At 38.0% G+C, this 144,179-nt stretch overlaps 3 protein-coding genes and 1 non-coding gene across 4 annotated transcripts; 2 read left to right on the forward strand and 2 right to left on the reverse strand.

Moving 5' to 3' along the window:
- Positions 1 to 73,592: 73,592 nt before the first annotated feature.
- Positions 73,593 to 87,159, forward strand: LOC107777099 (uncharacterized). The gene is made up of 18 exons (XM_016597080.2): positions 73,593 to 74,397; positions 75,053 to 75,163; positions 75,268 to 75,324; positions 75,426 to 75,502; positions 75,597 to 75,696; positions 78,073 to 78,146; positions 78,750 to 78,850; positions 78,939 to 79,042; positions 80,041 to 80,094; positions 80,194 to 80,249; positions 80,340 to 80,378; positions 81,338 to 81,476; positions 81,679 to 81,863; positions 82,262 to 82,329; positions 82,420 to 82,492; positions 83,606 to 83,667; positions 84,527 to 85,724; positions 86,669 to 87,159. Exons 1-18 carry the CDS (start codon positions 74,317 to 74,319, stop codon positions 86,916 to 86,918), a joined length of 2,829 nt encoding a protein of 942 aa, XP_016452566.2. The 5' UTR covers positions 73,593 to 74,316; the 3' UTR covers positions 86,919 to 87,159.
- Positions 87,160 to 91,481: 4,322 nt separating this feature from the next.
- Positions 91,482 to 102,658, forward strand: LOC107777100 (glutathione reductase, chloroplastic). The gene is given in 17 exon segments (XM_075256945.1): positions 91,482 to 91,666; positions 92,659 to 92,809; positions 93,590 to 93,654; positions 94,355 to 94,424; positions 94,564 to 94,635; positions 94,999 to 95,202; positions 95,584 to 95,657; positions 95,757 to 95,853; positions 96,108 to 96,182; positions 96,653 to 96,734; positions 97,260 to 97,333; positions 98,767 to 98,874; positions 99,011 to 99,075; positions 100,200 to 100,313; positions 100,740 to 100,839; positions 101,864 to 101,917; positions 102,263 to 102,658. Coding segments are annotated over 17 exon segments (1,668 nt in total). The 5' UTR covers positions 91,482 to 91,496; the 3' UTR covers positions 102,356 to 102,658.
- A 159-nt stretch (positions 102,659 to 102,817) lies between these two features.
- On the reverse strand, positions 102,818 to 108,513 carry LOC107777101 (protein disulfide isomerase pTAC5, chloroplastic). Its single transcript, XR_012711488.1, has 7 exons — positions 108,038 to 108,513; positions 106,804 to 107,040; positions 105,549 to 105,644; positions 105,318 to 105,440; positions 103,981 to 104,222; positions 103,278 to 103,315; positions 102,818 to 103,181 (listed from the first exon to the last, which is right to left on the reverse strand). It is a non-coding gene; the product is annotated as a protein disulfide isomerase pTAC5, chloroplastic (transcript).
- Positions 108,514 to 109,137: 624 nt separating this feature from the next.
- LOC107777102 (uncharacterized) lies at positions 109,138 to 114,339 on the reverse strand. Its single transcript, XM_016597089.2, has 11 exons — positions 114,180 to 114,339; positions 114,011 to 114,097; positions 112,727 to 112,822; positions 112,570 to 112,645; positions 112,295 to 112,360; positions 112,096 to 112,175; positions 111,918 to 112,004; positions 111,653 to 111,790; positions 110,886 to 110,988; positions 110,390 to 110,598; positions 109,138 to 109,602 (listed from the first exon to the last, which is right to left on the reverse strand). Exons 1-11 carry the CDS (start codon positions 114,246 to 114,248, stop codon positions 109,534 to 109,536), a joined length of 1,080 nt encoding a protein of 359 aa, XP_016452575.1. The 5' UTR covers positions 114,249 to 114,339; the 3' UTR covers positions 109,138 to 109,533.
- Positions 114,340 to 144,179: the final 29,840 nt, after the last annotated feature.

Genomic DNA, 144,179 nt, shown 5'->3' on the forward strand with positions numbered 1-144,179 from the left:
ATAGATACTCGTCACCATGCCTATATGTCGTACTCCACAATTAACACATAACAAATAAGACACGACTCTTGATCCCTCAAGCTAAGGTTAGACCAAACACTTACCTAGATTCCACGAACATAATTCACGTTTCAATTTTAGATTTACCCCTTGATTCCACTACCAATTCGCTCGAATCTAGCCACAAGTTACTTAATTACATCAATAAACACTAAATGAATCAACCGCAATGCATGAAAATGAGTTTTCCAAAGTTTTACCCAAAAAGTCAAAAATCGCCCCGGGCCCACTTGGTCAAAACCTGAGGTTCGAACCAAAACCCGATTACTCATTCCCCCATGAACCCAAATATATAATTTGTTTTGAAATCGGACCTCAAATCGAAGTCCAAATCCCCAATTTTTGAAAAACCTAGGGTCTACCCAAAACACCCAATTTCCCCCATGAAAATCATTGATTTTAAGTTGAAATCATGTTAAAAGATGTTAATGGTTGAAGAAAACTAGTTAAAAAATGACTTACAATTGATTTGGATAAAAAGAAGCCTTTGAAAAATCGCCCTAGTGTGTTTATGTCTTGAGAGGATATGAAAAATGGGTTAAAATTCGTCTAAGTATAAAAGTTGCAGGTCTCAGATGTGGGAATTGCGAACCCTGACCTCTGCCGGCTTGGGAATTTCGAAACAGGGCTCGCATTTGCGAACCCTTCAAGAAATTTGGGCTTTCGCATTTGCGATCAGAAATGTCGCATTTGCAACTTCAAGCATTTCCAGCATACGTCGCATTTGCGAAGGCACCCTCGCATTTACGAGGTCGGAATTGCGAGGAACATCTCACATTTGCGAGGAAGGGCAGGCCTGGTCTGGTTCACATTTGCGACCAAGCCCTCACATTTGCGATACCGTATTTGCAAGCCAGGCTTCGCAAATGCGAAGCTTGGAAGCCTGATGATACCAGCAAAAAATCCTGCAATTTTTTAAGTTCAAAATGCACCCCATGGCCTATCCAAAACTCACCCGAGCCCTAGGGTCTCCAATCCAAATATACACCCAACCTCAAAAATATCGTACAGACTTATTTGTGTAATCAATCACCAAAATAACATCATGAACATCGACTTAAACCTCAAGATCAATAAAATTTCTCAAAACTTCTTTAAACATCTATAACGACCCGACCGGTCGTTTTGAGATCTTACTCTTTGCTTGTCAGTTCTCGAGTGTTACCTACCCCGTGTGATGTATTATGAATTATGTAAATTGTTGGTTTTGGTTTTCAGGGTAATCGGATTGAATTTGGAAGAAAACAGTTTTCAGTTGAAGCTTGAAATTTGAAAGGTTTGACCAAGATTTGACTTATTTGTATATGATCTTGGATCGGAATTTTTATGTTTTGGTTAGCTCCGTTAGGTGATTTGGGACTTAGGAGCATGATCGGAATGCATTTTGGAAGTCCGTGGAAGGCTTAGGCTTGAATTGACGAAATTGAGATATCGGTGTTTTCCGGTTGGTAGGTAAGATTTTGATATAGGTGTCGGAATGGAATTCCGGAAGTTGTAGTAGTTCAGTGGTGTCATTTGGGATGTGTGTGCAAAATTTCAGGTCATTCGGACGTGGTTTGGTTGGATTTTTTTATCAAAGGTGTAATTTAGAAGATTTTGGGATTCTTAGGTTTGAATCCGATGCAAATTTGGTATTTTGATGTTGTTTTTAGTATTCCGAAGGTGGGAACAAGTTTGAATGATGTTATGGGATATGTTGGCATGTTTGGTTGAGATCCCGAGGGCCTAGGGTGAGTTTCGGGTGGTTAAACAGATCAATTTCATGTTTTAAGAGTTGCAGATTTTGAGGCTTCAGTTGTAGGTATTTTGTTCATTGCGATCGCGTACAAGGGTTCGCGATCGCGTAGAGCTTTCTGAGGGGTAGTCCATTTTTTTCAATACATTCGCGAAGGATGAGTTGCGATCGGATAGAGGTAAGGAAATTTGTTGATCGCGAATGCGTTGGGGAGGTCGCGTTCGCGTAGAGTTATTGGACCAGGGGTCTTGGCTTGATTTTTGTTCATTGTGAACGCGGTAGTGGGTCCGCGATCGCGTAATGTAAAAGGGGTGAGCATCGCGTTCGCAGGGTATTTTATGTATTCGCGTAGAGTAAATTTTGGGAGGTGAGTATTTGTGCTTCGCGATCGCGAAGGATTTTCCGCAATCGCGATGAAGGAAAAATAAGAGCTGGGCAGAATGTTTTAAAAGCTCATTTCCGTGAATTTGAGGCTAAGTTCCTCCATTGTTGGTCAATTTTGAAGATTTTTGAAGAGTATTAAAGAGGGATTCAAGAGGAATCACTTGGAGGTAAGATTTTTTAACTCAATACTCGATTCTTGTGTGAATTCTACCTAATTAATCATGGAATTAAGCCTAGTATTGAAGAATTAGGGCTTGGAATTGGAGAGTATAAATTGGGGATTTGAGGGGCCATTTGAGGTCCGATTTTGATGTTATTGGTATGTATAGACTCGTGATTTGATGAGGATTCTATTGATGTAATTTTTATCGGATTCCGAGACGTGGGCCCGGGGGCCGGGTTTGGGCAATTTCAGGATTTTGATGTAAATTGGATATTTTCGAGTGGACTTCATTCCCTTAGCATATTTTAATGATTGTGTACTGATTGTGGCTAGATTGGAGCATTCAAAGGTCGATTCGTGTGGGTGAGGCATCACGGGCTAGAGCTTGGACCGGATCGAGGTGAGTAATGATTGTAAATGATGTTCTGAGGGTTTGAAACCCCGGATTTTACATCGTAGTGCTATATTGAGGTGAGACACACGCTTGATGATGAGCATGGGGTCGTGCACTATTGGGGATTGTGACATGGTCCGTCACGATTGATGATTTTACTGCGTATTTGATTGAAAACTATTTGCTATCATCATTATTTGGGCTGAATGCCATATTTGGGCCTAGTGCCAGCTATGTGAACCCTTCAGGATTTTTGTTGATATTGCCTCACTGTTTTGACTTTATACTTGAACTCAGTCATGTTATTTTCCACTGTTTTTTTCAAAACTCAGTCATGTTCACTCAGTTCTAATACTCAAATAATATTTAAATGATGTTTTGGGCTGAGAAACATTATTTTACTGTTGCCCGAGAGGCTTATGTGATTTTTGACTGAGTAAGACCGAGGGCATGTATTGTGAGGATATCTTTTGCGTCGGGTTGCACGCCGCAGAGGTGATACACTGATATTGATTATGAGGCCGAGGGCTTGAGATTGTATGCCACGAGGTGGCTTGATATTGATATGAGGCCGAGAGCCTATTTATGATGCCACGAGGTGGCTTGATATTGCGCTTGGGCCGTAAGGGGCCCCTCCAGGAGTCTGCACACCCCCAGTGAGCGCGGGTACTCATTGTGATGTGAGATATAGCCCGAGGGGCTGATATTGTTCTATGTGATGTGCCCGAGGGGCTGGTACTGTTCTAAGATATTGCCCGAGGGGCGGATTTGATGACATTGTGCCCGAGGGGCGAACCTTATGTGCTTATCTTTCTTATTTTCCTGCCATTTACCTGTTTAATTGTGTATTTGTGCCCGAGGGGCGGATTTCTGTGCTTATCTGCACTAATTGTTTTGCATTCAATTGCGTAACTGTTGAAAAAGTCATTTTCAAAGAAGTTTAAACTGAGCTAAGATGTTTTAAGTGATTTTACAGCTTCATTGCTTTCTTACCTGGTTTTTGAACTGCTTCTATACAACACCTTGATATGCTTTACGTGATTTCTTATCATTCAGACTTTAGTTATGATTATTACTCACTGAGTTGGAGTACTCACTTTACTCCCTGCACCTTGTGTGTAGATTCAGGTATTTCTGCACCCGGTTGCGTGTATTGGCTGAGCTGAGGCAGAGTCATTGGAGTTTTAGCAAGGTAGCTGCCTGACGTCCGCAGCACAGCTTTACTCCCTCTTTATTTCATTAGTCTGTGTTTTGTACATTTCAGACTTTTTTAAACCTCTAGTAGATGCTCGTGACTTATGACACTCCGGTATTTGGCTGTGTTTGGGCTGTATTCCGCACATTATAAAATCTTTTGCTTAGTCTCTGGTTTATTTACTCATGTTTAGACTGTTTTATAGATGTTTAACTATTTTAAAAATTGAATTGGGACTAGTTGGCTGGCTTTGTCTTCACGAGAGGCGCCATCACGACCGGGTCCGGGTTTAGGGTCATGACAACATCAAATTTTGCATTCAAAATCTGAATCACGTCAAATGGATTCCGTTTCTTACCAAACTTTACCGACAACACATATAAATCATATTTAACCTGTCCCGGGCTCCGTAACCAAAATATGGGTCTGATACCACAGGTTTCACATAACATTTCACATTCAAAAACGTTTATATTTTTCAGAAAACAATTTCTTTCAAAATTCATTTCTCAGGCTTGGGACCTCGGAATTCGATTTCGGCATACGCCCAAGTCCCATATTTTTCTACGGACCCTTCAGGACCGTCAAATCACGGGTCCGGGTTCGTTTACCCAAAATATTGACCGAACTCAAATTAAATTCATTTTATAGTCAAAATTTATCATTTTTCACAGATTTTCACATATAGGCTTTTCGGCTACGCGTCCGGACTGAGCACGCAAATCGAGGTGATGCTAAAAGAGGTTTTTAAAGCCTCGAAACGCAGAATTCATTTTAAAAATAAGTGATGACCTCTTGGGTCATCACACTGACATTTGATGAGGTAGATGTCACATGGCTTGCCACCTCAGCGCTCCTAACCCATTTTACCTCTCCCTTATATTTTTCTCCACCACTAAAATTTTCTTCCCTACCACTATTGCCACCATTACTGTTATCATGAAAAATATTGTATTTAACATTTTAGTCTTTTATATATAGACTAGGGGCACTGAGATGGCATGCCATGTGGTATCCACCTCAAACTTAACAGAAGAAGGGTATATTTAAACCAATAGTATGAATGATACATTTGAACCAATAGTATTACGTCCGGGGTATATTTGAACCCAAAGTATAATGAATAGTATATTTAACTTTTTTCTCATAATACAAGGGTATATTTGGCCCTTTGTCGTTTTAGGAATAAAAATTTTGATGGAGATATTTACCCGATATTTATGCTCGTGGAAGATAACAAATACCTTGTAAAATTAGTCAAGACGTACACAAACTAAACTAGAAAAAAACAATATTAACATGATTGCATCAATCATTTATAGACACAGGGTAACTTTGCTCCTAAGGATCTTATACGTTAAAGAACTACTAGAATAGGTTCCTAACCCACATGTTATTTAATTTGGTATTTCTTTGTTCTGTAAAAAGGAAAAGGAAAAAAAGTCATGAGAGAAAAAGAAAAGGGACAAAGCACAAGCAATATGGTCACAAAATACCAAAATTTGGAAAAGTTAGTCTATAAGGGAACAATTAATTGTGTATTTGCTTCTATAATTTTATTTTCTCTTTATGCTAAATGTCCAAATTTGTAATCATAACATCACTATACGAAAGGAGGAGCATATTTACTTCATAATCACATATTTGTGAACTGCTAAAAGAGTAACATGATTCTAATTAATAAAGGTAGTTGATTTGTGATTTAAAAAAATAAGAGATGTTGTAATATTATGCACCTTCAACGGTTTTACATCTAATTCTTTAAAATTTGTTGTATGAATACTTTATTTAAAAGTTTAAGTTATTAAAAAAAAGCACGTACTTATTTATTTATTTAATTATATTTTCAACATACTCTAGTGAGTAGTTTTTTTTCCATAGGCTAAACATATCGAAATTCTTTTTGTTAATAGGCGAGAATGATCAGATTCGAATTTAACCTCTGTCTAATAATATATTAAATGTGTGACCGCATTATCAAAAAAAATATAATCAAATAAGGTCATTACTAGAAAGTGCTGAAACTATACTATTGTCTCTGTGGGGGCATCCGGTAAGATTGGAACGAAACTATACTATTCAAGTGACATACATATATTGTAATAAAACATATTTTAGTTCTCTAATACAACTTAAAATTTGAAACAAATATGAGAAATTATATGTCACTCATTCTAAGAGCTTGAATGCAAAACAAAAAATAGAGAAAAGTGAAAAAAATGTGATAATTAACTCAAAATTACAACATTTAATTTTCTCGTTTTTTATTTATTTTGCTCACTCATGCAAACATATCATCACATGAAATACATTTGTTTATATATATATATATATATATATATATATATATATATATATATATATATATACTACTTTCTTACTTAATAGTTGGTTCATGAAATCATGAAATAGAGATGGAATAAATTCTAGTCGAATAGAGTCTTTAGATTATAATCTTTTCTTAGATGGTATGATTGATGATATGATAATATTAAAATTATCAGATGCAGTTGTTTTCTATATATATCTGAACAAATACTACTATTCTGTTGTAGGTATATAAGATGTTCAGCTAAATCTATTATCGAATAAATTTCGGTTTCCACATCTAGTTTAAACTCTTTTAAACTTGAGGTAAGGTTTCTAACAAATATTTTTGGAATATTATTGTCACGACCCAAAATCCACTAAGGGTCGTGATGGTGTCGGATACCACTGTCAGGCAAGCCAACCAAAATACTTAACTAAACTCTCGTTTTTATTTCTGAAATCACCTTTTTTTACACGTTTAAACAATACATAGTAAATTCCACTGAATAAATAATGAAACATTCAACAACCTTTAAAAATTTCTCAATAAACCCATAGACATCCCAGAACCCGGTGTCACAAGTGTATGAGCAATTTCTAAGAAATAATATAATACAACAACCGTTCGGAATACAATGTTGGACAGAAAATAAACACAGTACTCTGAAAGAGACTTGCTGGTTGCGGGTCGTCTCGGAAAATGCAGCTCACCTAAGTCTCCGATCGACTATGCTGCTACGCCCACTAGGCCACTAGAGATGCATGTCCTGTGCAACAAAAATGCACAGAAGTGTGGTATGAGTATGAAAACAACGTGTAGCCAATGAGTATCCCGTCTAATCTCGAAAAGGTAGAGACGAGAGGTCGACTTCGCCACTTGCTAGTGGCCCAATAGTGTTATATCAATAATATATTAAATCGTGGATTTTTTATAAATATGATTGTAATTCAATAGGTTGAAGCAAGTAGACAATTCTTTCTTTTATAGGAAATTTTCAAATTTCTCTTTATCATTTAAACATATATTCATAAGCCGGGAAGAAGCAATAAAAACTTCAACAAGTTTCAAGACAAGCAATACAAGCATGCGCAAATCATGCCGAGGTCGTAAGGCCTGATCCAACAGAAATGTAAAGTGTGCACTGTCGAGGGTCGAACGACGCGAACCATAGATACATTTATTACCCCGCTCGCGAATCAAACATGCAACGCGGTTAACATAAATAAACAAACACCCTGCTCGCGAATCATACATGCGATGCAGGTACATATAGAAATACATGCTCAAACAGCAAATTAAGAATTTATCGGGGAACGTTTATCCAAATAAAAGTCAATTCTCTTTTCGCGATTTAATAAAAAAGAAGTTTAATCCTTTTAGAAATTCATTTACCAATTCGATAAGATTTAAGAAATTCAACTGCCAACACGATTACAGATATTCCAAGTATAGCATGTTTTTGGGTCCTAGTCTACCCGGACTTACACATAATAGTAGATACGCACGGACTCTCGTCACCTCCACAAATAGGAGCACATAACCAATTATATTACCTATGGGGACAATTCCCTCATACAAGGTTAGAAAGGAGACTCACCTCGCTCCGAAGATCCATAACCGGCATTTCACGCTCTTCCGAAGACTCGAATCGATGCACAATGCTCCAAAACTAGCCATTAATTATGCGAATCCATTAATATATGTTCAATTACTCATTAAAAACCAATTTATAAGAAAATTGCCCCCGGGCCCACATGCCCGGATTCCGAAATTTTTCCAAGATAAAGTTTACGCATAGCCTCACAAACTCGAATATATAATTTACTCTCAATTTCATGCCCAAAATCGTGGTCAAATTTCAAGAATATCAATTTTCTAGGTTTTCCCTCAAACCCCAAGTGTTCTACCAATTTACATGCTAAAATCCATACATAATCGATATATTTAACTCAAGATATGTGAGATTAGCTTACCTTATCATTGATGATGAAAATCCCTTCTTGAAATTCTCCAAGAATCGCCCAAGCCAAGAAAATATAAGAGAAAATGGCCAAATCCCGATTTTTAAAAGAACCATTCTGCCTCCAGCACTTCCGCACCTGCGATTCTGCAGGTGCGGCACTTCTACCGCTTCTGCGGATATCTCACCAGGCCCTCCCTTCCGCTTCTGCGACTCAACCACCGCAGGTGCAGTCTCGCTTTTGCGGCTGCTCGACCGCATCTGCGGTCCCCTTCACTTTTGGCCCAAACCGTATCTGCGGCTCCTTTGGCCGCTTCTGCGCCTCCGCACCTGCGGCCCAATTCTCGCAGGTGCGGTTATACCTGCAACCAGCAACTTCAGCCTTCCAAAAATTTCATTCTCGATCCGTTAACCATCCGGAATTCACCCGAGGCCCCCGGGACCCCAACTAATTATACCTACCAGTCCCAAAACACATTACGGACTTGCTCGAGGACTCAAATCATATCAAACAACGCTAAAACCATGAATCGACCTCCAATCCAAGCTTTATGAACTTTAGAATTTCAAACTTCCATATTCGATGCCGAAACCTATCAAATCATATCTGATTGACCTCAAATTTTGCACACAAGTCATATTTGATATTACGAACCTACTCCAACTTCCGGAATCGGAATCCGACCCCGATATCAAAAAGTCAACTCTCGGTCAAACTTCTCAAAAACCTTAGAATTTCTATGTTTAGCCAAATGGCTCCAAAATGAACTACAAACCTCCGAATTCACTTCCGATCGCGCTCCCAAATCCAGAATCACCATACGGAGCTACGCCCAGAGTCGAAATCCCAAACGGATATCGATAACACTAAAATACACTTCAACCCAAACTTATAAAATTTCTTCCAAAATGCTAACTTCCACAATAGGCGCCAAAACGTTCCCGGGTTTTCCAAAACCCGATCCGGACATACGCCCAAGTCTAAAATCATTATACAAACCTGCTAGAACCTTCAAATCCCGATTTCGAGGTCGTTTACTCTGAAATCCAATCTTAGTCAATTCTTTCAACTTAGAGCTTCCGAAATTATAATTCTCTTTCCAAATCAACTCCGAACTACCCGAAATGAAATTCCGACTATGCGCACAAGTCATAATACCTGAAGTGATGTTGCTCATGGCCTCAAATTGCGGAACAACGCGCTAGAGCTCAAAACGACCGATCGAGTCGTTAGAATTATTGTTACTTAAATTAATAGACATTAAAAATTTGTTTTTTATTTTTATGGTAAGGTAAAATTTGTAAGGTAAAAAGGTAAGGATTTTTTGCGGTAAAAAAATATTTTTTTGTGATTAAAAACTTATGTTGTAAAATCCAACTCAGTACTCTCTCTCTCTTATGCTATAGACCTGTATTGTTACAGTATTATCTAAATTATGAACTGAATTTACCCCTTCTATACTTTTTTTTTAACTTCACTATGTTCATCTCTTCTTCCCAATCTTTTAAATAAATAAATCTATTCTTAACTCTTTTTTCTTTAACCTCACCATGACCACGGTTAAACACATATACCCATTATTGGTTATTTTCGGGTTTAACTTAACCGGTTTCTCCTAGGAATTTATAGGCTAATCCATCAAAATTGTTAAGATATTGGAAAGATAACCATATACTGAGAGTGATGTCTGGTTATTTACAAACTAATTAATTGAAGGATAATAAACATAAAGCTATAATAACATAAAACTGTAAAAACAGGGGTAATATCTAGAAACATAATTTAGATAAAGATAAGTAACTTACATGTTTACAAGAGAGAGATTTCCCTTTCGGGAAACCCCGAAAGAGTTTACTGGACTTGGAAATTAAAAACGAACACACATAAGCCTAAGGATTTATTTATTTTACAAGCTTGAAGGTGGAACTACTAAGGCATACATAAGGAAATATTTTACAAATGTATAATACAAAGTGTTTGGAGAATGGTTGGTGATGGAGGAGGGTGTTTTGATGATTTTCTTCAGAGTGTTCTCTCTTGTACTTGTGTCTTTCTCTTCTTCTTTCTTCCACTTTTTATAGCTAAGTTTTTGAAATGGATTTGAAAAATGGACTTCAAACATTTCTAGAAATCTTTCTTGTCTAGCCTTATAGGGTACATTCATTGGGCCCCATCTTCACATGGCTTGGGCAGAGATTCCCTTAGTGTTTGTAACTTTTTCTTTCACTCAAAAATTCAGTTTGTCTTGTAGCACTACCTTTTGTCACATCTTCTTTTCTTTATATCACTTCTCCTTTTCTTTATGTCACTTCTTCTTTTTCTTTATGTCACTTCTTCTTTTTCAATTGACTCTCGCATTATTACTCTTGGTTTTCTTTGTCTTTGATGCTCTCAATTGCTTCTGACTAAGATATTGCTTCTTTTTACGTGTCTAAGTTATGTAGAGCTATTGAATCAAAACTCATTCTTGAATCATCTTCGTATGGATCTTGAGCATCTTGATAATTTAGGTGATTTTCATCTTTGTAATTATCATCTTCTCCTAAGCTTTGAGACCTTTCTGGACTTGAATTAAGACTGGGATTTTTTATCATATGTTTGTCTTGTTTTTCTTTTTCTTGAAAGAAATTTTCTAATGTCTGTTTAATTATGTTTTCTATTTTTTCATTTTTTTTTCTTTTTAGAAATTATACCCTTCTTTTTTAATGTTTCTCCATGTATTAGTGTTCTAGGTAGTCTTCGTCTTGATGAACCTTCATCTTCACTTTTTGGCAAAGTGACAGCCATAAACGGATTTGATGTGTCTTTACCTGTTACCGTTTGAACCGGACTAGCTGTATCATTATCCGATACAGTAGATTTTGCTGCATTTGTTGGGGAAGGCACACCCTTCTCATCCATTTTTTCTTAAGATGGAGAACTCTGTTTTGGACTACTCATCTCCGTGTCTTGTTGAGAAATAACTTGAGTATGGGATTGTGTCAATTCAAATTTTAATGCATGTGCTCTATGTTCTAGTACCTTCACTTGTTCCATAAGTCTTGTTTTTTCCTGTGACACAATTTCATTCTTCTAGTTTGTTCGTTTGAAGGCTTCTGTCATGGATGAGCAATGATCACTGAATATTATCTTATCGTTGTCTCTTTGAATGTTATATTGGGGGTTATTTTCTGGGTTTTGTCTGAGTGCTGGGGAGATATAGTAATTTGGTCCTAGTATTCCTCTTGCATAGTTTAATACTTCAGTGAAGTCATTAAAACCTTTGAAAAGCGGTTTTTCTAAATCTTTAATAGAGTCTAATACTTCTAACCATGTCTGAAAAATACCATTTATCTTACCATGTATAACTACATAGTATTTAAATCTTTTATCTTGGTTTTTGTATGTAAAATATTGTCCTAAGGCATTAAGAGCCACTAAAAAATATTTAGTGTCCTTTTTATTATATGTTATCCATAAGTTATCAATTAAACATCTTTGAGGTCTATCTATGACACATTCTGGTAAAACACTAAATGATATGTTTAATGGTGGAAAGAATATTAAATTATATTTTCCAAAACTTATCTTATCCATATTAGCTTGTTCTGCAAAAGATTGTGGCTTAAAATGAAGATTACCTAATATTATCTGCAAGTATTTGTTCATGTGAGGCTTGAATGTCCTTTCCCTTATCTTCAGTCTTGGGAACTGTTGGTCTCATGTTGTACATGTAAAATACTTTTATTAATTGACAGTAATTTTAAGCCTACTTAACTGATCTGCTAAATTATTATCTTTTCCTTTAATATGTTCAAAAACCAAATTATATATTGATATAGTATCAATAAAATTTAACCATCTTCTTCTATTACTATTCTTTGTGTTTATCTTTTAGTGAAACTCAACTATACCTTCGCAGTCAGTTCTAATTGTTACTTCTTGTTTATTCAATATATATAATTTAAAACTATTTAATCCGTAGATTACAGCTAAAATTTCTGCATCTATACTACTCATATTTCTTTTTTCTCTATATTTACCACTTTGGTAAGCACATATTTTTTCTATATTCTTATCACTGTATTTATTTGGTTTTGCCTTTAGAACTGCTCCCCATCCTTCAAAGCTCCCGTTTGTTTCTATAATTAATTAGTTTGTTTCTAATGGCATATTTAAATCAGGAATATTTTTTATTTTTTCTTTAAATTTTTGTACTAATTTAATGTCTTCTGTGTTGAAATGTTTTTGTCCTGTAGAGCATGTCTTAGCATATAGTGGTCCTGCTATTTTTCCTAAGTCTTTTATAAAATTTCTTACATAATTTACTATTCCTAAAAACTTTTGTAGTTCTTTAGTATTGTCCAATTTATCTGGCATTTTAGAGCTTTTTTAGCTATATGGGGTTGTAATTTAATTTTTCTATCCCCTAAAATTACTCCTAGAAAATTTATATAATTTTTATATAGTTCCATTATCTTTTACTAATTATTATTCCATTATCTACAAATAATCTAAATACTGTCTGTAGATGTCCTAAATGTTCCTTAATATCCTTACTAAATACTAATATATCATCTACATATACTAAAATAAATCTCTTATATTCTCCAAATATACTATCTGTCACGACCCAATCCCCGACCCCGGTCGTGATGGCGCCTCTCATGAAGACAAGGCCAGCCAGACCAAAACGGAACACCTCTTTAATACAGTTAATCATCATAAACAGTAATAACATATAATATAATACTCATAAATTGCGGAATTTTAACGTTAACAACAGCAGGAACCATCCCGACACAGCCCAAACTGGGGTGTCACAAGTCATGAGCTACTACAGAATCTGTTATAGGTCTACAAAGTACGGAATCCGATACAACAATCTGAAGAAAACATAAATGATAGAGGATAAGAGAGACAAGGGGTTGTGGGCGTCAACAGCTACCTCGTAACTCCAAATCACTGCTTAGCCTGGACGGAATCAGCGCTCAGGTGCGGACTCTGCTATACCTGAATCTGCACACACAGTGTAGGGAGTAATGTGAGTACTCCGACTCAGTGAGTAATAATTATAAATAATGGCTGAAAGTATGAAAACACGTAAAGGCACAAAGCAATTCCATATCAAGCAGTAAAAATCACTTAAAGCAGTAAATCAGTGAAGAAATCGAATGATATTCCTTTTGAAACAAGTAAAACCGGTAAATTAACAGGTAGATAACAAGTAGAAATCCGCACCTTGGGCACAGTATCAATCGCTCAACATAGTATCAGCCCTTCGGGCTCACTCTCAGTACAGTATCAACCCCTCAGGCTCAGTATCAATCACTCAGGACAGTATCAGCCCCTCGGGCTACCTCACAATCACTCATATCAGCCCCTCGGGCATAGTATCAATAACTCAGCATAATGGGTACCCGCGCTCACTGTGGGTGTGCAGACTCCGGAGGGGGCCCTTACGGCCCAAATGCTATATCAAGCCACCTCGTGGCATCATCACTCGGCACTCGGCCTCACATCACTCAAGCCACCTCGTGGCATATAAAGTATCTCAGGCCCTCGGCCTCATATCACTCAGCATATCCTCACATATGTCCCTCGGCCTCACTCAGTCCAAAAATCATCACAAGCCCCTTGGGCATTAGTAAAGCAGTAGTTCTCAACCCAAGATATGATGTAGACATATCATTTAAGTTTCAAATCTGAGTAAAAGTGGTTGAGTTTGTAAAACAGTAGATATCAACAGGACTGAGTTCAAATAATAAGTCAAGCAGTGAGAAAACAGTGATAAAAATCCCCAAAGGGTTCAAATAGTTGGCACAAAGCCCAAATATGGCAATCAGCCCAAATCATGATGATAACAAACGAATTTCAGTCAAATATTCAGTAAAATCATCAATCGGGATGGACCAAGTCACAATCCCCAGTAGTGAAAAACCCCACGCTCATCCTCCAACGCATATCTTGCCTCAATATAGCACTACGATGTGCAAATCCGGGGTTTCAAACCCTCAGGACATCATTTACAACCATTACTCACCTCAAATAGGCCGAAATCCTAGCTCGCTACTCCCTTTCCTCGCAAATCAACCTCCTCAGGTGTCGAATCTGATCAAAACCACAAGTAATACGTTACAATAGGCTAAGGGAATACAACTCAATCGAAAAGACTCGAAAAATATCGAAAATCACGAAGTTGGCAAAACCCGAGCCCCGGGCCCAGTTCTCGAAAAATCAAAAAATTGATATCACCAGATTCCTTATCTCGCCACGAGTCTATACATATCAAATTTACCGAAATCCGAGCTCAAATGCTCCCTCAAACCCCCAAATTTCTATTTCAAAAGTCAAGCCCTAATCCTTCCCCTTTTAATCAAATTTCCATGAATTTAGATGTTGAATCTACAATTAAATGACGTTTCTAGGCCATAGGACTCACCTCCAATCGATTCCCAATGAAAACCCTCTTTAATACTCGTCAAAATATCCCAAGTTTACTCAACAATGGAGGAAATGGGACTTGGTTCGCGGGTGAAATGATTATTAAAACCCTTCTGTCAGCCCAGATTTTACTCTATGCGATCGCATCCAAGCCTCTGCGATCGCATAGCTCAACTTTCCCAGGCCTCCAAAATGTCCTATGCGAATGCGACCCCTTAACTGCGATCGCACTGCTTCACCAATCAAACCTACGCGATCGCATTGAGCAAAGTACCCCTCAGAACCTCAGGTCCATTTAACGTTACGCGATTGCATTACTCCTCATGCGATCGCAATGAACAACCTCCTCAACCTATGCGATCACATACCCTATTTCGCGATCGCATTGAGCAATCAGAACGGCCTTCCCTAAACCTTCTATGCGATTGCAATTTCACTCTTGCGATCGTAGAGAACAAAAATGTTCGGCAACACTTAGCTGAAATCTGCAACTTCAAAAACCAAGATTGGTTCGATTGACCATCCGAAATCACCCCGAGGCCCCCGGGACCTCAACCAAAAGTGCCAACCCATCCTAAAACATCATTCAAACTTGTTCCAATCATCAAAACACCACAAACAACACCAAAACCATCAAATTACATCGGATTCAAGCCTAAATTTCTTAAAAACTTCCGAAATACGCATTTGATCAAAAACCCGACCAAAACACCTACGAATGATCTGAAATTTTGCACACACATCCAAAATCACCTAATGAAGCTACTGCAACTCTCGGAATTCCATTCTGACCCCTGTATCAAAATCTCACCTATCAACCAGAATTCGCCAAAATACCAACTTCGCCAATTTCAAGCCTAATTCTTCTCTACAACTCCAAACCCCATTCTGATCGTGCTCCTAAGTCACAAATAACCTCCCGAAGCTAACCGAACCATCGGAACTCACTTCTGAGCCCTCTAACACATAAGTCAACATCCCGGTTGACTTTTCCAACTTAAGCCTTCTTAAAGAGACTAAGTGTCTCATTTCTAACCAAATCCTCTCCGAACTCGAACTAATCAACTCGATCACATAAAACACGGATAACGAAGCATAAAGAAGCTAAAATGGGGGAAACAGAGCGGTAACTCATGAGACGACTGGTCGGGTCGTCACATCCTCCCCAACTAAAACAAACGTTCGTCCTCGAACGAGTCAAGAAACATACCTGAAGCCTCAAACAGATGAGGATATCTGCTCTGTATCTACCGCTCGGTATCCCAGGTAGACTCCTCCACGGGCCGACCTCTCCACTGCACTTTCACTTAAATTATATCCTTTGACCTTAACTTCCGAACCTGGCGACCCAAAATAGCTACTGGCTCCACATCAAAGGTCAAATCGACATCCAACTAAACTGTGCTGAAGTCTAAAACATGAGACGGATCCCCAATATACTTCTGGAGCATAGAAATATGAAATACCGGATGCACACTCGACAGGCTGGGTGGCAAAGCAAGCTCATAAGCCACCTCCCCAATCCTCTGAAGCACCTCAAAAGGCCCAATGAACCGAGGACTCAACTTGCCTTTCTTCCCAAATCTCATAACACCCTTCATGGGCGAAACTTTCAGCAAGACCTTCTCACTGACCATGTAGGACACATCTCGAACCTTCCGGTATGCATAACTCTTCTGACGCGACTGCGCTGTACGAAGCCTCTCCAGAATCACCTTCACCTTCTCCAAGGCATCCTGAACCAAATCTGTCCCCAATAGTCTAGCCTCGTCGGGCTCGAACCAACCAATCGGAGATCTACACTGCCTCCCATACAAAGCCTCATATGGAGCCATCTGAATACTCGACTGGTAGCTGTTGTTATAAGCAAACTCTGCAAGTGGTAGAAACTTATCCCATGAACCTCCAAAGTCAATAACACAAGCACGCAACATGTCCTCCAATATCTGAATAGTACGCTCGAACTGTCCGTCCGTCTGAGGATGAAACGTTGTGCTCAACTCTACCTGAGTACCCAACTCTCTCTGCACGGCTCTCCAAAACTGCGAAGTAAACTAAGTACCTCTATTTGAGATGATGGAGACCGGAACACCATGCAACCGAACAATCTCTCGGATATAAATCCCTGCCAACCGCTCTGAAGAATAGGTAGTACACACAGGGATGAAGTGCGCAGACTTGGTCAGCCGATCCACAATCACCTAAATAGCACCGAACTTCTTCAAAGTCCGAGGAAGACCGCTCACAAAATCCATGGTGACCCTCTCCCACTTCCACTCGGGAATAACCATCTACTGAAGCAAGCCACCTGGTCTCTGATGCTCATATTTCACCTGCTGACAATTGAGACACCGAGCTACAAATCCCACGATATCTTTCTTCATTCTTCTCCACCAATAGTGCTACCTCAAATCCTGATACATCTTCGCGACACCAGGATGAATGGAATACCGCGAGATATGGGCCTCTTCCAGAATCAACGCTCTAAGCCCATCCACATTGGGCACACAAATCTGGCCATGCATCCTCATCATACCATCATCACCGATGGTCACATCTTTGGCATCACCATGCTAAACTCTGTCCTTAAGGACAAGCAAATGCAGATCATCATACTGGCGCTCTTTGATGCGATCATATAAGGAAGACCGAGAAACCACACAAGCCAACACCCGACTGGGCTCTGAAATATCCAATCTCACAAACCGATTGGCCAAGTCCTGAACATCAACTGCAAGGGGTCTCTCCCCAACTGGAATATATGCCAAACTCCCCATACTCACTGCCTTTCGGCTCAATGCATCGGCCACCATGTTGACCTTTCCTAGATGGTACAGAATAGTGATATCATAATCCTTAAGCAACTCCAACCATCTCTGCTGCCTCAAATTAAGATCCTTTCGCTTGAACAAATGCTGAAGATTGTGATGATCAGTGAACACCTCACAAGATACGCCATACAAGTAATGCCTCCAAATCTTCAATGCATGAACTATGGTAGCCAACTCCAAACCATGAACAGGGTAGTTCTTCTCATGGGGCTTCAACTAACGAGAAGCATAAGCAATAACTCTACCCTCCTACATCAACACACAACCAATCCCAACTCTCGAAGCATCACAATATACAGTATATGAACCTGAAACTGATGGCAAAACCAACACTGGAGCTGTGGTCAAGGCTGTCTTGAGCTTCTGAAAGCTCTCCTCACACTCGTCCGACCATACAAATGGAGCACCCTTCTGAGTCAACTTGGTCAAGGGCGATGCAATGGATGAAAATCCCTGAACAAACCGGTGATAATAGCCTGCCAACCCAAGAAAGCTATGAATATCTTTGGCTAAGGACGGTCTGGGCCAACTCTGAACCGCCTCTATCTTCTTCGGATTAACCTGTATACCCTCGCTGGACACCACATGCCCCAAGAAAGCCACTGAACTAAGCCAAAACTCACACTTAGAGAATTTTACATAAAGCTTCTCCTCCCTCAATCTCTGCAACACAACACTCAAATGCTCTGCGTGCTCCTCCTGACTACGCGAGTATACCAGAATATCATCAATGAATACTATAACGAACGAATCAAGATAAGGCCGGAACACACTGTTCATCAAATGCATGAATGCTACTGGGGCATTGGTTAGCCTGAAGGACATAACAAGAAACTCATAATGACCATATCTGGTCCTAAAAGCAATCTTAAGAATATATGAATCCCTGATCTTCAACTGGTGATAACCCGAACGGAGATCAATCTTGGAGAATACCCTCTCTCCTTGAAGCTGATCAAATAAATCATCAATGCGAGGCAAAGGATACTTGTTCTTAATTGTTACTTTGTTTAATTGCCTATAATCAATGCACATTCTCATCGTGCCATCCTTCTTCTTCACAAATAAAACTGGTGCACCCCAAGGGGACATACTAGGCCGGATGAACCCCTTTTCTAGGAGTTCCTGAAGTTGTTCTTTCAATTCTTTCAACTCTGCTGGTGCCATACAATATGGCGGAATAGAAATGGGCTGAGTACCCGGCACCAGGTCAATACCAAAATCAATGTCCATGTCCGGCGGCATGCCCGGCAGGTCTGCAGGAAACACATCGGGAAAATCCCTCACAACTGGGACAGAATCGATACTAGGAGTCTCAGCTCCTACATCCCTTACAGATGCTAGATATAAAAGGCAACCCTTCCCCACCATACGCTGGGCCTTCCAGAAAGAGATCACTCTACTAGGGATATAATCAATCACACCACGCCACTCGATCCGCGGTATACACGGCATAACCAAAGTGACTGTCTTAGCATGACAGTCTAGAATAGAACAACATGGAGATAGCCAATCCATGCCCAAAATGACATCAAAATCCACCATGCTCAATAGCAATAGATCCACTCGGGTCTCCAGACCCCCAATAGTCATCGCACATGACCGGTACACATGGTCTACAACAACAGTATCGCCCACTAGGGTAGATACACGAATAGGTAAAGCAAGAAACTCACGAGGTGTACCCAAATAATGAGCAAAGTATGATAACACATAAGAAAAGGTGGAACCGGGATCAAATAATACAAAGGCATCCCTATGGTATACTGAAACAATACCTGTAATGATAGCATCCGAAGCAATGGCGTCGGGTCTGCCCGGGAGTGCATAGAAACGGGCCTGACCGCCCCCTAATCGACCTCCCCCTATGGGGCGACCCCTAGCTGCTTGATCTTCACCCCTAGCTGGCTGGGCGGGTGGTGAATTAACTGGAGCAGAAGTCGAGGGTTGACCCCTCTGCTGGGATGAACTAGCAACACGATAAGGATACTGCCTTCACACATGTCCAAACTCTCCACACTCAAAACAACTCCCAGGTGCTGGAGAAGGGGACCGAAGGGAACCCCTCGCACCGGAGTGACCAACTGATGCACTAGGCATAGAAGAACCCGGAGCTGACGGGGCACGAGATGAACTCTAGACTGGAAGGGCACTGAGTGATGACTGGCCCCGCTGAGATCCATGATGACCATGACTCGAAGATGCCCCGCGATACTTTGGGCGGGCTGACTGAGCATGCCTGAAAGAACGGACCCTACAAAGCTGAGACTGGCCCCTCGATGAAGCACCACTATAACTGCTAGATCCTCGAGACCTCTTGGCCTCCCTCTTCTCTCGATCCTGACGGCGAACCGTCTCAATATCACGAGCAATATCGACCACCTCCTCAAACATAGCACCCAACACCCTCTCTCGGGTCATAAGAATACGGAGGTGATAGTTAAGGCCATCAACAAATCTCCTGATCTTCTCACAATCTGCCGGAACCATCCAAATGGCATGACGAGCCAACTCAGAAAACCTCAACTCATACTCTAACATAGTCATATCCCCCTGTCGCAACTACTCGAACTGTCTACGCAGCTCCTCTCTGCGGGACAGCGGCACATACTTTTTCAAGAAGAGAGTGGAGAACTGCTGCCAAGTAAGGGGCGCTGCTCCAACCGGCCTACGCCTCTCATACGCCTCCCACCATGTGAAGGCAGCCCCAGTAAACTAAAAGGTGGTAAATGCCACACCACTCGTCTCAAGAATCCCTATTGTACGAAGCATCCGTTGACACTTATAAAAAAACCCTGGGCATTTTTGCCCTCGGCGCCACTGAATGACGGAGGCTGGAGTCTACCAAACCTCTCAAGACGACGCTGCTCATCATCCGGCATAACTGGCACAACAAACTCCTGAGCTGGTGCAACCGGCTGAGCTGGAGGTTCCCCTGGTGTTTGTAGTCCCTGCACTACCTACTCAGGTGTGCAAGCAGCGGGGGTCTGATTGCCTCCACCGGCCTGTGAAGTAACTGCTGTTGTAGTGGCTGAAACTGCCTGAGCCAGGCCACTGCAAACTGATAAGATCTGTGCCAAGGCCTCTTGAAGACCCAGAACCACGATGGGCACAGCTGGTGCCTAAACTGGTGCTGCTGGAGCATCCATAGTGGGAGCCTGATCCGGACCCAGGGTAGCTGGTGGGTCAATAGGTGTTGCCTTTGCTGCTCTGCCTCTGCCACGTCCACGACCGCGTCCACAGCCTCTGATGGCCTCAGTGGGTGGCACTGGTGGTCGTCCACCTCGTCCGGTAGCTCGCGTCCTCACCATCTGTGAGAGAATGGAATATCATAAGTTTAGTACTCGGACCAACAAGTTCGCACGACAAGAGTTTCAAGAATATGAAGTTTTCCTAAAGGTTCTGCAGCCTCTCAAGGATAAATACAGACGTCTCCGTACCGATCCGCGAGACTCTACAAAACCTGCTCATGACTCGCGAGACCAAGTAACCTAGGCTCTGATACCAACTTGTCACGACCCAATCCCCGAACCCGGTCGTGATGGCGCCTCTCATGAAGACAAGGCCAGCCAGACCAAAACGGAACACCTCTTTAATACAATTAATAATCATAAACAGTAATAACATATAATATAATACTCATAAATTGCGGAATTTTAACGTTAACAATAGCAGGAACCATCCTAACACAGCCCAAACCGGGGTGTCACAAGTCATGAGCTACTATAGAATCTGCTATAGGTCTACAAAGTATGGAATCTGATACAACAGTATGAAGAAAAGATAAATGATAGAGGATAAGAGAGACAAGGGGCTGCGGGCGTCAACAGCTACCTCGTAACTCCAAATCACTACCTAGCTTGGACGGAATCAGCGCTCAGGTGCGGACTCTGCTATACCTGAATCTGCACACACGGTGCAGGGAGTAGTGTGAGTACTCCGACTCAGTGAGTAATAATTATAAATAATGGCTGAAAGTATGAAAACACGTAAAGGCACAAAGCAATTCCATATCAAGCAGTAAAAATCACTTAAAGCAGTAAATCAGTGAAGAAATCGAATGATATTCCTTTTGAAACAAGTAAAACCGGTAAATTAACAGGTAGATAACAAGTAGAAATCCGCACCTTGGGCACAGTATCAATCGCTCAACACAGTATCAGCCCCTCGGGCTCACTCTCAGTACAGTATCAGCCCCTCAGGCTCAGTATCAATCACTCAGGACAGTATCAGCCCCTCGGGCTACCTCACAATCACTCATATCAGCCCCTCGGGCATAGTATCAATAACTCAGCATAATGGGTACCCGCGCTCACTATGGGTGTGCAGACTCCGGAGGGGCTCCTTACGGCCCAAGCGCTATATCAAGCTACCTCGTGGCATCATCACTCGGCACTCGGCCTCACATCACTCAAGCCACCTCGTGGCATATAAAGTATCTCAGGCCCTCGGCCTCATATCACTCAGCATATCCTCACATATGGCCCTCGGCCTCACTCAGTCCAAAACTCATCACAAGCCCCTTGGGCATTAGTAAAGCAGTAGTTCTCAGCCCATGATATGATGTAGAAATATCATTTAAGTTTCAAATCTGAGTAAAAGTGGTTGAGTTTGTAAAACAGTAGATATCAACAGGACTGAATTCAAATAATAAGTCAAGCAGTGAGGAAACAGTGATAAAAATCCCCGAAGGGTTCAAATAGTTGGCACGAAGCCCAAATATGGCAATCAGCCCAAATCATGATGATAACAAATGAATTTCAGTCAAATATTCTGTAAAATCATCAATCGGGATGGACCAAGTCACAATCCCCAGTAGTGAAAGACCCCACGCTCATCCTCCAGCGCGTATCTTGCCTCAATATAGCACTACGATGTGCAATCCGGGGTTTCAAACCCTCAGGACATCATTTACAACCATTACTCACCTCAAGCAGGCCGAAATCCTAGCTCGCTACTCCCTTGCCTCGCAAATCAACCTCCTCGAGCGTCGAATCTGATCAAAACCACAAGTAATACATTACAATAGGCTAAGGGAATACAACCCAATCGAAAAGACTCGAAAAATATCGAAAATCACGAAGTTGGCAAAACCCGAGCCCCGGGTCCACTTCTCGAAAAATCAGAAAATTGACATTACCAGATTCCTTATCTCTCCACGAGTCTATGTCACACCTCCTTTTTCCGCCCCCGCGAGGGGTGAAGGAGTTTTTTTCAATTAAAGGACAATCGAAACGGGATTTATTTATTTATTTCAGAGTCGCCACTTGGGAGATTTAGAGTGTCCCAAGTCACCAATTTTAATCCCAAATCGAGGAAAAGCATGACTCTGTATTACAGTCCGCGAACCAGAAATCCGGATAAGGAATTCTGTTAACCCGGGAGAAGGTGTTAGGCATTCCCGTGTTCCGTGGTTCTAGCACGGTCGCTCAACTGTTATATTCGGCTTGATTATCTGATATAATACGTATTATAAACTTATATGCAAATTTTATCCTTTAGCCGCTTTTATTATTTTTTATTTATTTATTTTACGAAGAATTGCAACATTGTGAAAACGTATTTCAAACCACGTCGCAATCAATGCACCCGTGGTTATCGACACATTTCGACTCCGTTGAGATTTGGATTTGGGTTACATAAATGCACACCCGTATTTAAGAAAAATAACATTATTAAATACGCGCCTAAAGCGACTAGCGTATCATTATTTTGGGTAGGGCCGTGAAATTTGCTAAAACGGCTCCTCCCTAATTCTAAGCAATTAAATGTACATTTATTGAGGGGCCCGCAATCTATACATTTTATTAAGCGAGGCTCATCTCATTTATTTTAAATGGACAAATCTTAAAGCGACTACATTTTTCTATAAAAGTTAGTCTCTAAAATAAAGAAAGAAAATCCTAATTAATTACTAGCTTTTTTATTATTTTAAGAAAACATGACATGCTAATTGCTAGATTAATACAAATATTGATGAAAAAGGAATTTTACTCTTAATTTTCGAAATTATAAATAAAATAAAAGTTCAACAACTAATATCCAAAAGAATCAAATACAACTCAGCATTGTTATATAAAAAAAACTATTGATATTAATTATTCACAACCATTTGAAACTAGATTTAACTATAATTACTAAAGCTTATTAGAAAGTTTATTAGACTTAAACGTTCTTCTAATCTTGCTTGAACTCAAATCATGCATTAATGCCTAATTTACGAAATTTAATTTAAATTCATGCCTTAGCTAAATTTTGCTACTTATTCATGATTAACCTACTGTTGATAATCTTGAAACCTTCATAACTTAATTAATTAACCCATTTTGCCAAACCGATTAAAGACTAACTTATGTTATTTTTTCTTATTCCAATTATTATTCAGTAATACATGAAATAGCTTAAATACAATCAACAAAAGGAAAAAGCGAAATTAAAACTTCAAAATTTCATTCTTCATATGTATTCATGCTTCCACATTATTAGCTTGCAATAGCTAGTATTACAGTCGTGTACCTGGTATTGGAAACAAAAGAAGATGAAGATGAGAATCAGCAGCAGTAATAATAGTACAGCACAGCAATAACAGCCCAGCAACAGTAACAACCCAGTAACAGACCGGTGGAGTAGTAATCCCAAAACAAATGCTTCCAACTTTTATGAAACAACAACAATTAATGCTGATTTCAAACAATGAAAGAAAGCAGAAGATTTTTTTTTTGTTTTTTTTTTATTTGAAAGTTTGAATATTTTTCGGAATTTTTCTCTCTCTTAAATATTCAGCTCTTTTTTCTCTCTGTTTGTGTTTTAATTCTCTCTCTTATTATTCTCTCTATTCTTATTCTCTGTATTCTCTTATCTGTTCTTTTTTTCTCTTATTCCCTCTATTTCTGTATTCCCTTGTCTGTGTTTCTCTTCTTATTCTCCCCTCAAAATCTGATTCAAGACTTCTATATATATCACATCCCCAAACCCTTAAATCAATTAATAAATCAACATTTTCTCCTACCAAACCCATTATCTTCCCACTCATCCCCATTACATTAAATGAGTATATCAACCCCACCCCATTATATTTTGTCCCCCATGCCTACCATAAACAATTACCATATTTTCCTCCACTATATTTTGTCTTGTCCCCCATTTATATTAAACAACTATATCACCTACACCCCATTATTTTTGTCCCCCATGCTTAACATAAACAATTACAAAATGTACAATTCCTAAACTACCCCTCCGACCTTATTGCAATTACTATTTTACCCCCGATCGTACTACAATTTACCAAACTATCCTCATCAGCTATAACCAATCAATTAATCAAACTTAACCAAAATATAGCCAATATGACCAATTTCTACACAAATTCAAACAACAAATAACATGAACATGATTTCTTCAACATTTCAACAACAAATCACATGAACACAAATTGAACAACAAAGAACAACTAAAATTTGATTGAACAATATTTTTAGCAACAAACAAACCTATTTTCAGATTCAACAACAACAACAACAACAAACAAGTATATTCAGATTTCAAAATTCAATAATATTGAACTTAATATCAACTCTAACAACATTACAACCAACAATTCCTATATTAAACTTAAACAAGATTATGAGACAAATTCAAGAAATAATCATAAATGATAAACAAGAAATCAAACTATACAAATTTCGGATTCAAGATCAACCAAACAAAGTATGAACATGAATGAAAATATTCAATAACAATAACAAACAAACTTTGTTCAAACTTCGAATTAAACTTAAACAAAACAAATAAACATATTCAAATCACTAATCTTCAAATAATCAACTAATCTTTCTTAAATTAAATCCAACAAAACTTATAACAAAGATGCATGATCCAAAAATTACAACCAAAACATAACTTCGCATTAAATTACTAAATTTTAAATGAACTTCAAACAAGATGAACACGAACTAAATCTATATTAACAACAAACAACGGATTTGAACGATTTAAACTAATACCTTTCTATATTAAAACTAAATCCTCTTAAAATTAATAAAACAAGCTGAAAAATAATTAAATTGAATCTTCAACTTAAATCTAACAACAATATAATTAAACTAACAATTTTTATCTAAAATAAATAAGAAAACTAAAGCAAACTTATACTAATTCCAAATCTGAAAATATCAAACAAATTATGGACGAAATAAAACTTAGAACAACTAACCGTAAATGACCAACGACGAACATCGAACGAACTCTAAACGAAACCAACGAAACTTGGACATAAACGGACTTGAAGACGACGAAGCAACAAGCATCAGTCGAGGTGAAAGATGAAGAAAAATGAGCAGCAACACAAAACAGTAGCAGCAGCACGGAGATGAAGACGGAGTAGAAGCAGCCACGCAGCAGCCATGGCGGAGTAGCAGCGACGAAGGAGAAGAAACAGCAACAGCACGAGCTGAAGAAAGCAGACGACGCAGCAGCAGCATGGCGGAGAAGCGGGCAGCAGCAGCATGGTGGAGCAGCGGGCAGCAGCAGCAGTGGAGCAGCGGGCAGCAGCAGCAGTGGTGGAGCAACGGGCAGCAGCAGCAGTGGTGGAGCAACGGGCAGCAGCAAACGCAGCAGCACTGCTGCTCGTCAATGGCGGACAGGGAGGGGCGTTGTTCGTTTGACGAAGATGAAGGAGCTTGGGCAGCAGCTATGGCTGCTTGGAGACGACGCGAGGTGTGTATGTGTGTGTGTGGTGATAATGGAGGCTGGGGAGGAAAGGCAGCTGCCATGGGAGGTGTGTTCTCAAGTTTGGAGAAGAAGAAGCAAAGAGAGGATGGGGCGGATGGGTAGTGTCTAGGGTTTTCTTCTTTTTTTGTTTTGTTTTTTTTTTTGTTTTGTTTTGTAAAATGTAAGATAATAGGATGTTGGGTTATGGACTGGGTCGACCCAGTTCGAAATGGACTGGGTCGTTTGGGAAGATTGGGTCTCTTTGGACCTATGACTTAAATTTGAGCCCAATTCCGATTTTCTTTATTTTTTGCTCTCTTTTCTTCTTTTATTTTTCTAAAACTAAATAATAAAAATACTTAAACAATTATTAAGAACTAAATTAAGTTATAAAAGCACAAATTAACTCCCAATAACAATTAACGCACAATTAAGTAATAATTAAGCATAAAATTGTATATTTGGACATTAAATGCTAAAAATGCAAACGATGCCTATTTTTGTAATTTTTATATTTTGTAAAACAAACTTAATTACTAACAATTGTAGAATTAAATCCTACATGAAAAATGCGACATATTTTTGTATTTTTAATAATTTAACAAATAAACATACACATACAAACATACAAATAATTACACAAAAATACCACAAAATTGCACACCAAGGAAAATCATTTTATTTTTGAATTTTTGGGAGTAATTCTCATATAGGGCAAAAATCACGTGCTTAAAGTCTATACATATCAAATTTTACCGAAATCCGAGCTCAAATGCTCCCTCAAACCCCCAGATTTCTATTTCAAAAGTCAAGCCCTAATCCTTCCCTTTTTAATCAAATTTCCATGAATTTAGATGTTGAATCTACAATTAAATGACGTTTCTAGGCCATAGGACTCACCTCCAATCGATTCCCAGTCAAAACCCTCTTTAATACTCGTCAAAAGCTCCCAAGGTTACTCAACAATGGAGGAAATGGGACTTGGTTCGCGGGTGAAATGTTTATTAAACCCCTTCTGTCAGCCCAGATTTTACTCTATGTGATCGCATCCAAGCCTCTGCGATCGCATAGCTCAACTTTCCCAGGCCTCCAAAATGTCCTATGCGAACGCGACCCCTTAACTGCGATCGCACTGCTTCACCAATCAAACCTACTCGATCACATACACTACTCCGCGATCGCATTGAGCAAAGTACCCCTCAGAACCTCAGGTCCATTTAACGTTACGCGATCGCATTACTCCTCATGCGATCGCAATGAACAACCTCCTCAACCTATGCGATCGCATACCCTATTCTGTGATCGCATTGAGCAATCAGAACGGCCTTCCCCAAACCTTCTATGTGATCGCAATTTCACTCCTGCGATCGCAGAGAACAAAAATGTTCCGCAACACTCAGCTGAAATCTGCAACTTAAAAAACCAAGATTGGTCTGATTGACCATCCGAAATTACCCCGAGGCCCCCGGGACCTCAACCAAAAGTTCCAACCCATCCTAAAACATTATTCAAACTTGTTCAAATCATCAAAACACCACAAACAACACCAAAACCATCAAATTACATCGGATTCAAGCCTAAATTTCTTAAAAACTTTCGAAATACGCATTTGATCAAAAACCCGACCAAAACACCTCCGAATGATCTGAAATTTTGAACACACATCCAAAATCACCTAACGAAGCTACTGCAACTCTCGGAATTCCATTCCGACCCTCGTATCAAAATCGCACCTACCAACCGGAATTCGCCAAAATACTAACTTTGCCAATTCAAGCCTAATTCTTCTCTACAACTCCAAAACTCATTCTGATCGTGCTCCTAAGTCACAAATCACCTCCCAAAGCTAACCGAACCATCGGAACTCACTTCCGAGCCCTCTAACACATAAGTCAATACCCGGTTGACTTTTCCAACTTAAGCCTTCTTTAAAGAGACTAAGTGTTTCATTTCTTGCCAAATCCTCTCCGAACTTGAACTAATCAACTCGACCACATAAAATACGGATAACGAAGCGTAAAGAAGATGAAATAGGGGAAACGGAACGGTAACTCATGAAACGACTGGTCGGGTCATCACACTATCCATTTTTCGTTGAAAAATTGGTGGAGTTATTTTTAGTCCAAACGGCATTACTTAACCATTCAAAATGATCTTCTGGACAAGTAAATGTTGTCCATTCAACACTTTCTTCATGCAATTTTACTTGCCAATACCCTGATTTACTGTCAAACTTACTAAATATCCTTTTTCCTTGTATTCTATTTATTAGTTCTGTTTCATCATGTAACTTATATCCGTCTGTTCTAGTGTTATCATTAAGTCTCTTATAGTTTATTACCATTCTTGCTTTTCCTCTTATTATTTCACTATGATTTCTAACCATGAAGGTTGCTGACCTATGTTTAGAAGTAGATCTCCTTATCACTCCTAAATTCATGAGTTCTTTAATTTGAATTCTAAAGTCTTCTAAATCTTGATTTGTAGCTTCTATTGACGTTGTTTTAATTATATATTCTGGATTAATTATATCTAATTTACACATAAATTAATTATTTTCCCAATTTTTAAAGGTTTTTCTCCAATTATTTCTATTTCATCTAATATTTTTATTTATATTATCTAGATCCTTTTCATTTTTTATTATTTCGATTTTTGTATTCCTGTTTTAAAATTATATAATTCTGTTTCGATATCTATTAAAGTATAGTCTTTTTCTAATATATATGTCACAATCCTAAACCCAACCCGGTCGTGATGGCGCCTCTCGTGAAGACAAGGCCAGCCGACTCACTTCCAATTCACTTTAAGCAATTAAAATAATAACTACTAAGTCTTTAATCTGAAATAAAATCCCAAAATAAGCATTTAACAGTATAATTTGCGGAAATAAAAGTTAACATAGCCCGACATCGGGGTGTCACCAGTCATGAGCATCTAAAACAACACTACTAGTCTGAAAGTCTACTCCGCTACTAAATACCTGAATCAGAAAAGAAATAAGATAGAGGGAGGTTGCACTGGGCTGCGAATCGCCAAGCAGCTACCTAGTAAACCTCCGAAGATCTGCTGGAACTGTCAACCCTCAATAGCAGGACTTGTAGTGCCCGAATCTGCACACAGAGGTGTAGGGAGTAAAGTGAGTACTTCCAATTCAGTGAGTAATAAGAAATAAATGAAGACTGAACGATATAAAATTACGTTAAACACAACATTTAGCTATCAGAGGCATAACAAAATCAGTAACACAATTTAACAATGAAATCTCATAAAAACACCTTTTTAAGCAGTTAATAATAGATAGGAAAAACAATTAGGAATGGTAAACACATAAAAACTTGTAATGACCCGGCCTGTCGTTTTGAGAGTTATAGCCCCATTTCCCCCAGCTATGCTTCTTTATGTATTATTCAGTTGTGTTGAGTTGTATCGAGTTGGTAGGTTTGGGTTCGGAGTAGTTTTGAAGTGAAATGAACACTTAGTCTCTTGGTTAGAAAGATAAGTTAGAAAAGTCAATCGGAAGTTGACTTATGAGTAAACGAATTCAGATTTGGATTTTTATGATTCGATTAACTTCGTTGGGTGATTTTAGACTTAAGAGTGTGTCCGGAATATAATTTGGAGGTCCGTGTGTTACAACCCATATCCACACGCGTTAGTTCATGCCATATATTAGTTAACATAAATCCAAGAAGGAATTATCTTTGAGATGATAAGAAGTTAATCATATTGGTCTTAAGTGATACAAGAGTGTATAAGGGTGATTAAAAAGTATTAGAAGTTAAACGAATCAAGGATGTTGTAACTCGTATTTTCAGGTAAATCTAGCAGTGCTTAATACACTCAAGAGGTCATGTATTAAGGTATTTTAATCATATAATATCCGTATCATAAGTCTTGAAGTCAAACGAATTATGAAACAAAAGTCGACAAAAGTTGTCGCAACTTAGGTTCATAATTTTACTTAAACATTAGGTCAAATGTTTCTAATATTTTCTCCTAATTTACAAGGAATTACGGGGTGATCTACACACAAAATTAAAGATCAATGAGTCTAGTTTCTAACGCATTAAACCGTTCATCGATACAATCTCGGAGTAGAGAGATATTCGCGTTTTCGCGAGACCGCGCCAAACACCTATCTATAGGGCCCACTAAGGCGGTTTAAGATATTTGGACCTATATAGGATGCCTCCAACCCATTTTAAGTCATTTATTTTCACTATTTTCAGAACATAGAACCCTAGTAACATCCTCTCAAGGTTCTCTCAAGATTCAAGACCCAAAAAAAGGGCAAACAACACAAATCTAGTGTCGGGAATTCCGTGGCGCTAGTAAGTCTCTTGTTCTTCTTGTTGTTGCTTATTTTTGTGTTGTTCCAGCTCGTGTGGGAGGTTGTTTTAAAGGGTTTATGTTTTGTAAATACTCCCTCATGTTCTTAATATCAATCCTAGGTGATTTCAAGCCTTCTAAAGTGATTCTAGTGCCGAAAAACACTAATTGATCGCTAGTTTTGCTTTCTTGTTGTTGTGGCAGCATTGGAGGGATATTTCATGGAAATTTAAGGTCAAATTGGAGTTGTTATTTCTGTATAAAGGTAAGTAACCTCTTACTCTATATGTATTTAAGATTATCCAAGTTGCGGCTAAGCCATTGAAGCTAGAACTTGTGAAATATATATCGAAAGGCTTGGTAGTAATGTTATTATTTTGTGGACTGTTTTGCGTTGCTATTGGGATGCATATTTTACTACTGTTTTGTGGAGTTTTGGAAGAGGAAGGGTGTGGAGAAACACCATATATATATGTAGTGTTGTGGGCTGATAGTTATTCGTAACATTTCCGAGTCGTTTGACACGACTACGGTGGTCGTCGTATGTATGAAGTGATTAGGCTGTGCGTGGACTATTTTGGGAAGCTCAATATGTTTATTATTGATATTGTTTGGGTTGTTTGATGATTGTTTTGAATGGTATGAAGTCATATATATAGGGGAGGTGCGGTCTGTTTCATCGTAAAATAGGTTGTAGTCGATACATAATAGTTATGACGCTTAAATGATAACGATAGTATCGTTTCTCTTATTGTAGACTAAGGAGTTATGACAATTGCATAACTTGAGATTTGGGCAATATATACAAGGTATGTGAGGCTATCCCTTTTCTTCTTTTGCACGACTCCGATTGTACATAATGTAATGAACGAGCTTCCAAAGATACTCTACTCTTAGAAGCTAGCAGTACTTACATTGCTTTCCCTCTTATGGAACGATTGATGTTAATGTTGCTTCTCTTATTCTTATGTTATCAATGATGTTGGTACTTCCTGACTCTTATAAGGTTCGTAATGAAGAGTTGGTCCTAATAACGTGTACAGAGGATACCGACCTTACGTCACTCCGAAAGGTTTAGAATGTGATTCTATGAGTCGAGCATGAATTATATATATATGCATCTATTTTACTTTACCAAGACGCACTATAGTCGGCCGGGTACGGCACCTATTGTGCAACCATTGATCAGTTGAGTTTTACCGAGCTCCACGTGGCCGGGTACGATACTACCGAGCCTTATGATGGCCGGGTATGTTTTTTTTACCGAGCCTATTACGGCCGGGTACGATATGATGATGATGATGCCCACATAGGCATATGGTTTAAATGTTTATGTAATTATGTATATGTATCATGCATTTCATGTCAGTAGCCCTCAGAGGTAATCAGATGTTACAGGTTGTATATTCTCTATCCCTGCTTACATTACTGTTTGTATTTATGGTTCCCTGCCTTACATACTCAGTATTTTATTTGTACCAATGTCCTTTTGTTTGTGGACGCTGCATGTCGTGCTGCAGGTCCTGATAGACAGGCAGGCGCAGCTCCCCCACCACAATAGGCAGTCCAGTTCACCGGTGATTGGCGAGATCCCTTCTTCGGACTTGTCGTGGTCTTGGTATGCATTTTTGTTATAGACGTTATGGGTATGTCGGGGCCCTGTTCCGGCTATGTTGCAGTACTTATGTTCCTTTAGAGGCTCATAGACAGGTGTCGACTCATGTATAGTTTGGTATGCCTTGTCGGCTGGTTTTTGTTGTATAGTCTTTCATGGTAGCGTGGTAGCTCGTACCATTTATATATAGTTTCTTGATTGTCTGGTCATCCCATGTTATGTATGTTCATACCATCATATTTTATGGTTGGTTGTCCATGATCCATGTCTACCATTTATATTGATCTCATCAGCCTTAAAAGATAACAAAGAAGGTTATATAAAATGTACTTTGGTGCTCGGCAAGTATGGTCGGGTGCTAGTCATGGCCCTCCAGTTTGGGTCGTAACAAACTTGGTATCAGAGCAAGTCTGTCCTAAGGGTTGTCTATGAGCCGTGTCTAGTAGAGTCTTGATTATGGATGTGTAGCGCGCCACATTTATAATCAGGAGGCTACATGACATCTAGGGTTGTTACCTTCTTCATGAATCTAGATCGTGTGTAGAGTTGAGTCGTAAGTGTTCGTCTCTAATATTCACCTTGTTTTCTTTCAGTAATGCCTTCGACTAGGAAGCAAACAATTAGTAGATGGCTTGATATAGCTGCGGGAGAGGGTACCAATCAGGTGCCCCAAGCCAGAGCAGGCCAAAGTGAGGCTCAGAGTGAGATGTCATCTCATACCTCATCTACTTCGTCTCCTCCAGAGGATATTAGGAGGCACCCAGCACCTCCAGTTCCTTCGTCTAGCACTACAGACCAGGATATGCGGAGTGTTTTGCAGTTATTGACTAGCTTGGTAGTTGCTCAGGCTCAGAGGCAGAATACAGGTGTTGCTGAGAAACCAGTTAGTACGAGAGTTTGTGATTTTATTAATTTAGACCCTCCAGTGTTTACCGGATCAGACCCCAAGGCGGACCCGCAGACTTTTATTGACCAGGTTCATCGTACACTTCGAGTTATGCATGTTAGTGATACAAAGGCAGTAGAGTTGGCTTCGTATCGGCTATGGGATTTAGCGGTTCTCTGGTATGATAGTTGGGAGAGATCCAGGGGTTCGGACGCTCTTCCAGCTGTGTGGAAGGAATTTTCTGAGGCCTTTCTTCGTCACTACTTGCCAGTTGAGATACGATGAGCTATAGCTGATAAGTTCTTGAACCTTAGACAAGGTAATATGAGTGTGCGAGAGTACAGTATGCAGTTCGATTCTTTAGCAAGATATACTCCCCATATGGTGGCCGAGATGAGTGATAGGGTGCATTTGTTCGTGAACGGATTGGGACCACATCTGATAAATGAGTGCACGATAGCCTCCTTGGTGGAGGGCATGGATATTTCCCGTATTCAGGCTTATGCCCAGATCCTAGAGGATCGTAAGCGCCAGCAGAGGGCAGATAGGGAGCAGGATAGGGGCCAGCATAAGAGGGCGAGATTTCCAAGGTATTTTAATGACTTCAGAGGCAGCATCAGGCCCCAGTCTTCGAGGAGTTCGGCGCCACCTGTAGCTAGTGCTCCTCCATAGTTTCAGAGGCCTCGATATGATCGATTTACCTATTCTGGTCCAGGTTAGAGTTTGCAGACATCAGGTTCGCAACACCACAGGGATACTAGTCAGACGAGACCCCCAACACCACGATGTGATCAGTGCGGTAAGGCCCACTTTGGACTGTGCCGTCGAGGTTCTGATGCGTGTTATTCTTGGGGATAGCCTGGCCATATGATGCGGGATTGTCCTAATAGAGGAGGTGATGGTATGGCTCAGCTGACTGGATCTGTGTCAGGTTATTCCTCATCAGTTCGACCTCCAGCACGGGATTTTCAGCAGTCGACAGGTCGTGGTAGAGGTAGAGGTGTAGTGCCGAGTTCGAGTGGTGGTCAAAATCGAACCTATGCTCTAGTAGGTTGACAGGATCTCGAGTCATCTCCAGATGTTGTTACAGGTATATTGTCTGTGTTTTCTTATGATGTATACGCGTTGATCGATCCGGGATCTACATTATCATATGTTACACCCTTTGTGACTAATAAGTTTGGCATTGAACCTGAATTGATAAGTAAACCCCTTGCGGTATCAACTCCGATAGCAGATTTAGTGATTGCTAGAAGGGTATATAGAGGTTGCATTGTGATGATTTGTAGTCGTCAAACCTTGGCAAATTTATTTGAGTTAGAAATGGTTGATTTTGATGTGATAATGGGAATGGACTGGTTGGCCTCATGCTATGCAAATGTTGAGTGTCGTACGAAGATGGTTAGGTTTCAATTTCCTTGTGAACCCATCATTGAATGGAAAGGGAATATTGCTACACCAAAAGGTAGGTTTATTTCCTATCTTAAGGCAAGGAAAATGATCTCAAAAGGTTACATTTATCATTTCGTTCGCATTAGGGATGCGGAGGCGAAACCGCCTAATTTACAATCAATCCCCGTGGTCAACAAATTCCCAGATGTTTTCCTAGATGAACTCCCAGGCCTTCCTCCTGAAAGGTAGATTGAGTTTAGTATTGATGTGTTGCCTGACACTCAACCGATCTCTATCCCTCCATACAAAATGCCCCCGGCAGAGTTGCGAGAGTTGAAGGTGCAGTTAAAGGACTTGCTGGATAAGGGCTTCATTAGGCCTAGAATTTCACCTTAGGGTGCACCAGTCCTATTCGTGCGGAAGAAAGATGGGTCGTTACGGATGTGTATCGACTATCGATAGTTGAATAAGTTTACTATAAAGAACAAGTATCCACTTCCAAGAATTGATGACCTGTTTGACCAACTCCAGGGTGCCAAGTATTTCTCCAAGATTGATTTACATTCAGGGTATCATCATGTGAGGGTTAAGCAGAAGGATATTCCAAAGACGGTCTTACGGACAAGATACGGGCACTTTGAGTTCTTGGTGATGTCGTTCGGGCTAACAAATGCCCTAGCAGCTTTTATGGATCTCATGAATACTGTATTTAGGCCCTATCTTGGTGTGTTTATGATTGTATTCATTGATGACATTCTAGTGTATTCTCGTTCGGAGGCGGAACATGCGGGCCACTTGCGGATAGTATTACAGACGCTTCAGGATCGTAAGTTATATGCTAAGCTCTCCAAATGTGAATTTTGGCTGAACTCAGTAGCGTTCCTTGGCCATGTGATATCTGACGAGGGTATTAGTGTCGACACTCAGAAGATCGATGCAGTAAAGAATTGGCCGAGACCTACAACACCATCAGAAGTCCGTAGCTTCCTGGGGCTAGCAGGATATTATAGGTGGTTTGTAGAAGGGTTTTCCTCTATGTCATCACCATTGACTAAGTTAACACAGAAAGATACCAAGTTCCAGTGGTTTGACACTTGTGAACGTAGTTTTCAAGAGCTGAAGAATCGATTGACATCCGCACCAGTGCTCACTCTCCCTGAAGGAACAGAAGGTTATGTGGTATATTGTGATGCCTCAAGTATAGGTTTGTGGTGCGTATTGATGCAGCGTGGGAAGGTGATTGTTTATGCATCAAGACAATTGAAGAAGCATGAAAAGAATTATCCAACCTATGATTTGGAATTGGCTACAGTAATATATGTTTTGAAGATATGGCGGCACTACTTATACGGCGTCCATGTTGACATCTACACATATCACAAGAGTTTACAATACATCTTCAAGCAGAAAGAGTTGAATTTGAGGCAGCGTAGGTGGCTTGAATTATTGAAAGACTACGACGTCGAGATATTGTATCATCCCGGTAAAGCCAATGTTGTGGCAGACGCTCTCAGCCGTAAGTCCATGGGAAGCTTAGTACATATTGAGGCAGGTAGATGGGGATTGACTAAAGAGCTTCATCAGCTAGCCAATATGAGAATCAGATTGTTAGACTCTGATGACGGAGGTGTTACTGTACAGAATACATCAGAATCATCTTTGATAGCCGAGGTAAAAGCACGACAATATGAAGATCCTATCTTAGTACGATTAAGAGAGAGCATTCAGCAATGTAAAAGTATGGATTTTGAGATCAGAAAAGATGGGGCACTAAGATACTAGAGCCGATTATGTGTGCCTAATGTGGTAGGATTGCGAGAGAAGATTATGAATGAGATTCATCAATCCCGATATTCCATCCATCCCGGCTCGACAAAGATGTATCATGATGTCAAGGAGCAGTATTGGTGGGATAACATGAAGAAGTCTATTGCAGAATTTGTAGCCCAGTGTCCTTATTGTCAACAAGTAAAGATAGAACATCAGAAACCTGGTGGATTGCTTCAGAATATAGAGATTCCGACCTGGAAATGGGAGGTGATTAATATGGACTTCATTATTGGATTACCTCGCTCTTATCATAAGTTTGACTCCATCTGGGTGATAGTTGATCGACTTACAAAATGTGCCCATTTTCTGCTAGTTAAGACAACTTACACAGCTGAAGATTATGCAAAGTTGTATATCAAAGAGATTGTTAGGATTCATGGTGTGCCGGTATCTATTATATCAGACCGAGGAGCTCAATTTACAGCTAACTTTTGGAGGGCTTTTCAAAAGGGTTTAAGCACACAAGTGAATCTCAGCACTGTATTTCATCCGCAGACTGACGGACAGGCTGAACGTACCATTCAGACACTGGAAGATATGCTACGAGCATGTGTTCTAGATTTTAAGGGAAATTGGGATGACCCATCTTCCACTCATAGAATTCGCCTATAATAATAGCTACCATTCCAATATTAAAATGGCCCCATACGAGGCGCTATACGGGAGAAGATGTAGATCACCAGTTGGATGGTTCGAAGTCGGTGAAACGGAACTATATGGGCCAGATTTGATTCACCAAGCTATTGAGAAGGTGAAAGTGATACATGAGCGATTGAGGACGGCAAAGCAGGCAAAAATCTTATTCTGATGTCCGACGTCGTGATCTGGAGTTTGAGGTTGGTGATTGGGTTTTCCTGAGGATCTCACCAATGAAGGGTATTATGCGTTTTGGGAAGAAAGGTAAGCTGAGTCCAAGGTATATCGGGCCGTATAAAATTCTTCGACGGATTGGACAGGTTGCTTATGAGTTAGAATTGCCATCCGAATTGGAATTTGTCCACCCGATATTCCATGTATCTATGTTGAGGAAATGTATTGGAGACCCTTCTCGATTTGTCCCTATCAAAGATGTACAGGTTACATAGGACCTATCATATGAAGAAGTGCCAGTGGCTATATTAGATCGACAAGTTCGCAAGTTGAGAACAAAAGATGTAGCTTCCATCAAAGTATTGTGGAGGAACAAGAATATGGAAGAAATAACATGGGAAGCAGAAGAGGAGATGAAGTCTAAATACCCGTACCTATTCCAGAATAAAGATAACAAGGATGTTGGTGGAACACATGGTACATTGGAAGGTGAAATGGCTCTATGAGGTAAGCAATAACTTGAGAATACTCCTCCTTAATACAAAATGGCGATATACAGATAATGTACATGTCCATAATGCTTTGCATACTCTTGTAAGGCCATACGTTGAGTTAACCGCTTGCAAGTTTATCCTCTATTTATGGGAGAAAGTTGACCGGAATCCATGATGATTTAAACTCCCCATGAACCCTTACATTCGAGGACGAATGTTCCTAAGGAGGGAAAGGTGTTATAATCCATATCCACACGCATTAGTTCATGCCATATATTAGTTAACATAAATCCAAGAAGGAATTATCTTTGAGATGATAAGAAGTTAATCATATTGGTCTTAAGTGATACAGGAGTGTATAAGGGTGATTAACAAGTATTAGAAGTTAAACGAATCAAGGATGTTGTAACTCGTATTTTTAGGTAAATCTAGCAGTGCTTAATACACTCAAGAGGTCATGTATTAAGGTATTTTAATCATATAATATACGTATCATAAGTCTTGAAGTCAAACGAGTTATGAAACAAAAGTCGACAAAAGTTGTCGCAACTTAGGTTCATAATTTTACTTAAACATTAGGTCAAATATTTCTAATATTTTCTCCTAATTTACAAGGAATTACGGGGTGATATACCCACCATATTAAAGATCAATGAGTCTAGTTTCTAACATATTAAACCGTTTATCGATACGATCTCGGAGTAGAGAGATATTCGCGTTTTCGTGAGACCGCGCCAAGCACCTATCTATGGGGCCCACTAAGGCAGTTTAAGATATTTGGACCTATATAGGATGCCTCCAACCCATTTTAAGTCATTTATTTTCACTATTTTCAGACCTTAGAACCCTAGGAGCATCCTCTCAAGGTTCTCTCAAGATTCAAGACCCAAAAAGGGCAAACAACACAAATCTAGTGTCGGGAATTCCGTGGCGCTAGTAAGTCTCTTGTTCTTCTTGTTGTTGCTTATTTTTGTGTTGTTCCAGCTCGTGTGGGAGGTTGTTTTAAAGGGTTTATGTTTTGTAAATACTCCCTCATGTTCTTAATATCAATCCTAGGTGATTTCAAGCCTTCTAAAGTGATTCTAGTGCCGAAAAACACTAATTGATCGCTAGTTTTGCTTTCTTGTTGTTGTGGCAGCATTGGAGGGATATTTCATGGAAATTTAAGGTCAAATTGGAGTTTTTATTTCTGTATAAAGGTAAGTAACCTCTTACTCTATATGTATTTAAGATTATCCAAGTTGCGGCTAAGCCATTGAAGCTAGAACTTGTGAAATATATATCGAAAGGCTTGGTAGTAATGTTATTATTTTGTGGACTGTTTTGCGTTGCTATTGGGATGCATATTTTACTACTGTTTTGTGGAGTTTTGGAAGAGTAAGGGTGTGGAGAAACACCATATATATATGTAGTGTTGTGGGCTGATAGTTATTCGTAACATTTCCGGGTCGTTTTACACGACTACGGTGGTCGTCGTATGTATGAAGTGATTAGGCTGTGCGTGGACTATTTTAGGAAGCTCAATATGTTTATTATTGATATTGTTTGGGCTGTTTGGTGATTGTTTTGAATGGTGTGAAGTCATATATATAGGGGAGGTGCGGTCCGTTTCATCGTAAAATAGGTTGTAGTCGATACATAATAGTTATGACGCTTAAATGATAACGATAGTATCGTTTCTCTTATTGTAGACTAAGGAGTTATGACAATTGCATAACTTGAGATTTGGGCAATATATACAAGGTATGTGAGGCTATCCCTTTTCTTCTTTTGCACGACTCCGATTATACATAATGTAATGAACGAGCTTCCAAAGATATTCTACTCTTAAAAGCTAGCAGTACTTACATTGTTTTCCCTCTTATGGAACGATTGATGTTAATGTTGCTTCTCTTATTCTTATGTTATCAATGTTGTTGGTACTTCCTGACTCTTATAAGGTTCGTAATGAAGAGTTGGTCCTAATAACGTGTACAGAGGATACCGACCTTACGTCACTCCGAAAGGTTTAGAATGTGATTCCATGAGTCGAGCATGCATTATATATATGTATCTATTTTACTCTACCGAGCCGCGCTATAGTCGGCCGGGTACGACACCTATTGTGCAACCACTGATCAGTTGGGTTTTACCGAGCTCCATGTGGTCGGGTACGATTCTACTGAGCCTTATGACGACCGGGTACATTTTTACCAAGCCTATTATGGCTGGGTACGATATGATGATGATGATGCCCACAAAGGCATATGGTTTAAAAGTTTATGTATTTATGTATATGTATCATGCATTTCATGTCAGTAGCCCTCAGAGGTAATCAGATGTTACATGTTGTATATTCTCTATCCCTGCTTACATTATTGTTCGTATTTATGGTTCCTTGCCTTACATACTCAGTACTTTATTCGTACTAACATCCTTTTGTTTGTGGACGCTGCATGTCGTGCTGCAGATCCTGATAGACAGGCAGGCGCAGCTCCCCCGCCACAGTAGGCAGTCCAGTTCACCGGTGATTGGTGAGATCCCTTCTTCGGACTTGCCGTGGTATTGGTATGCATTTTTGTTATAGACGTTATGGGTATGTCGGGGCCCTGTTCCGGCTATGTTGCAACACTTATGTTCCTTTAGAGGCTCTTAGACATGTGTCGACTCACGTATAGTTTGGTATGCCTTGTCGGCTGGTTTTTGTTGTATAGTCTTTCATGGTAGCGTGGTAGCTCGTACCATATATATATATAGTTTCTTGATTGTCTGGTCATCCCATGTTATGTATGTTCATGCCATCATATTTTATGGTTGGTTGTCCATGATCCATGTCTACCATTTATATTGATCTCATCAGCCCTAAAAGATAATAAAGAAGGTTAGATAAAATGTACGTTGGTGCTCGGCAAGTATGGTCGGGTGCTAGTCATGGACCTCCAGTTTGGGTCGTGACACCGTGGTAGAATTAGGCTTGAATTAGCGAAAGTTGAAAGTTTAGAAATTTTTAAGCTTGAATTCGAGGTTGATTTAGTGTTTTGGTGTTGTTTTGGGGGTTACGGAGGTTCGACTAAGTTTGGGTAGTGATATATGACTTGTTAGGAATATTGGTTGAGGTCCCGTGGGCCTTGGGTGAGTTTCGAATAGGTTTGGGTTGTGTTGCGCTCGTTTTTCTTATGTTTCAACACCGTTTCTTCAAGCATAAATGATATCATATTGAATAAATAAGCTCCGGTTTCTTTTTTTGATTGAATCATTAGATCTGTATCATAATTACGGACCCGTAGCAAAAAGAATCATCAAATTTGGACATCGTATGAGGATTTTATGGTTATTTTACTAAGAATTAGGTTTCCAGATTTTTCAGAGTAATTACGAAATTGCCCCTGACAGCGTATTTAAAAATCTGCACTAATTGTAAATATTGAAACCAACATATCTCATTCATTATAAGGTCAAATTGAGTGATTCAAAAGCCTAACTTGACTAGAATTTCACAAGGAATCTATTGAAGGCATAAAAGGCGAGTTTCGAGATCATTTGGCAAGATAAACAAGTCAGAATAGCTGGCAAAAAATATATAAATTAAGGGGTTTGTTCATTCGATCATATTTTGAGTTGGGGATCTCGAATTTGGGCGATTTTGGGAAGTTATTTTCACCATATGGATTGAGATTTGGAGCTTTTGAGACCGAGTCCAGAGACGAGGGCAACCCGGAGTAGGATTTTATGCGGTTAAGGTAAGTAACAGTTTTAACTCTGGCTTTGAGGGTATAAACCCAGAGAATTTGATATCATGTGATTGTTTGGAGGTGCTACCTTTCACACCTCCTTTTTACCTACACCCGCAAGGGCATAAGGGAGTTTTTCCAATTAAAGGACAATCGAAACGGGATTTATTATTAAAGATTTAGAGTCGCCACTTGGGAGATTTATGGTGTCCAAAGTCACCGGTTGAATCCCGAATCGAGGAAATTGACTCTGTATTACAGTCCATGAACCAGAAATCTGAGTAAGGAATTCTTTTAACCCGGGAGAAGGTGTTAGGCATTCCCGAGTTCCGTGGTTCTAGCACGGTCGCTCAACTGTTATATTTGGCTTAATTATTTGATTTTAACAATTATGAACCTATGTGCAAATTTTAACCTTAACCGCTTTTATTCATTTTTAAAGAAAAATGCAACGTCATTAAAACAAGTCTTGAACCACGTCACATAAATGCACCCGTGGTTTTTGGACATACTTTAACATCATTGGGATTTGAATTTGGGTCACATAAATGCGCACCCGAGTTTAGGGAGGTAATGTTATTAAAATACGCGCCTAAAGAGACTAACGCATTATTATTTTGGGGAAGGCCGTGAAATTCGCTAAATGGCCCGTCCCGAAATCTAAGTATTTTAATATATATAATTATCGATGGCCCCGCAATTTATGTGTTTAGTTTAGTGAGGCTCATCCCGTTTTATTATTTTAAAGTGCAAACCTAGAGCAATCTATAGTTTTCTACTTAATTTGTCTCTAAAATAAAATAAAAGCCTTAATTAATTTGTTACTGGACTGATGCAAACTAAGTAATATTTTTGCACCAACATCCGACCATTGGGCTCCGATGTAAGCCCAACAGAGGGAATTTAAAACCAGATATACACCATAAAATCAGTCAAAACAGACCTTGGCCCAGGCCTAAATGAGAAATGGGCCAAAACTGGCCTGGGCCGTGCATCAATTATCCTGAGGCCCAAACGTTTAGGGACTAGCCTGTTAAGCCCTGTCTTTTACACTAAATGGAATTTCAATTTAATTAAGAACACAAATCTGATGAATCTACTACTAAAATTAACTAGCCAGTAAAATAAATTCAATGCAACATTAAACATGAGTTGGAAAGCAACTGATTTCAGATTTCATGACCCACGTAAACTGCCTATGATCACAATTTCAAACATGGTGCATACTAGTTCAAATTTCAAATTCCCTACTATGACTCATTTTTATTAAAATGCTACCTCATGAACTTTGATTAAACACTAACGTGACCACATATGAGAATTGAAACTCGAGAATTAAGGATGCTGGACGAAATGGATTGCCTAAATTAACCTTACAAATTACATATCTTATATCTACTTTTAAATTTCTGATTTCGAACCCACACACAACCACTCAAACTCAGAATTATAAATTAACTCACATCATCACTACTAAATATAAAGCTCCCATGATCAGAAGAAGTATCACACTACTTTAACAGTCTACAGCCTAATTAATCACAGCTTGAAAATACCATTTATACAGATCTAGGAAAACCGGAAATTAACTAAACTAATAGAAACTATTCTGTTAGTCAAGCATGGAATTATTACAATGAATACTCAGCTAAACTCATATGCATTTCTAAATATCTAACACACACTTAAAACAGTACATCAGTATGGTTATTACAGTATAATGAAAGCAGTAAATCAACAATAAGCCTCCACTTCAACAACAATAGGCCTCCACTTCATTCATTTTCAACTGGATATTTTCATACATCGAGTTTCAGGACATGTACCTGGTATGTAGAACAGAAAAATGGGGTAAGCAATCAGCAACAGCAAACAGCAAAATACAGCAGCAGAAAGCCCAACACAGTAGCTTCAACACCTCAATCCAGAAATCCCAGCAACACGGAGAAAACCAGTAAAAATGGAGAAGAGAAATAGTCCGAAAATCTCTCTTTGTTTTCTCTTTATAGCTTTGAACTTTCTCTGGTGTTCTTCCACTCTCAATATTTCAGAAAATTTGGTTCTTTCTTTTTTACTCTCTCCAAAATGAATTCTTCCCCTGTATATCTAGTGTATATCGAGTGTATACCGCTCTCTCCGCCCCCTTATTTTTTTGATTTTCAGCTCCCTTAAATGGGCATTCAATTAGTGCATTTTTCACTACCAACTTAACTTTTCATTTCTTTAATCCTCCACTCCATTGTCCACTCAATTACCCACTTAATTATTTAATCCATTAGTGCAATCCTAACCCTATTATCCACTAGAAACTTCTTAAGTAGGTAAACTCTTGAATTACTTATATTAATCAGTTCTTATTGACACAATTAAACAAGAACTTAATACCAAACTTACTAAACTAATCCTACTTATTTTGACTAAGTGATTAACGAGATACAATTTCACAGTCTTACAACAAGCTGATATCCTAATTAAACGAAACAAATCTATAAAACCAAAATCTTAAAGAAACAATAGTGAATAGAAATAATTCATACCAAAGAACTGATCGAATTTCAAATGAAATTGACCAGAAAAAGAAAAGAGACGAGGAAGACGAATATTAGAATAACACTAATGAAAATAAACAAAAACTAGGAAAGAACTCATTGGATAGGCTCGAACTTGGATTTGGCACTAAGAATCAGCCCAAAATAATACCAAACGTTTGTTCCTGATGCAGAACAAACGAGCGTTATTATTTTGTGATGAAACAAGTTTGAATAAGCCCAGAAATCCTACCAAACAATCTTTCATACACTAGTCGGAATTTTAAGGTTCTAAGGCTCGAACTCAGATTCGATATTAGAGGAGTTCTGGATACATTCGAGGGAAACTAATGATATATTGGGTCTAAGGGGGTTGTGGAGGTTGTGTGGTGTTAATTTGGGAGGGATTAGAGTCGGCGCCGCCACCGGAGAAAGTTAGGACGGCGCTAGGGTTCATCCTTTTGAATCGATATTCGAAGGGATTCAGGCATGTTCGAAGGTAAAGGGTTACAGATCCGGGAAGAGGGGATCGAGGGGGTTCTGGGGTGTAGCCGGCGCCGCCACCGGAAGGCGGTGGGGAATGGTGGCGGCTGGTCTCTAGGGTTTGGGTGAGGAAGATGAGATGGGGGTTTTGAGGGGGGTGGGGTCTGTTTGGTCAAATATATGCTGGGGTGAAATTGGATCCAGGTCGTTAGATCAAACGAGATCAACGGCGTGGATCATCTGACTAATTGGAACGACGTCATTTGAGTGATTTAAAGACCGGATCGGTCTCAGATGAAATGGACCGGGGTCGGGTAATGGGCAAAGCTTTGGGGTCGTTTGATCAAATGAAATTGATGGCCCTGATCAAAACGTGTCCAAACGACATCGTTTGGATCTGGTAGGGGTGGAGCGGGTATGGCAGACGGGTCTGGGCTAGTTTGGGGTGGGTTTGGACGGGTTTTGTTTTGGGCTTGGGGATCTTTTGGCCCAAATTTGATTTCCTCTCTTTTATTAACTCTTTTTCTTTTCTTTTCTTCTTTTTCTTTCAAAAAAAAATTAAAACTAAAATCCTAATTAAATTATAAAACACCAAATTAACTTAAAAATACTAATTAACTCTAAATAATAATTATCATAAATAATTAAATGCCAAATTAAAAGAAAATCACACAATTTCACTAAAATTACAAAAATATGTTATTATTATTTTTTGAATTTTCATTTTTGTAAAACACCTAATTATTAATTAATTCCAAAAATGTAAAAATTAAATCTTAAATGCCAATGCTATATTTTTGTATTTTTAATGCATTAATAAAATTAAACATGCCCACAAATGTATGCAAACAATCGGAAAAATCACACATAATTAAAAACAAGACCTAATTTTGGAAATTATTTTGGAGTAATTCGTATGAGGCAAAAATCACGTGCTCACAGCTGCCCCTCTTTGTCCGGAATCACGAAGAGTTTTCGTGCAAAGATAAAGTGAGCGGATACGAGCGATTTTTGCCTGTTTGATATTCCGTGGGAAGCATTTTTTGAAAGATTTGACCGAACCTCTGCTTCAAAGGTTTCCTACATATCCTTGGCTATAAAGGAATCAAGTCAATGTAGTTCGGGAAGTTTTGGCGGCTGGGACTACCATGAAGCTGCGGTTTTGCTGTTACTGTTGTTGCTGTTGTTGATACTGCCTACTGACCTCCTTATTACACCATGACAAATGAAGAAACTAGACTAAGCTATAATCTATACTTTATAAAGATTTATTTTCAAACTTGATCTTGTGACCGATGTTGCCTCGTTGACTTGTATTTTCCTCAGAAGTTCCTTTGTGGCTGACTTGAATAGTATTCTTTGAAATGTTTTCCCTTCTTATCCAGGTGGGCACGTGACTGTTGAACCCCTTTAAATGTCTTCATTTGACTATGTTTCCTTTCCTTTGTTCTCCAGGCGGGCTCCTGATTATTTGAAATTTGAATTGCTTCTTCCCTTCGTTCTCCAGGCGGGCTCCTGACTACTTGAAATTTGAATTGTATTCCCTTGTTCTCCAGGTGGGCTCCTGATTGTTGCGACTCGAAATGTATTCCCTTGTTCTCCATGTGGGCTCCTGATTTCAACAAAATAGACAAAAGCAAAGAAAACTTTCTGCCCTAGTTTGGTAGATGGGTATATATAATCATGTTACCAAATATCAGTAAGAACTTGAAAGTGGAAACTTGAATTGTACTCCCTTGTTCTCCAGGTGGGCGCCTGATTGCTGAAACTTGAATTGTTGTTCTTTGTTCTCCAGGTGGACGCCTGATTGCTGATACTTTAACTGTTGTTCCTTGTTCTTCAGGTGGACGCCTGATTGCTGATACTTCAACTGTTGTTCCTTGTTTTCCAGGTGGATGCCTGATTGCTGATACTTCAACTGTTGTTCCTTGTTCTCCAGGTAGACGCCTGATTTCAACAAAAATAGACAAAATAAAAGAAAATTTTCTGCCCCAATTTGGTAGCTGGGCGCATCTGTGAGTGTTAAACTGAATCATATTACCAAATATTATTAAGAATTTGAAAGCTATGTCCCATTATCCAGGGGGTCCTGACAACTCTTAACTAAATGACAATTTTAAATCTAAGCTATATCTTTTAAAGGCATGACTTCTGCTAAATCTTGTTATCTAAACCATTTTTAAACTATGTCCCATTATCCAGGAGGGTCCTGATAACTCTTATGCGAACTTTGAAACCAACTTATATTCCTTTTGGTGCCTATTTGTCCTATATTTACTACTTATGATTGTTTTAGGGTTTAACCTAGGTCCCATTTTCCAGGAGGGTCCTGAAAACTCTTAATTAATGACTATCCTAACAATAAAAGCTTTAAATCCAACTTATATTCTTTTGGGGTACATTTATACTAGATCTTGCTACTCATGATTGTTTTGAATTTTTAACTGGGTCCCATTTTCCAGGAGGGTCCTGATCAAACCTGCATGGTACTTGCTTTCCTCACAGGGTACTTCCTGAAACAAATGCCATCTTTGCCCCTGTTTCAAATCAAAGAAAATCTTGTCAGTTTAAAATGTGGTGGTTAGTTGCGGCATTCTTGCTGGGGAGGGTTTTCTCTTTGCCATGCTTTGCTTCAACAAACTGCCTTGAACCGGTCGAAAGGACTATTTTGACCTCATGATTGATCCTTAACTGCAGGATCCCCAACTGTTGTTTTCACTTCTGACCCTTCTGTCTGAACTTGTATATGTCCCATGACATTACTGAACCATTCCACCGATTCCACTTTTGCTTACACCCTATGTCTCATTTTTTATCATATTATCTCCAGCATATTCTAGCCGTATTTTGCGTTGTGCAATTTTGAATCTTGGTAGTATACTTCGACATTCCTTCTTATTTGTCGGAACAATGCTAACTTTGGAAGAGTTTTAGGGGAGTAAAAATTAACAGCAATGAAATACGACGATTTTGAGAATTAAGAATAAAGAAGAAAATCCAGATTTGGATGACTGTTGGAAATAGGAAAAAGGAACCTATCTGAGTGGAGTCACTGGCACCAATGATCATGGTATGCATTTTGGATTAATCAGCCCAGTCTATTTAACCAATCTCCTTTCCAACTATTTTACTTTGTTCTCCAAGATTTCCACAATCCAATTTTACTTTCCGCCAACTTACGGACCTTGTTTGACTTGTGGTGCCCTGAAGGGTTTTCACCGACAAACCTCTCTCATTTGTTTGTTCCTCAATTCCTTGTCGCCTTATGGTGCCCGTGAAGGTTTTCACCGATAAGACTCCCTCATTTTTACTTTCTCTCAGCTTTTGTCGCCTCATGGTTCCCGTGAGGGTTTTCACCATTAAGACTCTTTCATTTTCATTACTTTTCCTGCTTGGACCAGAGTGTTATCCTGATATGAATCACCTCTATTTGCTCAAATTGGCATCTCTCGAAGACTGATCGGAAGGTCTTTATTTGGACCGTAATGTGGGCTTTTGGATGGGGTTAGAAAGAAAAGGGTATCGAAGGCTCAAAACAATTTGACATGGGTTTAAAATTACAACTCTTGGAATCACATTTCTTATTACAAGTACAACTTCTGCCCCAGTTTCTTGCTTGGGGATCTTTTGATATTTTATTTTACTATGACCGAGCTGTGAGGCTGCCTACGTATCCTTAACAGGAATCAGGTCAAACGTAGTTCACACCTGAATTTCCTTGTTGTTATACTTTCTCTTTTCACTTCTTTTCTTTTCTCTTTTATCTTTTTCTTTCTTTTCCTTTTCTTTTTGTTATTGATTCCAAAGAGGGGTATGAAAGAAACAAATGCGGCTCAAGAAGGGGTAACAAAGGGTAAAGTGTTTAGATAGCAGAATAAATTGCCTTCGTCATTTCAATCTTTGAAACAATGCCAAGTACAAACAATCAACAATTATAACAAAAAAATCATACATAATATCTCTTGACCGCGTCGGAATTGATGGCCATGTCTATGCATTTTCCTTCGATGTCTGTTAAACATAGAGCGACATTGGATAATACTCTGGTCACAATGAATGGCCCTTGCCAATTCGGGGCGAACTTGTCTTTTGCTTCAACCTGATGTGGAATAATACGTTTCAGCACTTGCTGGCCCACTTCAAACTTTCGGGGACGCACCCTTTTGTTGTATGCTCTTGCCATTCTTCTTTGATATAACTGGCCATGACATACTGCTGCCAATCTTTTTTTATCAATCAAGTTCAACTGCTCCAGACGGGTTTTGACCCACTCATTATCATCAATTTCAGCCTCAGCAACAATCCGAAGGGACGGGTTTTCAACTTCCGCAGGTATCACTGCTTTAGTTCCATATACCAACAAATAAGGAGTTGCACCTACTGAAGTACGGACAGTAGTGCGATAACCCAGCAACGCAAACGGTAATTTTTCATGCCATTGCTTGGAACTTTCTACCATTTTCCGAAGTATCTTCTTTATGTTTTTGTTGGCTGCCTCGACTGCTCCATTCGCCTTGGGACGATATGGGGTAGAATTGCGATGTGTAATCTTAACTGTCGACATACCTCTTCCATCAAGTTACTGTTAAGATTAGCACTATTATCTGTGATGATCACCTTGGGGATTCCGAATCGACAGATGATATTTGAGTGAACAAAATCGACCACTGCTTTCTTGGTTACCGATTTGAAAGTTTTGGCCTCAACCCACTTGGTGAAATAATCAATGGCTACCAGAATGAACCTATGCCCGTTGGATACTGTTGGCTCAATTGGTCCAATGACATCCATGCCCCAAGCAACGAAGGGCCATGGTGCCGATATCGTGTGCAATCTCGATGGTGGAGAATGAATCAAATCTCCGTGTATCTGGCACTGATGATATTTGCGCACAAAATTGATACAATCTCGCTCCATGATAAGCCAATAATAGCCTGCTCGGAGAATTTTCTTTGCCAACACATATCCACTTATATGTGGTCCGCAGACTCCTGAATGTACTTCGGACATGACAGTCGTAGCTTGTCTAGCATCTATGCATCTTAATAATCCAAGGTCTGGTGTTCTCTTATACAAAACTCCTCCACTTAAGAAGAATCTGTTTGCTAACCGTCGAATTGTTCTCTTTTGATCCCCCGTGGCTTGCACTGGATATATCTCAAATCTAATGTATTCCTTGATATCGTTGAAACATGGTTCACCATCAAGTTCTTCTTCAATCATGTTACAGTAAGCATGTTGATCTCGGACTTGAATATGCAGAGGATCGACATAAGCTTTGTCCGGATGGTGCAACATTGATGCCAGGGTAGCCAAAGCATCGGCGACCTCATTATGGACCCTTGGAATATGCCTGAACTCTACTGATCGAAACTGTTGACAAAGATCATGTAAACATTGTCGGTACGGTATGAGCTTGAAGTCTCGCGTTTCCTATTCTCCTTAAATTTGATGTACCAGAAGATCCGAGTCCCCCAAGACCAAGATTTCCTGGACATCCATATCTTCAGCTAGCCTTAGACCCAAAATACAGGCTTCATACTCAGCCATGTTGTTGGTGCAATAAAACTGAAGCTGAGCCGTAACAGGATAGTGATACCCTATTTCAGAAATAAGCACAGCTCATATCCCGATTCCTTTCATGTTGGCAGCCCCATCAAAGAAGCGTTTCCAGCCTGGTTTTTCAATTTGCTCCAGTTCATATATATGCATCACTTCTTCATCTGGAAAATAAGTTCTCAATGGCTCGTACTCTTCATCGACCGGGTTTTCGGCCAAATGATCGGCCAATGCTTGGGCTTTCATCGCAGTCCGAGTCACATAGATGATGTCAAACTCTGTGAGCAATATTTGCCACTTCGCAAGTCTCCATGTCGGCATAGGCTTTTGAAAGATATACTTCAACGGATCCAAGCGCGAAATGAGATAAGTAGTGTAGGACGACAAATAATGTTTCAATTTCTGTGCCACCCAAGTTAGGGCACAACATGTCCTTTCCAGCTGAGTGTACTTAACCTCATAAGCCGTGAACTTCTTGCTAAGATAATAGATGGCTTGTTCCTTTCTGCCGGTGATGTCATGCTGTCCCAGTACACAACCAAATGAATTTTCCAAGACGGTCAAGTAAAGAATCAAGGGTCTTCCTGGTTCTGGCGGAACCAGTACGGGTGGGTTTGACAAGTATCCTTTTATCTTATCAAATGCTTCTTGACACTCATCAGTCCACCTGACCGCAGCATCCTTCTTCAGCAATTTGAAAATAGGCTCACAAGTTGTCGTGAGCTGAGCAATAAACCTGCTGATGTAGTTCAACCTCCCTAACAGACTCATCATTTCAGTCTTGTTCCTCAGAGGTGGCAACTCTTGGATGGCTTTGATCTTTGATGGGTTCAACTCGATGCCTCGCCGACTGACTATGAATCCCAACAGCTTTCCGGATGGAACACCAAATGCGCACTTGGCAGGGTTAAGCTTGAGGTTGTACCTGCGAAGTCTCAGGAAGAATTTCCTCAAATCCCCAACGTGGTTGGCCTGATACTTTGATTTTATGATCACATTATCCATGTATACCTCAATCTCCTTATGTATCATGTCATGAAACACTGTAGTTACTGCTCTCATGTAAGTTGCCCCGACGTTCTTCAAACCAAATGGCATTACTCGGTAGCAATAAGTTCCTTACGGCGTGATGAATGCCGTCTTTTCTGCATCTTCTTCATCCATTAAAATCTAATGATACCCGGCATAGCAATCCACAAAAGATCATATCTTATGCTTGGCACAATTATCGATCAAAATATGGATATTGAGTAATGGGAAGTTATCCTTCGGACTTGCTTTATTGAGATTGCAGTAATCAACGCATACTCTGATCTTGTCGTCTTTCTTTGGCACAGGCACAATATTAGCCAACCAAACAGGATATCGAGTGACCCGAATGACCTTTGCATCCAACTGTTTGGTGATTTCTTCTTTAATTTTCACACTCATATCAGTTTTGAATTTCCTCAACTTTTGCTTGACGGGAGGAAACACTGGATCGGTGGGCAATTTATGGACCACTAAATCAGTGCTCAAGCCCGGCATGTCGTCATATGACCATGCAAAAACATCTTTGAATTCGATGAGTACTTTGATTAACTCTTCCCGGATCTTTGGCTTGAGGTGGACACTTATTTTAGTCTCTCGGATATTATCTGTGTCTTCTAAATTGACGGCTTCTGTATCATTCAGGTTGGGTTTGGGTTTTTCTTCGAAGTGAATTAACTACTTACTAATCTCTTCGAATGCCTCATCCTCATCGTATTCTGATTCGTAATCACAATCTACTTCTTGAATTATTATTTCGGAATCAGATTGATTTTTAAGACTGGGCTGAGGATTCCTTATGCATGCCATATCACTAGAGCCAGCGTAAAAGGAACTGTACAGAAAAGAAAAACAAAAGAAAAACTATCAGGAATGATAAAGAAAGGGAAATTGCATATCATTGAATGATGAAAAGATAACAAGGTTTGCACACTTCACACAGACTGAAAGATAAAAATCTGGATTACAATCTTGGAATGATCCAGACAATCTGAAGGAAAATCAAAATAAACTACCAAGACTCCTTTCGAATGGGGAGAGGAGTGGCTTTCCAATTATTAAGCTTTGTTTCTGGCCCAACGAATTGAATTTCTGCGTTGCTAGGACCTTTTCCACTTTCCACCATGTTCACACCATCAAACAACTTTTCAAACCTTTCAATTAACTCCTCGTCAGGATTAATCATAGAGCTGGGAATTGTTGTTATCGGGCGACTTCTGGTATCGGACTTGACAAATAATTTGGAAAGACGTGGGACTGGCTTTGGAAGGACCCATGCCTTCTGTTTTAGCTTTCTGGCCTTTTTTATGTCTGCGGCAGTGGGCTTGAATCCCAAACCAAATGTTCCCAAGTTTTCGGGAAGAGACACCGGCTGTATGATGCCTTGCAAAGATGAGCCCAAACCTTTACCTAGTACAAAACCATTCTTTAACATCTCATAGGCTACCATGACTGATGTGGCGGTTATCTTTGGATTGGAATGTATTTCCCCTCCGGAACTTTCTCTACCAACATCGTGTCTCAAACCTGGTAGACCCATGGTCCCTGGTCATCTTCCACTTCAATGACTGGTACAATGGCATTGTTGCGAGCACATAAGTTGTCTTCCTCATGCACAACTATTTCTTGTCTATCCCATTCAAATTTGACTACCTGGTGTAGTGTTGATGGGACTACTTTGCGGCGTGGATCCATGGTCGACCCAACAGTAAGTTATAGGAAACAGCTATATCCAGCACCTGAAACTCTATTGTGAACTCGATCGGCCCTATCGTCAGCTCCAGCACTATGTCCCCAACTGAATCTTTACCTCCGCCGTCAAATCCGCGCATGCAAATACTGTTCTTATGGATCCTCTCCTCTTATATTTTCAACTTGCTTAGAGTGGAGAGAGGACAGATGTTTGCGCTTGACCCGTTGTCAACCAATACCCGGGTCACCACAGAGTTTTCACATTTTAATGTGAGGTAAAGATATTTGTTGTGCTCAGTACCTTCTACAGGCAATTCATCATCAGAAAACGTGACTCTGTTTGCTTCGAAGATTTTGTTGGCTATTTTTTTCCAAGTGATTCATGGAGATCTTATCGGGAACGTGTGCCTCATTCAAGATCTTCATTAAAGCTTGACGGTGCTCGTCCGAATGGATCAATAATTACAATAGGGAAATTTGAGTGGGCGTCTTTCTTAATTGTTCCACGATAGAGTAGTCATGCAGCTTCATCTTCCTCAAGAATTCTTCTGCTTCTTCTTCAGTTACGACTTTCTTCATTGGTGCTGGATTATTTTTAGCTCTTCTTAACTCCTCGGGAGTAAAACATCTTCCCGAGCGAGTCAAACCCTGTACTTCACAGATTTCTTCCTTGACTTCTTTCCCTTTGTACATCACTGTTACCCGTTCGTAATTCCATGGAATAGCCTTGTTGTTGATTACTGGTAACTGGGTTACTAGCTTGATAATAACCCGATCTGCGTAGGCTCCTTCCACGATTATGATGGGTTTGTTGGCTGCTTCCGGTACAATCACCCTTACCCCTTCCTGTTTCGTTGCAACTTTGCTTAAAGACCCATTCTCTACTGCCATAGATGGCTCAACACTCTTTTTGCTCTACTTGAGTACCAACTTCTCATCTGCTGATTGTTCATCTGTCTTGACTCCACTAGACCGAATCATCATGACGGTCTGTGATGGCTTCTTGGGTTCCCCCTCCGCATGCACTATTTCGATCATATTTGCCTCCTGATGGGCTGGCATCGGATTCCTATTGATATTGGGTGCTTCGAGAGCTTGAACTTCAATTCTATTGGTATCAATCAGCTCATGTATCGCACTTTTCAAGTGCCAGCACTTTTTTGTATCATGACCCCGGGTACCAGAACAATACTCACAGCTGATAGTATAGTCAAGATTCTTTGGAGGAGGATTTGGCAGTTTGGACTGTATCGGCCTTCGCATATCTAGTTATTTTAGCATGTGGAACAAACTAGTGTATGATTCTCCCAACGGAGTAAAGGTTTTTTTTTCTGCAACCTTTCACCCTTGAGTGCTTGATTCGGCCTGAAACTTGGTTCGGGAGTGTTTTCGTAGGCTCGTGGATGTGGATAAGTATTTGGTAGGACGGGAGAACGAGCATGCCATTGAGCATAGGCAGGAGGTTGGTTGTATGCTTGTGCATGGAGGACGGAAAAATGAGGTTCTTGTGGGGATAGTAGTGTTGGGGTGGATTGTGGTGATAAGTTTGCTGGTGGGGTCGAGGTTGATTGTAGTGGTAAGGTGAACCTCTGGATCCGGACCAAGTTCTTGAATCAACCATTGCCGCTTCCTCTCTTTTCTTCTTCCCAATCCCTCTTATGCCACCTTGAATAGCCTGAGTAGTCGCTTTGATAGCCGAATAGCTCATGATTTTATTCGACTTGAGGCCTTCTTCTACCATGCCCCCCATCTTTACTACTTCGTTGAATGACTTTCCCAAAGCTGCGACCAAATGGCCATAGTAAGTAGGTTCCAAAGCCTGTAGGAAATAATCTACCATCTCACTCTCCTTCATTGGGGGATCTACCCTTGCTGCTTGTTCCCTCCACCGGAAACCATATTCTCTAAAGCTTTCACTATGCTTCTTCTCAAGTTTAGTCAAGGATAGTCGATCTGGAATGATCTCAAGATTGTATTGGAAATGACAAGCAAATGCTTGCGCCAGATCATCCCATGTGTACCATCTCCCATGGTCTTGGCGGGTGTACCATTCCAATGTTGATCCACTCAAACTCTGACTGAAGTAAGCCATTAACAATTCATCTTTTCCTCCAGCTCCCCTCATCTTGCTGCAAAAACCCCTCAAGTGGGCTACTGGATCGTCGTGCCCGTTATATAGATCAAACTTGGGCATCTTGAAACCTGCTGGTAATTGCACATTCGGGAACACACATAGGTCCTTGTAGGCCACGCTGACTTGACCTCTCAACCCCCGCATGTCTCAGAACGATTGTTCTAAGCTTTTAACTTTCCTGAATATTTCCTCATGTTCGGTATTTTTGATTGGTTTATCAGCTTCTATTGGGAGGTCAAAGCGAGGAGTATATGAATGGGTTTCCGAAGCTTTGAAAGTGGGCTCCGAAGGGTAGTATTGGTTGTCCTGGACCTGGAACATAGGCTCACTAGGAGATTTGTGGAGTGTAGCTGGTGGAGGTGCTACGAAGACAGGAGTTACTGGTGAAGGAGGGTATGGAATTGGTTTAGGGGGCAGAGATTGTGGTGTATGAGAAGTGGTGCCCCAGTAGTGCTGGTAAATGGGAAAGCTCGGGGATAGATCGGTGGCATGATGATCCTGAGTTTGAGCCGGAGGTGGGGTGGAAGCAGGGTTAGCAGGGTAAGCTGGGGGTGATTATCCTTTAGACTAGGCCTGATACATCTCGGCCATCTGTTGCTTAAGTTTGAGCATCTCCTTTTTCATTTTACTGACGTCCAGCTCCTCTACCTCAACATTTGTGTCGACATCCGGGATAGACATGATTTCTGGTATTGGTCCTTTTGATCTGGTTTGGTAATGATAATGTGCCAGTATACTCTAGATAAACTAACTGCTTGAATTCTCTGGAAACAAACTTGTTAGTTTTTAGAGTTTAACACATATATAATTACACGTTGGGATGCAATGCACCTAGGCAATTAACCATTTTCTATCATGTATTTGCTCGGTTGCTTGTGTCATCCCAGCTTTTCCTGATCTTTCCTTTTATTGTCACTCACGCCTATCTTTATTTCCCTCCCTTTTTTTCATTTTTTTTGTTGTGGGCGAATCTTATGAAGATTGCCTACGTATCATGACCCTGCATGAATCAGACCGAGCGTAGTTCTGGCGGACACAATTATTTATTACTTTAACAAACGAAACAGTACAAAGACAGAAATGACATTACATCTGGACAACACTTTAAGAAAATGGTTTAAAAGACTCAACATGGACTTAAACTAAAACATGACTATTATATGAAAAGTTCCAACAACTATGACTACGCTTCACTTCCACAATCTTCTACTTTCAATCACTGGATCACCTGCCCACGGTGGGGCTTGACCCGGTTGACATCCTAGTGTACAGTACATCCTCTCTATCTCCATTGCAAGATGACTGGCAAAAGTAGGTGCATGCTCTAGAAACCTTTCATAATCCATCCCTTGGCAGTTTACGTAACTTTGAGAAGTATAAACGGCCAAATCATGGATTTGTGCTCTGAAATCTTGGAGATTTTGGTCTTGGTTTTGCAATTGCTATTGGCGAGTGGTGGCTATATCTCTTATGTGGTCTTCGTGATCTAAAGCTGACTCCAATTGAGCTCGAAGTCTGGCCTGATCGAGTCTTGCCTGTGCTCTCTCCCTATTAATATCCGCGTGCTGATGTTCTCTATTGTACCTTCTCATTTCTTCCAACTGTGCATGGAGTTGAGCTTCTGAATGTATCCAATGGTCCTTCTCTTTCTAGAATTGAGCCATTTCTTCTTCAAATCTCATTACTTGGCATTCCTCACTAGATTTGGCATCCTCATTTAACTGTATGATTTTTTCCTTAGCTTTGCCTAATGCCTTTTCAGTCTTTGTCAAGATGGAGTCATAATCTTGCATTTTTTCCATCAGATTGGCAATAATTTTCTGATCTTTCCAACTTCTCACTGGCGCTTTAGAGGCTTTCTTTATCTGTTGAAACTGAGCGCGGAGAGTTTTATTCTCGCTAATCAGACTCTTCTTTTCCCCTTCTGCTTCTTATGCTTGTAAGCCTCTCTCCAAATAGAGGCTCCTCAGGCTTTCTTCTAAGGCACGAATAGTTGCTTTGTACCCCTTATCATTTTCACTCCAAGCCAACCTTTCTTGGATTTTGTCATCAAAGGCTTGAACATGCGGTCTTTTTATGGGCCTTCTAGGATCAGGTTCTGGTGCATCATCCACACGGAATTTTTTCTCAAACCACCTAGCATAACCCGAATTTATCTCGCCTTTCGCAGGATCTGGAACTTGGGTATCATCTTTCAAGAATCGACAACCATTCCAAATCTGCTGGATTAAAGCCTCAGGGAGAGTGGCTTTGGGGTGTAGTTCGATCACTTGCAAACTTAAATCTTCATCATCAGGCACCACTTGGTATCTTCCTAGCTGTCTTAGAACTCTCTGTGGTGCATACGGCTGGATACTTCTTAAACCCAACAACAGCAAATAACTCTTTGAGGTTGACATGTGTATCACCTCTCTTACCGGGAGCCACCCCAAAATCCACTCAATTTGACTCGCTATTAAAGATCTTAAGTGGGATATCCAGGCTTCCACCCCTTCTGGAGATTTATAATCTTTTATTCTTTCTTCATAACTCTCGATGAAATTGTCCTTGCTTGGACCATACTGCATGAACTTGGGGTGACGTCGGAGATGTTCAGTCAACCACATTTGCAACAAAATATTCCAACCTTCGAAGAATATTGCCCCGGATTTACACAAAATCAATGCCCGATAAATGTCTGAGAGAATGATCGGGGCAAGAGTGTGATGTTCTTTGGTAGTGAGGACTTGTACGACTCTGGCTATGCGAATATCAATCGTCCGCTCTTTGTTTGGGAAAACCATGATTCCTAGAAAAGCCACCATGAAAGCGAAGCGTCGGTGAATCTGCCAGGTGTCTTTGTTTTGTTTGTTAGTAAGGCCCTTTTCATGAATTTCAAACCCATCCGGCTTTCCGAACCTTGAATATAGGAAGTTGAAAGAACAACACCCTTTGACAACGTTGCTTTTTCTTATTTGATTATTGATATTCAGAAGACCAAAAAATCGGTGTACAAAGGGAGCCTTTGGGAATATAAGATTCTAGTTTCTCAAATCTCCGTCAAAACCGGAATATCCAGCTATTTCTTCTAATGTGGGAGTAAGCTCGAAATCAGAGAAGCAAAAGACATTGTGAACAAGGTCCCAAAAAAGTCACTAGCGCCGTAATCAAATCATCGCGTGGTTAAACTTTCATAATATCTGTGAGAGGTCCCAAATACTTAATGACCCATTTCTGACCATCTCCTCCTAACTCATGCCACCACATCTGAAGCCGAAATAGAAACTCATCTACATCTGTGAACGGTGGGTTTTGGATGGTGCTCATTTTGTACTTGTGAGTGATTTTAATTTTAAAAAAAACAAAACAAAATCAAGACTCAATTTGAAAAGAAAAAAATCATTATTATAAAAAAAATATTCGTATAAAGAAAAAAATGCTTCGATGAAGCAGATTTAAAGGTCGTGTTTACTAGCACGCAATTTTTTTTTTTGAAAGAAAAAAAAAGACCAAAGGCGGTTGTTCTTGCAAAAACAGCCTTCCGGCGCCCTTTTGGGGACATTCGGCATATTTTGGACAAGAATGGTATCACCTTACTTATAACAAAACGACATTTATGTACCAACATTTTTTATTTATTTATTATCTATTTTATTTTATTTTAATTAAAATAGTTGGCCCCGATGTGGGTTACCTACGTATCTCACATCCGACGAGAATCAAACTTACGTAGGGTTGCCTACATATCTCACATCCGGCGAGAATCAAACTTACGTAGTTCGAAATAATAAAACCATTTTTTTTAAAAGAAACACGACATTTCCTTTCCTTTTCAGGATTTCAAAATATTTTGGAAATTATTATTATTATTTTCGAGAACAGCCAATTTTCTTTCTCGGTTCTCACATTGATTTTCCCTTTCTAACTTTTTCCTATAAGCTGGTCAACATGCAGATCCGAAACAAATGAATGCACAAGTAGCAAGTAAGATGCATCATGATGGTCTTTTCATTTCAGGTACACCTGTCCTAGACACACCCAACCCTTATGTTGAGTCTCCGAAGTCAAATGCACATGATGCAAACAAACGTTCCTACTAGGGATCCGGCATGAAGCTGAGTTATTCTAAGTGTAAAACCTGGGGTATATTGTTCTAGACCTGGCTTACCCAAGCGGACAGCTCGAGCCGAAGTGGGGGCAACGTACCGGGAGCACGAAAGTCTACCCGGCCTAGTTACTTGGCCCATCATCGTTCTATTTGGTATGACTTTTAACATAAAGGTGGGCCACGCGCACGTGTGCACCATAAATTCAGAAGACTCAGAAAGAAGAAGGGTTTCGTAGCAGTTTAATATACAGTTCAGATATTATCAAAGCGGTAAAACGCAACATTTAGCACATTAGGCCCAAACATGTGAGTAAAACAGATAATAAATAAAGCCAAATATAACAATTATTCTAAGCTCAAATTCTTGAACCCTGAACCAGAGATTCTGGGTTCGGTCCCCAGCAGAGTCGCCAGAGCTGTCACACTTCCTTTTTACCTACACCCACAAGGGCATAAGGGAGTTTTTCCAATTAAAGGACAATCGAAACGGGATTTATTATTAAAGATTTAGAGTCGCCACTTGGGAGATTTATGGTGTCCCAAGTCACCGGTTGAATCCCGAATCGAGGAAAAGATTGACTCTGTATTACAGTCCGCGAACCAGAAATCTGAGTAAGGAATTCTGTTAACCCGGGAGAAGGTGTTAGGCATTCCCGAGTTCCGTGGTTCTAGCACGCTCGCTCAACTGTTATATTTGGCTTAAATTATCTGATTTTAACAATTATGAACCTATGTGCAAATTTTAACCTTAACCGCTTTTATTCATTTTTAAAGAAAATTGCAATGTCATTAAAACAAGTCTTGAACCACGTCATATAAATGCACCCGTGGTTTTTGGACATATTTTAACATCGTTGGGATTTGGATCTGGGTCACATAAATGCGCACCCGAGTTTAGGGAGGTAATGTTATTAAAATACGCGCCTAAAGAGACTAACGCGTTATTATTTTGGGGAAGGCCGTGAAATTCGCTAAACGGCCCGTCCCGAAATCTAAGTATTTTAATATACACAATTATCGAGGGCCCCGCAATTTATGTATTTTGTTTAGCGAGGCTCATCCCGTTTTATTATTTTAACGTGCAAACCTAGAACAATCTATAGTTTTCTACTTAATTTGTCTCTAAAATAAAAGAAAGGCCCTAATTAATTTGTTACTGGACTGATGCAAACTAAGTAATATTTTTGCACCAAGATCCGACTATTGGGCTCCGGTGTGAGCCCAACAGAGGGAATTTAAAACCAAATATACACCATAAAATCGGCCAAAACAGACCTTGGCCCAGGCCTAAATAAGAAAGGGGCCAAAACTGGCCTGGGTCGTGCATCAATTATCCTGAGGCCCAAACGTTTAGGGACTAGCCTGTTAAGCCCTGTCTTTTATACTAAATGGAATTTCAATTTAATTAAGAACACAAATCTGATGAATCTACTACTAAAATTAACTAGCCAGTAAAATAAATTCAATGCAACATTAAACATGAGTTGTAAAGCAACTGATTTCAGATTTCATGACCCACATAAACTGCATGTGATCACAATTTCAAACATGGTGCATACTAGTTCAAATTTCAAATTCCCTACTATGACTCATTTTTATTAAAATGCTGACTCATGAACTTTGATTAAACACTAACGTGACCACATATGAGAATTGAAACTCGAGAATTAAGGATGCTAGATGAAAAGGATTGCCTAAATTAACCTTACGAATTACATATCTCATATCTACTTTTAACTTTCTGATTTCGAACCCACACACAACCACTCGAACTCAGAATTATAGATTAACTCACATCATCACTACTAAATATAAAGCTCCTATGATCAGAAGAAGTATCACACTACTTTAACAGTCTACAGCCTAATTAATCACAGCTTGAAAATACCATTTATACAAACCGGAAATTAACTAAACTAATAGAAACTATTCTGTTAGTCCAGCATGGAATTATTACAATGAATACTCAACTAAACTCATATGCATTTCTAAATATCTAACACACACTTAATGATTCAAATGCACAAACTTATAATTAACAGTCCATCAGTACGGTTATTACAGTATAATGAAAGCAGTAAATCAACAATAGGCCTCCACTTCAACAACAATAGGCCTCCACTTCATTCATTTTCAACAGGAAGTTTTCATACATCGAGTTTCAGGACATGTACCTGGTATGTAGAACAGAAAAATGGGGTAAGCAATCAGCAACAGCAACAACAAACAGCAAAATACAGCAGCAGAAAGCCCAACACAGTAGCTTCAATACCTCAATCCAGAAATCCCAGCAACACGGAGAAAATCAGTAAAAATGGAGAAGAGAAATAGTCTGAAAATCTCTCTTTGTTTTCTCTTTCTAGATTTGAACTCTCTCTGGTGTTCTTCCACTCTCAATATTTCAGAAAATTTGGTTCTATCTTTTTTACTCTCTCCAAAATGAATTATGCCCCTGTATATCCAGTGTATCCAGAAAGTATATCGAGTGTATACCGGTCTCTCCGCCCTTTTTTTTATTTTTTATTTTCAGCTCCCTTAAATGGGCATTAAATTAGTGCATTTTCCACTACCAACTTAACTTTTCATTTCTTTAATCCTCCACTCCATTTTCCACTCAATTATCCACTTAATTATTTAATCCATTAGTGCAATCCTAACCCTACTATCCACTAGAAACTTCTTAAGTAGGTAAACCCTTGAATTACTTATATTAATCAGTTCTTATTGACACAATTAAACAAGAACTTAATACCAAACTTATTGAACTAATCCTACTTATTTTGACTGAGTGATTAACGAGATACAATTTCACAGTGTTACAACAAACTGATATCTTAATTATACGAAACAAATCTATAAAACCAAAATCTTAAAGAAACAACAGTGAACAGAAATATTTCATACCAAAGAACTAATCGAATTTCAAATGAAATTGACCAGAAAAAGAAAAAGAGACGAGGAAGACGAATATTAGAATAACACTAATGAAAATAAACAAAAACTAGGAAAGAACTCACTGGATAGGCTCGAACTTGGATTTGGCACTCTGAATCAGCCCAAAATAATACCAAACGTTTGTTCCTGATGCAGAACAAACGAGCGTTATTATTTTGTGATGAAACAAGTTTAAATAAGCCCAGAAATCCAACCAAACGATCTTTCATGCACTGGTCAGAATTTCAAGGTTCTAAGGCTCGAACTCAGATTCGATATTCGAGGAGTTCTGGATACATTCAAGGGAAACTAATGATATATTGGGCCTAAGGGGGTTGTGGAGGTTGTGTGGTGTTAATTTGGGAGGGATTGGAGTCGGCGCCGCCACCGGAGAAAGTTAGGGCGGTGCTAGGGTTCATCCTTTTGAATCGATATTCGAAGGGATTCAGGCATGTTCGAAGGTAAAGGGTTACGGATCCGGGAAGAGGGGATCGAGGGGGTTTTAGGGTGTATTTTTGGGAGTGATTAAAGCCGGCGTCGCCACCGGAAGGCGGTGGGGAATGGTGGTGGCTGGTCTCTAGGGTTTGGCTGGGGAAGATGAGATGAGGGGTTATGAGGGGGTGGGGTCTGTTTGGTCAAATATATGCTGGGGTGAAATTGGATCCAGGTCGTTAGATCAAACGAGATCAACGGCGTGGATCATCTGACTAATTGGAACGACGTCGTTTGAGTGATTTAAAGACCGGATCGGTCTCAGATAAAATGGGTCGGGGTCGGGTAAGGGGCAAAGCTTTGGGGCCGTTCGATCAAATAAAATTGATGGCCCTCATCAAAACGTGTCCAAATGACGTCGTTTGGTTCTGGTAGGGGTGGACCGGGTATGGCAGACAAGTCTGGGCTGGTTTGGGGTGGGTTTGGACGGGTTTTGTTTTGGGCTTGGGGATCTTTTGGCCCAAATTTGATTTCTTCTCTTTTATTAACTCTTTTTCTTTTCTTTTCTTTTCTTCTTTTTCTTTCAAAAAAAATTAAAACTAAAATCCTAATTAAATTATAAAACACCAAATTAACTTAAAAATACTAATTAACTCTAAATAATAATTATCATAAATAATTAAATGCCAAATTAAAAGAAAATCACACAATTTGACTAAAATTACAAAAATATGTTATTATTATTTTTGAATTTTCATTTTTGTAAAACACCTAATTATTAATTAATTCCAAAAAATGTAAAAATCAAATCTTAAATGCCAATGCTATATTTTTGTATTTTTAATGCATTAATAAAATTAAACATGCCCACAAATATATGCAAACAATCAGGAAAATCACACATAATTAAAGACAAAACCTAATTTTGGGAATTATTTTGGAGTAATTCGTATGAGGCAAAAATCACGTGCTCACACTACCCACACTAAGTGACGGGCGTGTAGGTGTATACCTCGAGGGAATGAGACTTGGTCCGTCCCGTGAGGCTGCGAGGCCTAATAGCTATTATTTGTGGTTATGTGTTTACTTGTTGTTAAACTTGTTTGCCTTCATGTTAGAGATCATGCTTAGGCTTTATTCATGCTCACATTATTTGTACTCAGTCATAAAAATTATTGTAAATGTTTACCTCAGTCTCTATTATTTGCTAATATGCTGTGATACTTGATGTGGACTATGTCCCTTTATTTGTTGATGATGGTGAGGCTAGTGAGATACACGATTGAGTGAGGCCGAGGGCCTGATTGTGAGGATATTAATACCATAGCGTATGAGTTATCCGCGTAGCACGTGAGTTGACCGTACGAGTCCAGGTATTGATACCATAGCGTGTGAGTTGTTCGTGTAGCACGTGAGTTGACCGTGCAGATCCAGGTATTTATATGATGGCACGTGAGTTGTCCATGCTTAGCGCTTGGGCTTTGGGAGCCCCTCCGGTGTCTGTACACACCCTAAGTGAGCGCAAAGTGTTGAGTGTTGAGTGTTAAGTGCGAGTGCTGAGTGATGGAGTGACATTGCTGTGAAGTTGCATTTACTTTTGTTGTTGCTGCATTTATCTGTTAAATTTCTTTATTGTATTTACTGAGTTATGGAATTTACCTGTTTATTCCTGTTATTTTTAAAATTGTGAAAAATAAATAATTGGATTGTTTTACTTAGCTCGTCAATACTACTCAGTTCCTTAGTTATTTGTCTTACTACTGAAGTGGTTGTACTCATACTACACCCTGCACTTTATGTGCAGATCCAGGTGAATTAGAGCGCGGCGATCATTGAGTTCAGGCCGGCTATCTGTGGAGATTGCAAGGTAGCTGCTAGTGTCCGCAGGACCTTGTTACTCCTCTTGTCATTTCTTCTTTTGGACAGTTAGACAGTTTGTATATCTTAGTTTATTATTTTAGACGCTCATGACTTAGTAACACCCCGATGTTTAGGACTCGTTTTCGTATTTTATATTAATTATATTTAGAGGTTATTTAGTTTATGAGAAATTCAAATGGTGAAAATATTTTATTAAATTCTTATAATCGATTTAGTAGTAATATTTTGGGAAGTAGGATTGCCTTGTAACACGATAGGCGCCATCACGACCATGGTTAGATTTTGGGTCGTGACAAGGTGATATCAGAGCCTAGGTTACATAGGTCTCACGAGTTATGAGTGGGTTAAGTAGAGTCTGGCGGATTGGTACGGAGACGTTTGTACTTATCTTCGAGAGGTTGCAGAACCTTTAGGAAAACTTCACCTTCTTGAATTCTTATCGTGCAGTATTGATCCATCTTGAAGTGTAACTCTTTGAATTCTTTCAATGCATTCGTATGTGCACATGGGTGCTCGGTATCAGTTGTGCATCGACGGATTGTGATTCCCTGGATGAGGTGCGAGATGTGATTTCTGTGTGTTGATGTTGGGCCAGTCTGGAGGATTTGAGGCTGGGTTTTGACTGTAGCTTGAGCACTAAGGTGTGGATTGTGTGAGCGCGTGCTTGTAGACTTATATGTTTGGTAGTGTCCCTATTAGTGAAAATAGTGGCTGGATGGATACATGATGAGTATGATGTGACCGCGAGATGAGTTCATATGATTTGAATGTGACGAGAAGGTATAGCTGAAGGTTTCACCTATTCAGGTATGTTTTTAGACTCGTTTGAGGACGAACGTTTGTTTAAGAGAGGGAGGATGTAATGACCCGGCCTGTCGTTTTGAGGGTTATAGCCCCATTTTCCCCATCTATGCTTCTTTATGTATTTTTCAGTTGTGTTGAGTTGTATCGAGTTGGTAGATTTGGGTTCGGAGTAGTTTTGGAGTGAAATGAACACTTAGTCTCTTAGTTAGAAAGCTAAGTTAGAAATCAATCGGAAGTTGACTTATGAGTAAACGAATTCGAATTTTGATTTTTATGATTCGATTAGCTTCGTTGGGTGATTTTAGACTTAGGAGTGTGTCCGAAATATAATTTGGAGGTCCGTGGTAGAATTAGGCTTGAATTGCCGAAAGTTGAAAGTTTAGAAATTCTTAGGCTTGAATTCGAGGTTGATCTGGTGTTTTGATATTTTTTTCGGAGGTTCGACTAAGATCGGCAGTGATATATGACTTGTTGGAATTATTGGTTGAGGTACCGTGGGCCTCAGGTGAGTTTCGAATAGGTTTGGGTTATGTTGTGCTCGTTTTTCTTATGTTTCGACGTCATTTCTTCAAGTGCTGAGTGATGGAGTGACATTGCTGTGAAGTTGCATTTACTTTTGTTGTTGCTGCATTTATCTATTAAATTTCTTTATGGTATTTACTGAGTTATGGAATTTACCTGTTTATTCCTGTTATTTTAAAATTGTGAAAAATAAATAATTGGACTATTTTACTTAGCTCGTCACTACTGCTCAGTTCCTTAGTTATTTCTGTTACTACTGAGGTGGTTGTACTCATACTATACCTTGCACTTTATGTGCAGATCCATGTGAGTTAGAGTGCGACGATCGTTGAGTTCAGGCCGGCTATCTGTGGAGATTACAAGGTAGTTGCTAGTGTCCGCAGAAACTTGTTACTCCTCTTGTCATTTCTTCTTTTGGATAGTTAGACAGTTTATATATCTTAGTTTATAGTTTTAGACGCTCATGACTTAGTGACACCCCGATGTTTGGGACTCGTTTTCGTATTTTATATTAATTATATTTAGAGGTTATTTAGTTTATGAGAAATTCAAATGTTGAAAATATTTTATTAAATTCTTATAATCGATTTAGCAGTAATATTTTGGGAAGTAGACTTGCCTTGTAATATGATAGGCGCTATCACAATCATGGTTAGATTTTGGGTTGTGACAGAACTCCCCCTCGGGCACAATAACATCAAATCAGCCCCTCGGGCAATATCACAAAACAATACCAGCCCCTCGGGCTATATCTCATGTCACAATGGGTACCCACGCTCACTAGAGGTGTGCAAACTCCTGGAGGGGCCCTTTACGGCCCAAACGCAATATCAAGCCATCTCGTGGCATCATAAACAGGCTCTCGGCCTCATATAAAGATCAAGCCACCTCGTGGCGTACAATCTCAGGCCCTCGGCCTCATTATCATAATTAGTGTATCATTGTGGCAGCGTGCAGCCCCACCCAAAAGTATCCTCACAATATAGGCCCTCGGCCTTACTCAATCAGAATCTCATAAGCCCTTCGGGAAATAGTAAAAAATATGCAGCTCAACTCAAAATATTTTTAAAACATCATTTAAGGTTTCTAAAATAGATTAACATAGCTGAGTTTTGAAAACATTGAAAGATCTGGCATGACTGAGTACAAGTATGAAATCAAACAGTGAGGAAAATATCATTAACGATCCCCTAAGGGTTCAAACAGTTGGCACAAAGCCCAAATTGGAACAGATTTGACACTGTTTCAGAACATCCATAGCTGTTGGAAATATTGAGGGAAAATTAAAACGGATTTAAAATAATCCGAAAAAGAAAATGGGCCGGACCGAACCGGGTCACGGGTCATGGGTTATTCCAAATTGAATTTTGTTAATTAATTAATTAAATATTTGAAAAGAATTTTGTCCAAAAAGATTAATCAGTCAATCTTTGACCAAATGCGAAGCCGAAGACGAGTGAGAGACGACGACGACGGCGCGAGACTTGCCTTCTTCTTAACTCTTTACGATCTAAAAGATGAACTTCTCTATATATATACAAAGATTTTCTTTCCTTCTACCAATGAGGGACAAAGTGCATTAGTAAAATGAACTAATTCAAAATTTCACTTCCATCCATTTCTTTTCCCACCATTTTCCATTCATACCTCTTTTGTTATAAATAACAAATAATAACAAAAGCCCAACAATATATACCCCCGTCGTAATACTATTAGTTTAAATATATCTATTTTCCATTAATTTTGTCCAAATTGGATATTCAATCCTACGTGACACTGACATTTGATGAGGTAGATGTTACATGGCTTGCCACCTCAACGCCCCTAACCCATTTTACCGCTCCCTTATATTTTTCTCCAACAGTAAACTTTTCTTCCCTACCACTATTGCTACCATTACTGTTATCATGAAAAATATTGTATTTCAAATTTTAGTCTTTTATATATAGACTAGAGGCACTGAGATAGCATGTCACGTGACATTCACCTCATCAAACTTAACAAAAGAAGGATATATTTGAACCAATAGTATGAATGATATATTTGAACCAATAGTATTATACCCGGGGTATATTTGAACCCAAAGGATAACGAATAGTATATTTAATTTTTTTCTCATAATACAAGGGTATATTTGGCCCTTTGCCGTTTTAGAAATAAAAATTTTGATGGAGATATTTACCCGATATTTATGCTCGTGAAAGATAACAAATACCCTGTAAAATTAGTCGAGGCATGCACAAACTAACTTGGGAAAAAACAACATTAACATGATTGCATCAATCATTTATAGACACAAGGTTACTTTGCTCCTAAGGATCTTATACGTTAAGGAACTACTAGAATAGGTTCCTAACCCACACGTTATTTAATTTGGTATTTCTTTGTTCTTTAAAGGGGAAAAAGAAAAAAAGTCACGAGAGAAAGAGAAAAGGGACAAAGCAGAAGCAATATGGTAACAAAATGCCAAAATTTGGAAAAGTTTGTCTAAAAGGGAACAATTAATTGTGTATTTGCTTCTATAATTTTATTTTCTCTTTATGCTAAATGTCCAAATTTGCAATCATAACATCACTATACGAAAGGAGGAGCATATTCATAATCACATATTTGTGAACTGCTAAAAGAGTAACAAGATTCTAATTAATAAAGGTGGTTTGATTTATGATTTAAAAAAATAAGAGATGTTGTAATATTGTGCACCTTCAACGGTTTTACATCTAATTCTTTAAAAATTATTGTATGAATACTTTATTTAAAAGTTTAAGTTATTAAAAAAAAGCATGTACTTATTTATTTATTTAATTATATTTTCAATATACTCTAATGACGGATAAATATTTTGGCGAAGGCGTATTTTTTTGGGGAGGGTGGCCATGATTTGTGAAAGATGGGAAGATAGAAGAAGGTAAATATTTATGAGCGTCCAACAAAATTGCCAGGTCTTGAAATATATATCGATTTAATGTAAACATTATGAGTGCGTAAAATTTTCTTATCAATTTGTAGATGTCAATAACATGACATTGGACACTCAACGCTTATCATCAGTCCTCCTACTACAAAAGCAAACCACAGAATTGAAAATATTAGACCTTAAAATTTTGCAAAATCAAACATAAGTCATTCGTCAACCTTTGATTATGAATTATTCATTTATTTGACAATGAAAACTAAGGGCCCCACGAGGCTGAATTTTTTCTATACAAGACTAAGGACCCCTTTGCCCGATACACAAATTTCATTTTGTGAATTCTTTTTTTAGAAAAAAATGTGTTTGTTCATGAATTTTTGCAAGTTTTTAGAAATTTTTTGAAACTGAGTTTTTCGAAAAGATCACTTTTTTAAAAAAATAATTTACAAAACTGTAATATTTTCTCAAGTAAAATGCATGTGCAAATATAACTCCAATTTTTGAATACCGATTTTTAACTTAACTCCAAATATTAATTATTATTTTTTCAAAAATTATAATTTTTATGTCCAAACGCCTTCTATGGCTATCATCTGAATTAACGTTTGATCCAGTTTCGTAGCCCAACCCATCTAGATGTTTATTGTCCCCATAATGTAGCACTTTTATTTGATTTTATTTTATTTCAAAAACAGGTTGTTCTTAGTTTTCGAATTTGGTTTATAGTTGGTTTCAGAAAACGTTTAATTTAGACTTTCGAAGACTAAGGTCTTAGTTGTTAATGAAAACGCCACTGGTTTGATACCTTTTAAAAAGAATAATTATTTCTGTCAATAGCTGCTAAATAATTATAAATTAAATTTTTGCTTTCACATGCACTGGCCGACACCCGACTTAAAAATTGATATAGCTGTAATTGCCCCCTCATTTCCTTGGTCTTTTTTTATTTATTTTTTTATTTTTAATTTTCGTCACATGCATACCGGGAGCCTTGATGTAACTGGTAAAGTTACTGTTATGTGACCATGATGTCACGAGTTCGAATTATAGAAATAGCCTCTTGCAGAGATTCAAGGTAAGGTTGCATACAATAGACCTTTGTGGTCCGGTCCTTCCGCGAACAGCACACATAACGGCACCTTAGTGCACCCGGTTGCCCTTTTTTTTTCCCTGTCATATGCATACTTTCTTTATGTTAATCACAATCATTATAAAATTTCACTTTGTTTATAAAAGTTTGTCATTTCACTTTTGTTTTTAGTTTTTAAATTAAAAATAAAAAAATGAAAAGATGAACTCAATAATATTTTTTTTCTTTTAGATGCTTTTCCATAACGTTGATCTTTGTATACGTTAATGCTTATTGAATCCTAATAATAATAATAATGGGATTCAAAAAATGCAAACTTGCATAGTTAGTGAAAAATTTAATTATTTAGGGATTCAACAATTTATATATATACCAAAATTTTGATTTTATCATATTTGTACAATATAATTTACAAAATAAGTGAATTCAATTGAATCTTCTTCAACACACTTGGCAGGCGTTTGGACATAAAAATTCTAAATTTTGAAAAAAGTTGTATGCAAAGTTAAATTGAAAAATGGTATATTTGAGATTTGAAATTATGTTTGGACATGCATTTCACTTAAAAATGAGTGAGAAATTTTTTTTTTTCTGAAAATGACCACTTTTGCGTTTTTGAAAAATTTATTTTCGAAATTTTTTAAAAAATTTGCAAAATTTCTTGGACAAACATATTTTTGAAAAAAAAAATTATGGACAAGCGGGGCATTAGTTCTGCCACTGGATCTCGTACAAAATTATTCTTAGGATAGAATGCTAATCAAATGCAGATTAAATAATACTCCCTCTGTTTCAGTTTATGTGAACCTATTTCTTTTTTGGTCCGTTCCAAAAAGAATACCCCTTTCTAAATTTGGTAACAATTTAGCTTAAACTTACAATTCTACCCGTAATGATAAGCTTTTATAACCACACAAATACTCTGGGTCCTTTTTTGACTTGTTTAGGACCATAAATTCTAAAAGTCTTCATTTTTTCTTAAACTTCATACCCAGTCAAATAAATTCACATAAATTAGAACGGAGGGAGTACTGAATTTTATATAAAAATTATTTTCTAATCGGAATAATCAAACGAAAACGTGATATTTGGTTTTAGACTTTACCGGGGGGAAAATGGTTTTAGACATCAAACACTACTAGATTTCTAGTGGTAGAAATATAACAAAAATGGTCTAAAATGGATGGCCGTGTAACGTCAACCACTCATTTTATGACTTTTTGGCCTACCCCTTGATTTCTTTTCAATTCAATCTTGATGGCCCCAAATCCTCATCATAATCGGTCCCACTTGTCTTGACCTTTTGGTACTTGACATGCATCAACACCATACATGATCTTAGGACCTTGAAAAAAAACTTATGTTTTAGAAGGAAAAAAAAAACAATTTATACGTTGATTAAGATTTGGTACCAACAATGATCCAAAAATTAAAATTGATACTAGTAGGTAGTAAAATTGAGAAATTTGAGAAAAGAACTTGCTTGTCTTATAATTCATCAAAATCAAGAAATCAATTAGAAAATACAAATTTAGAATTTATTAAAAAAAAAAATATATATTATATGTGTGATACGTGGTCCTCTTCTCAATATATATATATATATATATTGAAAAGAGAAAATATAATGCCGAACTCGTAATTTTATTCTTGAACATATAATTAAAGGGATTGGGGGAAAATTAAAAGAATATAGGGTCTTCCTTAAAAAAGAAATAAAGTTGTTATTATCAAGATTTTGACATGTATTCTAGAATTCTTTTAGGTACTTTATTCCTTGTGTTGGAAACTTGGAATACCAAATGGTTACTATTTCTTTATGTGGATAGAAAGTGGCATCGTATTTGAAGTCATTTTAAATTAGTCTGCCATTTTAATAAGGAGTTTCATATGTAATGATATAGATTATTTTAGTTTAAATTATTAATAACTTGATTTGGTTAATTGATTAATTTCCTAAGGAGCTAATTTTCATCCAGAAGAAACTATCATTAATTAAAATCGGTTCAATGCATGTTCAGTTTTTCAAAGTAAAGAAGTTCAATTGCGTATCGAGAAAAATAAATATACATTCTAGAAAATGATACATCTCTCGTTGCCTAATATTGCCTAGGCGTTTAAAACATTTATTCTTTAGCTATGCATTTTCTCAACTTTTTAGACATGGATAATAAACCAAATTGAAAACGTTATGAGTTTTAATTCTTTCCTTAATTATGCAAATTAAGCTTAAAAGGGAAATAACTTAATGCCTTACAAATTTCTCTCCTCAAACTCATGAATTTTAAGGAAATAGGTAAAAAAAATTATGAGAACGAGTTACCAAATTTTAGGAGATACGCTAGAGGGAAAGCCAGGATTTCAAGTTTATGGGTTCAGGATTCTAGTTCATTTAAGTTACTGGGTTCTAAATTAAAATTTTGTGTATATTAAATAATTTTTTAAGACAAATATACGGTTTGAACCAAAACTATTAGGTTCAACGGAAGGGCTGGCTCCGCCCCTAAAGACGCATAATTGACAACAAGATTATTTAGTCCAATATTTTCATTTAGTTTAACGAAGTATAGGATATTGTATATCAGGTTAATAATTTATGTACCAAAGTATATTGTTACGTCCCACCTATTTATTCTTTAGTCCATAAACTTTAGTGTTTCAAGGAAGTGTTATAATTTAATACGAATCCTAAATTTTCCCTTTTAAACATTTATTCAAACTAAAATGTTTTTGAGAATCAAGTTATAATTCACTGGTAAATAATTACTATTTCGTGTTCTATTTGCACAAGATTCAAGTATTCCTAATCATTCGATTTCTTTTTATTTTTCAATCTCTGATTTCCTTAATTATGTGAAAAAGGAAAAAAGTGGGGTTTTCAAGCACAACAAAGCCGGTAATAAGCTTTACATAGTAGTAATTATTGTTACGGTTTGGAATTGACAGGAAATGCTATTTATTCATTACAAATCATGCATACCAAGGCATGTTATTATGGCTATGAGGAATGAAATAGAGCTTTTTATTTTTCCGCCAACCAAAATTGAGGTACCAATATATACTTTTAACTTTTTATTTTTACTTGGTCTTCCCAATATATACTTGTCATTAGAACATTAACTGTTGTATGTCTAGTGTTAGTAGTCAAGAACTCATACATTTAAAAGATGAAAGTAATTAATGAAAATGAGAATGATTAAATAATTGATGTGTGGATATATTAGGAGACAAAAAATTAGGAACGAAGATATACAATGTAAGGTGGAGTAACCTTCGTGTGGTGGACAAGATGAAGAAAGCGAGACTAAGGTGATTTCGGCATATGAAGAGGAGGGGCACCGATACCCCAGTGTGGGATTCGACATGTTGGCAATGATAGGTTTAAATAAAGGTTGAGGTAGGCCGAAGAAGAATTGGGGGAGATATGATTAACTAGGACATGACACACCTTTAGCCGATCGGGACATAATCCTAGATAAGAGAGCATGAAGGTTGAGTATTAAGATAAAAAGTTAATAGGTAGTCCAAGCGATTTTTTTCTTTTCCGAGGGAGGTCGTGGCTCTAGTTTAGATACCTTTTATTATTATTATTATTATTATTATTATTATTATTATTATTATTATTATTATTATTATTATTCATTTTTGTTACTATAACTTGCGTTATTCTACATACAATACAAAAAAGTACCCAGAAAGGACAATAAAAAAATAACTCTTTTGGTAGAATTAGAGGAGAAAGAAAAATCAAAGTTTTAGGTAATCAATTTCACCGTCCTGTATCAAATATAATCATCAGTCTCTTTATGTCCCTCTAATTACATAAAATGTTATCCAAGTAAAATTTAGTTTAACAAGTTTTACATATGATGACATAGATACAAGTTAGTAATTATTTTATATCTGCAAATTGAACTGGTACTTTCTAATCTTCAAATTTTCTTTTATATCTTATGCACATATTCTAATAATATTTATATAATTTTTAAAAATTTATATTGATCACATAAAATACATGTGTAACATATCAACAGACTATTCAATACTTGTCGTTTGATATTGATTATGAAACAAGTTATTTCATAATTATCTCAAAATAGTTATTTTAGAATTGTTATTTCAATTTTCTAAAAAGATAAAAATAATATTACAATATCGTGATAATTAATTATATTACAATTACAATTTTTTCCCTCATTCCCCGTACAAGATGAGAGCTCTACCCTGATAATTTTTTATCCAAAGCCATCGCAAATCAAAGAGACAGCTTCTTATATCACTATCCTATGATTATTAAATTGAAAACTTCTCTCTCTGCAACTGTCCTTTCTCTTTCTCTTTCTCTATCTAGAAACTTTTTTTTTCTCTTTCTCTATCTAGAAACTTTTTTTTTCTCTCTCTACACATCAACATAGAGTAAAATTGATAGAGAGAAGACCATTACATTAACCCCAAAAAACTAGTCAAAAGGCGTGGGTTCATATCCCACAGTAAAAAAAAAAAATTCTTCTTTGATGATACACCTGGCAACTGTTTGACACAGTTTCAGAACTCCTGGTTTACACCTGTTGGATCCTCTCAATGCTCGATAGCTAAAAAAATAAAATATATGCAATAAACCCAAGAAAAAGCCCCACAATATTCTTTGATTAATTTCTATATACCCAGAATTGAATTTTGGGGAATCCCAAAAAATCCCACCTTTATAATACTACTGGGTTTATCATTATCTGGTCTAATTTTGGCTCTGTGTTTGGTTTTTCTGAGATTTTGGGATCAAACTGAATTTTGATCAAAGTTTTGTAGTGTAGTTGAAGAGAAGATTAGTAGATTGCTTATTTGTTGGGGTTTTCTTGGAAAACTTGAAGCCAAGTTTGGACTTTCCCCCCTTGTATTTGTTGGCTTAAGGCACTGTTTGGTAAATGGTTTTGAGGGTATTTTGATTGGAGAAAGGTTTGGTCTTTGAGTGTTTTAATAAGGCGAATAAAAATGGTGAGTGGAACTTTGTTTCATTGTAGAAAGAACTCATGGCCACCTGAAGAATATATCAGTAAAGCAACTTTACAATTGGTAAGTTCTTCTGATGATGGGTTATCTATCTAACTAACTACCTTGTTAATTAGCTGGTGATATATATATTTTTTGTAAGGAACAAATTCTTTTTGTTGTTTATAGCTGACCTCAACTTGTTAGTTGTTGCAACAAAATTTGTTGTTTTATGCTATGGAAAATAAAAGGGGAGCCTTGGAGCGGCGGTAAAGTTGTCTCCGTGTGATCTATGGCTCACGGTTTGAGCCATGCAAGCAGCAATAAATTGCTTGTATTAGGGTAGGTGGTCTACATCACACCACGGTCTTTCACCGGATCCTGTGTGAACGCTCGATGTCTAGTGCATCAGGCTGTGCGTTTATGCCACGGAAAATAATGAGACCAGTTGAATGTAATTGTGAATATATGCTGAACTTGAAAGCTAAAAGACATGCTTCACTATGCCAGGGAAAATGTTGTTAATGACGTTTGAAGTTGTTTTGAAGTTAATTGTTTTTCTTTCTTGTATGTCTTAATATTGGTCCTGCAACATAGTTCCAATTTTATCTCCTTTATTTTTGTGTTTTATTTTGTTTGTTTGTTTTCATATTGTAGGGAGTTGCTTTTTGATCTTTCACTTTAATGATGTTCAATTTTTTAAAATAGTTTTAATGATCTTGTGTTTTGCTTGCTGCAGTTTGATTTTGATAGTGCTGCACCACCATCTCAAGCTTGGAGAAGGAAACTAAATAGTCATGCTAGCAAGTTAAAAGAATTTAGTGTAACATTCACGGAGGCAATAAAAATGGTATGCATGTCTGTTTTAGGCTTTTACCACTATTGTCATATAGGAAAATTCTCCTGGATTTTGACTTGTTGCTTTGCCTTGTAATCTTTGTTTATTTTTTTTAGGTTCGGCTTGGTATACGTCTATGGTCATATGTAAGGGAAGAAGCATCCTATGGAAGGGTAACTTTCTTGGTCTCATCTATACAGTTACAAGTATAATTTCATGCTTTGAATGAGTGCTGTGATTTCTGAAAGGTCCTACCATTCTCTTACATGTGCAGAAAGCTCCAATTGATCCCTTTACACGAGAACGCTGCAAACCATCAGCATCTCAGGGTGTTCCACTTGGAGGGATGGGGTTAGTGTATAGAGTATAAACTAGTGAACAGCTGTTCTGCTGTATTGGAATTCTTTTATTGATCTGATGAGATATCAAACTTATAACATCACAGGAGCGGCAGCATATCCAGAGGCTTCAGAGGCGAGTTCAAGCACTTCCAGATTCTTCCTGGAACATGTGAGACTTCTCCAATCATGGCCAATCAGTTCTCAGTAATGCTCTATCCTTCAACACTATATTCTTTCAGTTCATATCTTTATTTGGATATTATGAACGAATGAGGAGCACTCAGTGTAAGCTCAAGATGTATGAGCTAGAGTTATACCACTTTTATCTACAAACCACATCTTATATTTCACTAACAAAAGATTATCTTAGGACTAAAAGTAACATTGACACTTTAAACTTTATATTCTAATAACCTTTTCAACCACAAGATAGTGTAACCAACCTATGTTTGATTATTTATATAGAGAAAAGTAACCTTCCAAAAAGTTACCACAAGACCTCTGGTCAGAAATGTTTTGGTCACTGAATCTTGTCCAAAAATTTCCGGCCACTGGAAGCTTGTTGAGAGTGCCGTCATTAATATCTTGGCGCAAAAGTTGCCGCTGGAACAATGGCCAGAATAGTGGCCAGAAGATGATGAAAGGTAGCAGTGTTGCTGACTGCTGGAATTGTCAATAGAGGTAAGAATAGCATAATTACGAAAAGAAGGAAAAACTTTGGCTGGACCGGCAATCAAGAGTTATAGCATGTGAGAAAATTAGATGAGAGAAGAGACAAAAGATAACTCAATGATAGCGGAGTACAATACGCTATCCACATCTTATATTTAACTAATGAGGAACTAATTAATACCAAGTCTAACATTCTATGACACTATCAAATGGCTTTTAAAATAGCTCATCGTTGCTGGTATTTACCGTAATCTTGATACTTTAAAAGTGAGTCAAATTTAGCCTTATCATGGTAAACATAATGTTTAAGCACTCATAACGAAAAACTTGGCGGGTTGATAACTCGCTCGTAAGAATCATCATTCAAGAATTTCTACTAATTAAGCAGTTCTTGAACATTTAGCATATGCCTTATTTGAAGGTTGGCGTTTGAGTAGTTAATGAGCTGTAATGCTGCTCCCTTTTGTCTTTTTAGAAATTGGCTAAAATTGGTGTAATAATGTTTACTGAGAGGTATTTGTTTTCTATGAGATTTTCCATGGGGCGAGTGGCATCCAAAGGGCCTCATTGTTCTATGAACATATGGGAATTGAACAAATGCAACCACCTGTCTATCCTCATGCCTCATGGAGTAGTTGACTACCTAAGTTGCTTGGACTCGGGTGTGGGTATCCGATATGGGGACGGATCGGCAAAATCTAAATTTTAAGATTCGGGGGTGCGGATCCGGATATGGATACGGGTGCGAGGATTCAGCTGATAAAAAATAGAGCTATAAAAATATTGTAAATTTTGAGAGATATTATGTGAAAAACTTACATGAATATTGTAAAATTCAATCTCTCTCTCCAATAACAACAACATACCCAGTATAATCCCACTAGTGGGGTCTGGGAAGAGTAGGGTGTACGCAAACCTTACCCCTACCCAGAAAAGGGTAGATAGGCTGTTTCCGGGAGACTCTCAGCTCAACAGAAGAGACAATAATATCAGAAAAAGACCTGTAACAAAAAAGATGCCAGAAAGAAAATAACAGCAACGAAAGGACAATAACACAAAACTATGCAAAACAACAATGTGAACACAACATAGACCGCTAACAAACCTAAACAATATTCATGTAAGTTTATCTCTCCAAGATGGACATTATTCTTTCATTCTCCTAAATCTGTTTTATTTTTGATTTTGAGAAATCAAAATCTCAATTTTTCTCCCAAATTTGTTGATGGACTCTGGTCAAAGTGTCTGAAGTCAATTGACCGAATCCGGGACGTATCCCGCTCCCGTCCCGTCTCGTATCGAGACGGGGACGACACCAAAATCGAAGAGTCCGCGCAACTTAGTTGACTACACAGAAGAGGGGCTGGAAAAACAAAAATGAAAGAATTGTCCCCACTGATATAGACGAGAGTAGTGAGTCAGAAATCATGTTGCTTAGATTGGAATCTTTCATCTTGAAGTTAGTACATGTGATGTCGGCAGGTACTATATATTGTTTTAAGATGTACGGAAGGTGTAGAGATTATGGTGTTTTATGTGTTAGTCGAACCAATGACCAATCACAGTTTCATTATTGAATCAAATCCATATCGGGTTTCAAAGGAATTTATGATAAAACTTTGTTGGAGATGAATCGTTACAGAGCAATACACACTTGAAGGACACGATTCCATTGCAGATCTGTAAGTTGGGGCTAGCCGATCCAGCTGGTTTTCTAGAGCGATTATATGCATTTGGTAGAGTTAACAGTTCTGTATCGTGATATGCTTTCAAGTACCTAAAAAAAGAAGTATTTGAAGCAGTTAGTTATAACAAGGCCTGTGATTTGTTGCTTGGGAAGACTTTTTTTTTTTGTCTTGGATGTATGATTAAAGCACTTAATTTATCATGATTTCTTTTTTAATGCAGATTTTTATATCCCGGGATGGAGGAAACAAAAAGTATGCATCCGTTTTATCTCCGGGAGAACATGAAGGGCTAGGGTAAGGAACTAAGTGTCTGAGGAGTAATTTCAACTTCATGCCGACTGATAGTAGATTTCTTCATCTATTTTTTTGGGGGGTGGGGCGATGGGGGAGTGGAGGAGGGCGTTCTGAGAACACTTATGTTCCTTAACATCCATCTTCCTTCAGTTTCTGATATTTTTGATCCATTTCTTGCATTCATTAGCTAGATCACTGGAATCTTCGAACTAAAAGAAAAATCAACTTCCAAACTCGATCACATACCATATTTAGCGGCAAAAAAAAAAAGAATCTTCTGTCGAAATAAAGAGAAAGTTTAGTAGCTGATGGACCAACTTGCTGAAATTTGTCTCGAAGATAGAAAATGAAAAAAGTCCCTTTGGTGCCATACTATTGGTAATTCAATTAAACTGGCACCGGTAGCTTTTGTGCTAATGCGTACAGGAGGTGTACTATGTTGAAACGAGGTGCGAATTGATTTGTTTATCATGAAGTAAATAAGCTTCACTCTGAAACACCCTGACCTGATAGCTGAATTCCTTTACATTTCAAGAGGGAATAGAAAAGGAGGGAAAGGTAAAATGAGAAGATTCTTATGTCTATATTTTCTTCCTCTTACAGGAAAGTAAGTGATCATGGTATATCGTCGTGGGGCTGGAATCTGAGTGGACAGCATTCTACATATCATGCACTCTTTCCTAGGGCTTGGACAGTATATGATGGTACTGTGCTACTCAGCTAGAGTATTTCTTTTCTGATATGTTGACTCAGTTCTATAGATTTCATTTTGATTTTTCCTTTCATATCCAGGTGAACCAGACCCAGAACTGAAAGTTTCTTGTCGGCAAATATCACCATTCATCCCACATGACTACAGAGAGAGCAGTCTTCCTACATCTGTTTTTGTTTACACTGTATGCATACTTTAAAGTCCTGCTATATAACCTTTCTATGCTGCTTCTCGTTCTCTAGAATCATGTGATACCTTAATCTGATGAAGTAACTGTAATTCAATGACTTAGAAAATAAAATTGCCATTCTTATGATTCATGACTTCCCTTTGACCATAATATAATTCATACATCTATTGCATGATCACGAAGTGAAACACAATTGAGGATGCTAAATGCAACTTTGCAGCACGAGCTATCATTTATGAAGATCTTGTCTTGTGGTGGAATTAAAAGTCACGTTAATGGTTCATCCGGATCAGTATTTTCATAAATGCTATCTTCAATACTCAGAATCGTAAATGCCAATTATCACTTTTTGCGTTCTTTATTCACTGTTAGCTGTTTCTTTTTGCAAGAAAGTCAATTGTGTCATTTGAGGAAAAGTAAACATATTTGTCTCTCTGTTAGGGGGGAATACTCCTATTGTGCAGTAGGAGTATCTGTTATTTCTACTGTTATCCCTGTGTTATTGTCGCAGAATTTCGTTGTCACTTCTTTGAGCTATTTTACAACCCGATTTGAGTGTTCGGTATGAACTCTGCACAATTAGAGATCTTGTCTAACGACGTTCTTTATTGTTTGTAATAGACCATATTTTTTATTGACGTAGACAAATGATAGAGCTATAGAAAGTTCTATTTATGCATGATACTTGTGATGTATATCAAGATTAGTTGATAAGATTTTATCTATTTTATCAACAAAAAAAATCAAGATCAGTTGATAAGATGATGACAAAACTTCAACAAATATCTTCCAACATGCTGTTTTTGGACTTATTAGATCCATAAAATTTTTGTAAAATGCAAGCATGCTTAACTCTAATGCAAGAAGTCATAATTCTTTTGGAAATTAATGAAGTGATGTTACCTAATATCAGCATTAAATTTGATCTGAGGGACTTAATTAACTGCTCCTCTTGTGTGCTTATTAGCGTTTTTCTTTTGTTTCTTTGGTAGTTGGTGAACACTGGGAAGGAAAGGGCACAAGTTAGCCTTCTTCTTACATGGGCGGTAAGTGGTTCCACACTTCTGGTTGTTGCGATTGTGTTCGATTCAGTAAAATACTATGGGATTATTCAATATTCAGTCACAATTATTTGTTTTATACAGAATTCAATTGGAGGTGTCTCACACCTATCAGGAGATCACGTGAACGAACCATTTATGTGAGTATTTATCATTCAATCTCTATTTTCTTCCATATACTTGTGGTTTTGCAATTGATTTTCAACCCTTATTTATCTTCCTTTTGACAGAGGTGAAGATGGAGTCTCTGGCGTACTCCTACATCACAAGCAAGTCATCAAACCTTATTAGCTAGATATGACGGTTGGTTTGCAGATGTTCCTTGGTATTTTCAGTTTTCTTGTAAGGAAAGGTTGTGACTGGAGAAGTGAAAAAGGGCAATTGTGGATCTCTAAGATGTCAAAAGTTACAAACAACTTCCAGAGAGACACTAAATATGTCTTCTTTTATACTGACGATTTGACTAGTCAATAAAATACAAGATCTAGGATTAAGTTGGAGAATAGTGTTTCATAGTGCTATCAAAATATCCTTATATTTCTGGGCTCTTAAGTCTTAGTTGATCCCTTCTCTTGAGCTAAGAGCTGCTCTTAAAACAAGGGACGGGCTTAATTCTTTCAGCCGTTATAGAATAATCATCTATTATTCTTTTTTTAGTATAAACTTTTGACCATCAAAGAACTCATATTGGTTTTGGACAATTTTCCTCTGTTTTAACCATACGAGATATGAGGGACTTCGAAACTTTTCTCATTTGAACATTTACTTTAATGAGAAAGTTAGCCACTGTGAGGTTTTGAAGCACGTGATTGAACTCGAAGCGGCAAGGGGATGTCTGTGTACAGTATTAACTAATCCATATGACAGACTGACTTTTGCGTAGAGCAAAAGATTAAAATGATAACAAGCTTATATTTTCTTTCTGGTTTAGCAAGCTAGTGCTTTGTTACTTATTACTGTAGTGCCGTGATTTGGCGGTTTTCCCTTGGTGATGTTCGGGAGTTGCATTTAGTGAGGATAAGAACATGGTGTTAATTGCTAGTAACAATTATTGACCTTTCTGAGGGGCGTCCCTCTGGGGAAACTGATATCTTTGGTCATTACAAAAGGGAAAATGACTTTTATTCCATGCATCACGGTCGGGGTTTTCCCCTCTTTTGTGGGCCCACTTTTGTGAGTTGAAATTTTGAGTGTCATGTTAATTGTTGTGTTGTTGGCTGGGCTGCAGGACAAAAGAAAATCCTCCTGTTACTTTCGCTGTAGCTGCATGCGAAACTCAGAATGTCAGCGTTACTGTTTTACCCTGTTTCGGCCTGGCTGAGGGAAGCTGTGTAACAGCAAAGGATATGTGGGGTAAAATGGTTGAGGTAATAGCTTAAACTATTTTCTGATAGTTAAGACTTTTCGGTGCGTCATTGAACCTTGAACAGATGGTCCATTATCGTCCTTTTTATCGTATCTGGAGACAAGTCCTGCATCAGTCTATAGGGGTTTAAAATTTCTATCAACACTAGTTCTATTTGGCTTTATTATATATGTTTCTCATGATTGCCTTGTATGTTTTTTAAGGATGGGCATTTTGATCGAGAGAACTTCAGCAAAGGACCAAGCATGCCATCATCACCTGGGGAGACACATTGTGCTGCAGTTTCTGCAACCGCATGGGTTGAACCACATGGAAAATGTACCGTGGCATTTGCTGTTGCTTGGTCATCTCCTCAAGTTAAATTCATGAAAGGAAAGTCATATTATAGGTAATATTTCATGTTTGGGTTACTCCTCCTGAATGTTGGACGTACACTCGATTGTGTTCCCATATTGTTAAAATTTAGGATTTTTGAGACTACTGCATATTTACCTTTTGTCTAAATTCTAAAACATAAGTATTTTGATTATAAATGTGTTCAGCACAATTATCCTCGAAAATGTAAAACATAAGGAGGTGAATAGGCAACAAGAAAGGAATCTCCGTCATCATTATATCAGGAGTTCGTCATATTTTAGAGTCAAATTTGTCAAGCTATTATCATATTTTAGAGTCGAGTTTGTGAAGCTATTAATTTTCCTTGAAGTCCTATCTGTTAGGGGATACTTGTCTTATTCTTTTTCTTTCTTTTATTTTCCTTCTCCTGGGTGTTGGGGTTTGCTACAGGAGGTACACACGGTTCTATGGAACTTCTGAAAGGGCTGCTGTAGATTTGGTTCATCATTCTTTGACAAGTGAGTGTCTCCTTTTCTGCTTAGGCTCCTGTTTAATTTCTTAGTTGTGCTTACTAATTGATGGCGTTATTATTCTCTTACATTGATCAGATTATAAGCTGTGGGAAGAAGAAATTGAAAAATGGCAGAATCCTATCCTTAATGATGTTAGGCTACCAGAATGGTAAGTTTGAATGTTTAATAGAGTTTTTGCATTAGTTATCATCGCGAGCATGTGCATAATATGAGAAAGGAAGGTTAAAATAAAATTAACATGAACAACTTTGCGATAAGATCTGTACGACTTATCAACACTGCATACATCCAATTACATAGAATTTTTACCAAGATTTTATCACATAATAAATTATATATACTCCTTGCTTTCTGTGTTCCTGCTTGTGGAAGATTCAAATAATTCCACATATGAGTGGTCCATTTGAAACAACTATATTGTGCGTAATTAAAGTAGTCCGGCAACATTTCATAATTTTCTTATAAACCATAGAACTAGTTGTTCATCAGTGTTATTTTGAAGTCAAACACGGTACGTGAAGTGAGGTTGGAAAATACATGCTAGAGCCTATCATGGTTGACCATTATTTTAGTCTTTCCTTTTGACACATGCCATTCGAGTGGTCAGACATGGAATGGGACAGGTGAAGAATGTGAAGGGAGAACCGCTGTGGCCTTTTCTTTTAAGGCCCGAATGATAACAATTTTGAAGTTAGTTGTTTTGACAATTTACTTGTATTTTTAAATTGCTATTACTTTTATACTTTTTCCTCTTGGAATCCATGCAGACTTAGGGCTCAATGGAAGAAAAAAAAGTATGTAGGCGATACCGAATAGTTGGGACTTGAGAATATGTTTTAGTCATGTTAGTACATTTACTTTAGGTCCTAAGCTTTTTAGGAATTTTTTAGCCTTGTCAGAGATTTCTATGCCGGTAGAAAATATTAAGGATTTCTTCTAATACTTTTTATGCTTATTTGTATAAATTTGGTTCGAGTTTAAATGGATAAACATGATTACTAAGGATTGATATAGCAGACTCCAACTTGTTTGAGACTGAGGCTTCGTTGTTGTATTACTTTTGTACTTTTCGCTCTTTCTTCTAGCTATTGGTAGCTTGTTTATATTTACTGCCATTTACAAAGTTCATATTTCACTATTTTGTGTTTGTACGTTTTTATGAGTTGTAGCTGAATATTAGTATTTTATATGCTCTGTTCACATAGCGATCGAATGTATGTCTGGTGGAGTGCTGAACTATTACGACTTCTGAATTTTACAGGTACAAGTTTACACTGTTTAACGAGCTGTATTTTCTGGTGGCTGGTGGAACATTGTGGATTGGTATTCTTCTTTTCATTCATTCTACAATATAAGCTTATTATTATCTTAATTTCTTGAATGAATCCCACATTATAAGTGCTATATTAAATCTCTCATTTTACCCCTTGAAACGCCTATTGGTTCTGAATGGATGATTGGGTGTACTTCCTAGTCTACACAGATGAGTAGAGGTTTTTGTGGGCTGAGGGAACACACGTGATTGCTTCTGCTGCTCTCTTCTGTTATTCTTTTGAACCTTGAGTGGAATTCTTCCAAAGTCGGCAGCATCTACTAAGTCAATAGTTTGTGGGACTCTAGGTGGAGTGGCCACGCGGTCTGAGCCTCTCAAAATTTTACTTGCAGAGGTGTAAGGAGGAGATGAAAATGTCCTATGACTTAATCGTATTTTATTGATCTTTATTATTTCATGGATAATTGGGTAGTTATATCTTAGCAGTGGATAGGATTTTGTGGCATCTTCTGAGTCTCCTGTATTTTCCGCCACTACTTCAATCACTTTCCATAGTGGGGTTACCAAAGTCTCAGGATATCATGCTTACCTTGATTAGAAGGTCTCCATAGGAAGTCTCTTGATTCATAAATCTCTCTCTCTCTCAATATTCTACTCTGTCCTTAAAATGTCACAATGTTATTTTACTCAGCTGAATCAGATATTTCAGTATAAGCTCTAGCAGATTTGTATTATGTACGTACGTCAAATAGACAATTTCATGGAGAGAATTGGGTTTCATCACTCATCTGTTGCCTGGATATACTACCTGTTCAACATGTTGCTCTGGAACAAAGAGTGGCTCATTATTATCTTTAAATTCGTTAAATCATTAATTTGTTGATCTTGTCTTTACTCTCACTTTTGTAGACTCTGGTGTTCCTTCTTCAGACTCGGTTAGTACCAGAATAAAGAGACCGAGCAATGAAGTCAAAGTAACTAAAGTCAAATCGAATTATAAAAATGGTGTACAAGTGGAACAGACGGCATATAATGGTTATGGGGAAGACAACCATTTCTCAAGTTCTGATAAGATTTCAGAATCAATTATTACTGACAGTGATGATGTGGGTAGGTTTCTATACTTGGAAGGTGTAGAATATATTATGTGGTGTACATATGATGTGCACTTCTATGCCTCTTTTGCACTTCTTGCTTTATTTCCTAAAATTGAGCTCAGCATCCAGCGGGAGTTTGCCAAAGCAGTCTTGTGTGAAGATGGAAGAAAAGTGAAGTTTCTGGCGGAGGGTAATTGGGGAATACGGAAGGCGAGGGGGGCTATTCCTCACGATCTTGGAATGCATGATCCTTGGCACGAAATGAATGCCTATAACATACATGATACTAGTAAATGGAAGGATCTAAATCCGAAGTTTGTGCTTCAGGTATATAGGGACTTTGCTGCAACGGGAGATTTCTCCTTTGCTACAGATGTCTGGCCTTCTGTATGTGCTGCAATTGAATATATGGATCAATTTGATCGTGACAATGATGGTCTAATTGAAAACGATGGTTTCCCTGATCAAACGTATGATACATGGACGGTTCACGGAATAAGTGCTTACTGTGGTGGTTTATGGCTAGCTGCACTACAAGCTGCAGCTGCAATGGCCATGCACGTAGGTGACTACGCCTTTGCAGAAAAATGCAAAGGTAGATTGATAAAAGCCAAGACAGTGTTTGAGGCAAAATTGTGGAACGGCTCATATTTTAACTATGACAGTGGATCTAGTAGCAACAGTAAGTCAATTCAGGCCGATCAGCTCGCTGGACAGTGGTACATGGCTTCATCCGGCTTGCCCGATCTCTTCGATGGCGTAAAGATCAAGAGTACTCTTCAAAAAATTTATGACTTCAATGTCATGAAAGTTCGTGGTGGCAGAATGGGTGCAGTAAATGGAATGCATCCAAATGGAAAGGTGGATGAGACTTGCATGCAATCCCGCGAGATATGGACTGGTGTCACGTATGGTTTGGCTGCCACCATGCTTCATGCTGGTATGGAGGAGCAGGCGTTCACTACAGCTGAAGGCATATTCATTGCAGGCTGGTCAGAGGATGGCTTTGGGTACGTTGCTATATCATTCTTCCCGTGTATCATTTGGTGAACTTTTACATGATAAATAGCTGGATGATATGCAAGTAAACATTAGGCAACTCCATGAGTTAATTTTGCTACTCCTGTTTATCAACATGACATCAGACTCGGACACCTAAATGTTTGAAGCATGAGGGACACTACTTTTAAGTAGAAGTACTATACATATGCTTTAAGAATAGCAAGTGAACACACTGATAACAAGAAAGAGATCATACAGTACATATTTGATCGATTAGTTAGGCATAACTCTTGATTCATAACAGCATTATTTTTTGATAAATCCATAACATATCAAGTAATCCATCACATAAAACAACTACATTGCATTTTATCCGATCTTGTTGTGGAAATTTCCGGCACTCTCTCGTCTAATTTAACTGTGGCATATGCCCTTCTATTGCTTGCACCAAGTCTGGCCAAACAATGGAGAGATATTGAAACCTAGGATGTCTCTCACCAACAAATTATGTACAGTACACCATACCAAAAGTGCCTTTTTTGATTGATAACCTTATATGTTAAATCCAGCAGCTGTGCAGAAGTAATTTCATTCATCAATACGTTTCTCTCTGTACTGCAAATGTCCTTTAGCCTCCTAAAGTGCTAAAGGACAGTGATGCCGGATGATATTTCTTACCTTCATCACAACACTCCAAAAGAACCTGGCCACCATTCCTCCAATCTGTTTTGTCCCATGAACGGTGGCAATGTTGAAGATAAAAGGATTGCTTATGGGAGAATCCATTTTATTTTATCAACATTTAACCCTATCGCTTTTGACTGATTCAAACATCTTTTTATTCTGTGACTTAATTAACTTGCCAACATATAAGCTAACAGTATAATTTGCTAGTTTGTGCTCTTTGCTTTAGGTTTCTTATGTGGCTTTATCTTTCCATTTTATCATGCAGATACTCATTTCAAACGCCTGAAGGTTGGACGATGGATGGACATTTTCGATCTCTGATATATATGAGGCCTCTCTCAATTTGGGGCATGCAGTGGGCGTTATCGATGCCTAAGACAATCCTTGATGCCCCCAAGATCAATATAATGGACAGAATTCAAGTGTCCCCCTACACTCCTCAGGAGACGGGCGTCCGGAAAATAGTAGAAAAAGCTAAATGTTTCAACGGTTCTATCTTTCGCTGTTCTTGCTAAGAGTTTTTAATCTTTTGTAGATATTCATTCCCTTACTTCCGTCTAGGGGAACAGCGAAGGTGGCTGTTCGACAAATCTCTTAACACCAAAGGCAATAAAGCAATCTCCGGTACTAGGACTCGATATAGATATAATGACGAAAGTTAGTATGAGAATTTGGTTTTTGTTTATCAATGAGCTTAACTTTGTAACAGACTTCTTCTGGTGTATATTACACGAACAATGAAATTTTCTTGGTGCATAGGTGAAACTAAGTTTTTACAGTACTGGACTGAGACGGGTTTAAATGGAGCAATACGGAGTTGCGTCGGGTTGAGGCATAGTTGTTTTCTCCGATGAAATCATTTGTTCAAATTTATGTAGTGATCTCAAATTTTGTCAACTATATTCTAGCGTTAGGTCATTTCTAGCCAAGTACGAAAGGCATTAAAACGCTGAAGGAAGATCCCGCTAAGATTATACACCAAGTATTTGCCACGGCAGAAGTATAATCGACTCTGTTTCTCAAATAACACCCCTTTCTTTTCTAACATTTTGCTTCTTAGTCTTTTATAACATTTTCAGAAAGTACAAAAGACAGTATTAACGATTTAAAGTGTTGATGGAAGATTATACACCAAGTTAACATGTGATTTTGTGCAGTTAGCTTTGGGAAAACGCCCTCGGATCTAAGAAATAAAGTCCTCGTTTGGCCATACATTTTGGCAAGTTTTTTTCAAATTTTTTTTGAAAACATTGTTTGTGCATAGATTAGTGATCTGTTTTTGAAAAATTTTTGAAAATATTTTTCAAGTTTTCAAAATCTAGTTTATGGTAGATTTTGGGTGAAAATCAAGTTCCTACTCACAAAACTTCAAATTTTTTTCAAATAAAATGCATGTCCAAACATAATTTCAACTTCCAAAAATTATTTTTCAAAACTACTTCAAAAATTATTTTTTCAAGTTTCAACTCAATTTATGTCCAAACGCTATGGTCGATTCCGTTTTTCAAATAGTAACTTTTTTTCCATCATTTTGTTGTTTAGTCTTTTCTAATGTTTTAAAATAACTTTCTTTTCCAACACTTTTATGTGGATACTGATGTAATATTAATATGATATTGCTTAATCTTCTCCCTAAAAGTTTATTGTACCAATTACTCAAGTTCGCTTACAAAAGTGATTAAAAGAGTTCTAAGACAAAACAATCCTCATAAATTTAGCACAGGAAGGTTTTCAACACGTTGTTGTGACTTTATTGCTCTCTTTTTTTCATCAGTCTTCGCATGCGAAATTTTTAATTGGACTATAATATTTCTTCCTAATTAGTTGATGCAAAATCCACAAAAAATAGAATTTTCCAGGAATACTCTTTATCATTTTAGCCTACAAATTCGAAGTGTTCATTTTTGGTATATCAACAATCAAAGTGCTTCAATGGAAAAACATGAGAGGGAAGTGAAACTTTCATGGAGAAACAAAGCTACATTCACACAAGTCCATGTAAAAAGATATATCAAAATGGTTGAGAAGAACACAATGCTTCTGATCCCCTGCTCAGAGGCGGATCCAGGTTTTGATGATTATGGGTGCCACTATTTTTAATGCAAACCTACTACTACCGAAGGAGATTGAATTAGGGTATACATTTTGTCGGTTAAACCCATATTGATTTAGTTCGGTTCGGTACGATCCATTTAGAAATAATTCAATTTAATTTAGCAGATTTTTGGTGCATATAAATACGTGATCACCAAACAGAATAAGTTTTGTCCAGCTCGATCTAATTCGCTCAATTCAAATTCTATTAAATATGAATAAAAACATAAAAAAAAAATTAAGTTAGCAAATACACTTATTTAATCTACATAGAGCTAGATTAATATCATTTTTATCGTTGTCATCACTTTAAAAATAAATTGTATAGTAAAGAAAATATAATATTGGGTGAATACAACAACAACAACAATAATAAATTCAGTATAATCCCAAAAGGGGGGGATTAGCGTGTACGTAATCTTACCCTTTCTTTCCAATAGACCTTCGATTCAATAACCTTCATTCAATATTTCAGAATAATTTTTTGCTCTAAAAATAAAAAGAATACATACGCAAAACTATAAATTAAAAAGAAAAGTAGATTTTAGAAGAGAACAAATATAAAAAAGAGTAGATAAAATACAAAAATGAAGAAGAAAGTAAGAAGAGAACTAAAACGACAAGCACCAGCTACAGAATGCGTTTAGTTTCGATCCCGAGTCACGTGTCTGGAAATTGGGCAGCTTACCCGTGGCACCCACAATCAATTGTGACTTTGGGGTGCTATTCTTTTAATATTTATATTTTTTTAGTAAAACATCAGTACATAAATAAAATTTTATGAGTGTCCGGGTGCCATACCACCCCTAATCTCCTAGGTAGATCCGCCCCTGCCCCTGCTTCATTTATTCGTCGCTTGCTTCACCCCCCATGATATCCACGAAACTTTAAACTCCTAGCGGAAGCTTGACTCCTTTTGCGACGTCCATGGGACTGGTTTTGGATCAAGGAAGAGCTAGTATTTATATACAGAGGCAGATTCAGGATTTCAATTTTATGGGTTCAACTTTTAAGGGTTTTAACATTGAACCCATTATATTTTTAAAGTTATGGGTTCATACCTACTATTATTATAATTTTAATAAATTTTTACATATAAATTTTTGCTCCGCGTCGAAAGTTATGGGTTCAACCTGCTAGTAAGACATTGCATCCGCCCCTGTTTATATAGTATGATATGATGCTGATACAACCGGAGTTCCAAATATATAGTAGTGGTGTTGATGCCATACGTAAAATTAGAAAATGACTTTGAATTGCTAATGGCTTGTCCCATGACCTCATTCATCACTCATCAGAGCAATAAACCAATTTATGCTAAACCATTCTGCATGGTGTTTGGATATAGTATGTTTGTTTATATAGTGGTTTAAAAATATAAAGATGAAGATTTCATTCAATTATGTAATTAAGTGATGCATATATAAAGGTGTAACTGAATTTTTTTTGGAGAAATCCATGATTGCATAAAGCTGTAACTGAAAGAACAATTAATTTCAAAACCGAAACTTTATGTAAAGGATTTAACATCACAAGCGAAAATGAATAGAAGAAGGGAAAAAAAAGGAAAAAGTTGTGAAAATTTGAGAAAAAAAGATAAATAAGAATGGTGGTCTAACAGGGACGACTCAAGTATATGCGGAGCCTAAAACCAAAGTTTAATATGATGCTTAAATTTTTAAAGAAAGTTATACCTAAATTTTTGAGATATAAAGTTGTAATAATTCTTTTTGTAATATTGTACAACAAACACTTTAATAAGTGCATATTTTATTCTAGCAATATCACCACTCAGCTTCTGTGATGGCTAAGCAGTAAGCATGACATGTCTTCTATCAAAATCTCAAAAAGAAAAAAATTAGTCCTATATATACCTATGGAAAATGACATATTTTGTTCAATTATTAAGTCCACTAAACTCCATATTTCCTCTAAAAATAAGATATGAGAAGTTTCATTATAACAATTAACAACCAATCAACCATACCTAAACAAATGGAATAGTTGTACTTTAATACTTTATGTAGTTCGAAATTTATTCAAACTATAAAGTACTTGAGAATCTCGAAACCAATGCGTATTAATTAAGAATAGAATACAATTAAAGGAAAAAACGATGAATACAAAATATAATGAACTAATCAGTCCTCTCTTCGATCCATATTATTTGTCTTTTATAATTTTTCTACAATTCTTAAGGAAGACATTTAATAGTCTTAATCATAATACAATTTCTCTAAATTATGTTTCACTCAATTAACACTACTAATTGGAGCACTAAGTCTAATTTGAAAAATAAGGTACTATAAATGACTTTTTATTTTCCTACAATATTATATATTTTAATCTAAATTTAATTTTGATAAAACTACTACTATTTGGGACTGGTTTGGTTAATTTATTAGTTGGTTGTCATACGATACGAAAGGAAATTAGTTTTTCAAAATCTATTACTAATATACTCTAATTATCGTACTAATCATCAATTCCGGTCTTTGCATGCTCTCGTAGCTGAACCGGTCAGTCCCGGTTCATCCGATTTTATAAATACGGATTCTCCTTTCTCAGTCACAGGTTTTCTACACTCTGCAGCAAAGCAGCACTTACAATTAATTCTCTGTTGAGTTCTCCGGCAATCGTCTACCGGCGGCGAGTAAAAGTAATCTCGTTCTCTCTCTCTAACGACTCGTAACTCCATTTTTTCAGCATTCAGCGAAATCCTCTAATATTTTAGTTTTTTTTTTTTTGCGTGTTTGAATTTGATTGTGAGAGAATTGATTTTAGGGTTATCGAAAAGGAATTTGTTTTGTATTTTGTTTTACTGTTCTATTGTGATATTAAAAGGAAAATTATTGTATTTGGAAATAAAAATCATTTTATTTTTTGACTTCTCTTCTGTTCCATTGTGTTTGACGTAGTCACTGACAACTTTTTTCTTTGACTAAGATTATTATATAAATCATTCTATAATTTTATTTTTAATTTAAAAAACCAGATAAATGATTCTTTATTTGTATATTTTAATTCAACCCCAGCTATGCAATTCCCACACGTCTTTTAGAGTATATATAGACCAGGTTTGTTTTAGTTTCATAGGATCCTTGTACTATTTCCTTGAGCTGAAAGAAATCAATTTTACTCGGTTACTATCTGCTTCATACTCATTAAGGTATTGTGATTCTTTCTTAAGTTTGTTGCTTAGAATCTTGGTCTGATATAAGAATTAAGAGTCCCCTTCAGAAAAGTAAAATAGATCTAGGCACCAAGGGTGCGGCCCAGTGGTTAACGAAGTAGGAGGAGAACCATGAGTATGTGGTTCAAATCCCAGCGGAGGAAAAAAAAAGAAACATAAGGCGATTTCATTTCATCTGACTAAGTCTTGGTGGATAGGGCTACTTGGTACCTGTGCTGGTGGGAGGTAGCATGGTGGAATAGTGTCCGTGTACCCAAGCTAGCACGGACACCACCATCCTAAAAAAAGAATCTTGGCTTGATGTAAGAAATAAATGGTCCTCTTCAGAAAAGTATAAACAGATCTAGTACTGTTTTATGGTGTTATTTTTCAGGTTAATTTACAAATTAGTTGCTTCTTTATTATTTCAGGCATCTTTAAATTAATTGGTCAGTTCGATTATTGGGGTTTACGAGGCACCCGATGGTGTGCTCTACTGGTCGATGAACTGGGAAGAGAACCATGAGGTCTTAGGTTCGAATTCTAGCGGAGGCAAAAAATACTAGGTGATTTTTTCACATCTGTCTAAGCCTTGATGGACAGAGTTACAGTACCTATGCTGGTCAGAGGTACTAAGTATTTGGTGAAATAGTGAGTGAGGGCAAGCTAGCCCGGACAACACCGTTGTAAAAAAAATATAAAATCTAGTTACTGTTTTAAGGTGTTATTTTTGTGAGTTATTTACAAAGCAGTTTCTTCTTTTTATCATTTTAGGCATCTTTGAGTTAATTGGTCGGTTCAAATATTGGGGTTTATGATTTTTCGAAACGCTAAGTGTTTTTGGTAATTCTCATGTGCTTATCACAAGGGTTCTTTTTTTTCCCCTTTCTCTTTCTGACATATTCTTTGCTGCTAAACAGGATATAGAAGTAGTGGTGATTTTTTTTACTGTTTGTGGTAATTGTCCTTTGTTGGTTTTGTTTGTACAGACTTGTAATCATGGCTAGGAAGATGCTGATTGATGGAGAGTTGGACAAATCCGGTCAAGAAGAACAGCACTATGACTTTGATTTGTTCGTAATAGGTGCTGGAAGTGGTGGGGTTCGAGCTGGTCGATTTTCTGCCCAATATGGAGCTAAGGTATATAGTACTTCTGCAATTTGCTTATGATTTGTATTATTTTAATTTTAATGATACATAGTAGTTAGTTCGAAACAATGAATCGGAGTCTTTGGGATCTTTCCATTCAACTGTAGCTTTAAGGTTGCTTGAAACGGTTGAATTTCCATTGGTTTTGCTGATGGATATGACAAGTTGAAATATGTGCTGAAGCTAATAAAAGTTTGTCCCAGGGTTTCATTTGTCGGTTATTTGTTTTTATTGTCTGTGTGATCATGAGCCATGAATTTCAGTTTGCATAATTGAAGAGCAATGGCGAGCTGAATAAGCAGTCATAATGATTTGTCCCCTTATTTGTTGGTTTGAGTAGTCAGTGGTCTCTTCTGTACTAGCTAATCTAGATAATTGGTGTCCATCGTAAGTCTTGATTATTCCATTCAGGTGGTATTTTAAGTTTCTCTCTGTGAAACTCAATTAAACAGACAGAGCTTTCTAGTCACAGATAGGTGGATGGAGAAACCAGCATAATCAAATGTTGATAAATTTAAGATGCAGCATCTTTAAGATTTTATCTGATGGCTTTACGTGTTATGTTCCATTAACTGAAGTAATCTATAAGTGATATGCTTAATTAGAACTTTCGAGGTTTTTTGTCATCTCTTCTCAAGGGTTGTATTGAAACATGTTTTTTCTTATTCCTTTGCTTGTTCTTACCGCAGATGTTTACTTATTTTTTGTTAGTCCTTGAAAAGAACTATTTCGTCTTTCCTTTTCTCAAGAATTTGATAATGGTGTTTGAAGGTTGCGATCTGTGAGCTTCCATTTCATCCTATCAGCTCTGAACTTAGTGGGGGAGTTGGTGGAACGTAAGTTTATCATGCTTTGGCTTATAACCTTTTTAGTTGCAGACTATTTTGTGTTTATGGCTTTGCTTATATTGGTTTATAGCTATAATTGGAAACGGGCTCTCTTTCATGTAGTCCGTATGTTGCCCCTTAAGAATAAGGATTGTTCTTCATTAAAATAAAAATACTCATGTGGTAGAAGCATTCGGTAGCAGTATGAAAATATAATATAGCCAGTACTGTCCGTGCATATTTTTGAATTAGAAAAATATTAATGGAACAGCTTATTCTGCACAACAAAGTAATTCTGTATGCCACTGTATGAACATTGAAGATGTTGTCTGTGAGGTATCTAAAATCATCCGCACTCTACACAACTTATACCAGTAATATTATTACTTCTAATTATGTCAAGTATGTTTTATGGAAGTGACTATTCAGAGTTCAGTTATGTATATAAGAAGGTAAATAAACACACAAAAAATTCTAATTTTTCTATCTATAAATATGTCCATATATATGCCGGTCATTGGGGTTTTCATCTCTTGTTCCTTCAATGTTAAGTAATGGTGCTCTGTGATGAAGAGTTTGCAATATTTCCCATTTCCCATCAGCTATTAGGTTCATTATCGAACGAAAGGAAAAATCTATGTCAAGTTTGTTTATGTTAGTCAGTAGTTCCTGATAGTAAAACTTAAGCCCTAGTTTCATTTTTATGCAGGTGCGTTATTCGTGGTTGTGTCCCTAAAAAGATTTTGGTTTATGGAGCAGCCTATGGGCCGGAGCTGGAGGTGAAACTTCACACCTACAAAATCTTTTGGCTTACAAAGCTATCTATTTCTATCTTTCCACCCTTTAGCTAAGTTTGAGAACACAACAGTATAGAGCAAGCCGATAATTTAGTCTATTGATGCTTTTGTTGACCTGCAGGATGCAAGGAATTATGGTTGGGAAGTGAATGAGAGAGTCAATTTCAACTGGAAGAAACTTTTGCATAAGAAGGTAGTTCAAACTTCTTTGAGAACTGTAACTTTGTATGTGATAGGGACTGAGTCAGTAATTCATCTAAAAATTCTATCTTAGAACTTGCCATTTCTCTGGGAAAGTACAGTGGAGAAATTGTGGAGAGCTTGACCTCCTTATAAACAAGAAATTTTGACTGGAGCAACAACATCGTCTGGCAAATGAAACACACATTAGATAGCTTTTATACGGTATTCACTGCGGAGGCTAATATGCGGATGCCTCATCAAACTAATGTCTTTTACATGCAGAAACAGAAATGTCCATTTTTTTAGCCCTTGTGTTTTTCCTTTTTAGTGATAAATAAATTCAAAGTGCTAATGTTGTGTTGCAAATTTGCAGACTGAAGAGATTGTACGGTTAAATGGGATCTATAAGAGGCTACTTTCAAATGCAGGAGTTAAACTCTTTGAAGGTGAGGGAAGGGTGATAGGTCCAAATGAAGTTGAGGTAATTCAACTGGATGGCACCAAGATAAGCTATTCGGCGAAGCACATTCTAATTGCAACTGGTAGTAGGGCTCATCGTCCAGGAATTCCGGGACAGGTGAGTCAGATTCATCTAAAATTCACAATTATTGCAACAACCTGGTTGAGTGGAGCTTAAACTTTGAGGAGCTCTGCTTTGGCATGTTTTTTACATCTATGAAAAACTTGAATCTAGAATCTGTGTGAGATAAGTTTAGTTGGAAGTTTAGCAATGTCATTGATTATTATTTTGCTCCCTCCTCGGCCCCTATCTACATGGTTTCTCTTCCATCTTTAAAAAAAATAATATAAATTAGTAGTTTCTCTTTTATCTTTCCTCTTTGCTGATTGTATTATCTTGTCCCCTTCTTTTCCTTGGTTATCTTGCATCTAATTTGCTATTCTCTATGTCTTTTACTTTTTCTCTTTCTTAATTGCTTACTATATGTTGTGCAAATAGGAGCTAGCCATAACTTCAGATGAAGCCTTGAGCTTGGAAGAGTTACCAAAGCGTGTTGTGATACTTGGTGGAGGGTTTGTACATATCCATATCTTTGTTTTCTTTGTTTTGTTGAATTCGTTTGCGTTGATGAATTAGGATGTGAAATAGGTTTTATACTTCCATGGTCACAGGTACATTGCTGTTGAGTTTGCTTCAATATGGCGAGGAATGGGTGCAACAGTGGATCTATGTTTCAGAAAGGAACTTCCACTGAGGTGAAAATATGTCGTATTGTACATTATCTTTATTCTATTTTTCTAAAAAGAGTTAGTGGGTTCTTGTCGTAAGTGGGTTCTTATCGAAGTGAGACTACATTTCATTGAATAAACTGCACTATAATTATGTAAATCAAAGTTAAAAGAAAAATGCTATTCTAGTGAATCACTGTAAGACATGAAGTTTGGTGATTTCTGGTGATTATAATTTATAAATTTGTGACACCTCATGTGACATTGTTATGTTACCAAACTGAATTTGCAGAGGTTTTGCGAGCTGCTGTTGCAAGAAATCTTGAAGGCAGAGGAATCACCATGCATCCTTGCACGACATTGACTAAGGTACTTTGCTTCCCATGGCTGTGTAGAGGCTGAACAGCTTGTTTTTCGGTGGTAGTTCCACAGGAAGTTGTTGAATTTTTCCATATTTGCATAAGGTTTTAGTCTTCAACAATTACAGTTTGATATGACAGGGAAAGAAGTAAAAGAGAAATTAAATCATCTCTTTATCCAGTTTGAAATGGACTGCAAAAAAGAAAGCAAATAATTTACGTTGATTGGTTATCCTGCACGTTACTTTCTAATGGCACTACCTACTCTCTACCCTCCCCCTCCCCCCCCCCCCAACCAAAAAAAAGGAGGCGCTACCTATCTCCTACTCCATTTTACCTATAAAAAGAAAGTTCTCCTACTCCATTTAACCGAAGAAAACATAGTTTTACTGTTGATTTTCATTGCTATGATTTTATGGCATATGATTCGAGTAATTGCATTTCATATTTTCTAGCTCTAACTGCAATCTAATATTTCAGTTTGAAAAGACAGAGGATGGTATCAAAGTGCACACAGACCATGGTGAAGTGATATTGGCAGACGTTGTGCTCTTTGCAACTGGTAATTTTATATCATGATTATAGTCAATAGGACTGAAGTAAGAAGATGGTGACCAAGTCTATTGGGTTGGTCAAAAATAGATTTTGGTTGTCCAAGTATACTCTCCTCAATCCTCACAAGTTAAACTCACATCTGGGAATTAGGTTCAGTACTACCATCAAATATAAAAGTGATTCTCAGACCTCTGGTTTGATTGAAATTTGACATGACCTATAACCAATATTTTGACATAAGTTCTGGAATACATTTCCCTATTGTACAGAATAAAGCATCAAGAATGACAAAAAATAGCATTGCTTGTAAATATTGTTAATCCAATTGCTTAGACTTGCAGTGGAATACAACTGGAAGTTCCACCTATTCTTCTCTCCCCTTTCTGTATTCCTGTCTGTTGCCAAGACTAATATTGAACCATTTTCTAGTTACTTCAGTGCTTGTGTCTCTTAACAATGCCTTTTTATCCTTTTCTAAAAACCCCTTTCATTTTTCGGCAAAGTCTAAGCAGCTCAGTACTATGTATTGCAGGTCGTCTCCCTAACACAAAAAGGTTGAATCTGGATGCTGTTGGTGTTGAGCTTGACAAGATGCAAGCCGTGAAGGTTATTAGAACATGCTTTATCCTATTCTTCAAGTTTCCTGATTTATTTTCTTCATGAAAATCTATGAAATGACAATTGGTGGGGGATTGTGGGTTTTGTTAGATGTGGTCCACATATTTGCAAATGTGATACTGTTTTGAGCTATAAAGTTGAACGTGAAGTTTCTCACTTTTAATGGGATAAGGTCATCTATTGAATGTGTTATGAGGAATGAGATTTGATGAGGCAGTTACAGGACTTTAGGATTAACTGAGTATAATTTATGTTTAGTGTGGGTGGTTTTATTCATCTGGGTTACTTTTATTTAATGTGCATCCCTGTTCATCTTGTCTGCTGATCCACCACGCACATTGAAGAGTCTAAAATAAGGGGAAAAGTTGCATTATGAGTCTTCAAATGCTACTTCCTTTTTTCCAGTTTATGAAATTCTAACGTTAGTTGGTTTCCAATGCTAGTCACTATGCATGATTCATATGGTTTCTTAATTTCTCGCTTCTAAATTTTTCGCAAAATAATTTCTTGCTTTTAAATTGATAATAATTCAGTATTTTTTATATTCAGTACTAACTTAAGTTAATGAATAATTGCTTTTTTTTTCTTTTTCAATCAAGAACAGTTGTTTTCTATAAAGAATAATCTCATTGAGGCTGTCGAAAAAGTTTAAGTATACAGGTGGTATACTAAAGTAGAGAACTTGCAAAAAAATAGAAAAAAGAGACTCGGACACCCGGTGCAAATCAAAAAAAAAAAAAAAAACTTGCACGTGGAGAAAAAGAGTAGAGGACTTGCACGAAGATGTGTTTTTTTACAGATAACATCCAATCATCTATACTATCAGGAATCTCGTGGATGCACCCAAAAATAACTAGAAATAGAAAACATGCCCTAATCTTTACAGATCATTTTTCACACCTTCAAACACTATTCCTTTCTCTCCAAGGTGCCTACAAAGAGCCAAATGGAGCTACACCTTACATCTTTTTTCCTATTTTGACAGTTTAGCTGAACACCACATTCTCGACTGCAGCCAGCATTGCCCACTATATTTTGATAGATACTTCGAAGTGTAGCAACATGTCATTCACGTCTTTAGTGTGTTCTCACATGTAGAAGATTGCACCTCCCCTTTTATACTTCCAACCAAGTGAAAAACATAGCTTGCTTGGCTGTCTGTGAATCTATACTAGTTAATATTGTTATAAATCAACAAAAATCAATCGACCTATATCATTGGATCATGAATACCCTCTTTCAGATTATATGATTTCATTAATTTTCTTACTAGCATCAGTTCTGTAAACATGCTTCTGTTTCATTCTGTATTCAATATTTCCATTTTATTGGTAACTGTTTAGCAAATTGCTGTATTTCCCAGTGAAGTAAAATATTTTTCATGTTATTGTCTTGAGAGATACCTGCATGTTCTGTTCCAGGTAGATGAGTACTCTCGCACCAATGTACCGAGCATTTGGGCCATCGGTGATGTTACCAATCGAATGAATCTTACTCCAGTTGCTTTGATGGAAGGAACCTGTTTCGCGGTAACTTTTTCTTATGCTTTTATCTGCTAATTTTTTATATTTGACCTTAAGTTGGATTCTCGGGTTTGCTATTGTTGCTCTTGTTGTTATCTTCTGAAAGATAACTGCTTACTTTTGTTGTGCTTCATGTCTGCAGAAAACTGTTTTCGGTGGAAAACCTACCAAGCCTGACTACTTGCATATCCCATGTGCTGTGTTCTGGTACCTCTTTGATATACCTTCTTGACTGTTAAACCCCCCACCCCCCAAAAAAAAACCCTTATTGTGATCTGTTGTAACGCTGCATCCCAAATAGCTTGTCCTAGTCCTTTACAAAGTGTATATCATTTCCTAACTGGCATTCTTTATCAGTATAATTCAAACTAGTATAATCAATTTGAGAAAGATCTTCCAGTATATAGTTGTTAGAGTTACCAAGTCTCTTTGAGGAAGTAAATAACTTTGACATCCGTTCATAGAGAGCTGAGTTCTAGCGGGAAAAACATGACACCAAAGAAATTGGCTACTTGAATTCCATCTCATAGGACAGCTGATGTAAACATTCTCCAAAGAAAATGGCTTCTTGAGTTCAATCTCAAAAAAAAGCTTATGGAAACATATTGGGAAGTGGTTTGAGGACAGCAGCAGAAGTGAGTCCTTATTGGTGATCAAGTCTGTTAGAGTGTTTAACATAAGGAATAGCATGTAGTTTATGAATGATTTTGGAGAATACTCAACTCATAAGCTAGCTTTTAGAGTTGAGTTAGGCCTAAGGTCCATTTTCTTTACATCATAACAAAGTCAGACCAATCCCTGTTATGTTTCTAGATGTTAGGCCCAAATTATGTTATCTACTCTCCAGATGTCCTGTACTGAGCCTATGAGAGTGTTAAAATGTCTCACATAGGTTGAGGGAATGAACTGTAGTGTAGTCTCTTTATACTGTCTTGGACAATCCTCAAGTCATGAGCTATTTTTGTGGTTGAATTAGACCCAAAGTCCATTGTCTTTACAACATTGATGTCAATTGATGAAAACTAATCAATGAAATAGATGATTCTAAGAAGACTGCGGGTGAATTCTTTTAGTGATACCAAATTATCTAGAGAAGAAAATTGGCAATTAATACCAATAGTGGCAGTTACTTTAGCTCGGAAGTGTCAATGGATACTATTTTTATCAGTTCTCATTTTCTTTGTCACGCTTTTGAAATTGGTTGCTTCAATGTTGTGAAGTAAGCCCTTACCTGGTAGAAAGTAGTTCTTTGAGGTTAATCACTGAGATTATAATCTCGTTTCGTGTTTTTGGTTGGATCTATAACAAGCATCTTATTTTTTGCTGGACAGCATCCCGCCTCTCTCTGTTGTGGGGCTTAGCGAAGAACAGGCCATAGAGCAAGTAAATGGTGAAGTTTCAGTTTACACGTCAACATTCAATCCAATGAAGAACACCATTTCTGGGTACCCACCTAATTACTTTTTGATTTGTTGTCAGTAGGTTGCCCCAAATGAGTACCATTAAAGACCAATATATTACAGCTAATTCTTCTTAACCTGGCTCTTAAATCGGTTCTTGTGTGCAAATAAGCTAAAGCTACAATGGTGACCCATTTTTTCTTTTCAGTATCTTTTTATTTGTTCAAAATGGTAATATCAGCATATGTTATGAGTACTGGATATTGGATAACCACAGGTTTCTTGTATGTCACATTCATGTGATTGAACGACTGCAGTGTTGAATCTTGGAGACGTGTTATGTGTTGAATCTTGAGCAGTGTTCCATTTTATTATATAATTAGGTTCTTCGATGGCATGATGTTTCAAATCGATTACACTAATAAAAAGTAGAACTGTGGCAACTAATTCCTAACATTCATAATGTAACAGACGGCAAGAGAAGTCAGTAATGAAGCTTCTTGTTGAGGCCGAGACAGATAAAGTTTTGGGGGCATCCATGTGCGGTCCAGATGCACCTGAAATCATGCAGGCATGTATTTTCTTCGTCATTGCTGCATATAATTTATTCGTACACTTACATTTTCTATGTTTTTGGTAATTTCAACCTTGTATATTTCCTCTTTTATGAGTTCCAGGATGAGTTTCTCAACTGTGAATAATTTTGAGTATTATGCCACGTAGTTGGGGTCATTTCAGTCTTCATAGCAGAATATGACTGCTCAATTAATTTTCATCGTCATTGAGGGTGGCAGCCTTTTTGTTCCATAAAAATGTTGACAGCTTCCATCATTAAGTGACCCTCAAACTGTGTCTTCCCTTTTATGTTTCGTAGTTCACATGTCTTTGCTGAATGTCTTTCTACTTATAAATGTTATGCCCCACTGCCTTTGTCATCTTTGTAGTGTGGGGTCCAATTCCCAACATGTAGGACATGCTTTCATGGTTTTGTTGATATGCATCCCGTGTGTGTTTTCATTCTTCCGCTCGTCCATTTTGTCCTCTAGGTATGGTAAACCTCACCGCTGAAACCCCACACTCAGGAGTCTCAATAGTGGCTTACCCCACTTTGCTTGCTGAAGTGAACCTCTAAAACCTCATGGTTAGAGGTGGAGGGCCCTTAATATTAGGTTATCACTCACTTGTCTTCATTTTTCCTGCATCATTGCTTCCCTACATGCACTATGTGAGCAAGTTTTGCTACTCTTTCTCCCACTATTGGCTCCAAAAAGGGAACATAAATTTTCAATGATTTTTTTTTTTTGATGGGTAATCTTCAATGATTTTTCTCCCCAGTGCCTAAGAAATGAGAATTGCCTTTTGATATGGAGATGGAAGAAAGGGCGTCAATCTCGGAAAATGAAATGTTTGATTTTTTTTTCTCTTCTTAATTTAAGTAAATAATAGAATCAAGTGACAATATGGCTTCTTCCGGGATGATGGATGAGCTTTAAATTTTCATCATTAATGCCCCTTGTGGATTTCTTCCTTTTGCCATTACTCTAGGGTTTCTATATATTCATTTGCTTGACAAAATTTTTTTCTTCCTCCAACAGGGCATTGCCATTGCACTAAAGTGTGGAGCAACCAAGGAACAGTTTGACAGTACAGTAAGTCTATTATTGTTACAATCTCTTCCTAAAAGACCAAGTTTTTTATTACAATAGAATTGTTGTAGAAGTAACACATTCAATAATTGATTTCATAGAATCCGTCCAAGGGTAGAAGAGGGATATGCTTCTTGGATTTTTCCCACTCTGTACAATTTTGTGAATAATATTTGTTACCTTCTCAAAAAAACTACTCCCTAGAATGGTTGCCCTATAGACTGAATCCTCATCACTAAAGAATGGTGATATTGAGTTGTTTCGTGCTATTTTTTGTTTCAGTTTTCTGTCTTTTCTAACCAAGCTATATATTATTTTCATTTATTTTCCTTCTATTTATTACTCCAGGTGGGAATTCACCCTTCAGCTGCAGAGGAGTTTGTGACCATGCGTTCAGAGACGAGGCGCGTCTCTTCAAACAAACCAAAGACAAATCTATGAAGATGTAAGATGTGATGAAACTATACTACCACATAGATGGAGCTTTGAGGAAAAGAAAAAAATACTTCGTACAATATTTACATATATATAGGGTAGTGAAAAATCTATTTAACCCTTCATAGTTTTTGCTACATGATGCAGTTTTTATTGGTTTAAAATATGTCGAGGACCAACAGAGAATGCTGGCAAATAACATCTGCATGTTGAACAAAACTAGTTTGGTTTTTGATAATTGTATTAGCAGCAAGTTTCACTTCGCAATGATTTGGCGATAATATTATAATATAATTTACGCGTTTAGTATCTCTATCATCTTCAATTTATAATTTTATCTTGTTGTACCTCTTCTGTTAATCACCAAAACTATTAAGGGTTTCTCTGTATTTTTATTATACACATTTATATGCGTGGCACTATCATGAAATCAAATACAGTCAAGACTTCTCTATAACAACATCTATATGACAACCATTCAATACAAAAGCTATATTCTTTTCAGAACCGATTTTTATGTTATAATATATATCCTCTATAACAACACTTCTCTATAGCAACCAAAAAATATCGGAACAAATGAGACTGTTATAGAGAGCTTGTGTTTTCTTTCTGGCCCCTCTTAAATATCCACGTATACAATTGACCTCTGGTCTATCTACCATCAGAGGTGAAGAATCAAAAGTAGAAAACTGTATTTGGGAGTGATATACAACTGCACATATATCCACTAAGCTTTCACTATCTTTTTGCCTTCACAAACATCGCAAGTTACGAATCCATGACCTTCACAATAGGGACACTTCATTCCTTCATCTATCCATTCCATAAACTGCTAAAAAAATTTCCAACATAAGTTTATAAGCAATTTAGAAATGAAAATGGCCATAAAAACTACAGTTACGGAAAGTTTTCAGAGTCCTCTAACCTGTTCCTCAATGTTTGGCTCACCAGTCCCATCACATTCTGCACAAAAATAGAAGTATGTTAAGAAGAAAGCTTTAAAAGACATGATTTTGCGCAAGGCGGTCTCAAAGTTAGCCACGGGAACAGATGATCACAGAAAATGACTAGCATTGCGATGTACCTCTGGTGAAAATTTAACAAGTTACAAATGTTCCTTGATTTGATCTTTCAACTGCTATAATTCTCACGGGGAAAACTTACATTAGTTTGCTGTCACAAGAACAAAACAATGCATCCTGTATTGTGAGGAATCATCTACACTTGACTTGTTTTATGCTGGCTGTCCTACCTACTGCAAGATTTCCTCCTTTATCCAAGCTTGATTGGCAATGTGAGCACTCACATAGGCAGAGTTGCTACCACATAATCAAGAACAAGAAGTTCCTTTTTTCACAAGTAGATCATTCTCACAGTAACTGTATTCACTTGTTTGACATTGTTAATTACAATTTGGATTACTACTTATGAGAAACTCAGGCTTCGAAAAAGGATACTAATAACAATGATCTTTCTTTTACCCAAACAACGTGCATAGTAAGATAGGGCGGCATCATCAGAAGGTTTGACAATAATCCCCCCGTTATTCCATCTTGAATAAAAAAAATTCTTGTTCTTTAAAAATTAGTACTAAAAAGTGCAAAGACGAGAAGGGACAGAGTATATACCCATGCATAACAGGCGACCTTCTCCGCGACAAGTAAGACACTTTGTGGTGGTACTGCCACCAGTAGTCTCCGCCGGTTTCCTACTTGTAGTAAGTCTGGAAGGTTCTTCCCATCGGTTCTCTCCAAGGAGAAAGACTCGATGATGTGACACCTCGGTTTCAGACACTATCTTCTTTCACAACTGTCTGCTGAACTTCCTCTATTTCCATGATAGATGCAACTGGGGCACCATTTGCACAAGTCTGAGGAGGAAAGAACATTGAAGTATAAACCATAATAGTCTGAGATTACTTATGATTTTACAGGATGAATCTGAATTACAACAGGCATTGGCAACTCACACTGATGATGTAGTTCCAGTACAATTCCATCCAAACAGGTAAAGAATGATAAAAAAGAAAAATTTGTCATGTTTATCATTGTGATCACGTGTATCCAAGTCTCGTATATGGTTACCTTATTGCTTCTCATTACTCAGTGACACTGTCTACCCTCAGTGCACATAGCCATTCGCAACAATTTAGTGACAGGTTTCCCATTCATCCCCCCAACCCCCCCAAAAAACTGCAAGAATGCTTCCCCTCGGCAATTTTTCAAATTTGTGTAATATGCTGACCAGGGAAACAGGGATGCTAGACTGAAAAAAAAGAATAAGCAGTGGAACCTAGAAAGAACAATTCTTCGCATGCATAGTCTGTCTATCAATGCCTCAGCTATTTCTAAAGTTCAAGGACCGCCAAATGTCCTTGAATTTAGCAACCAATTCGTTGGCAGGTGAGATTCACTATGCATACATCCATAATCATCTTTCAGTATCGACAATGTCAACTACATTAGAATTAACTACAGTGGCAAAAATTAGATTCAATCAGTCCCTAATAATGGGTAATTCACCAAGCAGTTGTGATCTGTCAAAGGCAACAAATGGGTCAATTTTCTTTCCGTGATTGAAAAATTTATAACTTTAGTCACAACGAGTTGAATCATATGAATGCACCTACTGAATTTCATTTTTCCTATTCCTTGATTTTCATCATACTAGATCTATTTGAAAAGGTGGTATGAGTTTGTAACAAGTACATCTCTTTAAGATTTCCTATGAATGACACACTAAGAGATATTACAGTCTCATGGAAGAACGCTCATACTAGACCAGACAGGGGCGATGGCTTATATTCTAGAATGATGTCAGCTAAACCTCTTGACTTAACGAATTACACAAAAGAAAAAAGATAAACCAAATATTTGGGATTAATAGAGGTTTCAAGTTCAAAATTTATAGGGAGCCAAAGATATCAGCATGGACATTTTTATGTCAGTTAGAAGGGATAACACACCTTTGCTTCAGTTCCATCTGGTTGTTTGGGATTTTCCCTCAATCCGTCAATCTTTTGCACCATATATAATTTTTCAAGAAGTTCTGAAGTCATAACGCCATCTTCTGGGACACCAGATGAAGCCTGCCCAAGGGGATATGAGAGAACATATGAATCATCTGTATATTACACACAGCTAACCCAAATATAATTTGAGACTCTCCTGATAATAAGATGGAGCTTACAACATACCTGCCAAGTTTTCACAGCACGCTCAGTCCCACTAGTGAAGCTGGAGAATTCCATATCTTCCTCCCCGCAATAAAAGCCCAATGTTAACAATTGTTCCTAAAAAGGCGAACATAATTAGGTGATGCACTAAATTAGAACAATATAGAACCCACAAAGGAGAGACTGATGCCTAAATAAATAAAGCAAATCAAGAACTAATCCATGACAATGAGGCATAACATTTATGTTTATGTGATCCAACACAATCCAAGTTTCAGGAGTCCTCAACACACAAAAAACCTTATATAAAGTTGACCACAGGGAATAAGGAAGTCGAATTTACACAGTTTTCTGTAATCGTCAGTCCATTCAGTTAAGAAGATAAACTCAAGTATGAATAGCGACTCCAAAACAGAAGCCTTATATCTCTTTATTGATCAGAATAAAAGGACAAGAGGCAATCTATCCTCTGTCACATCCATGATACCTCAGTAAAGTCAGCTTGATTAATCAAAACACTGAAGAAAAGAATCATAAGAAAATATATGCTTTTGGTTGATTTATATTTGAGACAATAACACTTTTGATCCTTTTAGTTTCCTACTAATTAAGTTCATTGAGGTATCAAAAGCCATCATTGAGTATTTATCTTGGACTACTTGGTGACGCTGGCACAAGACGACCAGCCTGTACATGTTGGACAATACTTGTCATGTGAAGATCAAATAACAGATAAGCTCAGCTGAAGGAAGGAAGAAAGAAAACGCAAGTGTTGAGCAAATGAACAATTGGGTCTGAAATTTACAGGTTGAGACATAAATCTAAGTCTTCATAATGGATTTTCAGCAGCTGTAGGAGTCTTTAGACAGAAATACAATAGCGAAACGATTAAACATACTAGTTTTTGTTTCTCGGCTTAATTGTTTGGCAATCTCAACATTGCATCAAAATACCTTCAATAACAACAGCTCCATCACTTCATTGCTGTGTAGCATGACATGAAACAAAAAACACCTTCTCTTCCAACTCACCTCCAGAAAAAGTCTATTTACACATAGTTCTCATTACTTCCTGGTTCCAAGTGACAGTTTCTTTAAGACTACAATCTATTTTGGCACTTGTTCTTCTTTAAATGGATAGACTGCATTAACTTTTGCCATAAATCCAGTATATGTCAAAATAAAAAATAGAGCAAATAATCAATCAAACAAGCAGGAGCGATGAATTAACCAAATCACTGTGATAAAAAAGACATGGTAACTTTAAGTTAGCAGACCTGCATCAGGCGAACTTCATCTCCTTCAGATCCCATTCTCAATGGCCGCCTCTTCTTGGCTTCTTTACCCTCTCTTTCTGATTCTTTAGGAACTTCCCTAATCACCTTCTCCTGCTCTACTGCTTCTTTAACTATAACCTCATTTTCTTTTGCTGCTTCTAAAATTAATGGCACAGATATCGACCCGCTTTCTGTAATCACATTAACGTTCTTTCCCAGCTCCCCCTCCTTCAGCAGCTAGAAAACCAAAAAAGCAACATAAAGAAAATCAACAGTATACTCTTTCCTTCTGTTTTTACTTGTGTTAGTTTTCCTTAAATTCTCAGAGCTACAGTAACACATTTACCATGATCCAAGAATCACTTGAAAACAAACAAACAAACAAATCATGAATATTTTACCAATGGATAGCCATTTTACTAATCTCAGAAACTCATGAAAATGTGAAACTTTATTTTAAAGAAGGTGAATTTCCAAGTTGAATTCTCAAAAAAGAAAACGAGAAATAAATTTAAAGCCTCGAATGCATAAATTTGATACTTATAAATAATAAAGTTTAATAAACATGATCACACTCTAAAGAGTATACTTAGCAATTTAGACCTTCAAATTTTAATCAAACAAATATGGACTAGTGAGCCTGCTGTTTAGTTTTTGGATCATGAAAATGATACTACTATACTAATTATCTAAAAAGTAGTTAATAGAGGCCTTTATTATTAGAGCTTAAGTTAGATGGTGTTAAAGCTATTTAAACAACTAGTCTCTTGATAATCATTAAATGGCAACTTGCTAAAAATGAAGGAGAGCCTTGTAGTAACGGTAAAGTTGGCTCCGTGTGACCTATAGGTCACGTGTTTGAGTCGTAGAATCAGCCACTGATGCTTGCATTAGGTTAGACTGCCTACATCATACCCCTTGGGGTACACCCTTACCCGAACCCTGCGTGATATGGGATAGTTCGTGCACCGAACTGCCTTTTTTTTTTTTGGGATAAAAGTAGTAACTAACCGGCTATAACAAGTTAATCAATATTTCAATGAAAAGATAATTAAGTCTAAATAATCAATTCTAATGAAGCAATAATCATGGTATAACTCCAAAATTATGATCGAAAAAAGCTTTAAGTAAAACTGAACTGGGCCTAAATTGGATGATTTCACTTCGTTTTTTTCTTTTTATAGGGCATTTGGATAGTGTCGATAAGTCAAATAGATCCATATGCACCACACACCTGCAATAATTTAGCAATATTAGCAACAGTAGAAGCTTCTGGAAGAGAATTCTTCCTATTCTCAAGCTCCTTTAAACGGAGCTGTAAACTCTGAATTTGGAGCAACAAAGCTTCTCGTTCTGCTTCCCACCGTTTCTCTTCTCTTAACCACCGCGCCTCCTCCCTCAACCACCGTTGCTCTTCCCTTAACCACCGCGATTCCTCCCGTTCCGGCAAACTACTATAGCAAATGTGAGATACTGAGAGCGATGTTGTTGAGGAGTACTGTGCGGACAGAAATGAAGTTGAAGTGTGTGTTTGGTGTGAAAGTGAGAGGGATTTTAGTGTGTTGTTGTTCTGTGGGATGATGTGGAAACTCAGTGGTAGTGAAGATGCCATTGATGTACTGTTAGAGAACTTTGAGATTTTTGTTCAGTTATTTTGTTAACGGTTTTTACAGGATAATGGGAAATTTACCCAAAGATATTTTTAGCTGGCGGGAATATCTACACTGCTTTGTGCTATCATGCGCAGATCTAATCTTTTTCATTTTTTAAAATTCTTTTATCATATATACACATTTTTGTAAAGTTATTTATATGTAATTTTTATAATCTAACTCAAACGTAGTGAAGCCATTAGCTATCGTGAAATGTATATTTTTAGCCGCTTCCAAAAAATATATTATATGAGTTGGGTCGTAATCTTTTTTTTGTTGTTAGTTTGTTCTTCTGTAGTAATCAGTTTAATTGGCAGATCAAACTAATAAAACTTTTCTTTTTATTTATCATGGTTATATAAAAACAAACCACACCTCAAGAAACTTTTATTTCATTTTTTCAAAAATTTACTAATTTACAAGTGTTGGTTTAACTTGATTATTCGAACTGCTTCTAGAGGTAGGAAAGATAATGAAAAGAAGGGAAATAATTTCCAATTTCCAGCTTTCTTTTTTCCATTTATCAAACTGAACAAGAAACCTCAATACACATTGGTTTTAGTTCACTTCTGGTTTGGTGTCCTCCAGAGAGATAGAATGTCAACTATTGCTCAAGATTGAGCTTAAAAAACTTGTAAGTCCCATAGCTAATATACAAGATTTATTTTAAGACACAGAGGGATGGTCAAAATTTAAAATCTTATTCATCAACAAAAATATCGAAGCAGCCACTAGTTTCCATTATTTTGGTTTTGGTGTACAACAACTTAAAACTTTCATACCAAAATCTGAATGAATACACAATAGCAAAGACATAATCAGTTCCAAACCCCTTTTCACTACAACAGCCCACTACTCATTTGCTTCCATGAATAAGTCTCCAATATATAAAGCTACAAACACCTAGTGCCGTGAAAACCCGGAAGGCGAAACCAGTTTTATTACAGCTATAAGGTGATCTTTGCCACTGACAAAATAATTTAAATCACAGGAAATGAGAGAGAATCACAATTGTACAATATCATGGGCAGATTGCACCATTGATGTCCCGACGATTTAATGCAGCAGCTGTAAAATTCTAGTCGAGCTTCACGTTAGAATAGAGAAGGGTGTCCCTTGTGAGTGGCATGTTGAGGAGGAAGTAAATCTGCATCCAATTAAAGATGCCATGAGATTGCAACAAAATAAATGTATGGGGCGAATCAGAGAAGTACATGATAAGATGTTATGGAAGAAAGCTAAAATCCAACAATATCATCATCACGGTCTAATTTCTAGGGGAGATCTTATACTACAACAACTACGCCTTAGTCCCAAACAAGTTGTGGTCGATGATATGAAGTAAAAAAGCCAGCCGGTGCTCAAGCATCCAGCGTTCACATAGGGTCCGGGGAAGGACGGTACCCCAAAGGGGTGTGATGTGACAGCTGCCTAATGCAAGCATTAGTGGCTGCTTCCACGGCTCGAATAGGTGACCTATAGGATAGACAGAGACAACTTTTACGTTGCTCCAAGGCTCCCCTTCCAAACCAAAATAAAAGTAAAAAAAATAAGTATATATAAATAAATGTCTCGGATAAAAAAATATTAGAAGTATTCTACCAAGTCAAAAACCTATTCTCAACTAGTAGGTTAACCTATATGGATCTTTCTCTTCTATTGTGCCCTATCTTTAGCTATTGGAGATCTTATGCAAAGAATTAAAGGGGAAAGACCAAAAAACAGCTAAGAACTTATCCAGTCCAATACACCCACATGTCTGAGTTTGAAGATTATCTCAGACAAAGGAAACTTGACATGGCTTTCTATAAGAAGGAATTCTTAATGCAATTGTTCAACAACTACGAACATGGAAAACTCATTGCGCAACAGTTCTTTCAATGGTGAAAATTGAAGCATTGAAATGCATTAGCATTTGGTTAGTAAAAACTTACTCCCAATAGAGTGGCAATAAGAAGCAAGATCCCTGTAACCCATGCAACAGTTCGTCTAACCAATATAATTTCTTCAATAGCTGTTGTATTTGGTAAAGCTTTTGTTTCCTCCAGCCAGCGGGCAGTTGGCGGAGAAGTGAAAATGACGTTGAATAATGGCTCTGCTACTGATGGTGTACCATTACAGACAATGACTCCAACAATGTGACCTGCACGCGTAATACAGAGTTTCCTTTAAAACAGAACTCAATGTTATCTAATAACAAGAATCAGAAAGGAAGAACTAAAGGAAAACATTCTTCTCCTAATTACTGCATATATTTTTTCCATAAAAGAAGGGCAAGTTTTTTTCTTCAAAAGCAACTTCCGGTGTTAAGGTATCTTTTGCCAATGGTTAAAATCAACTCTTGTAATCATAAATCAAATACAGAGATCAGAGATCGGTGAAGCTGCTAAAACACTATCAACTTTGTCAAAACCAGAGAACAAAGCTAACCTTTATAGGCTTCAGTTAAGGAATCAAACATCTTCGACATTACGATACTAAACAATTTGGTTCCTTTTGCAACACCTTCTGCTCCATAATGCTCTTTGAGAGCCTACAAAAAGATCAAAAAGATCAATTGAGCTGGTATAACCAGTATAACAGGTTTCATGTTTGTCTCTTATGTATTTAAAACTGAGGTGAAACAGTTCAGAGTACGACCGGTATGGAAATTAGAAGAAATATAACTTCCTTTTTCCAGACAAATGACAGATAATAAGAGACATTACGATCATCTGCAGCTGGTGTCATCTTTCCTTTTGGATGATAGGCTCATCTGCCACTAGTAGTGTGTAACTATTGATGGTTTCTCTGAATCAAACCAGAAGTTCTAACTTTTGAGAGGCATAGGCCAAAACATCCAGTGATGCAGTTAATTGGAAATGACGGTTATCATCAATAGTTAAGGAACAATCAGTATGTCAGACACTTTGTTAATATGATATCCGGACAGTCCAGAACAGCAAGAGATCCAGAAATGAAGGAATAATAAGAGACAAAAGGGACGAAAATACTAGGATGGTACCTCCAAAAATGGAAAAGGGAAAAGGAGAAGGATCAGATTAAAAGAGATGATTTCTTTTGAGAGGTCAGATTAAAAGAAATGATCTTAAATTCAATGTTTAAGATAAAAGAGATGTATCATGTACTTGTGCTAAAGCTTAATTTGGAAAGGGAAAAAGAAAGAAAATGAGACTAGGTCTCGAAGAATTTGTAACCTTAAGTCCATCAAATTTTCCAGAAATTAGCTCAGAAGGACGGCGCACAGCTCCTGACAAATCTTGGTGCATCTCGATTGCTCTTTGAATCTTACGGGTGAGTGAAACAAGACTTGTTACAAACTCTCGATCTGCTTCCTGTGCGACAAATGAAATGGACCATCACTAAATTTAGGCTGAACATGAAAGAAGACCAGAAAAGAATGAATTCATGATACCAGAAAAGAATGAATTCATGATACATGCTGTCAAACCTCAAAAATACCTTTGTCAATTGAAATTTCAAATTTGCATCATCCTCCAAGGGAATTGTCAGCTCTCCACTCACATATGAACCACTTAACCATGATGCCTACATACAAAAATCAAACCTCTTGTGAGTAGAATCACCTTGAAGTTATTCAATGTGAGAGAAAATCATGCAACTGCTAACAAACACTAACAAAGTCAGTTAGTTCTTTGTCTGAATATTCAGCATCTGTTGTTGGTTCATCCAATGAAAAAAGAGAGACTTCATCTGCATCTGCAAAAAACGTAATATTAATTTTAAGTATACCAATCTAATTCTCTTTTTACAAGTAATTTAAATATCAATTTAATAAAACCTAGTCAGAAATTTATAACATGTATAAAGACAACTACCTGGAAGTTGAATGTCAGCTTTATTTTCGTTTACTACATTGCTTCTGAGGGCCTCAATAGAAACCCCTGTTACAACACAGGACATAAATAAGCACAATTCAATATAATCACCAGATCAGAAGCAGAAAAGCCAAGCAAGCACAGTAGAATATTCCACAAGTATGTTCTTTAGCTTAAAGAGAGGGAGAGAGAGAGGGAGAGAGAGAGAGAGAGAGCAGGGAAACTCAGCAAGAATATTAATGTACTATGAAATATAGTCATCCCAGCTTGCATACCTTCAGCTCCGGTAACTTCTAGGATGACGACAGAACGTGGTCTATCAAATGGATTTGGTACGAGTACTTCATTCAACTGCAACCAATATGAATATTGATGATGTACGATTTGCTTTATATTCAAAAGATTTGCTACTACAAGATTCAGCTTTCCTACCTTCAATGAACTAGAAGCTGAGAGAGTTACAGGAGGTGCAAAACCAAGCAAGACTGATATAGCAGCACCAACTTCGGAAAGAGCCATGGAACCAATCTGTGCCCGAAAGTGCATTTTTGGAGGTTCCGACATGGGTGCAGTAGCATTTTGGAAAGTCCGCGCAACATAGCTTTCAAGTTGCTTGGCGAAACAGAAAATGAGAACCCAATAATGCACTGCCTTAATGTTGTAAATAAATCCCTATTACCAGACCTGGAGTCTGAACATAATAATTGCAATAGAATACTAAAATATTAGTTGGAGAGGCTTTGTATTTGATGTTTATTTGTAGAAGAGGGACCTTGGAGCAATGGAGAAGTGCTCTGCGTATCTACGAGTGACCAGCATACGAATCTTGGAGCCAGTTTCTACGAAAAGGAGGTAATGCTGTATATATTCGTCTTCCCCTAGCCCGCCTAGGAAGGAGCCTTCTAATGTTGGGCTCCGCCTTTTTTTGAAATAGAAAGGTAACAGATTCTATATAAACCACTCAGCTCAGCCTACTTGATGTTTATTTGACTACGGACATCATTGTTCAATGCTCTCATGCCACAAATATCAAGCATTAAGCTGCTTTTGAAAGTAATTAAGCTATGAGCTCGTCTCGTTGAGGCATTGACTTAATGTAGATTAATAATGGAAAGCTCCTAAAGTTATGCTCTCAAGTCAACCTATGTAGCATATTCTCCGACAAACATGATCCACAACATATTTCACCTTCGATTACTTGCAAAACTCTTTGCTGAATCTAAGAGAGATCACCAAACAGATAAATGAATCACCAATACATTATTTTTGTGTAAGTTGACTTGCAAGTACCAAGCGATCAATCAACCAATCAACTACGCAACCTCAATTCCAAAATACTTGGAGTTAAATATATGAATCATCTAAACCCGTTCTTCTCTATTCATGCTAACACTAAGTAATTTGACTTAAAATTATCAAACACACAAACGAACAAACACTTTTATTCTTTTTTTTTTTTTTGCTCAATCTCAAGCTAGTTGACATGTGATAGCTTTCGACATTTAGCTCCAAAGCAGTAACTGTAAGTTGCTAAGATTTCTATCCCTAAACTTACTATCAATTTCACTTCTTTACTTCTAATTACACCAATCCCAAGTGCCCAAAAATGTGCACAACAATATTCTTCCTAAGTTTCCCAATCTCAACAGCATCTAAATGCTACAAATTACTACCTTAACCAATCACAATAGAACAAAAAAGTACACAATTGAATACCTCAGAAGAAGCATCGGAGGAAGGAGAACGGAAGTAACGGTGAGACGGGTTGTCGAGGAAAAACACCGAGGAGAATCCATCAGCAACCTGAGATCAAAAGTTTCAAACATTAAATTCAGAAATTTTACTATTTAATCGATCCAAATACAAAAGGAAGAAGAATACTTACAGTAGAATGGAGGAAGAGGGAGAGAAGTATTAGAAAAGTGAATGTGTGTGAAGATTTTTTTGGATCCATTGCTTAGAGAGAGATGGGGGGTTTGAATCTGATGAATCTGATCTATGTGGTTTTGGGAGGAAGAAGAAATTGAGATTGAAGGACATTTAGAATCACAAAACGACAACGTACTAAAGTTGTCGCCAGGAATGACACAGGTAGCCACTTTTAAGCATGATATTTAAAATATGTCCACAATTTAGAATTAATTTAAGGATTAATCAATTTGCTCAAACTTCAACGTCGTGAAGTTTAAAGGGGTATTATCACTTTTAGCCAGTGCCAGAAACTATTTATGTCTGGCAGCCGAAAAAATATATAAAACTTGTATAATTTTTGTATATAACATATAGAATGTATATATATTCAAAAAATATACAAATTTATACATTTTTCGGTTATTATTTTTACAGCAACTATATAGTATCAATTTTTCAAGTTTAAACCTAAGGACATCATGTCCTAAAGTTTGAATATGTCCTGAATTTTAAATTAGTAGTTCAGAAATTCAAGACACTTAATCCAGGATTTCAAATTAGCACCTCAAAAATTTAGGACACTAAGGGCTCGTTTGGTACAAGGGTTAAGGGATAATTAAACCCCGGATTAAATATGAGATAAGATTATCCCATGTTTTGTTGGGGTAAAATCACGATGTAACTAATCCCATGATTAGATATTCCTGGATTGTAGTATTATTTTTATTCCTACGGGAGAATAGGGTAACAATTCCGGAATAATTAATCTTGGGATAACTTATTTTCCAACAACGACCCCTAAGTCCTGAACAAAAATTCAGAATACTTAGTCTTGAAGTGTGGATAAATTGACTAATTTTTAAATATATTGTAAATTGTAAATATATTTTAAATAGCATGCTTTAAAGAGGTTACTGGTGCACTTCACCCTTTATTTTTTTTATTTTTTATTTTTGAATTTAACCGGGACTGTCGCTGTTTATACTTTGGCCATATTTTAAAAAGTTTTATAAATATAACCTATGTTGTTCACATACGGAAGAATAAAAAGTTACACTACCAGCTCCAGAAAACTAAAGTTTGGTTATAAAGTAATATCTAGACAGTGGTCCAAAGTTTAGTCATACATTTGTTATTGATAGTTTAAGTTCTTTTGCGTGTTTAGACAATCGGTCTAAAATTTCTAGAAAATTTATTTGAAGTTAAAAAGTGTTGCAACTGAAACACAAGTCTAAAGTTTCGATATTGCAAAATGGGTATGAAATTCAGCTCTCCATATCGTTTTTTCCAAGTTCCAAGCCAATTATGGTAAACACGTATCGCCAAGAGAGAAATCAAAGGTATCAAAAGGCCCATAAGAAAGAATGTTACCACAAAATCACTCTTCGTCGTACCTTATGAACTTTCACTTATTATATAGTTAATACCAAACTTCAGATGAGTAAACGAAAAAGAAAATGAGGGAGAAGGAAGGAGAAATCGCTTCAACTATAAAACTTTACGACAACTTTTTTGCAGATATTCGCTTGCATTACATGCACAAGTGCAAAACAAAAGAAATTTAATGTCATTCCCAAATTTTGATGCTTTTAAGAGACTTGTATAACTTTGCCAACGACTTGCTCTAATAATCAAATGATCAAAATGAGAAAGCGCACACAATGGACCATGAAAACTTAGCCCAAATACAAGATAGCAGGCCCAAGAGTGCGGTAGTCCATTCTAGAAGCCCAAGATTGTACTCTCCTGACTAAAAAGTTTTGAGAAATATATAAGTTTAGCCGCTCCCAAAATATAGCCAACAAAATATTTTTTTATTTGTATATGTATTTTTTGGCTAGATAATACAATTAGTTTATAATGGTCAACCAATTTCGTATTTTGTCCCAAAGGTTTTCCTATGTCCAAACTTAGGTTAGGTGCCTTATTGAATCTGTATACAACTAAATTAAGTAAAGTAAAAGAATATGATATTTAGGACTTGTTTTATGTGAATATTGTAAAATAATTTAAACCGAACAGGAGTTTAAAAGAAAAATGGTTGAAGAAGAACAATTAAAGCACCGATTATATATATATATATAGAATGGACTGTTCCCCTCCCTTTGTGTCTATTTTTTCTTCAATTTCAGTTTCAATTAGTTTGTAAAATTGAAGGGTCGTTCCCTTTTGAACCCTTAAAATGGAAATATCTATGTTTGATTTTTAATTTGAACTGGGTGGAGAATTATGATGTCTCTCAACGGAGATAAAAAATATTAGACGATTTTTTCCATCTGTCTAATCTTTGATAGACAGAGTTAGCGATACTTATGTCGATGAGAAGTGGAAAGCAACAAGTACCCCATGGAATAATGGAGGCGCGCACACCTGAATAATTACAAAAAATATTTGATCTTTTCATTTTTCATTTGTTTTGATTGTTTTACTGGAAGATTAGTCATTAAAAATCAATAAATATTACTATATTAGTTAATTATTTTCAGAAATCAAATGAGCTTAGGAAGTAGAGTCTTGTAATAACAGTAAAGTTGAAGGAGGTATTAAATTTAGTTTAGATGTGAATAGTGGGATAAAAGGTCGCCCGAAAAATTTAGGTGTGTAAATAATTTTTCCGGACAAATATAATGAGTACTTTATGTATTTTCTCTTTTTGGATATTTCGAAACTCTAATTAAACCCCTAAAAACTACTTATATATGAATGAAATTTAAATAGTCTAAACTATTTGGATAGTAAAACTTACCTGTACCAAGGTATTTGTTAGGTTGGCATAAATATTCGATGTAGGTATATATTTATAATTATTTTGATTTTTTGCCGTAAGAAGTGATCTTAATATAAACTATTATCTTAAAGTTTTGTTCAACTTATTATGACTATTCAAAACATTAGTTATAGACAAGGGCGGAGGTAGAAGTCCGATTACAAGTTCGGTCAAATCTAATATTTTTTGCTTAAACAGTATATTTGTGTTAAGAAATTTATATAATTTATACACATATTTGATCACGGCCAACTATGCCTTATAAAAAAGACTAAGCAGTCGTTGCAAATATAATCCAGTTTACAAGTCCGGAGTCGAATCCTACAGAGAACTAAGATTTAGCTACAACTGTTCACTATCACCAAGAAGACAAGCTTGAACAATTCCTAACTTATAGATATTAAGATTCTTGTATTTAACTAATTAACTAACAAATTAAAATAGTAAATTAACATCTAAAGATACTAAGAATTAGAGACAAGATTAAGGAGGTTTAGAGTTATGATTTCCCCAATTGTCGGAATCCTTTCCGCTACATCTTTTATAATTTCGTCTAAGTATTTTCTACTGATCATGAGCGCTCTGAGTGTTGTAATTCTCTTCCGAGTAACTACCACAATTTACTAGACATATTCTCTCGAATTACGCTAGCTGGCATTAAGTAAGACTCACTCGGTATCGTACCAAAGTTTCGTTATCCCTAATCCTACCTTTAAACCCTCCGTATTGATCCCTCATATACGTTAGGAGTGATGTTATTCAAAAACTACCTAAATATGCACTCTCTCCCGAGTAATACACACTAAATAGGTACAGTCGATTGAGAGTTCTTCAACCAACCACAATAATAACGTAGTTGAATAAAAGAGAAAATACTACGGCAAAACTATATTAACGTAACAGGAAAATCATCCTCCAATAGGTTCCATCAAAACCCTAGATAACAAATTAGCTATTCATAATAGTATGCATAACTACAATACTAGAATTCATAAACAATAATGAAAATAGGAAGAAGGAAGTGAAAAACTCGTAGAAGAATTCTCCGCATTGCTCCTAGTGTGTTCTTGCCTCCTTAGGTTGAATCTCCGGTCTCCAAGACGGCTCTGTGCTCTCCCTCGGTTTAAAGTATGTCCAAACTAGATCTCCCCTCAAAAGTGACCTTTTTAGGTCTATTTATAGGTGTAGGACAAGACCTAAACATGTAGGTCAAACCCCAGTCAAGCCGGGAAACAAATAAAGTTTTCAAAATTCGGACTGGACCTGGCCCCAGGCCTGCGTCGCCAGCCTAACGCCAGCCTCAGCCTGGCTTTTTCCTTGCAGCGCCAGCCTAACGCCAACCTCAGCCTGGTTAAGCTGGCCTTTGCCTGGCCTCGCCTGGTTAAGCTATCCTTTGCCTGGCCTCGCCAGGTCTCTCTTCTTCACTGTTTTCGAGCCCACTCTCAACGTTTAAGTATCCCTTTTGCTCTACTTTCATCTTCAATTCACCTACACATAAAATACATTGTGTCTCTCTTTTAATTGTGACAAAGTGTATATAGAATTTTCCCCTTGGACCTAAGCAAATATAAGGACAAGAAAACGTCCTAATTATTATGACTCTTATTTCTCCCAGATATATTTATGTTAAAGTTTTAAATATTATGACTTCCTACATAATTTAAATAAGAAAATATTTAATGATCAAAATTTTAATTAATTTCAAAGTACAAAAAAAGTAAATAATATTTCGCTGAGGGTTTCCATCTTTTAATATAGTATGAATGTCCATTGCCCTTTATTCAGAAACGCTTTCTATAGAATTTATGTATCAAAAATACAAATACTACTTTAATAAATAATGCAATTAAATTAAAATTATCCAATGTTCATAATTGTTATCTCTTTAACTCAAAATAAATAATATTAGAAATACTTTAGGAATGAGACTTAACAGCTGCATTTTAACTGTACATAATTCAATAGTATTGTTCCAAATGTTTTATATTTGTTAATACGGGGTACACGCATAATGAGCGTATCCTATCCATAAATAATTTTATAAATTATAATATTCTTAGTTTTGGTGACAAATTAATGTTAAATATAATTTTATAAAAAAATAAGGATGGTTCGTTACTTTACATCAAATTAAAATGAATTTGACACTTTTTAAGAAATTAAATTTTATTTAAAGTAAAAATATAACATCTCTAAAATTCAAAATATAAATAAAAAAGGGTTAAGAAAAGACTCCTTAAGTTTTTGTTTGGTACGGATCAGTGTTCCCCAAAAAGAAAATTCCATAACGAAAGTAGTTAGAATTTCCTTTTTAATAAAATATTTTCTCTTTAATTATGATTTCATTACATGTTGAAAAGATAATATTCTATAATTCTCTTTTAGTTAACTTTGATTTTAGGAATTGAACAAAATCTAATTCCTTATTGAAAACACACTTTTCTCATTTATTTATTTATGAATTTTAGGAATGCATTTTTTTATTTTTTTTTACTTTTCTTTTATTTATGTGAGAAATTTAGGAATGTTTTATTTTTCTTCTTATTTTTTAAACTTGTAGATGGACTTTTTTTTTACTTTTCGTAAGTATATTTTATATTAGATAAAATTATAATTACACTCAGTATATGTCCTTTTTTTATTTTTAAATTAGGAATTAATAACACTTTGAGGAGAATTTTGTACTTTCTTGAAACGATAATTTTTTATTTACGTTTGGGATTTTTTTGTTTTTAGAAAAAATAACTATTTTGATATTGTGAAATAAAAGAAAAAGGTTAAGGAACATATTTCAAAGGATCAAATTAACAAGTTATGCTATCTTTTGGTTATCAGACAGGAAAGAAAAGTTTTCAAAGACTTTTTTTCTTTTACTGCTTGACAAGCAGCAAAAATTTCAAGAAAAAATTTTCATAACAAAAATAGATTCATTTTCCTTCTTACGCAATTTTGTAGGAATTGAAGTTGAATACAAATTCCTAACTAGTAGTATTAGTTAAGTGTAGATACGTTTTTTTGGGGGTAAAAAGGTGAAGAAAAAGTCAACGTTGTATAATTATACTAAACTTCAAAAGTTCTAAATATAGTGGAATATCTTAAACAATTCAAATAAGAAAACGTGTATAACTAAAATTTTAGTTGATTTCAATTCAAATAACTATTTTGTCTATTGTGAACTTTATTTTAGATGGGTGAAAAATGCAAACAACATTTCGCTAAAGGCTTTCGTATTTTTAATATAGTATTAGTCTCTATGAACATGCGTTGCACGATAATAATAACACGTACATAAATATTCAAAATAGATTGCAAAATATGGTACTATGAAATATACTGGGTTTGATAGTGTAATTACTATTCTTAAGAATTTTAAGTATTTCAATTATATTGTTGCAGGAATGGTAGCAAAAATTTTCCTAGATTTTACAAAGCCAATTAAAGTCGAATTTCAACAATTAACTCAAATTTTCTCCCAGATTTTTTTATGAGTTGTAAAAAATAGCAGTGAGAAGAAGAAGGAATTCAAAACGATTAATGTGTTTGGTTTGGAACAGTACCAAATATTTATAATGTCTTTAGGAGTTTGTTAAAAAATGAATGTGTTTTATAACTAATTAAGACAACCTTTGGGAAGAGGCACTTTGCAACAACCACTTCTTTAGAAATTAAAAGTCACCCTTTTGGATTTAAAATCTGTTAAAAATATTTTGTATAAATAAAATAAAAATACTTTAATTAAATAAATTAATGTGATAGGAACTAAAAGATATAATTAATTTCGGGCTATTTAAATTTTCACTCAATTCCCATAAAATATTCAGACTGCATGTGTTCATCTATTTCCCGTTAGATTTTTGCTCATCAAACTCGAGAAAGACTGAAAAAATATTAGTAGTAAAATATTTATATTTGGGAGTGATATAGTAGTAGAGACACTCCTTAAAAGTTAAAACAAAGGAGTAGAGATATTCCTTAACTTGTATCATAAACTTGAAATCTTTAGAAGGAAAGAATTAGGATTCTATCTTGTACAAGGAAGGTTGGCGTTGAAGTGTTGATGTCCAAGAAGAATTAGAAATTCTATCATCTATAGCAAGCCTGTTGGGAGTGATGATGTAGAGTCCGAAAAGAATTATACTTAATACTATAATTTTATCCAATATCATATCGCTTCTTTAAAGAAATAATTTAGGGCATAAAAGTCTATCAATATGTCAAGAATAATTTTTTTCATTAACATTTAATGTAAGAATATTTGTACTTTTATAATAATATAGATATAGATTATTCTCTATATTCTTGCGACGCACAAATATATTTAGTGACGAAGCAAGGTTAAAGAATAGTGACTCAAGTGAATCTTCTTCATTTGAAAATTATATTTACAAATAGAGCAAAACTATTTTTTTTTAAATTATGTATAAGTTGTTAAATTTCCTTGGCATAAAAGAAAATTCAAGTAAAGAGGTAAAGTGGTTTAGAATATCTTGTGTGAAATATTACAAAGTGCGTATCAAAAATTATAAAATTTTAGTTGAATAGATATTCTGAATTGTTACTCACTATGTACAAAATTTAACAACAATTTAAAACAAAAGGTAGCAGCATCAGTCTTGAACAAAGTGGTCACAATAATAAATTCTTAATTTATGTTCGATTTTTCTTTTTTCTTCCATAATTTGCTTCATATCCACATTGAAACACTTATTAATTAATTAAGTGATATATTTAGTTGCAAATTCCAAGTTAGTTTGACCCAAAATCAACTTTGTAGGCTTGTCAAGTGTAGTTTAAATGGGAAAAGAATTCCAGTCTTAAGTGATTTACAATTGTATCCTCAAGTTATATAAATATTTAAGGTTATGAAAGTAGATTAATATTTCGAGGATATTTTAGTCGTTCAACATTTAGCATAAATTATTCGGGCTTTTATAATAATACTGGTCTCTATACTCGTACGTTGCACAATATTTCAAGTCAAATATCACATAATTCGTACAAAAGATAGTAAAATATTAATTGCATAGGTGTTCTAATAGTACATTTGTTAGAGCAATAAAATAGAACTAATTCATGTATATAAAAAATTACCATTGTTACTAAACTAATATTTGAAATTCAAAATATAATTGGACATTGCTTGTCCCTCCAAAGGATCACAATTAAAATAATTTACATATTTGTAATTGCATTGCCATTATTTATAAGGTACAAAAACATATTATTTGGCCGTGTCATTCTTAGAATATTTATTAATTTTCCTATGTATATTTGTATCACTAAGGTGGTAACTCGTAAGCTATGTTCTGCTTTGGCTACCTTATATGATTTATACTATTATCAACGACTCTTTTAATTTCTTCAAAATACTACAAACGTTTGTTTATGTATAAAATAATAGTGGAGACAAAATTTTTACATTCTTCATTTCTCTTATCTTTAACCTACCTATTACACATTTAATTTTTAAGACTGCTAATGCAATCCATTGATACATGATATACACAGCTGAGAATTGAGATCTTCCATCTTTGGTTGACTAAATATTCTCATAAGCAAAGAAGAAACGGAAAGATGGCAAAAATATTGAAGTTGATTCTTGCCACAGTAAGCCTGAACAACAATCAAAAAATTAAAATTAACATTAGATTCAGGTGGTAAGAAATAAATTAATAATTAAAAGGGCAAGCAGAAAATCCAAACAATTCAACCCCAACTAATTATGACCTTTATGGCGGTATTGTATTAGTCAAAATCTGACCGCTACCGTCAAGCTGACCAACGTTCCGTCTAGGCGGCAAGGCGGTGAAAGACGACAAGGTCTATTCCACATCAAGCATTCACGATACCCGTCGAGCCAGAAGAAACGATATTTAGAGGACGACCAAGACAGACATAATGTAAGAGCGTCGGACCAAGTAGATAGCAAAGGTCTCATGACTATATATAGTAAGGAAAAACCTTCGATTAAGGAGATCTGGGGCTTCTCCCTCTCTCCTTACTTCCCTCTTCTGTAATCTTCCTAAACACAAAAGGAACAATACAACAATCTCGAAAGGAAGATATGTAAAACAACCTCCCCCATTGATTAATGAGAGATACAACGAAAGTTTCAATAAGATTGGTTACCTCTGTTTTATCTTATATGCTACTTATTCAGTTAGCTTTGATCTGGAATTCATTATGTTTCACTAAGATTAACTCCTTCACTTTCTTTGATTGATTTATTCAAAAAGGTTTCAATATCTTTTGAGTCAAACAATTTGGCGCTGTCTGTGGGAATTTCTTAGTAAAATTTCCTAGTCTCTTCCAGATCAAAGATAAGAAATGCGATTACCCGCTGAAAAAAGCGCTAGGGCAAAACCCAACCCACGCGGGACAAAGGTGCATCATAGAAGGGGAAGGAGAGCCAAGTAGAGTCATCGCATTTAGAAATCCTCGCCCCATCAACCATCGAAATGCCAAACAAAACGAGCAACGTTACAAACCTGCTCTCATTCACCGGTCCATCAGATGGGGGAAAGGAAAGTATCATTCTAACTCACCTTCTGCTCCCTGCTCAAGCAGGAATACAAATGTCGCGCGGGCGAGCAAGCAAAGAAACATCTCTATTAAAGAATGATAAACTACTACAAGACAACCGAAATACCGCTCGCCGGTGACACCTCCAATTCGGAAGGCATGGATCAGATAAGGAAACTACAATGTGTGCACAAAACGAACATAAGCGAAACAACAACGTTTCGTACTCTCCGACATTACAGTTTCTGATGCAAACAATGTCAAACGAACTGGGACTCCCCCAGAGGATGTCTGATTCTCCAAAAACTGGAACGACAACGGGTTACTATTTCGATAAGTTCGAAATAACACCCTTTAAGGCCAGGGGCTTTCGCCGAAAAGAAGAGTTCGACCTCGATCGAACGATAACGGGTTACTATTTCGATAAGTTCGAAATAACACACTTTAAGGCCAGGGGCCTTCGCCAAAAAGAAGAGTTCGACCTCGATTGAACGACGACGGGTTACTATTTCGATAAGTTCGAAATAATGCCCTTTAAGGCCAGGGGCCTTCGCCAAAAGGAAGAGTTCGACCTCGATCGAACGACGACGGGTTACTATTTTGATAAGTTCGAAATAACACCCTTTAAGTCTAGGGGCCTTCGCTAAAAAGAAGAGTTCGACCTCGGTCGAATGACGACGGGTTACTATTTGGATAAGTTCGAAATAACACCCTTTAAGGCCACGGGCCTTCGCCAAAAAGAAGAGTTCGACCTCGATCGAACGACGACGGGTTACTATTTCGGTAAGTTTGAAATAACACTTTTTAAGGCTAGGGGCCTTAGCCAAAAAGAAGAGTTCGACCTCGATCGAACGACGACGAGTTACTATTTCGATAAGTTTGAAATAACACCCTTTAAGGCTAGGGGCCTTTGCCAAAAAGAAGAGTTCAACCTCGATCGATCGACGACGGGTTACTATTTTGATAATTTCGAAATAACACCCTTTAAGGCCAAGGGCCTTCGCCAAAAAGAAGAGTTCGACCTCGATCGAACGACAACGGGTTACTATTTCGATAAGTTCAAAATAACACCCTTTAAAACCAAGGACCTTCGCCAAAAAGAAGAGTTCAACCTCGATCGAACGACGACGGGTTACTATTTCGATAAGTTCGAAATAACAACCTTTAAGGCCAGGGGCCTTCGGCAAAAAGAAGAGTTCGACCTCGATCGAACGACGACGGGTTACTATTTCAATAAGTTCGAAATAACACCCTTTAACGCCAGGGGCCTTCGCCAAATAGAAGAGTTCGACCTCGATCGAACGACGACAGGTTACTATTTTGATAAGTTCGAAATAACACCCTTTAAGGCCAGGGGCCTTCACTAAAAGAAGAGTTTGACCTCGATCGAATGATGACGAGTTACTATTTCGATAAGTTAAAAATAACACCCTTTAACGTCAGGGTCCTTCGCCAAAAAGAAGAGTTCGACCTCGATCGAACGAGGACAGGTTACTACTTCGATAAGTTCGAAATAACATCCTCTAAGGCCAAAGGCCTTCTCCAAAAGGAAGAGTTCGACCTCGATCAAACGACGATAGGTTACTATTTCAATAAGTTCGAAATTACACCCTTTAAGGCCAAGGGCCTTCTCCAAAAAGAAGAAGTTAGACTTTAATCAAACAACGACGGGGTCGGTATTTCGACAAAAGTTCGAAATTACACCCTCAAGGCCACGAGCCATCGCCAAAGGGAAAAGTTCGAAATATATCTAAGGCCAAGGGCCGTCAGTCAGCAAAAAGGGAAGAAAAGACCGGGACTCGCCATGCGAGAATCCATCCCGCGCCAAAGTCATAAAAAGCGAAAACAAAGATAAAGTACGGGGTAGATAACAATGAAAGAATTCTTTTTTATACAAGGTCACCACGCTAATGGCCGCAGATTACATACGACCCAAGCCAACAATAAAAAAAGAGAAAGGAACAGCGACAATCGACGATGAATATAAAAAAATAGAAAACAGACTAAGACAACATTCTTTCACTCGGCATCATCACCGCCACCAGCATCTCTAGGAAGCTCTCCCTCATCATCCGTGCCCTCTTCGATCTCCGGAGTCGTAGAGTCATAACCATAGTTGATACGGGCCTCTCGCGCCTTTGCTCGTGCTCCTTCATAGGCGGCCTCAGTAGTATTGCCCACCTCCCACAGGCTCTTGTATATATCCCGATGAGCTTTAGCATGAACCCAAATCTCGTGGGAATGACGACGGAGGAAGACTCAATCTAAGCCAACAGTCGCTCCTTTTCAGCCTCAAGGGCGGCGACCCGATCTCCTAAGGTCGAAGCTTCCCGATCGATCTCACCAATGCGCTCCTTAAGCCTCACCTCCATTAGCATTGTCGTTGCTCTCTCCGATTCCTACTTAGACTGTAGGACGCGGATAGTGTTCTCCAGGGCTGTCGCTCTTGCTGAAGCCGTAGACCAAGCACTCTCGATACTCTCCAGCCCGGCGACCTTTCTCTCCAAATCGTCCATCTTTCCCATCCACTATGCACTCATCACCTCGACCTTGATAAGGTTTTGGTCCATTTTAGCCTGCATTGACCTCAGCCTCCCCTGCAGATAATCGCACTCTGCGGCCACCCCCTTTCCTACCTCGAGCTATTTATCCTTCACGCGAAGCTGCTCTTCGAGCACACTATTCCTGCGAATGGTATTCATCAATAGCTGATCTCTCTTCTCCAATTCCTCGCCGAGTGATCGAGCACCAGGATTCTCCCTCAGTTGTTTGTGTATCTCACGGCACTTGTCGTGATACCGTCGATACTTTTCCAAAATCTTCAAGAAAAGCTTGGCCCAAATGTCGGCCCTGCGCATGCTCTCCACTACCACCATGTACGTCTGAAAAACGAGAAGATGGGTTAAAGCCATATCAACAAGAAAAATGAGAGAAGTATAAAAGAAAAGTGCAACGTACCCTCAATCCCATAACGGCCACTTCATTCATCAAATCGACAACAGGAACGTTCCAGAGAGCCTCGTTCTCGGAAGCAGAACACAAAATGTTGAACTGTGGTACTAGATCCTTCGAGTCCCCCAAGAGATTAACATCTGAAGAAATCTCAAGAATACGGGCCGACCCTTCCGCACGAATCATAGAGTGGGTAATACCCTCTTCAAACATCCTAACATCATCAGGATGGAGGTCCGACTCGGATTCATAATCGTCGACCACAACGCCTTTCCTCTTTCAGCAGTTGAGGAGGAAGCACGACCAGGTACGAAGGACGAGGGTACGTCCGAAACTACAACGTGCAGCCTTAAAAATCTGGCCCTCCGTCATGACAGGATGATGATCAACAACAGCAGCAGGAATCTCCATCAACGGGGCAGATACGACGATGGTCTCCATCTCTATGGGCAGAGCGGTATCAACCCTCGCCCCGGATTATATCAAGGGAGAGTCGTCCATGTGAATTACAGTTTGAGGGGCTGCCTCGAATTCCACTCGCCACCTCTTGGACGTCCCTTCTTCTTCCTCGGTACGGGGAAATTCATCCATCTGACAAGCAACATGAGTCGGGACCTCAGTTTGAGAAGTGGCCTCTGCAAAAATAACTACAGCCGTCGACTCGACTGAAGTAACCCTCGATAAAGGCCGAACGTGCTGTAATAGGGCGAGCAGACGAGGTCAGCTGACGAAAAGCCAACGGAGGAGCCCTCGCTCTCCGCACTCTCCCTAGCATCGACAAACAGCACATGTGAAACTAAGTAAAAAGAGAGGAAAAATAGCAAACAGAAACATCTCACTTGTAAGGGGTCTGCGTCCAAATTTTTCATAAAAGGTCGACCATGTGCGAACCCCCGCCGTATGGGGAAGGATGGTGCTCACCCACTCGCGAATACCTTCGACAGATGGAGGAGGAAATTTCTCGGCTGCGGAGACATAACAGGGTTTAGTACTGTAACAGAAAGTGGTCGGATATATCTCCAACTAAAAATATAAGAAACTTACGTGCAAAATTCCACTTCTCAGGGAACCCCGTTGGATCCACCACAATGTGCTCGGTTCGCACATAGAAATAATTCTCGTAGAAACGACGGTTATCCCTGTCATCCATTTTCACCACCAGACTCTTCGACCACCAAGGACGCATGTGAAACATCATGCCGCGGATAATCTAAGGGGCGAAGATATTGAGCATGTGATCCAAAGTGACCTCACGACTGGCGAGTTCCGCAAACTTGAGCAACATAAGGAACATATTGTACATGTACGTCGAAAGTTGGGCGGGTCATACCTCATAAAAACGGCAGAAATCTTCCACCAGGAGAGGGAGAGGAAGTGTGTATCCGATAAGAAAGGGATAGGCGTAAAACATGCAGTACCCAGGACGGTCAAAATGAACTATGTTGTTCCATATCGCTGATCGCATGTCAACGTAACCGGGAATCCCCACCTAGCTTTCAACTCTGCAATGTCTTCTTCTCTCATAACAGAAGGGACAGGTTCTAGCTCCGCCCCGGCACGACTGCTGAAGTTGGTCAATTCTCTCCCAGGACGAGGCAAAATCTCAACTACAGACGGGACCTAGTTGTCTTTGACCACTTCTTCCCCTCCAGTGTCTTGAGCAACATTTTTCGATGCCGGAATTGTGACAGGAAGATTGGTGCGAGAGGAATCACCAACCATTTTGTCAAGATGATGCGGCAAAAAGACAATGGAAAGAAAGGATGAAATCTTTCAGATTAACTGAGGGCAAATGAAAACTCGGAGTATCAGGAAGAAAGTATATCTGCAGAATTCTTTCAAGCAAAAGGCAAAGAAGTGTGTCAATCAAATGATGAGTTCCTTCTATTTATAAGAGACATAAATCCACCAAGCACGAAACCCAAGAGTCGCCAATCGAATATGATAGGGCACAAAATATTTCGGTTCCCCAGGAAAGTTTGTCATAATAGCGGTAGCCACAAAGCAACGCTTCAATGCCAAACGATTTTTCGGTTCCGAAACAGCCGCAACGGACCGAGAATATCGAAAGAACGTCGTCATCCCACTTGAAACCTAAAAAGCATAACCGAGGAACAAGCAGTCAGATTTCTCTCGAATTCGTAGCAATCATAATCCGTTTGCCTGGCCCGACAGACGAAGGGACTAACTGTATTGGTCAAAATCTGACCATTGCCGTCAAGTTGACCAATGTCCCATCTAGGCGGCAAGGCGGTGAAAGACGACATGACCTATTCTACATCAAGCATTTTCGATACCCGTCGAGCCAAAAGAAACGATGTTTAGAAGACGACCAAGACAGACATAATGTAAGAGCATCGAACCAAGTAGATAGTGTGAGCACGTGATTTTTGCTTCACGAAAACTACTCCAAAAGAAATCAAAAAATAAAACAAAATTTTCTTGGTGTACAATTTTTAGGATTGACGTGGCATTTTTGGATAATTATTTGAGTTTTTGTCTGTGAATGTTTATCATGTTATAATTAACTGAAATAATAAAAAATATGTGGCATGTGCACTTAGGATTTTTATTTCTTACAATTAGGAATTAATTAAAACATAATTTGGTTTTAAAAGAAGAAAATCACAAAAATATGCATTTAGTCTATTTTTTGTCATTTAAATGTGCCATCGTGTGATTTTATTTTTAATTAAATGTTTTAACTTGTGTATTAATTGTTGTTAAGGGTTGATTAATATATTGTAAGGTTAATTTTGATTTCATAATTTAATGTAGAATTTTTGTTAATTAGGAATTAAAAGAAAGAAAAAGAAGAAGAAAAGAATGAAAAAATGAAGAAAACTCGGTTTGGGCCAAAAGTTTAAAATGAAATTGGGCCCAAATCAATACCAATGTATGACCCAGTCCATTGCCTGGTCTCAGATAACCCCAAACGACGCCGTATTGGCGTCTCAGATATGAGCCGATGATCAAACTGATCGAACGGTCCAGTTCAGCCCCTGCATAGTTGAAACGGCGTCGTTTCAGGCATGTCGATCTAAGCCGTCCATCTCCATTAATCCAACGGTCCCAAGCTTCCCTCACAACCCGGTCCATTTCGACCCGGATTGACCCAGTCTCTGAATGAGATCGAACGACGCCGTCCCCCTTAAGTGAATTGATCCAGGCCGTTGATCGTGATTGATCCAACCGCCAAGATCAAACCACCCCTCCCTTATATAAACTTAATCTCCTACCCCAGCCCCCCTAAACCAAACACCCCCCTTTCCCTGTTCATCATCTCTCTAACTCAGAGATGAGCCAGACCAAACCCTAGCCGCCTTAGGTTACCTCCGCCTGAAACCCGGCGGCAACAACATCGCCGGTCACCAAACCAACACCCTAAGACCACCTGACCACCCTCAATCCAAATCCGGTAACCGTTTAGCTAAAATCTTCCTGGAACTTCTCGAATATTCATTTGAAGATTCGAGCCAAACATGAACCTACCCCAACCGGCCCCAAACTTACACCACAACACCCCCTGGCCTCCCTCATACCCTAAATACCTTTGGTTCCGTTCGAATCTGGCTAGAAACACTCGAGCCCCAAATCAAGCCCAAGAACCCTAAAAAAACCCAAGCCTGGAATTCTGTCCAAATCAAAGAGGTTTTGGGTGTTCAATGGACCTTAGTCGAAGTGTTCTCAGTTGAGAACACTCGATTAAGGTCCGTTCGACCTCAAAAAAAGGTACGAGTCAGAGTTCAAGTCAGGATCGTCTAGTGTCCGAGTTCTTGAGGTATTTGTCCTTTCCGGTTGGTTCCGTTTTGTATGTGTTTATATCTGTTTAGTTTAGTTTTATTGATTTTTCCATTCTTTATCAATTCATTTTCTCATCCCCAGTGACCTTTTTATTTGGTCAATTTTTCTTTTGTTGATTAAATTGTACCTGTTATAAACTACATATTCCTCGTCAAATAATTAGTTTCATAAGTCCCCTGTGTTGTACAAAGCCATGAATCATCCTGTTTGTATGTTTGATTATGTTTGTTGTTACCAATTGTGTATGTATAATCGATTAGTAAGTTGCGTCGATTAATTAATTTCCTGTTAGTCCCTGTTTCTGTCAATACCACTGAAATTACTCGTGAATTGCTTGATTCTCAGTGTCTGATTGTTTAGTGTCAATTGTAATATGTAATCGATTAATTAAGCTTCGTTGATTAGGTTGTTCGTATAGTTTGAATCATTTGGCATTTTGTTGTTTATAGTTTTCAATTGTTAGTTGTCCGATTAATTAAGATTCTGTTTGATTATGAGCATTGTTCTGAATCATTGAAACTCTTGTATTTGATGTATTTTTCTGCCTTAAAATTACTAGCTGGAATTGGTTTATAGCTGTAGTAATTTAGGTGATCATATGGGAATTAGTTTAGTCAACTGATTAACTTTCCTCCTTAGGTGAGTTGGTACAGCTGATAGGCAGTAATATTAAGGGGTTTCATGGGTAATTTGAGAATGAAATAGTAGGAATAATATGTTAATGTTAGTGTTTTGTTAGTGGGATATTAGTGTCTTTAAATTAATGTGATAACGGGGAACAAAAGGGAATTGGGGAGGGGGGGCTGAAAATAAGGAAAAGCTTCCTTAGTGGATTTTAAGTGGAAAATTCAGATTTTTAGTGAAAAAATGGGTCGGGCAGTAGTTTTAAAAGAAAGGCAGACTTGTATAAAAAGGGTGGAGAAGAAGACTGAAGGGGATCGGCTGAAAAATACTAACAGAGGGACTTTTAAATAAAAATCTTGGAGAGTCAGAGTTAGAGAGTTAAAAAAAATAGGCTGGATTTTATCATAAAAAATTCAGAGCTTAAGTTGAAAAGAAAACTGATTTGTCAGAACTTAAGAAATTCAGTCTTTGAGAATTAAAAAACTGAAAGTGAAGCCTTTCTTTACTACTGAGGATCAAAAGATTGTTACTGCTTCTGTGGTTTGCATTTGGTACTACAGATTTTCAGATTGGTTTTCCTGGGTTTTCTTTTGGTTTTGGAGGGCTGTTTCATTGACTTCTTGGGTTTCTGGTATTGGTATTGCTGTCGGGTTATTTTTAAATCTGTTATTGGATGTGGAATCATCTCTGTTGGTTTTAAAATCCATCCCTGGGTGTTCAATTTGCTACTGTTGTTGCTGATTGTTCTTGTTGCTTTGCTAATGCTGATCTTCCTCTTCGTTTACTTCCAATACCAGGTACATGGCTGTAACCTTATCGATATTGTAAGCTGAAATGTGAAAGCATGAATACATATGAAGAATGGAACTTTGAAGTTTTAATTTAGCTTTTTCTTTGTTTCTTTTACTGATTGTATTTAGGCTATTTCATGTATTATTATTCAGTAAATTTCTGTCGCTTTGCATAACTAGTCATCTTGCAGTAATGTATTAAATAATACTCTGCTTTAGTTTGATTATTAGGTAGTATATATTTAAGCGTGCTCATTATTGTCAAACTGTTTAATAATTGGAAAAAGAGGAAAGTAACATAAGTTGGTCTTTAGTGAATCGGCTTGGCAAAACTGATTAGTTCACTAGCTATGAAGGTTTTAATATTGTCAACAGTAGGTTAACCGTGAACATGTAGCTAAATTTAGTTAAAGCATGAATTTAAATTAATTTCGTGAATTAGGCATTATGGCATGATTTGAGTTCAAACAAGACGAGTTAACCTTTAAATTTAATAAACTTTCGAATATGCATTAGTAATTAAGATTGATTCTAGTTTGAAATAGTTGTAAATAATTAATTCCAACGGTTCAAGTCATCTAACAATGCGAGTTTAATCTAGTTATAGGATAATTAGTTTCTTTTGAATATATTATTTGTCGATTCCGTATTTTATTTATAATTTCAATTTTAGTAATATTCCTTTCCGTTAACATTTGTCTTAATCTAGCATTTAATATGTTACGCCTTTTTTTCAAGCATGTAATTAATTAGGATTTTTTCTCTTTTATTTTAGAGACGAATTTAATAGAAATGTAGTCACTTTAGGATTGCCCTTTAAAAATAAATGAGACGAGCCTCGCCAAATAAAACGCAAGTTGCGGGGCCCTCAATAAATGATTAATAATTAATTAGACTTCGGATGGTCCGTTTTAGCAAGATTTCACGGCCTTCTCAAAAATAATAATGCGCTAGTCGCTTTAGGCGCGCCTTTAATAATTTACTTTCTTAAACGCGGGTGTACATTGATGTGACCCAAATCCAAATCTCAACGGAGTCGAAATGTGTCGACGACCATGGGTACATTGATTGTGATGTGGTTCGAGATACATTGTCACAACGTTGCAATTCTCTGTAAAATAATAAAATAAAAGCGGTAAAGAGTTAGAATTTGCACATAAGTTCGTATTTGTATAAAATCAGATAATTAAGCCGAATATAACAGTTGAGCGACTGTGCTAGAACCACAGAACTTGGGAATGCCTAACACCTTCTCCTGAGTTAACAGAATTACTTATCCGGATTTCTGGTTCGCAGATTGTTAAACAGAGTCATTCTTTTCCTCGATTCGGGATTAAACTGGTGACTTGGGACACCATAAATCTCCCAAGTGGTGACTCTAAAATAAATAAATAAATTGTGTTTCGATTGTCCTTTAATTGGAAAAACTCCCTTCCACGTGACTTTACGGCGGCGCAAGCGAAAAAAGAGGTGTGACAGCTCTAGCGACTCCGCTGGGGACTTCGGTAACCCAGAATCTCTGGTTCAGGGTTCAGAATTCGAGATTAGATGAATTGTTATATTTGGCTTTATTTATTATTTGATCTTATTACATGTTTTGGCCTATATGTGCAAAATGATGCTTTTTTTTACCGCTTTGATATTATTTGAACTGTACATATAAACTGTGCCGAAACCTTCTCTTCTCACCTCCAGGGATGTGCTTACTGGTTGAGACTCCCTATTATGTTAGTGTCATACCCTGAAATAAAAGAGGCTCGGAAAGTTTCTAAGCCGGCTAGCCTTTTGGTTCCCGGAAAGGAGCTCTTTCCTCAACTCGAGTTGTCCGCTCGGGTACACTGTCTAGAACATATACCCAGTTGAACCTAGAATAACTTGACTTCATGACGGATTCCTAGTAGGAACGTTTATTTGCATCATGTTGCATTTGACTTAGGGGACTCAACACAGGGGTTGGGTCCGTCTAGGACAAGCAACCTGAAATGAAAAAAGACCATCCTGCTGCATCCTGTTTGTTTTGCACATTTATTTGCTTTAGATCTGCATGCTGACCGGCTTCTAAAATCGGGAATTTTTAAAAAATTGTGAAAAAGAAAAAAAAATATAGCAGTGTAGGGAGATAACTACTTATTTTTAGAAAAATAAAACCAATGTCCAAGTAGTGTCAAAACCCTGCCGAAATTTTGAAAAATGAAAAAAAAATTTAGTTTGATTTATTTGAAAAGAAAGGAGTCTTGTTTACAAGTTTAGTTTATGTTGGGCGAACTACGCCGGTTTGATTCTCACAGGGCGTGAGATACGTAGGCAACCCTCGTCGGGTCCAACCTCCCATTTTGCAAAAATAGCCCAAAAATGTCAAAAATTTTAATTTTTCGTCATAGAGTTGGGTGATGCTGTTTTTGTCAGAAATAGCCGAATGCTCCCAAAAAGGACGCCGGAAGGCTGACTTTGCATAAACGGCCACCTTTAGTCATTTTTAGATTTTTGACCGATTGCCCCACACAGACTTAAAATCTTCGTCCCCGAGGCGCTGAAAGGCAGTGTTTGCAATATCAGATTTTTATTTTTAATTTGAAAAACAAGCAAAGAGTCATAAATGAGTCGGGTGATGCCGTTTTTACCAAAAATAATCGAATGTTCCCAAAAAGGACGCCAGAAGGCTGACTTTGCATAAACGACCACTTCTGTCATTTTTTGGATTATTGATCGGTTGACTCACACAACCTTAAAATCTTCGTCCATGAAGTGCTGAAAGGTCGTGTTCGGAAAATCGGGTCTTTCTTTTATGAAAAATAATCAAATCGTTTTGAGTCAAATAAATTTTCTTTTGTTTAATCACATTAATAAATGTGCAGAATGAGCATGACTCAAAATGAACCTTTTTCAATCATGAATAAAATCCCCCTCCAGTTGCAGCTATGGTGGAATGATTTAGACAAAGAAGGGCGAGACGAAGTCAAGAAACATTTGAAAGGTCTCACGGGTTTGTTGGGTATCAGGCCTCGAGGGGATATTATAAGGGCACTAGTCACTTACTGGGACCCGGCACACAATGTCTTCCACTTCTCGGACTTTGAACTCACCCCGACTTTAGAGGAAATAGCAGGGTACATCGGCAGTGCTGAGGTTCCGTTGAGGCATAAATACCTGGTTGCTCCAAGAGCCGCAGCGGTGCACCGATTTTTGGACTCATTGAAGATAGTCAGAGCGATCCATAACTCAGACTTGGCGAAAGGTTTTTGCACTCTGAGCTTCATATACCAAAGATACGGCCACATAGGAGGATTCGACAAGCCAAAAAACAAGTTGTGCAGCAAAAGTAACCGTCGAAAGTGGGATGAACATAGACGGGTTGCTTTCATGATAACCTTCTTAGGGCTTTTAGTGTTCCCAAGAAAAGATGAGAATATAGACATAAAGGTAGCTGGGGTTGTCAATACTTTGCTCACTCAAGATGACAACACACTTGCGCCCATGATTGTATCTGATATCTTCCGAGCTCTCACGACATGCAAAGCCGGAGGGAAATTTTTTGAAGGGTGTAACTTGTTATTGCAAATGTGGATGACCGAACACCTATGTCATCGAGCCCAGTTCCTGAGCTATAGAACTTCTGAGAAAACCTGCATAGAGGAGTTCTACACCAGACTTAATGAGGTCCGCTTACCTGAAGGAGTCTCGGCATGGACCTCATACTTTCGGACCCTCAACGCCAATCAAATACAGTGGACACTGGGATGGTTACCGATCGACGAAGTCATATATATGCCAGCAGCTAGGCCCCATTTCCTCTTGATAGGGCTTAAGAGCATTCAACCTTATGCGTCGTATCGGGTTTTGAGGCAACTTGGGAGGTGTTAGATAGTGCCGAAAGATGAGGACCTGAGCACCCAAGTGATTGAGATCAGTTCCGATGGCCAGTTTCCTGAAGCAAGAGTCCGCCAGATTTGGAGCTAATGTCAATACTTGGAGGCAAATACTTGTGTACTGAATCGGGCAAGAGGGGAAGTCTCACCCAGATATCAGGCTTGGTACAAAGGGGAAGTGTCGTTTGGAAGGCCGGCTAAAGACCTCACCTTCAATAGTTTGCCAAGTCCTCACAAGAGCATTGGGACTGGTTGGCGAAAGAAGAAGAATACAGGGCCACAATAGGCAAGTTGAAGCAGCAGGTCACAGATCTTCAGTTTGAAAGAGAAATTTAGACCGCAGCCGATGAAGGGGACAGAAAGAAATCATCCCAAGAAAATGACTCTCTTAGAGCTCAAAACCGATAAGTCATAATGGATGCTGACAACCAACGGAGAAGCCGGTCCGATAAAAGGCTGATAGCAGGGTTAAGAAATCAGGTCATTGAAAGCCGAAAGGACTTGGAAAGATCCGAGGCTAGCATAGCAAGAATGCGGGCCAGATGGGCAAAAGGTGCAGCAGCACAGCAAAAGCACCTATGGCAAGTGAGAAGGGATTATTAAGGGAGCACTGAAATATTAAGAGAAACAAATTCCACTCTCAGAGATCGGGTCCTTAAACAAGCCCGAGATACTAGAACGGACAGGGAGCGCTGCTATGATTTAATAGCCCGAATGGAAAAACAAATGGAGAGATTCCAAGATCGGCTCGTTGACAACACTCGAGTATTGGGATTAAAAAATCAACGAATAAAACAGTTGTGTATGGAAAGGGATAGAATCAGGGGTAGGATCAATGAGATTGGGCACTACATCACCACGAGGTGCCTAACCTATGAGGAAATGCCTCGTGATACCCTTTTTGCCTCAATCATGGGTTATGTCCACCGGATCATGGAAGAATTAAAAAGCTTGCAAAGAGGCATTGCACCAAAGCCCGCGGAAAGGCCAAACGATGCCTCACGGGCACCAAAATTCAAGGCCCTAATGTATCCTTAATTCAAGTCTGCATTGTTGTTTTCAAAAGTCTGTTGTCTGCCCTTCTGTTCTCTTTTCATATCAAACAATGTTAATAGTGTGGAGTCTTTATTTTGTTTGTCCTTTTTCAAATAGGTAGCTTGTAATAGCATATTTTGGTAATAAAATAAAATAAAAATTGTGTCTTTATTTTACTTGTGGCAGAACTACGCCCGGTCTGATTCATGCGGGGACATGATACGTAGGCAATCCACATAAGATTCGACCATCTCGAAAAAAAAGAAGGGAAAAGGCAAAATGAATACATAAGCCGGAATGACGCATGCAGTCGAAGCAAAGACATGTTAGAAATGGTTAAACTGCCTAGGAACATTGCATTCCCCAATGTGAAATTGCAATATGTGTTAAACTCTAATGCTAACAAGTTTGTTGTTTATATCAGAGAAAGAGATTTCAAAACAGTTTGCTCGTTAGAACGTTCTGGCAGATTACCATTACCACACAAGATCAAAAGGGCCCATTCCGGAAAGTATGTCTGGTTCGGACAAAAGTGTTGAGGAGGAAAAGACGGAGATGCAAATGATGAAAGAGGAAGTAGACAGGTTGAGACAAGAGATAGCTGGGATGCACCTAGCCTGGGCTAAGGGACAAACACCACCAATACTTCCCCCTACTCCTACCCTTTCACCAGCTCGGACTCCGGAACACCCTTCCACTGGTCCATCAATGAGCTTCCCCATTGCCTAATACTATTAAGGGGAAACTTCCTATAATCCCCAAGCTTTACCACCCAAACAAAACCCTCCTCCACCAGTTGTTCCTGTTTTCGTGGCACCTCCACCCGCCACATTGCAAAAATCATCCGATGAACCAGTGTTTCAGGTTTACGACAATCAATACTATCCTCCTGAACTCACCTTCAAAGCACCCGAGCCATACGCTTACACCCCTCACCTTCAGTTCCCGATAGAAACTGAGAGGCCAGCTAAGAATCCGGAGCAGGACGAAATGCTCCATAAAGTGAAAAGCCTGGAGCAATCCTTCAGGAATATGCATGGATTGGGCAGCCAAGTCAGTGTGTCATATAAAGATCTGTGTCCCTTCCCCGATGTTCAATTGCCGGAAGGTTTTAAGATGCCAAAGTTTGATCTATATAAGGGACATGGTGATCCCATGGCGCATCTACGAGGTTTCTGCAGTAAGATGAGAGGGGCAGGTGGAAAGGATGAGTTGTTGATAGCTTATTTCGGTCAAAGTTCAAGCTTGTCCGCATTAGAATGGTACATGAGGCAGGATCCTAGCAGGTGGTATACCTGGGACGATCTAGCACAAGCATTTGCAGGTCATTTCTAGTATAACCTTGAGATCATCCCCGACCGTCTCACACTGTTATAACTGGAGAAAAAGCCTGGAGAGAGCTTCAGGGAATTCGGATTCCGTTGGAGAGAACAAGCAGCAAGAGTCGATTCACTAATGAGGGAAGGTGAAATGGTGGACTACTTCTTACAAACGTTGGAGCCAACTTACTTTGGTCACCTGGTGACGTCAGTTGGTAAATCTTTCAATGAAGTAGTAAAAATGGGCGGCATGGTTGAAGAGGGACTCAGGTCCAACAAGATAATGAGTTATTCGGCGATCAAAGCCACAACTCAAGCTATCCAAAGCGGCACGGGAGGTGCGCTCGGAAAAAAAAGAGAGAGGAGGTCGCAACAATCGAAGCAGGTACTTGGTCCAAATCCAGAGGTCTTTCCCCTCGCTACCAACCCAGACCCCATTACCCAAATTATCCACACACTCCATACAACCCTCTACAACCCTATTATCCACCACAAGAACCACATTTCTCCGTCCATCACGCCCAAACTTACACCTAGCCTCCGGCTCGCCCGCAATGGCATGCGCCGGCTTCCCAACATACATATCCACCTCCCAAACATACATATCCACCTCCACAAAATACATACCCACCTCCGCAAAGCACATACTCACCACCAAGGGCCTACAGGAATCCTTCAGGGCCAAGCTTCCGCGGAATCATGCTTTCAGGAATGAAAGGGTGCACAGGCAGAGAACATTCACTCTGCTGGGAGAAACCTATACTACTCTGTTCCACAAGTTGAGGCAGTTAGGCCTATTAAGTCCTGTTGAACCCAAATTGCCAAATCCCCTTCCCAAAAATCTGGACCACTCAGTAAGCTGTGCATATTGTTCGGGGGCTCCCGGGCATGATACTGAGAAGTGTTGGAAGTTGAAGACTGTCGTACAATATCTTATTGACACAAATAAGTTCGAGGTTCAGGCACCAGAGGCACCCAACATCAATGAAAACCCATTACCGGTGCACCATGAGGCCCACATGATTGAACTAGTGCACGAAGGAGGGAAACCTAAAACACTTTCACAAACGGTAATGATGATTTGTGCCAGTCCAAACGAAAAGTCGACCAGTGGAAAGGCAGTGGTACAATTGGGAAAGGTAGATGACAAGCCATTTGTGGTAATGAGGAAAGGTTCATCTGTTGCTGCGAATAAGCCAGAGTCAGTCAAGGCAGTGCTGCAGGGAGTATCAAGCACACCAGTATTGGTGGTGAAGGGGGTCCACGTAGAACCAGTTGTTATCAGGCCAGTAATGCAGTTGCCGATAACAAATGAGAAAGCTGTGCCATGAAGCTACAATCAAGTGACAGTGATGCATAAGGGGAAGGAGGTTGTGGAAGAAGTATGTGAGGCCTAGGGGTTAACTCGTTCGGGAAGGTGTTTTGTTCCCGCAGAATTGAGAAGGGCCAATCCTGTAACAATAAAGAAGCCAGTAACGGAGGAAGAAGCAGAGGAGTTTTTAAAGTAGATGAAGGCACATGACTACTCCATTGTAGAGCAGTTAAGGAAGACCCCAGCCCAGATCTCGTTGCTATCCTTATTGATCCATTCAAACGATTATTGTCAGGCATTAATGGAGATTCTGAACGAAGCCCATGTCCTGGACAAGCTCTCAGTGAACCATTTGGAGAAAATAGCGTACAAAATCTTCGAAGTAAACCGAGTGACATTCTATGACGATGAGTTACCAATAGAGGGTACAACACACAACAGGGCACTCTACCTGACGGTGAAATGCAAAGAATTGGTGGTCACTCGAGCACTAATTGATAATGGTTCAAGTGCCAATATCTGTCCTTTGGCCACTCTGAACAAACTGAAGGTTGCTGATGATAGGATCCACAAGAACATCATCTGCGTCTGAAGTTTTGATGGGGGAGGTATTGACGCAGTGGGATATCATACTTGAATTGACAATTGGTCCGGTCGATTTCACCATGGAATTTCAAGTGATAGATGTGGCGGTGTCGTATAATCTTTTATTGGGATGACCCTGGATCCACGCAGCCAAAGTAGTGCCTTCTACACTACATCAGATGGTCAAATTTGAATGGGATAGACAAGAGATTGTGGTACACGGGGATGATGGCACACATGCCGTCAGTGATGCCGTCGTGCCCTTCATAGAAATCGACGATAACAAGGACCCATGGGTTTATTAGATTTTTGATACAGTCTCAGTAGACAAAATTCCTGAGGGTGGGGGCCTTCCACTTCCCAGAATCGCAGCTGCGACCTTCATGATAGCCTCAGAGATATTGAACAGCGGGTTTGTACCAGGAAAAGGTTTGGGGATTGATCTGCAGGGAATGGTCCAGCTAGTTTCTTTGCCCAAGAACATGGATTCTTTTGGATTGGGATTCAAGCCTACCGCAGTGGATGTAAAGCGGGCCCGCAAGTTGAAAAAAAGCGTCTGGGTCCTTCCTAAACCAATCCCATGCCTATCCAGATCATTTGTCAGAGCGGGTATCAGAGAGTTGTCTGTATCGAAGGTTCTCAGACCACTGATCGGGCCAGATGGAGATTTGAATGAAGGCTTTGAAAGGCTGTTCGCCGATGTCAACATGATAGAAGCTGGAGAAGGTTCCAGTAAGGCAGACATACAGTTTGTGGGACCTAGGGCCAATGTCAACAATTGGACAGCTACTCATCTTCCTACTCGGAGGGAGTCTTGGTAGTTGGCTCTGATTTTTCTTCTTGTTTTCTGGATTAATCCAGGGTTGTAATCCAGATTCCTTTTTATTTTTATTGTGTTCATCAAAGTGTGAAACCTTGTTATCCCATAATTCAATAAAATAAAAAGTTTCTTCTTCATTCCTTATTTTATTTTTCCTTTTTAATTTTATTTTTCTTCTTTTCTTTTTCTGAACAGTTCTCTTTATACTGGTCTTACCGACATGGCATGCATAACAGATCTTCAACCTAGTCTAAAAGATCAATCTGATTCCGAACTAACTATACAAGAGGTCGACTATGATAATAAATCAGAATACGATGAGGATGAAGCCTTCGAAGAGATAAACAGATAGTTAAGCCAGTTTGAAGAGAAATCCAGGCCCAACTTAAATGATACAGAAGCCATCAATTTAGGGGATGCAGTCGATATCAGGGAAACTAAAATAAGCATCCACATTGTACCAAATATCAGGGAAGAATTAATCAAAACACTTATTGAGTTCAAAGATATTTTTGCATGGTCGTATGATGACATGCCGGGGTTAAGCACGGATTTAGTGGTTCATAAATTGCCCACTAACCCAGCGTGCCTTTTCGTCAAGCAGAAATTGAGGAAGTTCAAGACGGATATGAATGTGAAGATTAAAGAGGAAGTAATCAAGCAGTTGCAAGCAAAGGTTATTCGTGTTACTCGATATCCTAATTGGTTGGCTAGTGTGGTGCCGGTGCCGAAGAAAGATGGGAAGATCAGGGTGTGTGTTGATTACCGCAATCTGAACAGGGCAAGCCCAAAGGACAACTTTCCTTTACCCAACAGCCATATCTTGATCGACAATTGTGCCGGACGTGAGATAGGATCTTTTGTAGATTACTATGCTGGGTATTATCAGATTCTGATGGATGAAGAAGATGCGGAAAAGACGACATTCATTACGCCGTGGGGAACTTATTGCTATCAGGTAATGCCATTTGGTTTGAAGAATGCTGGGGCAATGTACATGAGAGCAATGGCTACTGTGTTTCATGACATGATCCACAAAGAAATTGAGATGTATGTGGACGATGTGATCATAAAATCCAAGCATCAGGAAAACCACGTAGCAGACTTAAGGAAGTTTTTCCAAAGGCTTCGAAGGTATGATATTAAGCTCAACCCGGCCAAATGTGCATTTGGAGTTCCATCTGTAAAGCTATTGGGATTCATCGTTAGTCGTGAGGTATTGAACTGGACCCGTCGAAAATCAAATCTATCCAAGATTTGCCACCGCCGAAGAACAAGACAGAAGTAATGAGTCTGTTGGGAAGGTTGAATTACATCAGCAGGTTTATTGCACAAATCACAACAACCTGTGAACCCATTTTTCGGCTACTGAAGAAAGATGCTGCGATAGAATGGACGACAGAATGTTATGAGGCATTTGACCAGATCAAAGGATATTTATCAAATCCACCTGTGTTGGTTCCACCTGAGCCGGGGAGACTGTTAATTCTTTATCTAACAGTCCTGGAGAATTCGTTTGGCTGCGTGTTGGGGCAACACAACATTATAGGAAGGAAGGAGTAAGTCATCTATTATCTCAGCAAGACGTTTACAGTATATGAGGTTAAGTACAATCAACTCGAGAAAACATGTTGCGCCCTAACTTGGGTGGCTCAGAAATTGAAGCATTATTTGTCCTCATATACTACTTATCTCATTTCACATTTGGATCCACTAAAGTATATTTTCCAGAAGCCTATGCCCACAGGGAGGTTAGCAAAATGGCAAATATTACTCACGGAGTTTGACATCGTCTATGTGACGAGGACGACCATGAAAGCCCAAGCACTGGCCAATCACTTGGCTGAGAATCCTGTTGATGAAGAATACGAGCCGTTGAGGACGTATTTTCCTGACGAGGAAGTAATGAATATAGATGAGTTGGAATTACCTGAGGAACCAGGTTGGAAGCTTTTCTTTGATGGAGCCGCAAATGCGAAGGGTGTTGGAATAGGAGCGGTACTTATTTCTGAAACAGGACGTCATTATCCTGTTACAGCTCAGCTGCATTTCTATTGTACCAACAATATGACTGAGTATGAGGCATGCATTTTGGGTCTGTGACTAGCTGCAGACATGGATGTCCAGGACGTTTTGGTCTTGGGAGACTCGGACCTCCTGGTGCATCAGATTTAAGGTGAATGGGAGACACGGGATTTGAAGCTCATACCATATCGACAATGTTTGCACGATCTGAGCAAGCGATTTCGATCAGTGGAGTTCAGACACATCCCAAGAGTTCACAATGAGGTTACCGATGCATTGGCCACTTTAGCATCGATGTTGCACCACCCAGACAAAATTCATGTTGACCCGTTGCACATCTAGATTCGTGATCAGCATGCTTATTGCAATATGATAGAGGAAGAAGTGGATGGCGAGCCATGGTTTTATGATGTCAAGGAGTACCTCAGGATGAGGATATACCCGGAGCAGGCCACCGGAGATCAAAAAAGAACCATTCGGCGATTGTCAAGTGGATTCTTCCTTAGTGGAGGAGTGTTGTACAAAAGAACCTCAGATTTGGGATTGCTGAGATGTATAGATGTCAGTCAAGCCACGACAGTTATGATAGAGGTACATGTTGGAGTTTGTGGGCCACATATGAGCGGTTATGTATTGGCGAAGAAGATTCTTTAAGTAGGGTATTATTAGCTCACTATGGAGCGTGATTGTATCAATTTCTTGCGAAAATGCCATCAATGTCAGATACACGGAGATTTGATTCATTCTCCGCCGACAGAATTGCATACAATGTCAGCGCCATGGCCATTTGTTGCCTGGGGCATGGATGTCATTGGACCTATTGAGCCGGCAGCTACCAACGGTCATTGGTTCATTCTGGTGACCATCGACTATTTCACTAAGTGGGTTGAAGCTAAAACTTTCAAGTCGGTAACCAAGAAGGCAGTGGTGGATTTTGTTCACTCCCATATCATCTGTAGATTTGGGGTCCCAAAAGTGATCATCACGGATAATGGTGCTAATCTTAACAACAATTTGATGAAAGAGGTATGTCAACAGTTTAAGATTACACACCGTAATTCCACACCATATCGTCCCAAGGCGAATGGAGCAGTTGAAGCAGCCAACAAGAACATCAAGAAGATACTGAGGAAGATGGTAGAAGGATCCAGACAATGGCATGAAAAATTACCATTTGCATTGTTGGGTTATCGCACCACTGTCCGTACTTCAGTAGGGGCAACTCCTTATTTATTGGTATATGGAACTGAAGCAGTAATACCGGCGGAAGTTGAAATTCCATCCCTTCGGATTGTCGCTGAGGCTGAGATTGATGATGACGAGTGGGTCAAAACCCGTTTGGAGCAGTTGAACTTGATTGATGAAAAGAGATTGGCAGCTGTGTGTCATGGCCAGTTATATCAAAAGAGAATGGCGAGAGCCTACAACAAGAAGGTGCGCCCCAGAAAATTTGAGGTGGGGCAGCAGGTGTTGAAACGAATCCTGCCACATCAGGCCGAAGCAAAAGGCAAGTTCGCCCCGAATTGGCAAGGACCATTCATTATAACCAGAG

Source organism: Nicotiana tabacum, chromosome 7 (genome assembly GCF_000715075.1).
Source record: "Nicotiana tabacum cultivar K326 chromosome 7, ASM71507v2, whole genome shotgun sequence".
Lineage (NCBI taxonomy): Eukaryota > Viridiplantae > Streptophyta > Magnoliopsida > Solanales > Solanaceae > Nicotiana > Nicotiana tabacum.

Excerpts from the sequence above, each read along its gene's own strand:
- LOC107777102 (XM_016597089.2), bottom strand. The coding sequence starts at position 114,248 with ATGGATCCAAAAAAATCTTCACACACATTCACTTTTCTAATACTTCTC. Across the intron at positions 114,098-114,179 it reads CCCTCTTCCTCCATTCTACT|GTTGCTGATGGATTCTCCTC; the intron begins GTAAGTATTCTT and ends TTTTGATCTCAG. Across the intron at positions 109,603-110,389 it reads TTATTGCCACTCTATTGGGA|ATTTACTTCCTCCTCAACAT; the intron begins GTAAGTTTTTAC and ends AATTGGATGCAG.
- LOC107777099 (XM_016597080.2), top strand. The coding sequence starts at position 74,317 with ATGGTGAGTGGAACTTTGTTTCATTGTAGAAAGAACTCATGGCCACCT. Across the intron at positions 78,851-78,938 it reads GGCTTGGACAGTATATGATG|GTGAACCAGACCCAGAACTG; the intron begins GTACTGTGCTAC and ends TTTCATATCCAG. Across the intron at positions 80,095-80,193 it reads GCCTTCTTCTTACATGGGCG|AATTCAATTGGAGGTGTCTC; the intron begins GTAAGTGGTTCC and ends TGTTTTATACAG.